Genomic DNA, 117,584 nt, shown 5'->3' on the forward strand with positions numbered 1-117,584 from the left:
GACATTCTAATTGGAGTTAGCTAGCCCGAGCAACACTTCACTAGCTACCATAACCACATATCAGTTGGCCCACATTTGCCTCAAATGAATTGCAGTTATTGGCATTCGTTAACATACAAACTTTAACAACAAATCTAATCACAGAATATAAAGTTAGACTGTATTAGATTTAGCTTGGTGTACGTAATAAACTGGCAGCTGGAACTACAGCCCAACTTTGTCTAGACTGATGAAACATTTAGGTGTGCATAAAGATCTTGTTGAGTGCAACCTCAAGAGAACATTACAGTGTGCTTATTGGAACAGCATCACTTAAATATTTGGATGACATTTAATTTTACATTATCTTAAGATAAGCACATTTTTGAAGGACATTAAAATTACCAGGGCTCATTAATACTTTCCTTTTTTCCTTTTTTGCATCCAAATGCTGCACAGACAACCACATACTTTTTTTTTTTATAACATGAACATTATATTTATTGGTTTTTGGCATCAAAAGAACACTCCCGTACCCCACCCAACCCACAACATTGAACATTCAGGAAATAGATAGATAAATAAATAAATAAAATAATATTAATAAATGAGGTACAGTATTTTTTATAGGTGCTGTCATTTAATTGTTCAATTACACTCATTAATTTCAGGCTAATCACTTTCCAGGAACTGCATAAAAGTGGTGTTTTCTGCCATCTTTCTCTCCCTGTAGAATGGTGGAATGAGTTTCTATGAAGACTGACCATTCAAGGAAAAACTTATCTACCCTCTCCCTGGATATATTATAGAATAAAATGCTTCACTGAATGCAGTTGTTTGCCTTGTTTATTTTTCACTATTGACCAAACCTCTTTCTCGGGTAAAATTGAGCAGCTGCTTGCACTCATTGATATCCACTTGTTGTGCATGCTAATGTAAATTTCTTAACATGAGATAACATTAGGATTTGAGTAATTATGACCATAAAAGCAGGGGAAAAAATATGAATGCATACATACTGGAAATTTACATGTTATGAGAGCAATCCCCCTTTCCTCCAAAAGTGAACACAGAAAAACTGAGTAATGCAGTCTCTCCATCACTCATCACAAAAAAAATGCTACTGTAAATGTAGTCAATGTAGTAATCAAAACACATTATGTTAGAACTTACATAAAATTGCTGCAAAACACATTCAAACAGGTTGACAGCACAGATTTGTTTGGAACCATTGAGAGCTACATGAATCACGTGAGCGCGTGGAGGCGAGATCAAAGCGTGTCGCAACTGTTCTCTTTTAACGGTGCTGAATCGTACATGCTGCGGAGCGTGCTACTTCGGCTGTGCGTCTTGCGTCATCAACCCAGAACTAAAGTTCAATTTTGTGAACCGGCTCGACCTGTTACGCCCTGAGAATCGGCTCAGAAGAATGATTCGGTCAAGAATCAGACATCACTAATGAGCAGCAGTTTCGAAAAGATGCAGCTACAGGAATGTGCCTGTACCACAGGAAACTCCAAATATAAATGACCAACAAAAACAAACAAACAAAAACAATATTATGTTTTGGTTTCAAACATTCTAAAAACAACATAGCCTGTTGTTTATCAGTCTGTCATCCACAACAGGCTATGCAGAACTGTCACCAAATTATCAAGATGTCCCTACATAGGACAATTAGCATGTTTAAACGGTTTTTTTTAGCAAAAAGTACAGTTTTCTTGGCTGGATCTAGTTACAGGTCATTTTATTTCGACAGACTAGGTTATTGAGTGAATTGAGGCACTTGTACCTACAATAACTATGCTAGTTACAAACTGTTTATACTAATATGGAGGTTTTTTAAGAACAATACATCATTAGGCTTAAAGAGGCTTTGCCTCATGGGATGTAAAAAGGGATATGCATAATTGATATATATTAGTTTCCCAGTGGTACCAATAATTATACATCATCATCCTGGCTCACAGAATGTGAGTTTCTTCATTTTCTTCATTCAAATTCTCCACACATTTTATTGTATTGCTGATGTCACAGTAATTAAGATGATCATTACCCACTTATTGCATACATGTTGATTTTACCTTGTAAACATGTAGTCTAGGACTAGATTTGACCTTCAATTAATTTAATTTAATGTAAATAATCTACTTATGACTTTATGCATTGTAGTGACGGTCATTTGTGAACTCTGTACATGATCACTGTAAATGAACCGGAATCTTGTCCAGATTTGATTTAAAACAAGCACAATGCAAAGTATGTCTTGATAAATAAGGACAAAGAATTGAATTGAACAATTTAGAGGACAGCCAAGACAAAGTTCAACAACCTCGGCTGTGAGACGGCGTTTACTAAGATCAGGCATGTTATTTTAATTCCTCAGATCAAATTTTTAAAAAAAATAAAAATAAATAAATAAATAAAAATAAAATTGTCAACACTTCCTTCTTTACTAGAGACACTCACTCACACACACACAGGGCACTTATGAGTCACAGACCAGCAGAAAGTCACTGAAATTGTGAGTAGCTAAGCAAGTTTGTGTTTCCATCATCACAACCAGCCAGTGGAACATAGAGTCGTGCTCACTATTTAATTGTGTTCATTAACATGGTGCTATATACAGCATGTTGCCAAAGGTTTGTGGACAGCTGTCTGTCACACTCATATGTTGTTCTTCCCCAAATTGTTGCCACAAAGTTGGGAGCACACAATTGTATAGAATGCCTTTGTATGCTGTAGTATTACAATTTCTCTTCACTGGAACTAAGAGGCCAAAATTTGTTCCAGCATGAAAATCACCATGTGCACAAAGCGAGCTCCATGAAGACATGGTTTGACTCTGCCTGCACAGAGCCCTGACCTCATCCACCGTGAAAAACCTTTGGAATGACCTGGAACACTGACTGAACCTCAGGCCTCCTCACCCAACAGCAGTGCCTGACATGCTCTTCTTATTGAATAAGCAGCACAGTGACAATCCAAAATCTAGTGGAAAGCCTTCCCGGTTATTAGAACAGCAAAGACGGGACTACATCTGGAATAGGATGTTCAAAATGCACTTAAGGTCAAGTGAACACAAACCATTGGCCATATAATGTGTGTGCACTACATGTATGTATGTATACATGTATGTATGTATGGTCATGTGAAAAAAAATAAGTACACCCATGGTAATCGTTGGCTTTTTTGATATACAGTGGGGGAAATAAGTAGAGATGCACCGAAATGAAAATTCTTGGCTGAAGCCGAATATAATGAAAAACTTGGCCGAAAGCCGAAGGCCGAAACCGAACACGTTTTTTTCGCGTTTTTTCCATTTATTTTGCCATTTTTTCACCATTGCATAAATTAAATAGTCAAAATGTGCTTTTTACTATTTTGTCTTGCTTTTCAAAGAAAAAAATCAATTACAAAAAGTACAATTTCAAAATATTTATTTAACACTGAACATTTTTTATCCCAGCAGGCATACGCTACCAACAAGGCACAATATAACTTTAAATAAATAAATTAGTAAAATAAAAATTATTTTGATGTGGTCATCTTTGAGCCCACCTTGAATGTCCGATGTTAGGCCTATAACTGACTGCTGAAAGAATGTAACACTCTGTAGCCTACAACAAAACGTGCATCGACAATAGTGCAGAAAATGGTTCTATACGGCTGATTATACTGGGGATATATACCGCTCGCGTCCCTGTACACCTCGCGGAGTATTATAGTAGATATAGTGTAGTTAGATACGTTGTTAATGTTATGTTCTTTGATAGATTTAGTTAGTTTAAACTATAGGTTAGTTCATTTAGTCCCCGCTGGTTTTTCTGCTCCCAGTCCATAGTACTAGTTCATGTTTCTTGTTTTGTGTTTTGACCCTGTTTTCTGTGACCGCGACTCTGATTCCCTTTGCCTGTCTTGACTAAGTTTTTTGTATTACGATTTGGATTTGTCTGCCTGCCCTTAAATAAATAAGTATTGAACACATCAACATTTTTCTCAGTAAATATATTTCCAATTATGTTATTCACATAAAATTTTCACCAGACTTTGGTATTAATTCCAGAAATCCACACGTATAAAGAAATCCAAACATTAAAGTCCATAAATGAAGTTCTGTGTAATAAAGTGGAATGACACAGGAAAAAAGTATTGAACACGCTAACTGAAATTTATTTAATACTTAGTGGAGAAGCCTTTGTTTGTAATTACGGCTTCAAGATGCTTCCTGTGTGAAGAAATTAATCGGCTGTGGTATTCAGGTGTGATTTTGGCCCATTCTTCTAAACATATTGTCTTTAAATCTTGTTCAATTGGATTCAAGTCAGGTGATTGACTCGGCCATTCTAACACCTTGATTTTTTTTTCTCTGAAACCAACTGAGAGTTTCCTTTGCTTTATGCTTTAGATCATCAATGAAAAACAGCTCCACACCATGATGCTTCCACCTCCAAACTTCACTGTTGGTATAGTGTTTTTAGGGTGATGTGCAGTGCCATTTCTTCTCCAAACATGGTGTGTAGTTTGACAGCCAAAAAGTTCAATTTTGCTCTCGTCTGACCAGACTACACTCTCCCAGTATTTCAGAGGCTTGTCCAAATGAGTTGTAGCAAACTTTAAACGAGCTTCGACATGCCTTTTCTTTAGTAATGGGGTCTTGCGGGGTGAGCATGAGCAGTGGAGTGCATTGCCTATTGTTTTCTCTGTGGCGATGGCACCTGCTTCCTCCAAGTGTTTCTGGAACTCTTTCCGAGTGGCCCTTGGCTCTTGGGCTACTCTGACTATTCTTCTGACTCCCTGGTAAAAAATCCTGTGAGGAGCTCCTATGCATGGCCAGTTGATGACGGAGTGATGTTGATTCCACTTGCAGATAATGGACCTAAGGGTGCTTACTGGAAGAGTCAGAAGTTTTGAAATACGTCTGTATCCGATTCCATCAATATGTTTTGCAACAATACGATTGTGAAGGTTTTGGGAGAGCTCTTTGCTTTTACCCATCATGAGATGTTTCTTGTGTGACACCTTGGTAAAGAGAAGCCTTTTTATAGACCATCAATTTACTAACCCAGCTGATATTAATTTGCACATATAATATTACACATAACTTTATTTATGGACTTTAATGTTGTGAATTCTTTATATTTCCAGATTTCTTGAGTTAATACTGATGTCTGGTGAAAATTTCATGTGAATAGCCTCATTGGAAATATATTTACTGAAAAAAAATGTTGATGCGTTCAATACTTATTTCCTTATACTTATATACTTTTTTTGAAACAGTGCCTATTAATAAAGGTGATATATTCTGTCAAATGACAATTTTATGGTGACATTTTGTAGTAATTTTTGCAATTTAAATTAACAGATCAGTCACATGGAAGAAGTTTATTTATCAACCTTCAAATCCATAAAATTAGAATTCAGGATTATGTGCCAGTGATTAGAACCTACTTAGGGAGTGCAGGTGGAACCAGTCTTATTTATACCTCTCTCATATCTAGTGTCTGGTGTTCCCTTTGTTATTGAAGTGTGTGGTGTCGTCATGCCAAGATCTAAAGAGTTCTGTAAGGCCTTCAGAAAAAAAGGTTGTGGATGCCTATCTGGCAAGGGATTTAAAAACCAACCATTTCCACTGGGGGTACTTATTTTTTCACATGACTGTGTGATAGATAGATAAACGGGATGTAAAGGAATATAAATATATTATTCGGTTGAACAAACAATGTGCTCTAAAAGGGTACAAATAGGCTACAAGACAAGAAACATGATTCATTTTGTTAGAAAGCTCACCAAAAAGGTTCACAGGGCATGCAGTTCAGTCACACATGCAGGAGGTTTTTGTTTTCATGCGGGCACGAGGAATATCTCAGAAGAGATGAAGTTTGCAGGACAAACAAGGACCACATTGCCTGGTACACAGTGTTTAGTCAGGACATGCTGACATTGCTGGCATTTCTACCATTGGGGTCCCCCCCAAGTATTTTCCAGTGTTTCTGGGGGCACATTGGTAATATTCATATTTAATAAAATAAACAAATAAAAGTTTGGGCCACGACCACTCTGGGTATAAATCCCCATACGGATATAGATGTGAATATCTAGAGCACTGAACAGACCCAGGTACTGTGCTACACCCTTAACATACACCACTTTATTAGGAACACCTGTACAGCATAAAATCATGTAGATACACCTTAAGAGCTGCAGTTAACGTTCACATCAAATATCAGAAAGGTGACCACTTTGACCATGGCATGCTTGTGCCAGATGGGCTGGTTTGAGTATTTCAAAAACTGCTAATCTCTTGGGATTGCCATGCACAACCGACTCTAGAGTTTTACACAGAATGGGGTGAAAAACAAAAACAACAACATGAGGTAAACGGAAGTTCTGCGGGGAAAAGTGGCAGGAGAATGTATATTATGATGTGCAGCACAGCTGTGGGTAGGCTTGAACTCCGGCAGACTTTATATACACACACACACACACACACACACACACACACACACACACACACACACACACACACACACACACCTGGAAGAACCGAGGCGAAGCTTGTCGCTGCACATCGCGCGCGCTGCTACAGGACGTGGAATGCAGAGCGCGAGCACCGGACATGCGCAGACAAACAGAATGAGCGCCTCGCGCAGCCTCAGGGCGAGTTTCAGCCACTCCCATGAAGGGTGATAAAGAGAGTTACAGGTAACTAACTTCCCTGCATTTATAGCCTATATAAACAACGAATAATAACAACAACAACAACAACAACAACAATAATAATAAGCATAAGTATTATACACTTCCCAAAAGTTGGTGTGTAATACATATATATATAAATATATATTATATATTATTATAATATAATATATATATAAAACCAACCAACAGACAAAACAAAACAAAAAAAAACAGAATAAGAGTTTACACGACTCGACCAGTCACGTTAAAATACCGAAACCAAAGCCCGGTTTTATCATTGTTTCAAAACCAGTATTTAGTCTCCATGAGCGAGAAAGTTCAGTAAAACCGTCAGACAAACAGCACGTTTTCCACAGACACACATTCACACTGAACTGCAAACAAACAATCAAAAACTCGGTATGACTGTACTAACCAGTACGCGAACACAAACCGTAAGCGCCTCGGTTAACTGTACACACTGTATACACTGTACAGAGTGGTTTGGGACGTGGCCACTCTGTAACCGTCAAATCCACCGCTTTCAGGCTTTCACTGCTGAATATCCGTCCACACACACATTTATTTCCACTTACACGCTACCAACACGGTAAACTGTGCGATACACTTGTGTGAAAGTGTGTGTTGAGGTGTGTTTGTGCAGAAGCTGAGACTCCGCTGTGAGTGTAGGGATAAGAATAACATAAGCAATAATACAACTCAGCTTTAGCTGCTTTACCTCATTATTCAGTTGCTCCGCGCTGCTCCGAGTCCCAAACCGAGAAAAGTCAACAAAACAGTGTCGATAATAAGGAGAACTTCCTCATCTATCCTGCCTCCGAAGGGTTGAACGGGTTCCTCGTCTCGAAGCACACACTCAGTTTCCTGGTTTGGGAGAAAAAGGGGCTGGAAGAGTGGAGCCTGTCAACTCCAATCAGGATTTGCCACTCACCCCCTTATCTCTCCCTCTATCTCTCCCTCTTTCGGCGCCCTAAATAGTACTGTACACAACTGAAGGGCATAAATGTTCCTCAGACTCCCCTCTACACCTCCATTCCCCTCCTGTAGCAGTCTCTCTCCAGTCGCTGACCTCTGAATCTCCAAATCTCCACAAACTCGCTCTGTCATTAACGGTTAAAGCTAGTCAGAGCTACAGTAAGCCATTATTCCCGCCCTGTCCCGTCTCCCTCCTCCCTCCTCCGTCTCGCCCTGAGGAAAAACGCCCCGCCTTCCCAGACACACGCCCCGCCCCCACAGACACCCACCCCGCCCATCTCCACATAATACTATTGTATTCTTTTTTGCACCATATGTTTTATTACTTGAGAAACAACATTTTGATCAATGTATACAAGCAATACAGAGGAATAACAATAAAACCCACTTGACACTTGACTTGAAATACAGTTATCGATCACAGTTAACTGATCAGCACCTGTCCACTGTGCTGCGAATTTCAACATCAAAAATGACACCAGACTTTACTGCTCTTGCAAAAAGAGGTGACCAGCATTATTGTTTACAATAACGTTAAAAAAAAAAAAGTCTAGTGAATGAATGGTGCAGGCATGTGTGACTCCCCTTTGTTTAATTACATCTTTAACACTTCAGTGTTCATCTTTTATAAAGTCTAACTCCATGTATATAATTAAATGTGTTCATGTTGTTATTCTGATTTATAAATCTTGCGATATTCTTATTTCTGCTATTTTGTTATTTATAATATTGTTGCTGTTATTATTACAGTTATAATACTTCTGTAATTATTCAGAACCACCACTGTCTTACAATCGTTAAAAATCCAACATACTTACCTTTTAAAAAAAAATAAAAAATAAAAAATCCCTTTATATTCAGACAATGGTCAGCTGTCAGTTGTCATATTAAGCCTTACACTACCCTACAGTCCCAAATTTATAAATCAGAAAAATCTAATGGCACCTGGATTACTTTACTGTAATCAGTGTGGCCCTTGGTCTAAGAAGTTTGCCCACCTCTGCTGTTGACCTTCACATTTCATAAACTGTTGTAATAAACAAAATAAATGTTTTATTTGCTTGGTTTTAGTTTCAGGTTCAATGTGTGTTTTAGGCCAGCAGATGAAGCAATAACCCCATATATGAAGCTTTTTAGCACAGAAGTTTTCAGGTCGCTGCTAGAAAGGAGGATTTGGGAGTTAGACTGATAAGAATCATGAAAAATGACTGTTTCCATTTCATATGCAAAGCTTGCAGGAAATCAGGATTAATTACCCTAACAGCTGCTCTGAAACTAACATACAAAATGGTAAGTTAAGTAATGCTAAGGGTTTGTATTGCTATGTTCATTGATTTTCCATTTCTGAAATAGAAAAACGAAGAACAAATATTTAAAAAAGATGATGAATTGTTTAAAGCTAATAGCACTGTTTCACTATTCTCAATCATTTTTATAACATGATTAAAAATCTAGCTGTAAGGAATAAGTCCTTGCATTGAAGGTGACTGGTGACACTTGCCACTAAACTCAACTCAGTACTAATCAACACACAATAAACCCAACTCAACCCCACTCAACACACCACTAAACCCAACTCAGCCCGACTCACCACACCACTAAAACCAACCCAGTACCACTCAACGCACCACTAAACCCAACTCAGCCCCACTCAACATGCACCTAAATGCAACTCAGTACTGCTCAACACACCACTAAACCCAACTCAGCACCACTCAAACCGCCACTAAAACCAACTCGGCGCCAATTAACATGCCACTGAACTCAGCTCAGTGCCACTCGACAAGCCACCAAACCTAACAGAGTGCTGTTCGACTGACTACTAAATCCTAACTCGGTGCCACTTGACACACCACTAGAGCACTACCCAGTTTAATTTCTCCCAACGTTCAAGCTGTGTTTTGGCAGCTGGTAGCTTGTCAGGCCAAGCAAGATTTTTCAGTAGGGAAGGGAGAGAAAAGATTTAGAGATAAGATCAGAGATTGTGCTTGGCTCATTAAGAGAAAAGGCTGTTAAGAGTTTATATGGGGTTAAGAACAACATCACTGTATTTGTGTGAAGGGGAGATTGTATGCAGATACGGGTGACACAGCTGTATGTTTCAATTAAAGCAGATGATAGATACCAGCTTTAATAAAGTTGAGGAACATGTAAAGAATGCTGAGTAACTTCCCCCCTACTTAATTCTGACAAGTAAAAGTACCTCTGCTAGGGCCACAGGCAGCTAGAAGAAAGCTTTCTGTTTATTTATCTGATTCTAATTTTTCAGTTCAGTTATGTGTAGCAGTGAAAGACTTGTGTTTACTGACTACAATTTGTCATTTGATGCTCATGTACATAATATTGTGACGTTACATGATACAGAAAAATGAGTTCACACTTTTATTACCACTAGGTTGTACTATTGTAGTGCTTTGCTGTCTGGATGTTCCAGCAACTGAATAAATAAGCTTATTCCAAGACACAGCTACCAGAGTCCTTACTAGAATCAGAAACCTTTAAATCTAGGTTAAAAAGATTTGTTTAGTCAGGCATTTTTAAATAATCCTACTCATAGGAAAATTTGCTGATCTGGTGGGTTCATGGACATAGAGATTTATAAACTGGGATCACTGGGATCACATTTTCCCCATTCTCATGTTTGATGTGAATATCAGCTGTAGCTCTAGGTCCCCACCTGCATGATTTTGTGTGTTGTGCTACTGCCACAATTACACTGACTTCTGACATTAAGTCAGCATTTAATCCATAAAAAGCAATCCCCTGCTTATTGTTTTTTTTTTTTTACTGGAGAGTTCAAGTGATCTAATGCAGTAATGTTTAGTTTAAATGAGGGTTTTGCTTGCTTCCATTTTTTATTGTATTTGTGCGCCATTTATATATGTATATTATATTTATAGTTACATTTACGGTATTTGGCAGACACCTTTATCTAGCGCGACTTACAGAAGTCTCGATCAATAAATGCATCCTGATACTGGTTCACTAGATCACAGACTAAGAATACCGTCAGTCTTAAAACTCTGTTGTGAGGTAATATAGTAAGAAAAACACACAGACAACACAATTTTTTTTAATGAAGTGCCAATATAAGTACTACACTTGTGCCCGAAAGTCTGCATACCCATTGCAGAATCTGCTAGCAGAAGTTTATTAAGTCGCTAAGAAAACCCGTTTGGAAATCTGACTTGCGGTTTGGAAAGGCATGTTTGTGTTTGGGTGCACCTGTGTTAGGAAATTTACAGACTTTATACCAGCCGCCAAAGATCCTGGGGAGGAGGAGCTTCCTGAACATGGTTGAACATGGGAATCATTCAAATGTCGAACCCACCTAACCATTAAAGGCCTAATCCTGAAGGAAGAAAAAAAAAGTTTAATCTTACCTAATGCACCCAAATGTTGCTAACTCAGAGAAAGTAATCAAAGTCTGTCAATTTTTACTTTTTGGAGCTTTTAGAAATTCTTTTTGGTTATACAGTTGTGCCCAAAAGTTTGCATACCCCTTGCAGAATCTGCTAAATCTTAATACTGTTACATACAGACTTCATATAAATCCATAATTAACTGTTTCACACTAACTGTTGTTACCCAGATGAGGATGGGTTCCCTTCTGAGTCGGGTTCCTCTCAAGGCTTCTTCCTCTTAAAACATCTTAGGGAGTTTTTCCTTGCCACCGTCGCCACTCAGTGGCTTGCTCAGTTGGGATAAATTCGCACCTTTAATATCTGTATACCGTGTTGATATTTCTGTAAAGCTGCTTTGAGACAATGTCTATTGTAAAAAGCGCTATACAAATAAAATTGAATTGAATTACAAAATAAGAGGGATCATAATTTTTTATTTAGTACTGTCCTGAATAAGCTAGTTCACATAACAGATGTTTACATATAGTCCAAAAGACAAGATAATAGCTGAATTTATAAAAATGACCCCATTCAAAAATGTACATACCCTTAATTCATAATACTGTGAGTCGTTACCTGGATGATCAACGACTGTTTTTATGTTTTGTGATGGTTGTTCATGAATCCCTTGTTTGCCCTGAGCAGTTAAACTGCCCACTGCTCTTCAGAAAAATCCTCCAGATCCTGCACATTCTTTGTTTGTCCTTTATGTGTGTAACCACAGATTCAGTCAAAAGGAAATTATAATAATAATAATTATTAGAAGTAGTAGTTCCATTCCAATAAATGTGTTACTTTTGGGGGGAGGGGTTAGATAAAATGCTATTATTCAAGTTCAAATTACTTGTTAATTGTATTAATACAAATTAATTGTATGATTCTAACATACAATGCCCACAGAAGTTGTTGGAGATGGAGGTGGTTATTAAAACATTGGAAAAGATTTGAACCATCTTAAGAACACTGTGAAATCCATTATAACAAAGTGTAAAAATTAAAAAAAAATAAAAAATAATAATAGCACAACTTGGATACTACCAAGATAAGGCCAAACTGAGTGCTCAAGCAAGAAGGGCAATTACCAGATAAGTGTCCAAGAGTCCAGCTACAACACTGTAGGGGCTACAGAATTCACTGACTGAAATAGGAGAACCTGTGCAGACTTCAACAATATCATCAGCACTTCACAGATCTGGCCTCTATGGCAGAGTGGCCAGAAGAAAGTCTTTCTGAGAAAGGCCATGTTAGAATTTCTGAGAGCTTGTGAAAAAAAGATTTTATGGTCTGATGAGAAGTTGAGCCATTTGGTGTAAAGCCAAAGCATTATGTTTATTGCAAACCAAATACAGCCCAATACCCAGGTAACACCATTCCTGTGATCAAGCATGGTGGTGGTAGCATTGGACTGGAAAGCTTGTTGCCATCAGAGGCAACATGGATAGACCAAAAACCTGTATAAGCAAATTATTAAGGAGAAGCTGTAGATATGTCCCAACAGAACAATGAGCCAAAGCACAGAGCAAAAACTACAAAGGAATGGCTTGAAAAAAAGGTTTGTAAATTGGAATGGCAGAGTCAAAGCCCATTTTTTTCCAATTGAAAATCTGTGGCATGACCTGAAAATTGCTGTCCACCAACATTCTCCATTTAATTTTGGCAGAGTTGGAGATCATTTGCATTGAGTATTGGGAGGAAATGCCAAAATCAAAATGTGCAAAGTTCATAGACACACACCTGACACAACTCAATTCTGTAACTGCTGCATAAGGACAATGCACCAAGTATTTTTAAATAATTCTGAGAACATCTAAATTCCTTATTTACTTTTATTTCTGTAGAGACTTCTGGTATGCTTAATTATGTTGCAATACAGCAGAAAGAGAAATAGGTGGTTGGGATTGAGTACTTTCTGGTGGTACTGTATTACTCAACATATTACTGAGAGTTCACACGAGACAAGGTGAATATTTCACATTGTATTTCTTATTCAGCTCACACACTTTCGAATTTATATATGTAGTGGCACGGTCATCTAAGGTGTCTCGTTACAGATCACATGATCAGTCATGATCTAAATCACACTTCATCTCTAATCAACTCTCACTCTCTCAAACACAGACACAAATACAGTTTTATGGAGGTCATTCCTAACTCTGCACTCGGACAGGGGGACAAAAATCATACACGATTTAAATTTTCCACTTTTTTTTCTAACAAAACTAAATAAAAGCAATCCACAGATGAATTGTCTTAGATTATGGTCATTCAAAAGGTTCACCACTGCTTTAGAGTTATATCATAAAACTATTTTAGTTCTCTAATGAATTGTGGACTGAACCGTACAAAATTTCACTGCAAAACTTCTGCCACATGCGTTGGTGCTCTGTGGCACCAACATAAATGGTTAAATCGTTCAGCAGAAAATATCACTTCACATCAGATTCTCACCTGTTTATAATGAGATCTCATTTACAGCTTCATCTTGGTACCATAAATCAGAGAGACCAATACACTGACAGGCAAGTCGAGACACCTACTTGTTCCGATTGATCGATGTTCCACTTTTTTTAATTCCTAGGCCGTACAGGATTTCACAGCGGGTTTTTTTGTGCTTGTTGCGGCCAAAAATGCTTAATTTCACTGCAGCTTTTTTCAAAATTAGTGGTTTTTTGGGCAGAAAACTACTTGAATTGGTGAAATTGCTATTGCAGGAAATCGTTTTGCACGGTCTTTCACAGTGGTGTTTGTTGGCAAAGGAGACCTTTTAGCTTTACTCATGATATATGCACATGAATCAAAGAGGGCTTTGGCTTAATGCACGTTGTGATGATGCGTTTTCCAAAAGGAAAAGGACAAGCAAATAGTGGTACGGACAGAGGAAAGTAACCGAGAGGTGGTGACTTACATGTGGTAAGAACAGACTTTGAAAAGAGAAACAAAAGAAACAGGAAGTGACTGTAAATACAAAACATTTATTCAGAATACAAACCAGTCAAAATGACACAATCGGTATTACTGTTCCACACCAAGTCTCTCACTGAGAGCAAGCCACCAGAGTGTGTGTGTGTGTGTGTATACGTGTGTGTGTACGTGTGTGTGTACGTGTATGATTTATTTGCCGGCGATCAGAGGATTCCTCAGCACCACGATGACCGAGTCTCCTCTCAGAAACATCTTGGAGATGTAACGGTCTTTATTCACTGGTTTGGACTTCTTCTTTCCTTTCCCGCTCTTGGGTACCTCAGTCCACATTTCCTTTACGTTCTCCAGGACCATGTTACAGTGTCTACATGCACACAAACACACAGAGTGAGACTGGACAAGAAATACAACATCCTCTTCCATCACCACACAGACTGGCTCAGACACAGTTCAATACAAAAAAAACAACAAAAAAAACCCCACAGAAGCAAATGATCAATATGGGAAGAACAACTGCACTGCACATAGGCCCAAAAATGTCGACAGACAAATTTATAGAAAGATTGACGTACACTCAGATAGAAAATACGGACAGAGTGTTGGATGGATAGATTGCATAATGAATAAACAGACAGGGACAGTAAATCTGTTCTTTATGCAAGCTGTAGGATAGAGATGTGCATCAAGCCCAGGAACCTAGGTAACTCAGAACTCATGGGCACACATTTTTATTTTTACTCGTTACAAATAAACATGGGAGTGTACTATTTATAGTATCAGATTTACAGACAGATCACCTTGCTAGTCTATTTACACAACAATTTTTTTTTAACAGACCAGTCAGTCCTTTTCAATAATTGGCAATTATAATTGATAAAGTATTTATCCATTCATTTCAATCTTTACCCTTTTAAAGCTATATAATCAATCCCAATGTGTTGCACGATATATCTACAGATAGGAAAGTATAGAAAATTCTCTCAACCATTCTGTGGTAGGAGCCAAAATTGACAGATACACCCGTTACAATGCATGGTCTACAGGTGAACGGCTCCCCCAAACAAAAACAGGCCACACAATTCATTGGTGTGTAGGTAGATTCGGGTCACCCAAACACGTGGCAAATGCTGCACCCAAAAAATTTAATTCTGGCAAGTTGCTATGCGTAGAACATATCCTGTTGAAGATGCTAGGATGACTGCCTGTAGCTATACAGTAACTCCTTTGGGTCTACTGGAAGCAAGAGGAATCGGAAGTGGGTTGTTAGTCTGTGCATAGCCCCCAAATACCTCAGCATTACCCGAGTCTTAGTGAGAGAGGCACCGGCTTCAGCTCAGTGCAGATATAAAGCTCTTCTCACAAAAGGGTCCTCTTGGTGCACAACTGGAGAGAGATGATCACCACAGATGCCAGTGTGGCATAGAAGGCATGTGGCTCAACCAGCTGGAACTGAAGATGATCCATCTAGCACTCAAATACCTCTGATCTGTTCTGATGCACTGGCCTATTTGGACAACTCTATGACAGTCAGATACATCAACCACCTGGGTGGCATAAAGCGGAGACGGTTTATCACAAATACGTCTCAAACTTGTTCATCACCCAGAATCTTGAGTTTCGGTTGGAACACTCAAGTAGGCTTTTCTTTAAAGTGGTTGCCCATGAATTTCTCTGAGTTACAAGTAAAAGGACACAGATCAAATGCCCCTAGTCATTCATCAACATGGGGAAGATTAGAGTGTACACAAATAGAGTGTTGTCCTTCATAAATCATGCTACACCTATGAAAAATAGCTACATGCCCAAGAATGTCCATATCCACTGTTAAGGCAATAATTAGGTTTAAAGCAACCTGAGCTGTTATGAACATGCCTCATTTTTAATAGTCAGCTGCAGGAGTCCAACTAGCAGGTGGGTTAGAAAGAGCTGAGAGGTCTGGGGTAAAAGAGCAGAGGAGAGAGTGAGGACCCTTCACACTAGCATGTGATAAGCCCCTCATGCCACTTGAAGTTTGTCTCTTGTGGAAAACTATGTATTAAATTAAACTAATCTTCATGATACCTGGTTGTTTGATTTGTTGGGTGCTAGGCCTTGTACTAGATTCATCTGCAATTTGGCAAGGCAAACTATCTATAGACAAACTCACCAGAGGCATCAACCATCTCTGCTACTTCCTTACAAGCTTTATTTTTCTTCATAATGCCTCTTTACACACCTACTGAGAGGTACATGGCAGGATAAGTTGAAACCACTTAAGTTTTTCTTGGTTTTTGATCATTAAACAGTAAATGGGAACTAACTGCGGGTGAGAACTCGCATAACTTTAAAAACATCAGACCACACGCGCCATCGGATTGGTCCGAGGAATCATTCAAGCCAGGCGTTTGGTTTTGTTGTTTTACCGCGTCATACCTAATTGAGGAAAGCTCAACTATTAAGTCGCTTGTCACGCAATCGCTTTGTCGCTTGCTGTAGCTGCTGAAATCACGACTCTTGTGTCGCACACGTACATAGAAAATTAGTGGTCACCCATCATATGCTAATGAGATCGTAAGGTAGGTAGAAGGTTATTTCCATCATATATGTTGGTCGTGTAAATCACACCTAAAATATTTGTAATAAATAAATAAACAAACAAACAAACAAACAAACATGATAACACCCACCCTACAGGAACACACTCTCCACACTGGCAGTGGAGTCAGTGTGAAATCAGGGTGTTGTATTCAGTAGTGTAAGATTACGAATGCCCTCATTACCTGTCAAAGGCTTTGACTCGCCCCAGCAGCTTCTTGTTGTTGCGGCAGTTGATAAGCACCTGCGTGTTGTTCTTGACGGACTGCGTGAGGACGGACAGCGGCCCGGTGTTAAACTCCTCCTCCTCACGCTTCTGCAGCTCCTCAGGGGTCATCTCTGACTTCGGCTTGTTCAATAGACTCCTACACCATCCCCACAACATGAATTAAAACACAAGCTCAGCAAGGATCAATAGCAGCTTGTGGTTCATGGGAATAAAGATGAATAGTTACTGTGCTCAAATAAGAAATCTCAACTCTGCAGAGGTATTTGAATTAAAAACTACTGAAAGAGAGAGGCAGGAATCAAACAGGTGAAAACTGGTAAAACACTTCTTTTTGCCTAATATCATGTACCTTTATTTCCAAGTTCAAATACTGACAGAGGGTAAACGATATGTTTTGCCTTTTCAAAATGGTATTACAGGAAAAGTCCAGCGAAGATACCCATGAGACTGAATACTTGTTTAGTGATCAGCTATCTATCTATCTATCTATCTATCTATCTCTAATCTATCTCTATCTCTCTCTCTCTCTCTCTCTCTCTCTCTCCCTCCCTCCCTCCCTCCATCCATCATGAGAGAAAGAGGCTACTTATTGATAATTGAGATGTTGTTTCAGCTTGCAGGAGGGAATTAATTATTACCCAACAAATAATTAGCGATTCAACAGTAAACTATAAAGACTACGCATCAACCAATTAGTAACTAAAATGACCTAATTAGCATTACTAATAATTTAACAACACATAGCTAGCGGTGTTGCTAAACACAACCTACACAGCTACTGTAGCCTTTATGTGTTAGCCACCGCTTTAATTAAAACTAATTCTCAGAATGATACTTGCTGCACGGACTGTGGGAAAGACACAGATAAACTTACATTTTGTTTTGTCCTCTGTTACAGCACGAACAGATAAAGCAAGTAGCAGATCTACAAACACGCTGACTGAACGTAAGTGATGGCGCCACTTCCGGTTCTAAACCGCCTCAATCAAAACTCTTTCCGGGTGAATCTCCTCCTCTGCTTTTTTGTGTGGATGCTTAAAGGTGCAATATATATTTTATTATTCTTTAGTTGTATAAATAATCTGGAAGATATGTAGATCATATATGTACAACATGAAGATACGTAGAACATTATGAAAACAATGGATTAAGCCACGGCCTTAGCAAAACTAAGAAAATGACTTCCGGTCTGGGAGGGCGGTAATCAGGGGTTGGATTCACAAAACATTCTTAAGAATAAAATTCTTCTTAACTGCCATTTCTTCTTATATTCTAACTTAAGAAAAAAAGTTAAGAATATTTTATATTCCCCAAAAATGAAAGTTCTTTTTTTTTCTTAAAATTGTTCCTAAGACAAAACTTAAGAAAAAATAATAAATTTGGAAGCATGTTATTGAAAATATTCTTAAGGCCAGGAAAACTGCCAATTTGTTGTAAATCCCCAAAGTGTACGAAATTTGATGAATTTCTTACGGTGTTTCAAATATTAAACATGACAAAATGATAAAACTTGCAACATTAATAAATTTTGTACAACTATTGCAATATTTGACTTACATAAACTAGCATACTTGGCAATATAGACTTCCCACAAACTCAATAACGTATCTGACACATATTCTGAGAGATAATTTGCAGCGGAAAACAAAAAGGTCCTCTTCCCTTCCCGTGATACTGCAAATAATGGTTTCTCTATGTTTCTTAGCTCCTGGATAATTTTTTTAATTGTTGCGGCCAAAAATGCTTGATTTTGCTGTGGATTTGTTCAAAATCTTTTTTTTTTTTTTTTGGAACAAAGAGTTTTTTGTGCTATTTTTCAAAAACTACTTTAATTGGTGAAATTGCAATTGCACAAAATTGTTTTGCACAGTCTTTCGTGATTTTTTTTGGTAAATGAGACCTTTTAGATGTACTCATCTTTGACGCACGTGTATCGAAGGGGGCTTTTGCTGAATGTGAGTTGTGGTGAGGTCACATGACACATCTTGGCCCAAATTTGTGGAAAATCTGTGGCAATTTTTAAACATTGCAAGCTCCTGCAAATATTGTGCAGTTTCCTTGATTTTCCATTCATTTCTGCAATCGCGAATTACCAAAATCCTGGAGGGACTGCTTGAAATAACAATACTTAGGCTTAGGGGTACCCATGGTTCTTTTATACTCACTAGCTCCGCACTGCATCAACAATTCAGTGAAGGCCAAATCCCTAATGGGTGGCTATTATTTAAATAAAATTTTTGGGATATCAACCTCAAATTTGAATCAGAAATTTATTACACTTGTGCCTTTTGAATTTCCAGCATTTTTCACTTTTTTAATGCTTTCATATGGGGAAAAAAAACTTAAAATTGGTTCTTTGAAAAGAGAACACAATAAATAATATTTTTTTAAAAAGCTTCATAAATTTCAACCGTTTTCGCAATCATTCAGAGTGACACTAGTCAAAATTGTGGCAACTGTTAGCTCAGGTGTCTTTGGAAGAGTGCAGATAGCACTTTTATCACACTCTGAGTGTGTTATTCTACCTTGTGATGCAGCATGAGAAGCAGTTTAAAAAGATGTGACTGGCTGGCCTCTGTAGGGCTTTAATATAAAGGATTTATTACTTAGCCCACTGCCCTCCTATAACCAAAGACATAAATAGGTACAGCCGAAGATTAAATGCCTGTTTTAGTTTATGATTTAAATATCTGACTCCGTTTAATTAATTATCTGACTCCAATTAATAACAACTGTTAGCTAGAATAACAAATTAATTTATTACACAAAATCATGAATGAACGATATACATAAAATAGAAACAAAATAACGAGTTATGGTCAGGGTCATGGGCATAGGATGCGTGATGGTAAAAAGCATGGTATCTGATGGTAAAGCCTTGATGGCAAAAAGCCCTTCTGATGTTACAAGCCATCCTGTATTCTATCAAGCATACCCTCTTATTGGGGCAGTGGTAGCTCAATGGATAAAGCTCTGGGTTATTGATTAGAAGTTTGGGGATTCAAGCCCCAGCACTGCCAAGCTGCCACTGTTGGGCAAGGCCTTAACCCTCTCTGCTCCTGGGGTGCCATATCATGGCTGACAATACGCTCTGACCACAACCTCTTAAGCTGGGATATGCGAAGAAAAGTATTTCACTGTGCTGTAATGTATATGTGACAAATAAAGGCTTCTTCTTCTATACCTCTGAGCCTTTTTGAAGTGTATAGTGACCAGGATGCCAAATGGAAAAGACACAATGTGTTTTATGGCAGGGTGGAGCCCCAGCCAGCTGGTTCATCCTAAGAAACTGTGTGTTAATTAAGTTCCTGAGAGTGAGTCAATGGGAACAAAAGGCAAATGTCTCCCATGTAAAACAGGGGGTGCCAGTATGTATATGTGTGGGTGTAGATGTGTGTGTGTGTGGGAAGAAAGAGCACACATTGCAAGATATACTGTAAATGTTGTTTCCTAAACCTATATGATATTTATGATGTCACCGCATTGTTCACCATGAAATATGGATTAAATTAATACCAAACATGCCCTGAATAATATTGCAATTAAACACAGTTTAGATGACCAGTTTTAGTTTACCTGGTATCTCTGAAACACATTCCTGATCATTTTAACCTTAATCAAATTAGTGCCATAATTTATAAATCTACTACACCTCACATATCATACTCTTACCCTGCCTGGGTTGATAGCTGTGGTATTATAGAGAAGCACTGACTAGTGGGAATTGACAGATGACCAAATTGAAGAGACAGTGGGGGGAAATCACATTTCATTTTAGAGAATTATGTGGGACATTTCAGTTAAATACTGGAATAGCGAATGCTTTAAAACTACAAGTTGTTAGCCACAAATGAATTAGATGCATTCAACATAGACATTCAACTGAAATGTCCTAAAAATTCACTAAAATGAAACGTAATTGTATCCACTAGCAAGAATACAATCCAAAACTTATGGCAAAATCAATTGAAAAAGTAGTTGTAAAAGAATTTTACAAAATGTTTGCAAAGGTCCTCTCTGTTCTCAGACCTGGGGCCTGTACCATGAAGGCAGTTGAACAAACCCAAGGTTACGGGATTAGTTTCAAATTTCAAACAAAACCAAACCAATCAAATCAGGCTTTATTGGTACCAATTCAGTTCAATTCAATTTTATTTGTATAGCGCTTTTTACAATAGACATTGTCTCAAAGCAGCTTTACAGAAATATCAACATGGTATACAGATATTAAAGGTGTGAATTTATCCCAACTGAGCAAGCCACTGAGTGGCGACGGTGGCAAGGAAAAACTCCCTAAGATGTTTTAAGAGGAAGAAACCTTGAGAGGAACCCGACTCAGAAGGGAACCCATCCTCATCTGGGTAACAACAGTTAGTGTGAAAAAGTTCATTATGGATTTATCTGAAGTCTGTATGGCCTTAGGAGCAGCCGTAGTCCCAGCAGTCTGGAATTAGAGAAGATTTGAGCTCCATCGAGAGGCAGAAAGGATCTGGATCTCGAGTATCTCCATAAATTCGTGTGGGGCTCAGCGAAAGGAGAGAGGGAGAAAAAAGATTATTATGACTGCGAAGTAGTAGAACAGAATCTAGTCAGGGTAGACTTGAGTAAACAAATACGTTTTAAGCCTAGACTTAAACACTGAGACTGTGTCTGAGTCCCGAACACTAATAGGAAGACTGTTCCATAACTGTGGGGCTCTATAAGAGAAAGCTCTTCCCCCTGCTGTAGCCTTCACTATTCGAGGTACCGTCAAATAGCCTGCATCTTTTGATCTAAGTAGGCGTGGTGGATCATATAAAACCAAAAGATCGCTTAGATATTGTGGCGCGAGACCATTTAGTGCTTTATAGGTTAATAAAAGTATTTTATAGTTAATGCGAGATTTTACTGGGAGCCAATGCAGTATTGATAATATCGGTGTGATGTTGTCGTTTCTTCTGATTCTAGTTAGGACTCTAGCAGCTGCATTCTGGACTAACTGGAGCTTATTTATATTCCTACTGGAACATCCAGACAGTAAGGCATTACAGTAATCTAATCTAGAGGTGACGAATGCATGAACTAGTATTTCCGCATCATGTAGTGACAATATGTTTCTTATTTTAGAAATATTTCTGAGATGAAAGAAAGCTATCCTAGTAATATTATCTACATGAGCATCAAATGATAGGCTGGAGTCAATAATCACTCCAAGGTCTTTAACTGCTGTACATGATGAAACAGAAAGACCATCCAGAGTAACCATGTGATCAGAAAGATTTCTTCTAGCTACACGTGGGCCTAATAAAAGTATTTCTGTTTTATCAGAATTAAGTAGAAGGAAGTTAGTTAACATCCAATGTCTAATGTCCTTTACACAATCCTCAACTTTACTAAGCTTCTGTCTGTCCTCTGGCTTCGCTGAAACATACAACTGTGTATCATCAGCATAACAGTGGAAGCTAATTCCATGTTTACGAATAATTTGACCTAGGGGTAGCATATATAAAGTAAAGAGCAGTGGGCCTAAAACAGAACCCTGTGGAACTCCAAAAGTAACCTCAGTACGCATGGAGAAATCACCATTTACATCTACGAACTGATAACGATCGGTCAGATAAGACCTGAGCCAGGAGAGGACTGTTCCCTTAATACCAACAACATTTTCTAATCTATCAAGTAGAATAGTGTGATCTATAGTATCAAAAGCTGCACTAAGGTCGAATAACACAAGCAGCAAGACACAACCCTGATCGTAGGTCAGTAGAAGGTCATTTACTACTTTAACTAACGCTGTCTCTGTGCTATGATGAGGTCTAAATCCTGACTGATACATTTCATGAATGTTATTCCTATCTAAGTACGAGCATAACTGCTTTGCTACAACCTTTTCTAAAATCTAAGAGATGAAGGGGAGATTTGATATTGGTCTATAGCTGGACAATTGAGACGGGTTAAGATCAGGTTTTTTAATCAAGGGTTTAATAACTGCTAATTTAAGTGATTTAGGTACATAACCAGTGCTTAGGGAAGAATTGATTATATTTAAAAGTGGTTCAATTACTCCTGGACAAATCTGTTTAAACAAACATGTAGGTACGGGATCTAGTATGCAAGTTGATGAATTGGCTGAAGAGATTAATGTAGCTAGTTCAGTCTCTCTAAGCGGAGCAAAACACTCTAAACATTGATCTGATATTGCTACACTGTCATGTAATGGGTTTGTTACAGTACTGTCCGGTTTTAATTTAATGGCCTGTATTTCACGTCTAATATTTTCAACCTTATCAATGAAAAATTTCATGAAATCTTCACTGCTATGTAATGATTGAGTGTTTCTCTCTGTAGTGGTTTTATTCCTAGTTAATTTTGCTACTGTGTTGAAAAGGAATCTAGAATTGTTTTTGTTGTCTCCTATTAAGGTGGAGAAATAGATTTTTCTAGCATCGCCAAGAGATTTCCTATATTTCAGTAGGCTCTCCTTCCATGCTGTTTGAAATATCACCAGTTTGGTTTGACGCCATTTACGTTCTAATTGTCGAGTTGTCTGTTTTAAGGTTCGCGTTTGATCATTATACCAGGGTGCTAATTTTTTTTCTCTAATTATTTTCCTTTTGAGTGGAGCCACTCTATCTAGCGTGTAGCGGAGTGTTGACTCCAAGCTTTCAGTCGCCTGATCGAGTTCTATGGGATCAGACGGTGATCCAAATCTAATTGATGTTTCTGCGAGGTTATTTATGAAGCTCGGTGCAGTAGCTGATGTGTAGGTACGTTTTACGCGGTAGCGAGGCGAGGTGGAAATATTATGATCAATACGTATTATGAACGAGATAAGATAATGGTCTGAGACAACTTCAGACTGCGGAAAAATGATAATATTTTCTATACTTAGTCCGTATGTTAGTATGAGGTCAAGAGCGTGACCACCATTATGAGTAGGCCCGATTACATTCTGATTAATCCCTACTGCATCTAAGATGGACACAACCGCTAATCTTAGAGGGTCTTCCAGGTTATCAAAATGAATATTAAAGTCTCCGACGATTAATGCTTTATCTACAGACACAACCAAGTTTGAGACAAAGTCTGCAAATTCACTAAGAAATTCAGTATATGGCCCTGGGGGTCTGTAAATAATAATTAGAGGAATTGACTTATTTTTTTGTGGCTACATAACTTATACTGGTATAAAGAATTTCAAAAGAATTAAATTTATGCTTAGGTTTTTGAGTGACGACTAGATTTTTACTATGGATGAGACCAACACCTCCTCCTCTACCAGTTGAACGAGGCTGATGTACATAACTGTATCCAGGAGGACTGGCTTCATTTAATGCTATAATGCTACCATAACACTGGTTATCAACTCTCTCTGACAACTCAGGCTTTGATTTTTAAGCTATGGTTAGTCCACGAGCGCGTGCACTTAAAAGCGTAACGTCGGCACGGAACACTGAATGCACCACAATAGCGTTGGAAAAAAGCAGCATACTTCCGGATGAAAAGCAAGAAGTTGTTATGAGGAAATATGTTCTGCAAATATGTTCTGGCATAAGTTAAACCTACACTAACCGCAAAAAGCAACACCGTTACGACTGCCAAAGCTCGGGAACATTGCTGGTGGAACTTTCTTGATTGTGGAAATGCGCAAGTTTTCTTTTATAGTCTCACAATGAGATTAAACAGATTGAAAACTTATAACCCCAACATATTAATGTAATTTCATTTAATATTAATGTCAATTGTTTTCATTAAATATTTCAAACATAAATATCAATTTGTGAAAATATATTCGTACAGGACTAATGCCACCGCATGCAAATATGTATCGCGCTCAAAGAACCGCAAAGCAATACATAGAGTTTGCGGTACAGTAAGAGCGCGGCTTCGGCATGTCAGATTTTTAATGCGCGGTTCAAGAAGTGGACAAAGATACGAGATTCTATCCGTGAAAACTCGACATCTTTCATGCAAGTAAGTATCAGAGAAAGCCAGGGGATTTTGTCTATCACTAAAACCTCTTTCTCTACGAAGTGCTCTTCTTATAATTGGCGCCGAGAAGTTGAATTATTTTCGTCACTTATATCACTTTGCTCACAGCTGATTGGTCCAAGTTGGGTTTGAGTTCTCTTACCCAGAACATAACCTGCCTCAGAGCAGTTGAGTCATGTAGCGCATGTTGAACACCCGTAAATGCCGAGCCATGTTCAGGATACCTAAAACCCAGGGTTGGCACAAACTAAACCATAACTTACTTGCCTAGCCACCTAAATCGCCTTCATGGTACAGTCCATTGGTTTCAAGAACACAACAGATTTGCTGAGAACCGTGGGTGTATTCGGGGCCATACGCACATATATGTCGTATGCTTACTTTTACCCAGGGCTGTTTGCGTATAATGACTTCTGAGGATCAATATTAGTGTATACCTTCAGTACAGGTGCATCTCAAAAAATTAGAATACCATGTAAAAGTAAAATTTTTACCGTAATTTAATTCAAAAAGTGGAACTTTCATATATTCTAGATTCATTACACATAAAGTGAAATATTTCAAGCCTTTTTTTGTTTTAATCTTGATGATTACGGCTTACAGCTCATAGAAATCAAAAATCCATTATCTCAAAAATTAGAATAAAGAATTTATAATACAGAAATGTTGACCTGAGAAGAGCGCTAATCAGCGAATTAACTCAAAACACCTGCAGAGGTTTCCTAAGCCTTTAATCTCACAGTCTTGTTCAGTACACACAACCACAATCACTGGAAAGATGAAAGTTAATTTTGCATTTCATTTGGAAATCAAGGAGCGCGTGGTGGCTTAGTGGTTAGCACGTTCGCCTCACACCTCCAGGGTCAGGTTCGATTCCCACCGTGGCTCTGTGTGTGCGGAGTTTGCATGTTCTCCCCGTGCTGTGACGGTTTCCTCCGGGTACTCTGGTTTCCTCCCCAAGTCCAAAGACATGCATGGTAGGCTGATTGGCATGTAGTATATGAATGGGTGTGTGAATGTGTATGTGAGTGTGTCCTGTGATGGATTGGCACCCTGTCCAGGGTGTACCCCGCCTTGTGCCCGATGCTCCCTGGGATAGACTCCAGGTTTCTCCGTGACCCTGAAGGAAGGATGAGCGTATAGAAGATGGATGGATTTGGAAATCAAGGTCCCAGAGACTGGAAAAAATTACCAGGGATGCATGAAATTACCTAGATGTGTTCTTGATATCAAGGATGCAGACCTGGGTGCACCTAATCCGGTTGAAGTCCCAGAAGTCATTGCAGCAAAACAATAACAGATGACCCATACCTGTAGTTTTAACATCTTTTTATGCATCTAATAAGAATGATTTTGATATATGATTTAGATTGAGATATGTATGAGGTTGCTGAAAAGTATTTTAACTAAACTACGCTAGCTTCCATCCTGAGGTAATGGTAAACTCATCAGCTTACTCCATTAAAACATGCTTAATTAACTTTTGGTGAACAGTAACTCTATTAACCAGCTGAAACATATTACTTAAGGATCACTGAAGAGATGAGGACCCTGTCCCACTACTAGAAATGTGCTGGCACATCTGAATTCTCGCCAAGATGCGTCCTATGTCCTCCTGGACTTCCGAGTTTGTTCTTCAAAGGTAGCCTGGCATGACCAGCCTTCACGAGAACGCAAGTACGTACATTTTGTGTTCTTAGAATTGAGAAACAGCATGTTTGTTGGTGATATCACAAACACACTGTAGAGAGTGAGAGAGAGAGAGAGAGAGCAGGATGAAGATGCCACCAATGCAAAAAGAGGGAAAGAACAAAAATGCTGACATTCTAGATGAAGCTTTTAGATAGACAAGTACAGCCAGCTTTCTTTCTTTCACTACATATGGAGAATCAGTTTTATTTGTCAAGTTGAGCTAAATTACCACTGTGATATCTTTGCATTGCGGAACAAGATTTTGATTAATTGTTTAATAACCATACCTAACATTACACATATAGAGGTGATATCCTATACAAGCACACAAACAACCAAACAAACAAACAAACGTGACCAATGCTCAATGCAGTCAACAGTAGATTTATTTCTATCTTGCACATGATACATTCTTATTGGAGTTCCCTTAAGGGTTAAACTGTAGAACAGGAAGAGTCCAGAATAATGAAGAAATGTATCACTATTTAACTTAGTATTATGTCTGTTATACAAAATATATATCCAAAAATATATGTTCACCTGACCATATGTGCTAGTTGAACATCCCATTCCAGATGTAATCCTCCTTTTACTCTTATAATAACCGCCACTCTTCTGGGAAAGCTTTCCAATAGATTTTGGAATGTGGCTATGGGGATTTGTGCTCATTCAGCTACAAGAGCATTAGTGATGTCAGGCATAAAGCATAAGGACAGAAACAAGCAATCTACATGTCTGCACCCTCAAACCTCTTTATTATAGGTATATAATGTGTGTGAGGTCTAAGCCACAGGGCATCTTCAGAAAGGAACATGCCACTCAAGTTCAAAAGAGCAAACTAATTTACAGCAGTGCAGAGATCAGATTGACAAGTATGAGTTAGGAACTGCACTGGCACCCTTTGCCAAATTATTTATTACACACAGTGACACCTAAAGTATGAAATTGCTATTCCTTCAGGACACACTCTTCACCCATCAGTATCTGGGGTTTGAACTCTTAACCTTTCTATCATTAATGACCTTAACCACTGAGCTAGTCCTGACTTAACTATGCATTTCAGATGAGTGATGTATATCTATAGTGTGAGGGAAAGTTTACACTGATCCATGACTTAACTCTTTTTATTTGCATCATTTATCAGACACCACACGTTCCTCATACACATATCACACATTTGCCTCCTGCAGCTTGTTCAGATTTGCAAATCCTTCCATACTAATTTAAAACGTGTAATGTGATTAGTGAATTTCATCTCAGCTTTATTAAAAGAGCGATGTGTGTAAATTCTGATCTAATATCCTGATGCACCTCAGTGGAGTTTATGAAATAGAGATAATGCTGTGAGGCAAATATTCTCACACATTCGCAACAAAATAAATCTCCTGAAGTTCTGCGTTCGAGCCAATTATAAACTGGAAACACCCAAATAAAATTAAGAATTTACACAATAACATGACAAATCTGTTCCCAGTCCTAGGCTAACTCTCTGCCTTAGTGATTGGTGTAAGTTCAGCATGTGAAGGAATAAGTGTAATGTTTAATGTTTTTAAAACTAATATTTGTGGGATAGCTAAATATTGTAATAAAAAGTCAGAACTATGGACACAATGTCAGTATTTAACATAATACTGTACTTTTTTTTAATTCTCCAAATACATCCTTACAGATCTTTAGAACTGAAGCTTGCAATGTACACTTAAGATATATAGTGGGAGAAATAAGTATTGAATAATGAGGGTATTCACGTGAAATTTTCACCAGACATCAGTATTAACTCAAGAAATCCTGAAATATAAAGAATTCACAACATTAAAGTCCATAAATAAAGTTATGTGTAATAAAGTGGAATGGCACAGGAAATAAGTATTGAAAACACTAAGAAAAAGCAGTTCTCCAAGTGTCATGTATCAAGGAGGGAACTCTGGACTTCATTTCCCAGCAGCCACTGCACCATACTCATCAATGTCACTTGACCACCTGCACCTGATTTACATTTCGGTTAATGAGCACTCTTGTATATATGCCACTGTTTGCACTGCTTTCCTTGTGTCAAGGTATCATCTTTCCATGCTTTTGTCTATGCGACTGTGTTTAGTTTTTGCCACAGTGTTTTGCATGTTTGTTGTAGAGTCCTTTGTATTTTGTTTACTTATTATTAAATGTTTGAAAATCTGTGCTTGCATCCATAATCAACTTTGTAAAGTGACAGAACGTGAGACCTACAATGGATGCAGCGGAATTTTTCAGGGTCCAAGAGTCCCGGTACGGGTGGGAGCCTTTTAACTGGGCTAGTACCATCTCCCACCCTCCCTCCCCTATTATGGGTTTAGTCCAGCAAACAGAGTCAGTGGAGAATGTAAGTCAGCCTCCCTGCTCGTCTGAGGAGGCCACTCAGCCTTTCGGTTCAGCTGAGGATGTCGCTCGTTGCCCTGGTTTGTTGAAGACGTTGCTCCGTGTCCCGACATGCCCAAGTACTCCCCTCTGTTCGCCAACCCCACGCATAATGCAGCTGTGCTTGCCTGCTCCGCTGAGGACCTCGCCCTGCTTATCTGCACCACTGAGGGCATCGCTCGGCTTTACCGCTCCGCTGAAGAGGGCAGTCCACTTTTCTGCCTGGCTGAGGACGACGCTCTGCCTTTCTGCTTGGCTGAGGATGCCACTCAGCCTTTCTGCTCAGCTGAGGACGCCGCTCAGGTGCCCTGCTTTGCTGAAGACGTTGCTCCATGTCCCAACATGCCCAAGTGCTCTCCTCTGTTTGCCAACCCCGTGCATAATGCTGCTGTGCTTGCCTGCTCCGCTGAGGACCTCGCCCTGTTTTCCTGCACTACTGAGGGCATCGCTCAGCTTTACCGCTCCGCTGAGGAGGGCAGTCCACTTTTCTGCCCGGCTGAGGGCGTCGCTCTGCCTTCCTGCTCGGCTGAGGGCGTCGCTCTGCCTTCCTGCTCGGCTGAGGGCGTCGCTCTGCCTTCCTGCTCGGCTGAGGGCGTCGCTCTGCCTTCCTGCTCGGCTGAGGGCGTCGCTCTGCCTTCCTGCTCGGCTGAGGGCGTCGCTCTGCCTTCCTGCTCGGCTGAGGGCGTCGCTCTGCCTTCCTGCTCGGCTGAGGGCGTCGCTCTGCCTTCCTGCTCGGCTGAGGGCGTCGCTCTGCCTTCCTGCTCGGCTGAGGGCGTCGCTCTGCCTTCCTGCTCGGCTGAGGGCGTCGCTCTGCCTTCCTGCTCGGCTGAGGGCGTCGCTCTGCCTTCCTGCTCGGCTGAGGGCGTCGCTCTGCCTTCCTGCTCGGCTGAGGGCGTCGCTCTGCCTTCCTGCTCGGCTGAGGGCGTCGCTCTGCCTTCCTGCTCGGCTGAGGGCGTCGCTCTGCCTTCCTGCTCGGCTGAGGGCGTCGCTCTGCCTTCCTGCTCGGCTGAGGGCGTCGCTCTGCCTTCCTGCTCGGCTGAGGGCGTCGCTCTGCCTTCCTGCTCGGCTGAGGGCGTCGCTCTGCCTTCCTGCTCGGCTGAGGGCGTCGCTCTGCCTTCCTGCTCGGCTGAGGGCGTCGCTCCTCTTGTTTGCTGCGTGCATATATTTTATATTCAGTACAACAGCATGATTGCGAGTGTGATATTGCTTTTATACAGTAATTTTTTAAACAAGAAATTAATGTTGAGTAACTGAGACACAATATGGCCAAACATTTTGTTTATTTTTGCTGTTAACAAAAATAGTTGCCAAAGAGAAAACAGCTAGATATATAGCATTGCATGTTGCCATGCCAACACACAGACTGACTGACAGCCCTTAGTAAGCTTAATAATGGTTCAATGTACAATGTATGTTACTCTTGCTAGACATGGAATTTTATGTAGTGAACACAGAGAAGTGGAGTGATACAAACAGTGAAATCAGTGCTGTTATACTATTAGCACTCTCGGAATAGCACGTGTCCGATCAAAATTGCATGAATGTACCAAAGTATGTGCAATGTGTTCAAAAGAATGAGAAATTGGTTTTATGATGTGCACGAGTGACTAGATGATGTGGAGTATGAACAAGAAGTTTGGAAAATTTCATTTGTGATCTGAGAAATGCACCAAAGCGATTGAGGAAAAACTGTAACAATATGGCTTCCATCCTCATTATTAGCAAACAAAATAGCACTTGATCGAGCACTTCCTATTGTTTTTCAGAATGAATTTCAGTATTAACCCTTCACTGTTATTAGACTCTGAATGTGGTCCTTTATAATTTATGACCATTAAAACAAACTGATTGAAATAAGCTGATATTCAACAACAAAATAATTTTAATTGAGGGCATACTAAGAAAACCTTGTAAAATGACAATAAAAACAACAACAAATAAACCATAACAATAACAGTCTGCCTATCACTCTGTATCGGATAATATTAATATTAATAATAACGATGATAATAATAATAATAATATCTGATTAACTGTTTAAACAGTATGTCTTTCAAATGTGTATAAATTAGATTAGTCTGGCATGCAGGTGCAGTTTTTCACACAGGTTACAGAAGCCTTGTAGAATAGATGGATGGATGGACTGATGGATGATTGTATGGACAGGTGATGGATAGGCAGCTGGATAGATAGACAGACAGACAGACAGAGATAGATAGAGATATAGATAGACAGACAGACAGCTAGAGATAGATAGAGATATAGATAGACAGACAGACAGATAGATATAGATAGACAGACAGATATAGATAGATAGATAGATAGATAGATAGATGGAAATAAAATCTTAATGCGTTTAATGTTTTATAATGTATTTAAGCTATAACATGTTCAATCTTTCAGCTGGATTATTTTATATCACTTGTACTTAAATAATAATAATGATAATAGAAGGAGAAGAAGAAGAAATAATGTGTTTTTCCCTACAAAGCGCATGCAGTGCTGTGGTTAAAGGGGCAGTAAGTGAAACTCGGCGCGCTGTGGAGGAGGGGGAAAGTGTGTGTGTGTGTGTGTGTGTGTGTGTGTGTGTGTGTGTGTGTGTGTGTGTATGTGAGAGAGAGAGAGAGAGAGACAGAGAGACAGAGAGAGAAAAGATTAGTTTAGATGCGTTCGGTAAAGTAAGATGATGTTGCTTAGCTGTGAGTTGAGGCTGAAACAGGAAGGTTGACCGAGCCACGAGTATGGAGCCAGGAGTATGAACCCAGCAGCACGAGCCCCGGGGTGTCGCTCTGTCTCAGCACCAGGTTGGAGCGCGCGCAAAGCCACCGCATGTTGCGCGTGCCTGTACCACTGATGAAGTGGTCGTGGTCGCGGTCGCGGTCGCCGGACGGATCGAGTGTCCAGTAGCTGCCTTTTCCCGGGTCGTCGTAGCGGCGCGGCACTTTGATGAAGCTCCGGTTTAGGCTCAGGTGGTGGCGGATTGAGTTCTGCCAGCCGCGCCGGTTCCGGTGACGGTTGTACGGGAAGTTTTCTGTGATAAAGTCATAAATGCCGCTGAGCGTGAGGCGGCGCTGAGGACTCTGCTGGATCGCCATCATGATGAACGCATTGAAGCTGAACGGACAGTTCTCCTCCTTCACTGCTCCTTCACTCCCTCCGACCGCTGATGCAGAAGGAGGAGGAGGACATGTGGAAAACTTCATCTCCTCCATACATTTATATTAACGAAATGTGAAATCAGAGCTCTGCGTCTCTCCGGATGATGGACACACTCCGAAGCTGGACTTAACACTTCTGAACCAATAAAACCTCATCAACCCCGACACAATCATTCTGACCCGGCCCGCTTCATGCCCCTCCCCATGTGCCCCAAGACACAGGACATTTTAATATATATTTAACCCCGGATTCATCACCCTCAGTCCATTCACACCGGGTTTCACTATAAACCTTCTGTGCCTTCAAGTCCTCCTAGAAGTTCGTATTTACGAGTTGGGAAGTAATGATTATGACGTCAGGTGCATTCAAGTCACTTGGTGGCAGTGTACTTTATCTTAATTTAGGGGAGAGCGGGGTACAACCTAACCCTTTTTTTTCTTTCTCAAATTTGTGCAAAAGTACTTAGGGTTCAAGACGTTGTGTAACATGTGCGGTACACTGTAACATGACCATATGACAGCTTAAAATCCCCCTCTAACAATTTAATCTGATTTAATTAAATCCACACAGTGCCCTCCACTAATATTGGCACCTTTGGTAAATATGAGCAAAGAAAGCTGTGAAAAATAGTTTTTATTGATTAACGTTTTGATCTTTTGTTAAAACAATTCACAAAAATACTCTACTCTTGTGGATATCAAACAATTGCAAACAAAACACAGGTTTATCAAAAAAAAAAAAAAAAAACAACTTTGTTAAATATAGGTGTGCAACAATTATTGTCACCCTTTTAGTCAATACTTTGTGCTACCTCCTTTTGCCAAGATAACAGCTCTGAGTCTTCTCTTATAATGCCTGATGAGGTTGGAGAATACATGGCAAGGGATCTGAGGCCATTTCTCTATACAGAACCTATCCAGATCCTTCAAATTTCGAGGTCCACGCTGGTGGTCTCTCCTCTTCAGTTCACCTCACAGGTTTTCTATCAGTACGTTTACATGGACAACAATAATCCGATATTAACCCGATTAAGACGATACTCTGATTAAGAAACTACCATGTAAACAGTGATTATTGATTACGTTAATCCGACTAAAGTCATACTCGAAGTAAACACAAATCGAATTAAGACGTGGAGTATTCCTGTTTAAATCGCACACCTTAAACACACTATTAACGTCATGTGGGAGTTTTTGCCACATTTTGCGACAGGACACGCACACACGGCAGTGCTCAACCTTTTGACGGCAAACAAGAGATCACGGTTGCGTCCGAAACTGTACTTACATACTATATAGTAGGACAAATACATGTACATCAGCTACTATATAGTAGGTAAGTACACGGTTTGGGATGCAGCCCATGACTTCAAGCAGTCATCTATTAGCACGCGCAGCATGACAAATAATTAACTGCACTTGAAGCTTGAAATGAAAAATGAAACACCCAAAACTGTATACGGTACCATAACGAAGACCAACTGTATGCTGATACGTGAAATTCTGGAGGGACGTCGGACGGCGTGGCGTGAGGATGTGATGACGTGTGCTGTTAATCGATCTATGTTCTATAACATGTAAAACGGGAAAATGAAAGGAATATCCTAAAAGCGACTCTTATAAACACCTTAATCATATTATTATCTTATTTAGAATAAGCTCAATAATTAGATTACTGCTGTCCATGTAAACGTAGTCAGTGGGTTTCAAGTCAGGGGACTGGGATGGCCATGACAGGACCTTGATTTTGTGGTCAGTAAACCATTTTTGTGTTGATTTTGATGTATGTTTTGGATCAATATCTGTTGATATTTGATAGAGTCCATGATGCCATGTATCCTAACAAATTGTCCAGGTCCTCTGGCAGAAAAACATCCCCAAAACATTAGAGAGCCACCGTCATATTTAACCGTGGGCATGAGGTACTTTTCCATATGACTACCTCTCTGTGTGCGCAAAAAATAAACACCTCTGGTGTTTATTACCAAAAAGCTGTATTTTGGTTTCATCACCATAGAACCCAATCCCATTTGAAGTTCCAGTAGTGTCAGGAAAACTGAAGATGCTTGAGTTTGTTTTTGGATGAGAGTAGAGGCTTTTTTCATGAAACCCTTCCAAACAACTTGTGGTGATGTAGGTGACTTCAGATTGTAGTTTTGGAGACTTTCTGACCCCAAGATGCAACTACTAATAAAATGTAAAATATCATTTTAATTGTTGCACACCTATATTTAACAATTATATATATATATTTTGATAAACCTCTGTTCTGCAGACAGAAACACCTTGCTGAGGAAGGCTAGATGAGACACTCCAAACTGGGAAGTATACAGTAACTCAAATAACCACTCAACAGCCACAGCGAGCAGAAAAGCATCTCAGAACCAACAACATGCCGAACTTTGAGGGACATGGACTATGACAGCAGAGGACCACATCGCGTTTCACGCCTGTCAGACAAGAACAGAAATCTGAGGCTACTGTCGCTCTACAACAGAGAGCTAAATTTAACCTACAAAGCTGTTAAATGTTTAAGAAATGCTAACATTCAATAAATGAATCTTGACTTTATATTTGACTTTTGTTCCAAGATGGACTTCATAGAATATATTGATAAACTGTAATCAATATGTGTAACTAACATTTAGATTTTATCCATTTGGATATGTTAATAAAGTACAATCAATATGTATAACCAACATTTACAATTATTACTTGGAAGCATAATCTAATAATCATGTATAATCAAGCATAATCTATATGTATAAACAATATTTGTTAACAAGCATAATCTATATGTATAATCAATATTAGAGGCATAATCTAAAACCATAGAACACTTTTTTATCAAGTTATATCCTAAGTGTGTTCTGAGCTAGAAGACTTCTATGTTTACTGTTTTTCTGTATCTCTGTACTTCCTGTCTAAAGCAGCTCTATGGCAATAAATTAGCAATTAGACATTCACCAGAACATTGTTTCCAATCAAAGCCCTTTAAGCTTGCAAACCAGTGTCAAAATAACAGATAAGACTTCCAGGATGAAGTGTACCAGGCTGGGACTAGAGCCAGAAAATAATTAAGGTATAAGGGTGAATTTTGGGGCAGAGTAAAAACCCTGTCCTGATAAAACATTTCAGAAAATTCAACGCAAGGCGCATGCACTGCAGAAAATGAACGTCTCAATAAAACCTTTAAGAAAATCCAACTGACAGCGCATGCATCACAAACATAAGATATCATATAGACATGAATAATTAATTAAGGTGATGGAGATTTGTTTGTTTTTAGAAAGAAGAGATGAATACCCTGCCTAGGGATAAATTTACTGCTTCAGAAAAGTATAAAAAGACATGTTTGTGTATGTATAATTCAGACTTTCTGCAGACTGTCTCACTTTATTGTTTCAATAAAGTTTGATTACTTTTTGACATCTACTAACCCTCTGTCTCTGAAGTTTTTTGTTAGGCTGGAAAGATTGTTTTCCACAACACCTCATAAGAGATGATCAACTGATGATAAATTGAAATGACAGACATGCTCATTTGTTGAGTTTACCCTTTGGAGTTAGCTCGTCACTGTGCCCACAGGACAAAACAAACATATCTGTCACACCTTATAACACATTGGCTATTTGTGTTGAAAATCTGACCGCACACCATGTATATGTGATATGATAACACCCTCTGTTGTGTTTGATGTGTATTTTTAGCATGTAGCTGCAGCCTTGCAGATCATCTCAGCTTGGGTGCATGTTTGAGGGAGTATACTGTAAGATAGTTGAAATTTGAACACAAAAATCGCACAAAAAGATATGCAATGTTTCTATTGAAAGGTTTGTTGAGCAGATTGTAATTCCATATCATTTTACATTTAGTTATACTCCTTCATACCAGGGTTTTGGTTGTTGTTGGTTAGTTAGCCAGCTGACAGAACATTAGGTGAAGTACCATATGCTTTTTTTAAAGTCATTTAGTCATTGAGCTGTTTAGTCAGTGTATTTACCTGTGTCTGGTTCTCCCCTATATGTTTTTTATTTACAATGCTGTCCAGAATTATGATCACTCTTCCAATAAAAGAACAAAAATCACTGCATAAAAAGAACATGCATTAATATGCATTATTTTCACTGTTATGAAAACATTATCTTCGAGTATCTAATGATGGGTCATTAAATTTAGAATCTGAAATAACTTTAGTGTGTTTTAATTGGATTTGTCAATGTCAATATCAGTTTATTTATAGAGTGCAATTAAAAAACAACAGTTGACGAATGTGCTGTACAATGATTACAAAAGAAAAACAAATAATAAACCATAGACAAAATAACAAACTACAAGGAATAACACTTTAAACTCAATTCTATAATGAACTGGCAACCAGTGCAGAGAAACTAAAACAGGAGTGATATGTTGACATTTCCGAACACCAGTCAAGACGCCTGCAAGCAGCATTCTGAACCGGGCAAGAGATGACTGGCTAATACCCATATAAAGACCCATTTAAAGAGTTTTTAAAAGAAAGAAATGATTTCACTTTGGCCAAAAAAAAAAGATTGGGACAAACTATACAATTTGAGTAGAAACCAACAAATAAAACACACACAAGGATTTCATGAAATATAAACAAAATACAGTGCAGTGTGCAAGAGGCATTAAAACATCCGTTTTAGACAATAAAAGCATCACGATGTGTGGTTTATTAGTGTCTTGAGTGTGTGTAGTGAGGAATACAGCTTCTCTCCTGGACACTGTGTGTCTGCAACGTCTCTGTGTCCCAAAATCACGAAGTTGGGCTGTAAATATCCCTTGGCCAGTCCATGCTGGATCAAAGCACACAGGGATGACAGAGCCTGCAAGCTCGGCGACTCATCTGACAGGAGGAAAATCACACCAATACATCAACTGAATGCTAAAACAAGATTTAACATGAGAGAGGAATGTGTCATTGTGCCAGGTTTGTGCGCTCACCATTAAAGTTGCCCATAAAAGCAACACCAACAGAGGTATGGTTATGTGTTTTTGCATGTGCTCCTACGATGCCCCAGCCACGGCCTTCATACACCACACCAGCCTGGTCCACCAAAAAGCTAAACATGCAAAATGAACAGTTTTCTTCGAATCCCAGCATTCAGTTGTAATGATCGCAGCATTTTAGAACAACCGAGACACACACTGTGCTCCACAGATTATTTACAGACAAGAGAAACAAGAACAAATAAAATTACACATTGCAGGAAGGTTAACCATAGCAATATTCACTAACTTGTAGCCGATGTCTGTGAAGCTGCGCTCGTGGATGTGTGCTTGCTGAATGTGTATTAGCTGAGCGACGCTCTGCGTAGGACTCCAGCAACTCCACAGTGCCGTGTGATGGATAATAAGCTTATCAGCAGGTTCGTGTAATCTTTCTCTCGTCTGAACATCCACTGCCTTCCACGCACTGCGGGGGATCACCGTCAGTTGTTGACCTGGAGGTTAATTGGCAACAGGTCAGTAACATGATTGTGTATAAAAAAAGAGTATCCTAGAGAGACAGTCTTTCAGAAGTAAAGATGGGCAGAGGTTCACTAATCTGCAAAAAACTGAGTCTACAATTTGTGGAACAATTTCAGAATAATGTTCCTCAACTTAAAATTGTGAAGACTATGAATATCTCATCATCTACAGTACATAATATCATCAAAAGATTCCGAGAATCTGTAGAAATCTCTGTGGGCAAGGGACAAGGGTGAAAATTAATATTGCATGCCCGTGATTTTCGGGCCCTCAGGCGGCGCTGCATTAAAAACAGGCATGATTCTGTAATGGAAATCACTGCATGGGCTCAGAAACACCTCCAGAACTCACTGTCTGTGAACACAGTTCGCCATACCATCCACAAATGCTGGTTAAAGCTCTATCATGCAAAGAAGAAGCCATATGTGAACATGATCCAGAAACACCACCGTCTTCTCTGGGCCAAAGCTCATTTAAAATGGACTGAGGCAAAGTGGAAAATCCAAATTTGAGATTCGTTTTGGAAATCATGGACTCCACGTCCTCTAAACTAAAGAGGACTAAAGAGGAGAGGGACCATCCGGTTTTTATCAGCGCTCAGTTCAAAAACCTGCATCTCTGATGGTATGGGGGTGCATTAGTGCCTATGGAATAGCAGCTTGCACATCTGGAATGGCACTATCAATGCTGAAAGGTATATACAGGTTTTAGAGCTTCATCCAGATTTCATCCCATCTTTACCTCTATAAGATACTCTTTTTATACCCAATCATATTACTGACCTGTTACCAATTAACCTACTTAGTTGCAAAATGTTCCTCTAGCTGTTTCTTTTTAGTAACACTTAATTTTCTAGCTTCTTGTTTCCCCGTCCCAACTTTTTTGAGACATGTTGCGGACATCAAATTCAAAATTACCTTATTTTTTCCTTAAAATGGTACAGTTCCTCAGTTTAAACATTTGATGTTTTCTATGTTCTATGAATAACATGGGTTTATGAGATTTGCAAATCATTGCATTCTGTTTTTAACTACATTTTACACAGTGTCCCAATCTTTTTGGAACTGGGGTTGTACCAGGACGTATGTACTGCAGAGATGTAGCTTGGTGGGAACCCGGGCAGTGGGAACTAAAGGCGGAGGATACCGATATTTGACTGTGCATTGATTAAGTCAAGTCAAGTTAATTCAAGTGGGTTGTCAAGCGACGTTGACAAGACACGATTCCAGCGGTGTGTTGTGTGTCTACCAGCACCACAAAGCGATATGGCTCTGATCCTTCATTGCATCACAGGCATACAAAATAATAATAATAATAATAATAATAATAATAATGATAATAATAATAATAATAATTTTAAAAAGTCAGGAACATGATTTCGACAACTGGAAACCGTGTTTTTGTCCACGAAAAGCTCGCTGTTTTCCGTTCGTCAGCACACATATCACTTTAACTTTCATCCGCACAAACTCGTTATGTACTGAAGACGCTGGTAAACAGTGTTATTACCTATGTTTGATGCTGTTGCAGTGTTGTTTAGTTGCTGTTACAGACAGTTGCAGCAGCTCCACTAAGATTACCGTGGGCTAAATTTCAAACAACACCCTGCTGTCTATATAAGTGCACTATATAGGGTGCGAAATAATGGCTTCCACGACTACCTAGGATGTACGTCTAATGTGTAGTGTTTTTGAGACGAGGCCGATCACTACCGGATCAGCCGCGCACGATGTAAACGACGCATGCGCGCAATTTTCACGCAAGCGCAGTAAGAGAGACAGTGACGTCACTTGAACAGTGGCGCGACCTGTGTTCTGTTTCAAAACAGTCCTGTGTGACAGTGAATTTAAAACAAAACAGATTTTACGTGCACAAAAATGTTAAAGCGGTTTTGTATTATAAGTGTATAATAAAATATCACTTTGTTGTCAGTATAAGTGTAATATACCCCTTGACTACGTATATATATATATATATATATATATATATATATATATATATATATATATATATATATATATATATATATATAATGTGTTCTTTGTAACGTGATTAATAACTAATTATTTACTAGTAACGTTCAGAATGACCCAGCACACACCCTATGAACGATAAATAAAGAACTTTCGATAGCAAGCAGCTAAACCGGTGGCTCTTGTTGTCATGGTAACCATTGGCAATAGCAACAAACATGGCGTCCCTGCTGCCCGAGTTACTGTTTGAGACCAGTGGTCAGGCCCCTGCTCCTTCTAAAGATTTCTTTCAGCTCGATGTAACAAAAACACAGGTATGATCATTTACATGAGTAGCAATTTTATAATCTGTTTATAACAAGTTGTGTACAGAAATAGGTAAAGGAAGAGGTGGTAAAAGTCCAGTATAGCATAAAAGTTTCCACTGAAACGCAACATACTTCATAAGTGTTCGTCTTTCTCGTGTGTGTGTGTGTGTGTGTGTGTGTGTGTGTGTGTGTGTGTGTGTGTGTGTGTGTGTGTGTGTGTGAAGGTAATATGGAGGTGGTGGAAGATTTCTCTGCATGTTAAGTTGCAAAGCACGTTGCCCGGAGAAATGAAACAGAGTCATAAGGAGTTTCTAAATGATGAGAGGCTACAGAGTAAGATTCTGAAAAACAGACAGACATCCATTTTCTATACGATTTATCCTGCTGGGTCACGGAAAACCAGAAGCATCAGGCACAAGGAGGGATACACCCTGGAGGGGGTGCCAATCCATCACAGGACACACTCACATACATATTCACACACACACACACACACTTTCACACTTTGGACATGTCAATCAGCCTATCGTGCATGTCTTTGGACTGGGGGAGGAAACCGGAGTACCCGGAGCACGGAGAACACGGAAACGCCACACACACAGGACCGCGGCGGGAATCGAACCCCTAACGTGCTAACCACTAAGCCAGACAGACATATAAATAGATAAATAGATAGACAGATGGATAGATCTATCAGATACTTTATTGATGCTTTAAGGGAACTTACAGATATCTAGCATTATTATATACCAGAACAGTTGATATATCATAAAAATACATTTAAAATAGGCTAATTAATCAAGTATTATGAGTTATAAAAAAAACCCAGCAATAACAATGTATACATGCCCACTGTACAAATAATTAACTGTATATAAAACGGCAGATAATAATGTAGGCCTAATACCTCAAATATTAATTTCTTTAATCCTGTAATTTTGTTCCATTATACTATATTATATTTTTATATTTTGTTCTATTATATTTTATCTTGTACTACTACTAATAGTACTACTACTACTACTAATAATAATAATAATTATTATTCTTATTATAAATGTTTCAGGAAGTTTGATTATACATTGTCAGTAAAATGGTATTCACATATAATTTACAGGGTTCAAATCTTTGTTACTGGGATGGGACCCTCAAGGGTACGTCTTTTGTACCTTTGGTTTACCTGGTGCATGTAGAGCAGGAGTGTCCAATCTTATCCACAAAGGGCCGGTGTGGGTGCAGGTTTTCATTCCAATCAAGCAGGAGCCACTCCTAATTCCACCTGTCTAATCAGTTGAGCTTGGTTTTCAATAGACTCAGATGTGGCTTCTGCTTGGTTGGAATGAAAACCCGCACCCACACCGGCCCTATCCGGATAAGATTAGATTATACACCCCTGATGTAGATGAAACATCTTTATCAACCATTGTAAAACCTTTAGAAATCATGATATCTCTTTGATGTCACGTTTACATTTTGAGGAGCAAAAATGTACCTTTATGGTATACAGTGTGCATGTGTGTGTGTGTGCGCACATTTAGAACAAGTTGGTATGGTGCTTGGGTCACAGCTCCTGGAGTACACACTTGGCCTCTGTGAAGGGAGGTTTGATTATCTGGAGCGTTTGCCTGATAAGCTGCTGCTGCGTTTTCTTTCCTATATGAGCTACCAGGATATCTACCACCTCAGACAGACCTCACGCCGTTTCAGGAAGGTCAGAGCACCCAAACAATAGGGTTCTACTTAGTGTTCCTGGGGAAACGTTGGCTATTGTTTCATGCAAAATATTAGGGTTCATCTTAGTGATCTTAATAGAACATTAAGGGCCTGTACCAAACATTATAATTTATGTCTAGAAAGTGTTAGATTTCAAGGCTTCATCCCAAACTCAAAAATTCATGTTTATTTTTCCCCAACAGGCATGCCAGCTAAATTTATGTCTTCTTAGTGGTTTACTGGAACATTAACTATTTTAAGGTTACATCCCAAATGTTAGAACCAAAAGTTTTAAATCTTTATCCCAAACTGCAGAATTCATGTCTAGCTTATATCCATCCTAAATGCCCCTACACATCCAAAGTTGCCTTATTATTAGCTTAAGACAAGGACATGAGTGGCAGTAAATTTTGTCTGTGTGTGTCCAGCTGTGTGACTCTAATGAATTCTGGGAGCAGGAAGTGCGGCGTTGCGGTGATGATATCACACCCGAAATAGAGATGCTGGCCAAGAAGTTTGGCTGGAGGAGGATCTACATCACTTTCTATCATAGTAAAGCCCAACTTGGGAGCGAGAAAGACATACCCATGGGCATGGGTGAAGATGAGGGCAAAGATGAACCACATGAATCCCTTTAAACATGGCTCCTAGAAGCATTATGTAAATCTCTGTGATAATTGCTTGTATTTTCTCATTTGTAAGTCGCTTTGGATAAAAGCGTCTGCTAAATGAATAAATGTAAATGTAAATTTATTGTTCTTATGTTTGCAGTGTTATCATTAATAAACTTTCCTGACACGCTTGTTCCCCAACTGTGTGTTTGTCAGATGTGGAACATGTATAATGTAATTAGAGATGATTGATTGTAATGCTCTAATAGTTTTTCTAAGTTGCTTCCATACATTTCAGAAAACAGTGTCTCAGCTCCCAAGCATTCTAGCATATTTCTCAAAACTAGGGATGTCACAAGAACCGATACTTTCTTAAAACGTGATGGTACTTGTAATTCTGGAGTAACGTTGGAACCGGTCGTAATTAAGGTACCGTAGTTGCAATTCTTACGGACCTGATGTAGGCAGCAAATACACACAAGTGTTTTAGTGGGTCCACAAGTGGTGAAGAAGAAGAACAACAACTACAAACACACGGGAAAAACTACAGAAGTTTAGCTCCACCGCGACTCGCTGAGAGGAAAAGTGGTATGGACTATGGAAATACTTCGCATTCGTGGTAGATGATAACAAACATATAATTGATGCTCTGAAGCCGGTGTGCAACTGTTGCTATCGTTCATTTCAAACAAAGCGAGGAAACACCTGGAATTTGGCGAAGCACCTGAAAGACGGTCCCAATATTATGTTTGTTTGAGGCAGCTGCCATTGTGGCCGTGAAACCAGCTAACGTTATGATCCATGTAATGTTAGTGATAGCCTGTTATGTGTTAACGACGCTAATGCATTGCAATGTTATAAACTAGCTCCTAATGGGCCACCATCCATCGCCATTCAGCCTGTGTCCTGTCAGCAAAATGTAGACTAATGTCACTAATAATTATTGAAATGTTCAAGCTTTTAATAAATCTTTTTGGCCTGCCATCGTCTCAGTGAATTTAAACTAATGCTTGCATTCAGAGCATTTGGGGTGGGTGTGTGTGTGCACGCACGTGTGTTTAGGAGTGCTGCACCTCCACTGTAGCCTCCACTCATTGTCAGAGTGTTTGATAACTAAAATCTCTCTCTCTTTGCCAGTATCAGCCAGAGGAGGATGTCCTCCAGGAGAGTTTTTAATCATTTTTTTTAAATGTTATTTTTTATACCATTTTTAGATTATTTTTATCTACTTTGGTATCGAGTTTTGTGTACTTTTGGTGGTATCGGTACTGACTACTAGATTTTTGCTATCGTGACATATATATATGCACACATTATACAATATTATACATAAAACACTAAAGTCTAATAAAAGTTATTCATGTAGTTTGGGCACCAGGATTATCAATCCAATAGTTTATGAACCTAGAGTTTAATGCCATTTAACTACAGAGCCTTGTAATTGTATAATCTGTTATGGCCCCTTGTGTTTACTTTTCCCATCAGAGAACTGACTATACTGTTTTATGCAAGATATCAATTTACAAAACGATGACAAGTTATACTAATAATAATGACATACATTTGGGTTTTTATTGTTATTTACCAACTTAAAAGCGCTCATTAGTGAGGCAAACTCTATTAAAAACAGATTAATGTGGGTGCGACTTCACTTCCTGCTAGCTAGCTGAAAAACTGCTGACGTAACTGCTGCAGTGCTATCAATTCTGTGTCGTTGATTGCCTAGCAACTGATTTTATATTTTCTAATTTAATTACGATTCTGTTTCACATAGAAAATGCTGTTAACTAACACATACACTGTTAAACTCCACAGACAGAGAGAGAGAGAGAGAGAGAGAGAGAGAGAGAGAGAGAGAGACGTTCACACACTCAATATATGCACTACCTGTGGAGAAATTGAAATAAAATCCGGTGTTCAGCCTGTCTTACCTGTAATATATCCAGCTGCTCCTGTCATGTCTCGCCCTGTGTGTGTATGTGTGTGTGTGCAAACATGAAAAAGGAGAACATTTAGAAATGTCAACACAGCGCAGGTGTTAAGGGCGGACACGTTTCAGCATTTCCTCGTGGAATTTCCGAGTGGGAGAGGCAGCAACATTTTACGCAAATAGAGAGAGAGAGAAAGAGAGAGAGAGCGAGAGAGAGAGAGAGAGATAGATTACAACAGTTTTGCACACAGACTGGAACTTCAGACTTTGGCGCAGGAAGGAACTGCCACTCTGAGGACATGTAGTGTGTTGAACAGAGGTGTAATTTACACTGGGGATACAGGAAGCATGTCCCCCATCGCTTTATATCATGTATAACAGTTGACGCTCCATATAAGTGAATTTAAAAAAATAGGTTCAGGCAAACTCTTCTGTAAACTATTAAAGCTAGTGTCGTATAGCTACAAGGACTGCAGCCATCTTTATCTGTAACTGCAGCTCTGCACTGCTAACATATTATTATTATTATTATTATTATTATTATTATTATTATTATTATTATCAGTATCCATCCATTTCCTGTACCACTTATCCGACACAGTGGACTTGGGGCACAGAGTGGGGGACACGTTAGGTGGGGTGCCAATCCCATCACAGGGCAAAATCACACACTAAGGACAATTTGCAAACACCAATCACCCAGCAACGCATGTTTTAGGACTAAGGGCGGAAACCAGAGTACCTGGAGGAAACCCCCAAAGCATGGTGAGAACATGCAAGCTCCACGCACACAGGGCAGAGGCAGGAATCGAACCCCCAACCCCGGAGGTGTGAGGCAAACGTGCTAACCAATAAGCCTCCGTGCCCCCTTCCCATAATAATAATAATAATAATAATAATAATAATAATAATATGATGATGATGATGAACATAAATACGCTAAACAAACGTTTTTGAGTTTGTATGCACTCGAGTCTTCAGGACAGAGTTTACAGTAACATGACAAGCTGTGGTTTTTGTCTCATTAACATAGAGGAAAAAACAGCAGGCTGTTGAGGGAATGGTTGTATTTAGCTCCAGCAGCGTAACTGAAAACAGGAACCGAGTCCTGTGCTGGGAAACTTGCTGATTTTACAAAGCGCCGACACATCTCCCATAAATGTTAAACAAACAGCAACCCCTAACAGTAAACTTCACCATATTAACTATTACTTCTTCACTTTTGTTCTATAAAAACACATAGAAACACAAGTCCCTGTGCATGAGTTGCTATAAGAATGATAAGTCAGTCAACACATTCTGATATGAGAATTTAACTGCACTGTGGTATAATTGTTGTACTCAACACATTCTTTGTTAAAAGAAAATATCATTTGACGATCATTTGGATATCCTGCTTAAAACTCCAGTGCTACCATTGTAAAACACCTTCCTGTGTCCCTGCTCATATAAATTTGTGTCAATGTTTAGCCTTAGAGCTCAAGTTTAACTACCACACTTTACAGCTAAATGTGTGTACACCTGATCACACCCATATGTGGTTCTCCCCAAAATAATAATAATAATAATAATAATAATAATAATAATAATGATGATGATCAGCCTCCCTTGCCATGTATTCTCCAACCTCATCAGGCATTATAGAAGACAGAGCTGTTATCTTGGAAAAGGGAGGTAGCACAAAGTATTGACTAAGAGGGTGCCAATAATTGTTGCATATAGTTAAACATTTTTTTGATAAACCGGTTTTGTTTGCAATTGTTTGAAATCCACAAGAGTAGAGTATTTTTGTGAATTTTTTTAACAAAAGATCAAAAGGTTCAACAATAAAGACAATTTTTCACAGCCTTCTTTGCTCATATTTACCAAGGGTGCCAATATTAGTGGAGGGCACTGTAGATGCACATTACATATATTCCAGCCAATTTTCTGCTCATGCGTGGTGTGAGGGATCAACATTACCCTAACAATAATGAGGGTGTCTCCGGGGTATTTCTTGTTGAAAAAACACCAGCAGGTGTTGTTTCCATAATGAAAGAAGGAAATTATGCTGCTACTTCTAAATAAATAAATAAATAAACTAAACAAAAAAACAGCCCGACACTGACAATATCTAACCTTAACATAAACAGATTAAATATAAACACAGTCCTCTCCGAAAGTAACAGCAAGACCAGTAATTTTGTTTTTGCTATACACCGGACAATTTGGGTTTGAGATCAAAAGAAGAATGAGAAGATAAACCAGAATTTCAGCTTTCATTTCTGATATTTACAACTAGATCTATTAAAAATTAAAACACCTTAGAACATGACACCTTTTGTTTGAAGCCACCCATTTTTCTAGTGATTAAAAACAAAACAAAACAAAACAAAACTTTGGAACATGTGACTGACGGGTGTTTCTTGTTTCCTGTTATATTGAGTGTTTAAACAATAAACAGCTCTGAACATCTACATCTGGTTTTAATCTTCAGGTTCACCTGTGAAAATTTGTGCATTTGTTGTTCAAAAGGATAAAACAACATGATCAGAAAGTTGTCACTGAGAGAAAAACCAAGACATTTTTAAGCTGAGGCGAGGGAAAACCACTAGCTCTGGGCATAGCAAATACAAGAAGTTGGAATTTGGAATGAAAGAAACCACTGGTGTACTAACAACCAGACATGAACAGGTTGACCAAGGAAACAATAGCAGCTGATGACAATCACTGAGAGAGCTGTGAAGAAAAACCTCCAAAACGACAGTTAGTGACATCACCAACACAATCCACCAATCAAAGAAGAGTTTGATTGGAATTCCCAAAGAAATACAGAGATGAGCCACAAAAGTGTGGAGAAAGAAAGAATCTGCTCATGATCCAAAACATACAAGCTCATCAGTCAAGCATGGTGGAGGTAGTATAATGGCTTGGGCTTGGATGACAGCTTCTGGAAAAGGCTTACTAATCTTTATTGATGATGTAACTCATGATGGTGGCAGCAGAATGAATTTCCGATTGACAAAGAAATACATCCAATCTAAATGGAATGAACTACATCATTCAGCGAGTCAACGACCCAAAACACACTGCCAAGACAACAAAGGACTTCATCGGGGTAAATTTGGATCTCCTCCTGAAGAGGAGAATGAAGGAAGAAGCGCCACAAAACAAACAACTGAAAGAGGCTGCAGAAAAAGCCTGGAAAAAAACATAAAAGAAGAATGCAACAGTTTGATGACGCCAGTCGGTCAACGGCTTGATGCAGTTATTGCAAACAAAATATTAAGTGTTATTTACTTTAAGACTATCTATTCCAATACTTTTACTCTCCTAAAAATTGGGTGGTCTTCCACCAGCAGTGCCATGTTCTAGGTTGTTTAACACATCTAGATGTAAATATCAGGAAATTAAAGCTGAAATTCTGGTTTACCGTCTCATATTCATCTTTTGATCTTGAACATAAATGCCTTCAATGTGTAGTGAAAACAGTTTTTTCCCCCCAGTGAGGACTGTACATAAACTAAATGTTCTTAAAATCCAAACTTATTTTATTGTATCTCTTTGGGACATGCTTATTTCACATAAAACTCAAAAATCATAAAATCTTTAAAAAATATTTAATAAGAAAACTAAGAATCCATTATTACACACACACACACACACAAATCAGACCTCTGAACACATCTGAGCTCATTAGCCTTAGAGACGAATTAAGCGAGTGAGTCGCTCCACCTCTCCTTCACTCTGTCCACCTGTGTCCACAGTGTGGAGCCGTACACACGTAGTACAGCCTCATTGCATCCTACAACACACAAAACACATAATAGCTCAAATTAAACGCTAGGCATTTTGGAACGTATGAGTACAAGTGCAGTATGACACTGAGCTGTTCGACCAATATGTCACTCTACACATCCCATCTGCGTTGTGTAATGGCTGTATGACTGTACACACGGTGTTGTTATTCCTTATGTAATTGCGTATTTTGTCATTTTGTACCTCAGCCTTCATGCTGTGTGACTGGAAGAACACCGCCTCCTTGTGGCCACATCTGGAAACGAGAAAACACTTACAATACAAGGCTTAGTAGTGCGAGTGTTCACACACTCCACATCGGCACTGATGAGCAGCGCTCCGGGTGTATACAGTGGGGGAAATAACCATTGAACACAACAACATATTTTTCAGTAAATATATTTCCAATGAGGCCATTCACATGAAATTTTCACCAGACATCAGTATTAACTCAAGAAATCCGCAAATAAAGAATTCACAACATTAAAGTCCATAAATGAAGTTATGTGTAATAAAGTGGAATGACACAGGAAAAAGTATTGAACACGCTAAGAAAAAAGCAGCTCTCCAAGGCATGGTAAGGCAAGGGACCAGCTGAAGTCTACAAGTAATTAAACCTATCTGTGCAGATTAATATCAGCTGGGTTAGTAAACTGATGGTCTAGAAAAAGGCTTTTCGTTACCAAGGTGTCACACAAGAAACATCTCATGATGGGTAAAAGCAAAAAGCTCTCCCAAGACCTTTTGACGTGTTCAGTACTTATTTCCCCGACTGTATATGTATAATTTGCAATGAATGCTATATGTGTACTAATTGTTGTTTTTTTTGTGTGCGCAGCATTCACTTAGGGCATGGATGATCTTCGGTACGAGGCAGCGTTGGGTCTTGAGACACATCAGCAATTATCTGTGTGAGCTCGCTGTAGAAACACAATCAACATGCAGTCAACCTGCACTCCACACCAAGTCACAATAACGAGTTAATTTCTGATATATACAGTTGTGCCCAAAAGTTTGCATACCCCTTGCAGAATCTGCTAAATCTTAATACTGTTAACAAAATAACAGCGATCATAAAAATCCCATGCTGTTGTTTATTTAGTTCTGTCCTGAATAAGCTATTTCACATAACAGATGTTTATATATAGTCCACAAGACAAGATAATAGATGAATTTATAAAAATCACCCTCTTCAAAAGTTTACACACCCTTAGTTCTTAATACTGTGTGCCGTTACCTGGATGATCCACGACTGTTTTTATGTTTTGTGAGAGTTGTTCATGAGTCCCTTGTTTGTCCTGAGCAGTTAAACTGCCCACTGTTCTTCAGAAAAATCCTCCAGGTCCTGCACATTCTTTTATTTTCCAGCATCTTCTGCATATTTGACCATTTTCCAACAGCGGCTATATGAGTTGAGATCCATCTTTCCACACAATTGAGGGACTCGTACACAACTATTACATAAGGTGCAAACATTCACCGATGCTCAAGAAGGCAACACAATACATTAAGAGCCAGGGGGATGTAAACTTTTGAACAGTATGATCGGTGTAAATTGTTAGTATTTTGTTTAAAAATCTTTTTTTCCTCCATTTAGTACTGCTCTTCAGACGCTAAATAAGAGACATGTAACCATCTTATTTAGCATCTGAAGGACAATACTAAATAAACAACAACATGGGATTTTTATGATCGCTCTTATTTTGTTAACAGTATTAAGATTTAGCAGATTCTGCAAGGGGTATGCAAACTTTTGGGCACAACTGTAAATATTGTTATATGATTTCTATTATGCATAAAGTATAGTATATTGATACTAGATATTTTTCTGTAGCAGTAAACTCACATCTGTAAATGTATTCTTTAATCTAAAAAAAATAAAGAATAAAAATTCTGTCTGCCTTTTTTTCTGTGTGTAATCAGAATGATGGGATTGCCTTATCCAATCGCATGCTCCCTAAAATCCAGCCAGCATAGGTGACTGTGATGAGGTTGTGTCTGTACTCACTCAACTTCGTGTGTGATTTTGTTCACGTAGATGCAGCTGTTATCGGCTTCCTGCTGATAATCACAGTTCCTACACTGCGCGCACACACACACACACAATTAGATCTGGAGACGAGTGATTAGTAATCTAGACAGACAGGGTTGTGTTGTGGAGACTCACAGCATAGAGGAGGATGCGGTTCTCTTTGTCCTCTTTTGGATACAGCATGTTGTTACTGTAAACAAACACATACACGACAGTCACGTTTATAGCTGCAACAACTAAGCGACAAAACCGATCAAAATAATTGGCAACAAATTTCATTATTGATTAAGTGTTATGAAGCACGCTGCGGTGCACTATGTCTTTTCATTTAGACCATAAACACACTTTTGTTGAGAACTGGAATAGCATGTTACCGCACAGAGCGTATGGGAACAGTTTACATTACACTACGCTGCTGGCCTCGTGACAACTTGTGTTTTCATGCCAGTAATATTTCGATATGTAAACATTTGTTTGCAGAAACGCGATGTAACTGCTTGCACCTCGGGGTGTTGAGCTGTCCTAGCTTATTCAGATTTCTAGCTACGTCACACATTTATGGACATACCCATCTATCTGTACTGCTCTATCAGAAAACATTACCTTGTGGTACATGGTATGCTTCACATGGCAGCTCGATGGGTTGAAAATGACTGAACATGATATCAAATGAATGCTTAGTCTGAGAGAGAAAATGTTTTCTCACGTCGAACCACATGCACTATGCAGTGTTGGGCCGCGAGCAGTGAAGCTATTTGAATCTGAATTAGCTTGTAAACCATACGCTTTAATATTCTAAGCACACACAATACACTTTTGAAAAATATATCGTGTGTAATCAAGCCTCCATCCTGCTTTCGGTTCATACTGAAGGTGATTCGCCAATTTCGGGCTGTGAGTGCTCAGAAAGCAGTGCTGAGAGTGGATCAATTCCACACCAGACAGGAATCACATCATATGGTTGAAGCAAACCCCAGAGTATCAACGACATGAAGACCATGCACTGGTTCTCTGGACTGCATTTGTATTTACGCTTCACGGCCAGTGTGTTCTCAGGGCAGGCTACAGATCCAGCACCACAATGACCGGGATAAAGTACTTACCGAATCTACATTATCCGGCCAAACATCTGTGGACGCCTGACCATCACACCCATATGTGCTTCTTAAACATCTCATTCAATACGTTATAATGGGCTCCATTCTTCTGGGAAAGCTTTCCAGTAGATTTTGGAGTGTGGCTGTGGGGATTTGTGCTCATTCAGCCACAAGAGCATTAGTGAGGTCAGGCACTGATGTTGAGTGAGGATGCAATTCCTGTTCATCTTAAAGGTGTTCAGTGGGGTTGAGGTCAGGGCTCTGTGCAGGACACTTGAGTGAGTTCTACCACTCCAACTTTGGCAAACCATGTCTGCATGGAGCTCGTTTGTGTACATGGACACTGTCATACTGGAATATGTTTGGGCCTCTTAGTTCCAGTGAAGGGAAACAAATTTTAAAGCATACTGTGGAGGAGAGGAGGCAGGTTGAACCAGCAGGTAACACGTAATGATTCTCACCTGCATGTAATTAGCGACAGTTGATTTGTTTGTATCTCATTGCGCATAGAAGCCAGACAGAGAGAGAGAGAACACCAACCAGCAAAGATCCACGTATGTGTGTATGAAAAAAAGCAAAAGTAAAAGAATAAAGCGTCTATTGTGTTGTTCCAAGCCTGTCTCCAGCTTCCTCGTTCCCTACCTGAACCTGGGAACTGATACACATAAAAACAAACACCTTCTTTGCAACTTCATGGCAAAAATATATGGAAGGAAGAACAATATATGTATAAATATATACAATATATTTCACCCAACCATTGGTTGGGTGAAATGCTGGATATCACTCCCATCCATCCATTTTCTGTAGTGCTTATCCTACACAGGGTCACAGGGAACCTGGAGCCTATCCCAGGGGATTCTGGGCACCCCTGGACGGGGTGCACAACCATTCACACACTATGGACAATCAGGACTAGGGGAGGAAACCGGAGTACCCGGAAGAAACCTCCTAAACACGTGTAGAACATGCAAACACAGGGCAGAGGCGGGACTCGAACCCAACCCTGCAAGTGTGTCACCTGTAATTACCCTCATGTCATCTGTATATACACAATACATCACTGGGGGTGGGTTTGTGTATCAGTCGTTCTGGAGCTTATACTGGTTTGTAATATATTATGTTTGAGTTTATTGTTACAGTTCGGTGTGTGAGATTATCTCTCGGTTATTACTGTGACTGATCACCAAGCCTTCAACAGCATCTCTCTCAGCTCAAGTCAGGATAACGCGCGATTACAGACACGCAGTCGGTTATGATCATAAATTAACTCACCATTCCTGACAAAACCGGATCCCGACGAACCCGGGCTCACACGCGCCGCCTTCCAAATCCATATACACCTAACTACAACCGGACAATATCGCGGATAAAAGAATCAACACCGCTGCAGCAGTACGAGGGGAACAGCCACGATAACATTGTGCATGGGCGCGATTTGATTTTTAGTTGTTGTTGTTACGATAGCGTGACACCGTGCGGTGGGAGGACAGAACTGCGCCTGAAATACAACTGAAGCAAGACACTGCGAGTCGGAGTAATGGGAGTGTCGAAAGCTAAAGGGGCGTGTGTGTCGAAAGACTATTTCAATTGACCGAGAATGCAGGGATGACGTTTTTTCTAGGCCAACCCGGAAGTTAGCGTTGCCCTGGCTCCCGCGACAAAAAAAGTTGTTTTCCCCCCTCCACTGGCTTTTGGATTATTGCAGAAAATAAACTCTGTCACCAACAAAAGTTTATGCTTCTAACGCGTTTTGTTCTTCAAGTTAATCTCCATAAATGAGCACAACATTTATGAATTTCGAAGCTAACGTTAGGCTATAAACGAACTACACCACGGTCGCATGATTTCAACGTCACCACCGCTAAGATTCCGATATCATAGCACTACAATTAGAAAATGCTATGAATTGATAAATCTACAAGTTGGAAAGTTTGAGTTGGAACAGTTTGCCAAAGAACGAGTATAAACACAACGAGACTGTAGTAGATGAGATTTCCTGTTCGGCGTGATGACGTTTAATGTCCCCGACAACCTCTGTAGTCCCATTTAGCCACTTGTTAGCAACCGTCTTTTTAAAGACATGTAAAACTTTTAACAGTCACAAGTGGGGTTTTACTGGTGTATTTTATCTCGTAGAATACAACATGAAAATACCTTGAACTTGTAATCACCACAGACCTTATTTCAGGCTTTTAACCAAAATCCCATTCAAAAATATTCCTATCTGGACTTCTTCCTTTATCTCTCGTTATTCTATCACGGATAATCATAGAGCTGTTTGGATCCATCCATCCATCTTCTATACCACTTATCCTACAGGGTTGCAGGGAACCTGGAGCTTATCCCAGGGAGCAACAAGACAGGGTGCCAATCCATCGCAGGGCACACTCACATACACATTCACACACTACAGACACTTTGGACATGCCAGTCAGCCTTTCACACATGTCTTTGGACTGGGGGAGGAAACCAGAGTACCCGGAGGAAACCACCACAGCACAGGGAGAATCGAACCCCCAACCCTGGCAGTATAAGGCAAACGTGCTAACCACTAAGCCTCCATGCACCCACTGTTTGGATCTCTTTCCTCTTTTCTTCTAAACACACACACACAATGTTCTTGTCCATGTTTGGGTGAACTACATCTTCACTGTGTTCCCATGTTCAACATTCTTCAGAGTCTCCATGTTCTTTGTATTTTTTGTTGTTGTCTTTCTCTCTATTCTTTATTCGCAAACAGACTTTATTTAGTTAATTGATTATATTCAGTTAAGAGACATAGGCTACAGTTAATAGTATTTAGCTAGCTAATAAAATTCGAGTTTCATTGTATAACAGACGTCATCCAGCTAACACAACTATCAGACTTCTTAAAGCTTAGATAAACGTTGTCCGGCTTGTAAGCATTGCCTACCTGATAATTTTATTTTGCTAGCAAAATATAGCCATCAAATAATCATTATTTTGCTTACAAATAATATGAGGGCGCACGGTGGTTTAGTGGTTAGCACGTTCGCGTCACACCTCCGGGGTTGGGGGTTCGATTCCCACCCTGTGTGGGCGGAGTTTGCATGTTGTCTCCGTGCTGCAGGGGTTTCCTCTGGGTACTCCAGTTTCCTCCCCCAATCCAAAGACATGCATGGAAGCTGATTGGCATGTTCAAAGTGTCTGGAGTGTGGGGTTGGCACCCTGTCCAGGGTGTACCCTGCCTTGTGCCTGATGCACCCTGGGATAGGCTCCAGGTTTCCCTGTGACCCTGAAGGTTAAGTGGTATAGAAGATGGATGGACAAATAATATGACCTGAAGATGGAAGGAACCAGACCACTTCATAGAGAAACACTGATCATAGTGAGTGTGCAAGGTCACAGAAAATGGAGCTTTATATTTAAATTTTACTGTCACATATGATAGCACTTAGTCTGAAACAGTTAAGGATGAGTAAATGTGGATGACTAATTTCAGCGTTGGTCTAGCTTTTTAAGAACAGCTGCCTAGCAAACACATGGTCCTGACCTAAAGAATGGTTCACTTTAGCCTGTGAATTGTGAAATAAAATGCCAAAGACTGACTCGATTTCATGAGCATTATTTAAACGTGTAGGCTATAATATTTTGGCTATGTAGTAGCGCCATAGAGCTTTCTATTCCTGTTCTGTACCTATTTTCTTCACACTGACTGAAGTAATTTTTATTAGAGTGTTTATTAAATTCAGTTTGATAAAACAATTTGTTTTTGAGGTATTGAAGTTTGAATTAAATCCAGGTGTCCATTCAAAACAGGCTAATAAATATAAGATCTCAATAACTTAAATAACAAATTTCATAATGGTTGGTAGTGATTTACACCACACTAACTAAATAATGATAATAATGATAATAATGATAATAATGATAATAATAATAATAATAATAATAATACTCATGTACCCCTGGGTATGCTTCATGTACCCCTGAGAGACAGCTTTGAGACTCTCCAACAACATTTTATAGCAGTTTTTTTTTTTTTTTTACCTGTATGTAAGTCGGGATTGTGAACCTTTGAATTATGATGTACATATAAAGGAGAAATATTAATAAATTTAATCAGTTACACACAGCACACTAAGACACACCAAACAGAGCAATCCGTTGATACACTAGTGTACAGTACTGTTAGCCACATGCTGATAAATACCTAAGACTATTTAAAATGGATATGTTTTTAGATAGAGGACGCAGTCTCTTTGCTGAGAAAGTTAACACAGAAGAGCCTAGTGTGGAAAAAAAACGAAATTGCAAAAATGTGACAACTCTAATGGGCCACAAAGGGGGGAGCCTCACGCTGAAAAACCACTGGTGTAGCCTATATGCATCTACTATGCTCATAACATGAAAGGAATTTGTAATCTTGGTAAAGAAGGAAGAAATGCAACAAAACATCCAGCTCCATTTACAACCCGTTTCCTTTTGCAACCAGCTTGATGTAGCCCATTAATGAGTCTGCATGTTCGTAACAGAGATGTTTCATATTCTAGTATCAGACTGGTTTGAGTCTGTAAAAATATGCACATCGGCAAAAGTCTATTGCAAATTATTTTCCGAAGAGAAAAAGGTACCGAATGCCTGACTGACACACCCATATGTGGTTCTTCCCCAAACTGTTGACACAAAGTTGGAAGCACATAATTGTACAGGATGTCTTTGTCATTACAGTTTCCCTTCACTGGAACTAAAAGGCCCAAACATGTTCCTGCATGACAATGCCCTTGTGCACAAAGCGAGGGCCGTGAAGATATGGTTTGCCAAAGGTGGAGTGACTTGCACATAGCCCTGACGTCAACGCCAATGAACACTGCACCCTAGGCCTCCTCACCCAACATCAGTAATCGATTTCTCCAATGCTCTTTTAGCTGAATAGGCAGAAATCCCCACAGCCATTTTCCAAAATCTAATGGAAAGCCTTCCTAGAAGAGCGGAGACTGTTTTAACAGCTCAGTATTAATGGCCATGGTTTTGGAATGGGATGTTCAATACACAGGTGTCCACATACTTTCTGCCATATAGTGTGGTATCTCAGTCAACCCAACTGCTGGTGTTTTTGGAGGTGGGAAGAAACTGGGTAACCCAGAGGAAACCCACACAGACACATGGAGAACATGCACAGAAACACTACACGGAAACTAACCTGAGCTCAAGAGCAAACCTGGGATCCTGCGGTGCATTTGTCTGTTCTTTCAATTGATCAAATGATCCCAAATGATCACCCAGTATGCAATTACACTACTCTGGTTTGAACAAGCACCAAAAAAATACAGTCATTCATCTTCACTGACTGGTTTATCCTGGTCAGGGTTGCAAGGGATCAGGATCTTATCACAGGAAGACAGAGCATGGGAGGTGGCACCAGTCCATCACAGGGCTGGACCCCAACCCCCCCCCCCCCCCCCCCCCCCCCCCCCCACACACACACACACATCTAGGGCAATGTATCATAGCCAGTAACAGCGTTTTTTTAATAACATAGAAGCCGTCGGAAAACCACATGGAAATGAGGAGAACATGCAAAACTCCATAAAGGCAGTAAGCTGAAACTGAACCACATTGTGACTTTAAACAAATGGTTATGCAATTGCTTCCCAATAATGTTACAGAAAAAAAATTAATAAAAGAAAAACAACCCGAACTTGAGCACATAATAGATCCTTCATTTATTCAGAGGAATGTCAGATAAGCTTAAATGAGCAGAGGTATGTTTGTGGGGGGAGGGGGGGGGTGTATTAGGACAGCAGTGAAATAATAAATCTGATCAGGAGAAAACAATATCGAACCAGATGCAGGAGGCGGGGCTTAGAGACGTGGCACAGAAAGACATGTCTAACGTGCCTGTCCATATCGTACCTACTGTAACAAATTTTACCTGATCAGTTTAATCAGTGTACCAACAGATCCCATCAGATCTCCGTTTATCCAAATGCAATTTATAACAAATAGTACAAAAAAACAAAAACAAAAAACACTTACAGGTCACACAAGGTCGAGTTATCCATGTGGTAAAAATAACAGGAAAATAAAAAGAATAGATTACTACAGATAAGACCTTTGTCTTTGAGTCAATGTGCACTGAGAAGTTTAAAAAAAAGGAAATGCCTGATTGGATACACATGCTAATCATGGAATGTATTAACTCCATCACTCTATCTGTCACCTATCGATCTTTTTCAGAATCCTTCCATCTGGACACCATTCCACGTTTCCTTCACACCTGTCTATTTCACTATTCTTCCGTCTGAGAAAATGACTTGTGCAAAATCACAGAGCAGGTCTGATTATGCGTGTTCATCACAAATTAAAAAAAAATAAAATAAAAAAAATAAAAAAATCATGTTTTTTTTTGTGTGAGATGAGAAATATAGATTGTTTAAAGGTGAGTATTCCAAAATAATGCCGTTTACATGTCAGCAAACTGAGAAACTGTCTTTGGCGTGAGAAACATATCAATTACAAACTTTACAGAGACAAGCGTTATAATGATGCGATCATTCAACTGATCAATCAAGTAATGATACAGTGTATCAAATATACTCATCTGGATCATTCCAAATGTCTAAAGTGCCATTTCTGTGTGTGTGTGTGTGTGTGTGTGTGTGTGTGTGTGTGTGTGTGTGTGTGTGTTCAAAAAACGAGTGTGTGTGCACATCCACACACTCCATGTACGAATATAAAAGACTAGAATAGAAAAGTTGGGAAAATTCCCTTTGATGCACAACAAAGACATCAGACATCGAAGGGCTATAAAATGCGGAAGGGTTTTAAACGATTGTTTTCAAACTGGAGGTCAAAGTTCGTCTGTTTAGCAGCCATATTCGTATTCTCGTATCACTGGTGGAGTCTCGTCCGTCACAGCGTTGTGATCAAGAGTGCTTATCTCAGTGAAAAAGTCTAACACGTTTGTCAGAGGTGATTTAAGGTCCAGCACGGAGTGCGAGAGTCGCTGATTCTCCCCATTAGTCTTTTTCTTCATTATGAGCCTGCAGCCATCACTCCATTCCAGTCTCAGCAGCTGGCATTGGGCAGTACCACCTGCCGGTGTGGAGGGATGAACCACCCTCGGAGCGTCATGACCTCTTCCCCACGATTGGATTCTCACTAAAAAAAGAAAAACAGAGAGACATGTGAGGAACCCGGATGATTTTATTCCTGTGTGTGTGTGTGTGTGTGTGTGTGTGTGTGTGTGTGTGTGTGTGTGTGTGTGTGTGTGTGTGTGTGTGTGTGTGTGTATGTATGTATGTATGTATGTATGTATGTATGTATGTATGTATGTATATATATATATATATATATATATATATATATATATATATATATATATATATATATATATATATATAGAGAGAGAGAGAGAGAGAGAGAGAGAGAGAGAGAGAGAGAGAGTCCAGCACTGTTATTTCTCACACTACTATTTCCTCATTGCCCTTTTGTGACCAGCTCAGCCAAAAACACTTAATGTAGGATTTTTGCATTTCATAAACTTTTCAGTGTTGCAAATGTTTCAGATTGTGAACATTTATATCACAATTGCAAGTCTTTACTGAACATACAGTTGTGCCCAAAAGTTTGCATACCCCTTGCAGAAGCTGCTAAATCTTAATACTGTTAACAAGATAAGTTGTTAACATAAATATCCCATAAAAGTCCTCCACCTCTACAGCAAAACATTATCTTGGTGTACTGGTTTTTACTACCCTATGTGTGTGTGTTTGTGTATGTACATTGTCCCTGGCTGGTCTGTGAGCTCGGTGGCATTGTGTTTGAGCTGCAGGTCCTTCAGGACTTCTTTGATCTCCTTGATGGTGCGGAATGTCTCCTTCGGGTCCTGAATAATGAAGGCAGAGTACTCCTCCTGCTCCTTCTGCTGGCCCAGGTACACCGACATACTGGCACAGGCATCTACACACACACACACACAAACACAAACACACACACATAGTCAGCTTCACTGTGGACTGTCCCCCTTCATTAATCTATACAGTTATCTTTGTCGTTTCACTAATGTAGTACTACATTCAAATACACTCCTCTGCATTTATGACAGTTTCAGGTTAATAGTCCACTCCTGTATCAGGTGCCATTCTGAGTTACGGTGATGGTAATGGTGCTTCAATCAGCAGTTGACACTTTGTGTAATTACGGTGTCATTTTATTCATACAATCTCTTCTTAATAATTCACCAACACATCTGAGAAAATAGTTAGATTTCACGTATATATTTCACACTGACCCTCCATTTTCTGCAGACGGGATGAACTGGCACTGAACAGAGAGAAAATTCTCTCGGTCTCTCTGTCGCAGTCAATCTCCAGCTGGATATTCGCCAGTGTGCTGCTACACACACACACACACACACAAAAAAAAAAACAGTCTTAAGACATTGTAAGTAGTATTTGCTGTGTGTTTGGTGTGCACTGTAGTCTCTTTACAGACCATGTCTCAAACTGCCATATCACTGTACTAAATAATGCGTCAATGTTAGGGCTGTCAGAACTCATATGTAACACATTACGTGTTACAAATCATGACACATCATTATTTTATAATCACATTAATGCATAGCCATTGCTAAGCCATAGGCTACTACGGTACACACAGACAGTAGAACAACGTGCTTTTAAATTCATACACAGATCGTCCTGTTTTTTTTAAATTTATTTTTATGGTTAATGTTATGGTGGAAATTAAAATCGAGAAAATCTATAAAGAAGAATGGGGAGAGTTTACACAGTTCTTTTCATTTTACGGCACTCCCGCACTCACTGGACGAGAATGTTGTAGTTAGCAATCTGTTTCTCTCCAAATTTAAGTATCACAGATGTAGTTGTCTTTAACCTACCATTTAAAAACAAAACACACTGGTGTGAAAGCTGCCGTGGTGTAGATAGATGACTTCTGGACGTCGATCACAACCACAACTACCTCGGTACGACCGCGTATTACTGTACATTGACGGTTAACAGATAACTGTTATGTTGCTGCACTGTGTGAACTTTATTAAACAGTTTCATTCAAGCCAAATACAAGAAGCACAAGTTGTTGTTTGTATTATAAAGTTAGTAATATAAGGAAGGACTGAATGGCAGATAGCAGCTTGTAATACTAAGGTCACGATGTGTCGACCTGTATAGTTGTAGACGAGTATTGCACTAATGAGCATTATCCGCATATTATTTCAGAACAAAGCTGTAGAATAATGGTCTACTTGTGTTCTATCGTCTACCACTGGAAATGCACTACCTGTGTGAATAACTGTAATGGTTTTCCGCTGAAAATGTACAGCATTTTTATGTTGAGATCTGTTACCAGGAATAAATAAAACTCACTGTTACATTTTATGTTGTTTGTGTGTGAGTAAATATATGTGATTATTTGATTATTTGTGTGACTAATCACAAAAAGTGTGCGTTGAGTGACAGCACTAATCAACTATATTTATATTTATATTTATATATATATATATATATATATATATATATATATATATATATATATATATATATATATATATATATATATATATATATATATATATACACACACACACACACACACACACACGCACACACACACACACACACACGAGATGCTGATAGTTTAAAAACATCTGATGATCCGGGCCGATTATATCCTGTCAATCAAAAGAGGGTGGGAAAACACATCGATTCTGTGCTGTGTGTAAAGAAGAGGTCTCTTGTGTGGAATGATGACAAAAGTGCAGTTTGTAAACCCTGTAATCTCTGCACTGCTAAAATTTTACACCGGAAGTGAGCCGCAGTGAAGTGTCAAGTTTAATTTTAAATTTTTTGCCAAGCTGCTCGCGCTGAATTAAAGCGCCAGTACACCGTGGAAAGATTTAAATGAAGATGAGTTGACAAATTATATATTGCACAATATATTTGTAGAAAACATATTTGTAGAGTACTGAATTTCATATCAAGTTAATGTTAATATATAAAAAAAGTGATATTATATATTACCAGTTTGATGTCAGTGATGAAGTAGAAATGCTTGTGTTTGTGGTGAGTGAATGTGAGATTAACAGGAGGTTTTTTAGAATATAGTCGATGTGAATATGAATCAATAACATTCAATAAGTTAAGAAATCTTACTTTAATCTTCAGAATTTAGTTCGTGTTAATGTTATTTTGAGCAATGTGTTTTCTGTTTATGAGACCAGTTACTGTGAAACAACTTGTTGAAATGGAGAGAATAACGTTTTTATTCGCATTTCTTTCAGAATTGTGGAATTAATTATTATTCATTTAAAAGAAGGCATAAAAGGCAGAACTATTGGTATTGGCCGATATCACTCTGAATAATCAGTTATTGGTTGAGAAATTTAGTATTGGTGCATCTCTAATATGCATGTATGTATGTATTTTCTTCTTTATAAAAATTCATAACACTACTTGTTACATTACCCTCCCATTAAATTACAAAAAAAACTTGTAAACACTGCTACACTGCTGCGAGGGGGTTTCTAATACAGCTGCTGAGGGAGAGATGGTAAATTTTACATCTTTTTCTCTTCTGACTGCCATAATTCATCTCTATATTTTTTTCCTCTCTTGGAAAGTCATGGAAAGGAAAGACTATTTTTTTTTCCACTTTCACTGTTGGAGCAAATGGTAATGAATGGTTTGCTCTGGTCTCCCATATACCTCTATAGAAGTTTACCCTGCTACAGTTCACTTAAACCCAGAAATGGATGTATATGCACGAACACAATCCATTATAGCTGATGTATCATGTAGCATGATTGAAGTAATGAGCAGGTCTTAATTTTTGGAAATGTCTTGAATATGGTAATAAAAAGTATTAAATTTGATCTGCAGATATCCTGGCAGCATTCTGCCATCCCACTAGGATGAAGTATCAGAATGCCTTTCCTACACACACACACACACACACACACACACACATACATACATACATATATACATATATACATATATACATATATATATATATTTATATATATACATATACATACATATACACACATATATATACATATACACACACACACACACACACACACATATATATATATATATATATATATATATATATATATATATATATATATATATATATATATATATATATATATATATATATATATATATATATATATATATATATATATATATATATATATAAAATCATCTACCTCCTCTGTCTCTGGATAGCAAATGGCAAATTATCATGACTAACTTAGCAAAAGATAATGGCTTACCTAAAAGTAGTTAGCTGATATACTGATCTTGTGATGTATTTAAATAACACTATTTGCTTAGTAAAATCACCTATTGCTCGTACAGGACTAGTATTATATCAGCTATCATTTTCACATGTTAACTAATTTAGGTAGCTAGACAGGCTAGTTTCAGCTGAAATGCACTAATGGTAGCTGCATTTATGTGCTAAGTAGAGTACGGTGACGGCCAAATATTCCACGGCAATAATAATGTAGTGGGTGTAAGTGCCATTATATGTGTCTGTGTGAATGACTTGTTGCTTAGTAGAAATACTTGTTTTCTGCTTCGCTGTGATACTGTTAGGTGTTGTTAAGCAGGTGTAGACAGCATTACTGGCCATAAGAGGGCTACCAGGTTACTGAGTTTTCACTAAATATTAAGTCAGAATATGCACATAAAAACAATTTATTTATAAAGGTAACATAGAGGGCTCAACTACTATAAAAATACCTTTATCAAGTAACAATGTGCATGTGTGTGTGTGTGTGTACATACTCTCTGCTGCTGACAGCCGCGTGGAACACACCGAGTCGATCAGTGTTGCAGCGGATGAGCTGAGTCAACACATCGATCCACTCACTCGTCTCGACACAGTTCCCTGCCTGAACGTAGAGGGGTTTGTCACTGAAGATCACCTGGAACATCTGAGAATGAGATGAGACAGAGGAACAAACAGTGAGAGAGGCAGACAGACGGATAATCAATATAGTTCGAACAGTCAAACTGAACTGAACAGGTAGGCAGGTCGCCGCTCACGTTTTTGCGGTTGAAGGTGCTCTCATCCAGTTTCTCTACTCCTGTGATGCTCTTTACAGGAATCACACACAGTGGAACTTTCCCTGCGCACACACACACACACACACAGAAAGATAAGAAAAATTTTAATACTTATATGCAACACTATCAGTCTATCTAAACAGACAGACAGATAGCTAGACAAACACAGACAATTGATCCAGACAGACAGATAGATAAGAATAAAAACTGTACATAGGTTTTTATACAATACAATGGCTTATGATTGTATTGGTGAGCGGAGTGCCCAATGTGAAGCCTTATAGACTACAATAACAGGGATATATATATATATATATATATATATATATATATATATATATATATATATATATATATATATATATATATATATATATATATATATATATAGTAGTCTATAAGGCTTCACATTGGGCACTCCGCTCACCAATAGATTATATATATATATATATATATATATATATATATATATATATATATATATATATATATATATATATATATATATTTTTTTTTTAGAAAGTGTCCAGACAGTAAGAGAGGCAATACTTCACTCAGTTTACATTCTATCCTGAAACTGACACAAAAGTATTTATCAGGCTTTAACAGTTGGAGCTGGAGCAATTGAAATAAAGAGTAACACATCATCAGCTTAAACAGAGGCCATGTTGTGAGTGTTGTGATGAGATACAGGGTGTGTATCTGGACTAGATCTAATATGGCAGGTTCCGGTGTTAACCTGTTAGCTTTCATAAAAGTGAACGGGCTGGGATATGTAGCCGTTTGTTCCAACTGTTACAGTGGGTTCTGTGATATTTACAAACATGTACTGTACATTCTTCAATAATTCTTTGCATGCTATAATACTGTTACAGCCAGAAGACACACTCTCATAGAGAAACCATACACGGACATTTAGTTAAGGATAGAGTAGAGTGATATTGCGCCAAAAAAAAAAAATACGAATAGGCTAATTAGTGTTAAATGGCCTAGCACTCTACACTCAATTAAAGCCTGACGGAGGACGCAGGGGTGCTAAAACATTTAACTACTAGCTCTATGTTATAGATATAGTGAATCAGACCTGCGTGTAATGTACAGTGTGTAACGGATAATATACTGGTATAATATAAAAGTCTGTGAACATCTAACCTCCCACTCCAGATTTAAGCGCCCTTTTACTGTTATAATAACCTCCACTCTTCTGGGAAGGCTTTCCACTAGATTTTGGAGCATGGCTGTGGGGATTTGTGTTCATTCAGCTACAAGAGAGGTCAGAGGTCTTAGCGAGGTCAGGCATTGATGTTGGGTGGGGAGGCCTGGGGTGCAGTCAGTATTCCAGTTCATCCCAAAGGTTTCAGGACTCTAGTTCTTCCACTCCAGGTTTGGCAAACCATATTTTGTGCACATGGGCACGGTCAAGTCAAGACATCCAATACAACTGTGTGCTTCCAACTTTGTGGCAACAGTTTGGGGAAGACCCACATATGGCTGTGAAGTCAGGTGTCCACAAAACTCTGGACATATAGTCTTATGCAGTTGACTGTCGAATTGTCATCATCTAGTCTGAAATAATATCAGGCTAACAGAGGACATTGAGCTGCTTTCTCCACCATCGGTTTTTCCACCACCCTGACTAGCCAACATTCCCACAGTGGAGATTAGTGAATGTATTAGCTGACTAGTCTATGTAACCCCTAGCACTATGAAGTGTGGTGTATATTGTGTGTGTGTGTGTGTGTGTGTGTGTGTGTGTGATCACCTTTTTGTTTATGGTATGACAGCTCTCGACTGGTAACTCTCAACCAGCGCTTCTTAAAGTTCTTCCCTAGAGGCTTTTTACCCTGGGCTCGCTTGTGGACCTCTCTAAACACACACACACACACACACACACACACACAAAGTTTGTACACTGTAATCACACCTATAAGCCAGCTTGCTAAGTCTGAGAGTCTATAATGGTTTTTCACCCCTCTTTCAGCACAACCGAATCTTCCGCTCCGCTGGTGCCTTTACACACGTTGGACGAGATGTCATCTAAAAACTGGAGCGTGAGTGAGAGGACAGATGAGACACACACACATACAAATACTCACAGGAGGGTAAAAGGGGGATTATTCTTACCTTCTTTACTTTCTCTATACATTGATCTTCCTGGAATAATTTGAAGAAATCACACATGTAGGTCTCTTTGAAGCTCGACTGCAGACACAGACACAGACACAGACACACACACACACACACATCAGTGAGCATGAGGGACATGAAGATCAGAATGTTACACAAACTGTTCGCTGATACATAGGCTATACAGTCATGGGAAAAAGAAAGCACACCCTCCCTGTGTTTTTAGCTATTAGGGCCTAAATAACAATTGTGTGGTCCTCACCAGCTTCTATAAAGAAACAAATACCCTCAGGTATTTTTCAACATATTTCGATTTTTCCGCAAAAAGCAAACCAAGATTAACAATAACCTGAAGTAAACTTTTTATGTAAGAGAACACATTGTTCTGGATAAATTTTGTCCCACTCTTCTGTACAATATTCATTCAGTTCATTGATGTTTGAGGGAATTTGCTTATGCACAACTCTCTTAAGATCTTGCCACAGCATCTCAATGGGGTTGAGGTCTGGACTTTGACTTGGCCATTCTAACACCTTCCTTCACCATCCAATGTCTTCTTTAACCATTCATATGTCAATTTGCTGGTGTGCTTGGGATCATTGTCCTGTTGCATGACTCAAATTCAGCCCAGTTTAAGCTACTGTACAGATGGCCTCACATTTGTCTCAAGAATATTCTGGTATAAAGTGGAGGTCATCGTTGTCTCAATGACTGCAAGTTTCCTAAGACCTGTGGCTGCAAAACAAGTCCAAATCATTACCCCTCCACCACCATGTCTGACACTTGGTATGAGGTGTTTTTGGCGATACGCTGTGTTTGGTCATCATGCACAGCACCATGTTTGGCGAAAAACAAACATCTCCTCCACCTTGGTCTCATCAGTCCAAAGGATATTGTTCCAGAACTTTTGTGGTTTGTTTGGATGCAATTTTGCAAACCTAATTCGTGCTCCATATTGTTTTTGGAGAGAAGGGACTTTTTCCTAGCCACCCTTCCACGAAAGCTATACTTTCTGATTGTGCTGTTATGAACATAAACATTTAATGTGCTTACAGAGGCCTGTTGGTCACATGATGTAGATCTTGGGTTTTTCTTTATATATCTTAGCATTAAATGGTCTGACCTTGAAGTAAATTTGTTGGGACGCCCACTCCTGGGATGATCGGCAACTGTCTTAAAGGCTGTCGATTTATAATAAACAATCCTTCTCAGTGTAGAATGGTGAATTTCAAATTGTTTGGAGATGGCCTTATAACCCTTCCCAGATTGATGAGCAGCAACAATTGCTTCTCTGAGGTCATGGCTGATGTCCTTTCTTCTTGGCATGATGCAGACACACAAGTGCGTGGTCCAGAACACCAAACTGACAAATGTTCTGCTTTTACTGAGGTAATCACACTTCTTGATGAATTAATCTTGTGCATTTCATTAGTAACACATGACTGCTAATTTCTCTCTTAATGATTGTCAAAGTGTACTTATTTTGCCCACCTGGTTTCTGAATGTTGGTTTACTTATTGGGAAAAAATGACTGCATATTGAAATCTGTTGTGTTTTTGTTGTCACCTGAGGTTATTTATTTGTTTATAGAAGTTAGTGAGGACCAGCCAAGTATTATTTAGGTGCTGATAAATAAAAAAATAGAATTGAGCGAGGGTGTACTTTCTTTTTCCCATGACTGTCTATTTCATTTCCCATGTCCTACTTCTAACACAGTATTTCAGGAGACCCTTACTGGAGACCCTTACTGGAGACCCTTACCATGGGCAGGGGCACATCAGTTTCTTCCAATTTGGTCATTGCCAATTGTCACCCATAACTAATTCTCCATTATCGCATGACAGCTATCGACCAGGGAGAAGGAGGTCTAACAAATGCTGCCACTGCTTCTTTTTAACTTGCTGATTATGCAATATGAAAGGGCATCTGAACATGCTCAGAGTTGATGCTAACTGGCCATTTCTATATCCATGAGCTCACAGACACCCATGATTGTACACACAGCCATGGAGGGCTATAGCATCAAGGGGATTTCAAATTCCTGACAACAGCGTGAACACTTTCCTGTTGCGCTACTCTTATTAAAGCCCCACAACTATGAGGAAATGCATCATGGACAGAGTGCACCAGGAATTTCCTGACCAAAATCAAAAGCACCGGCACTGTCAATCAACTATTTTTGTCTCTTTCTGTGGTCCTCAGAAATCTCCACTATTCGTGCCATGATACACTTCCACAAACATGTGTTGTGAAGCTTGGACTCTGATAGAGGTTAAAGAGGTTCACATACTTTTGCCACTCATAGATATGTAATATTGGATCACTTTCCTCAATAAATAAATGACCAAGTATAATATTTATGCTTCATTTGTTTCATTTGATTCACTTTGTCTAACTTTTTGGACTTGTGTGAGAATCTGACTATATTTTAAGTCATATTTATGCAGAAATCTAGAAAATTCAAAACTTTCAAGCACCACTCTACATCGGTCCGTCTCTAAGGTGCAAACAGACCGATGTGGATGCAGTGGACTGAAGCATGATTGTGTGCGTGTTTACCAGTTTGTTTTTAGACAGGCTGCTCCAGCTGCCCAAAGTCTGGATGGTTTTAGAGATGAGTGTGAGAGTTCGGGAAACTTCTGGATCCTTAAAGAGAGAGAGCAGCAAAACGTTAAGCCATGGGGAGTTCATGAGGAGAGAAACCAGACTGGGAAATCGAGACAGACATGCAGCAGAAGAAATTTGTCAGAATAAGTGTGGGGACGAATGTTGTGTCTCTGGTTATTCTCAAGTACTAACCAACTGAAGTGCAAGAGGTGTAAATTGGCAGAAAAAGCTCAGAAAAGGAATATATACATGTTTTTATACTTGTGTAACAATGGCTTGTTCAAACATCTGACAATAGATGTTGCTAAGGGATACAGACACTGCTAGTGTTTACAAGACCATTATTAGTGTAAATGATTTTGCGAGACACCTCAATGTTTAAGAGATGTGATGCAATGTTCACATTTTTCAATATTGAGAAATCCATATAAGCATACTTTGTGGTCGCGCCTAAGTTTACTAACTCTGAAAATGACCCACATTCATACAGAGGGTAACGTACAGGTTGAGTACTTTAAGTGAACCATGAAATTTTATTGCATCTAACTTACACATAGTGGCAATCCATCTGCAACATTTACAGACCTTAATGTAGGTCAAAGAAGAGAATCTACAGAGTGTGCTTAACATGACTGTGAGTCTAATATAGCAAGTCAGAGAGAAGCAGTCACTGCCATTCTTTTCATTCAGTTGCTGCTAATGGGCTCACAAACCACAACATTACAACATGGAAGCCAAAAAAATGTTTACATACACATAGGCTAAAGATATTCACAACTCCACACTTTTCATTTTACCATACATTCCTCTAGGCAAGTCAATTAGAGCATCTACTCTGTTCACATTAGAGGTAATAATAATAAAAAAAATCAATTAGAGATAGATTTATGTCAGATTTAATTCACTATATCAGAATTCCAGTGGATCAAATGTTTACATACACCAAGCTAACTGTCTGTTTTAACAGTCTGGAAGATTTCACAAATTGATGTAATGACATTTCTAAGCTTCTGATTGGCCAGTGCCATAATTAGGAGTTACCCGAGTGGTTTAATTTAAGGGCCTGTGACTTTTTGCCCTTGACTCCACTGGGAAAATATAAGTAACTCAGTTTGTGCACCTCACCAAATCTAGTTCCATATTGGGGGCAATTTCCAAATAACTGAGAGTACCACAAACATCTGTACAAACAACTGAATGAACAAACTTTGGTCTGAAAGGTTCAACTGAACCCCAAAACAATAACAAAGTAACTGGTGAAGGAGTTGGAGGCAACAGGCACCAAAGTATGTACATCCACCATTAAGAGCATCCTCTATAACCATGGCATGAAAGGCTGTCCCGAAGGAAGAATCCACTACTTCAAAACTGGCATAAAAAAGCCAGACTGAAGTTTGCAGGTGATCACCAGGATGATGTCCTAGCCTTTTATTCTCAGTTCAGTTTAAACAAAAAATTATCAGTGTGGACATAATGATCCATGCTATGTATGGAGGAAAATGTGTGAGGCTTTTATTCCAAAGAGCACCGTCCCAAATAAGAAGCGCGGTTGTGGCAGCATCATGTTGTAGGGTGTTTGGCTGGAAAATGTATTAGTGCACTTCAGAAAATAAAAGGCATCATGAGAAAGGAAGATTGTCTAGAAATACTGATGCAACACCTTAAGACATCAACCAGAAAGTTAAAACATGGTTCACAACTGGGTCTTCCAGCAGGAAAATGATCCTAAGCATTCCTCCAAAATTGTAACAAAATAGTTTAAAGGCAACAAAGTGAATGTATTGGAGTGGCCCTCACAAAGCCCTGGAATGAATCCCATAGTACGTTTGTGGACTGAACCGAAAGATTGTGTCTGAGCAAGGAGACTCACAAACATGACTGAGTTACACCAGTTCTGTCAGGAGAACAGATTCAAGAATTTGATTCATTTGATTTGATTCAAGAATTCAATTCAAGTTAAGCAATTAAAAAATAATGGCACCAAATACTAACAATGTATACGGAAACTTTTGACCTGAAGCCATGCCACACTACTCAGACTTAAAAATTCAATGTCTAGTGTATGTTTATGTGCATGTGCATGTGTGCAAACTCACTGGATGGTGTGGCCGGAGCTGGAAGGTATGTGGAGAGAGCACAGCTACAGCAAAAAACCTCAGGAACACAAAACTGCTCACAGCAGAATACTGAACATGAGGATCACCTACATAGAAAGGGAGACAGTGAAATTAAGTGTGTGTATGTGGTTGGGGGCGTTGGGGCAATGAAAAAAAGAGAGAGAGAGACATTATACATTATAAAGGCTGTCTATTATACGTGTGTTATTATTATTATTAATAAGGGTGTTATTACACAATGCAGTTACACCCTTAATAATAACACGTGTATAATATATAAACCTTACAATGATTTTGGCAATACTGCATGCAAAAAGGTGATTAGTGCCCCCAAATGGTTCCTAGGAAACACTGCAGATGCACTTTTTGGGGCTTATTGGCTATATTTAATATTAGGAGTGGGCAATATGACCTACATATATTACAATACCTGAAGACATTCATATGTTACACAAAGCTGTTAAAACATTTGTCTACTAATGTTTGTGTGTGTGTGTGTGAGTGTGTGTGACTCACTGGGAAAGCGGCGAGAGGCGAGCTGACGTAGGGATCGGAACACGTCACACATCAGAGGTGGACAACTCGCACTTGACTCCGTAATGGACGAGAACACCTTCTGAACATAGATCTGCAGGTTCTCCTACACACACACACACAGGGTTTAATGAGACCACAAATCGCAGGCTAAATTAATAAAGTGTTTATGTGAGAGTGTGAGGGTGTGCAAGTGCTGACCTTATTGACCTCAACGTTATCTCCCTCCTTCAGTTTGATTGGATCAATTTCACATGTTTTACTAGACTCACAAATCTGGAAACAAAAGGAAAAAAAAGAAGAATATATAATAAGGGAGAGTGTATTCGAGTAAGACTGATGCAAAGGCAGCACCCCCCAGTGGCTATTACCTCATCCAGCACAGGCTTCAGCGTGATGTTCAGATAATTTCGTCCCACCATCTTCATCATATCATCGATACAGCGTGTGGCCAGAGAATTCCCACGAAAGATGGTGTTCGCCTCTCTGCACAGGGAAAGTGACAGGGAGAGACTGTGAGTATCACATGCACTTCCCTAAATTATTAATCAACCAATTTATACACTATACACATCATAGAATAGCAGTGTACCAGGGTTTGATGCATAGATCACATGCAGTGTAAGCTATAGACTTAGGAGGCAGTAACCACAGCTTTAAGTCGTACTGTTGCATGTATTTCATTTTCATCTCTAGCACATGCTGCACATCACTCAGTGTGATGAGAATGGAGCTCTTGATCTGGCTACAACCACGATTTGATTTCACTTCATTTGTGATGGGCAAATTACAGTACAGACATGAACACGACCAAATTACCAAAATAGAAAAGAAAAAGTAGTTTGCCTAGCATCTTTAGTTTAGTTTTAATTTATTGACACAATAACGTCAATGACTTGTTTCCATTATGGTCATTCTAAAACTAGACATCCTCTAAACACATAATATAAAAGAATTAGTTCATCATATGGTCACATGATCATTTCTCACTAAAACTAATAAAACTGCTTGTATACTTGGTTCCATTCACATACTCCTGAATATCCTAACTAGGGTTATCAATATTTGTACTAAATCTATCCAAATTAAGATCAGCTACACTCTGTCTTGTATTGTACTTGTGCCTCTCACTATTCATTGGAAAAAAAATCATTTGGCAGATAATTTGGAGCCTTATCTTATACACTGTAAATTAGGGCAATTAACAATTAATTGAATATTTATCTCTATTACGATTTTGACTGCCCACGATTATATGAACATGAGCGACTGCGATACTGACGTTTAAAGTTCATCCTCCGCTCAGAGAAAACTCCTCTGCATATCAAATCAAGCGCTTCCTAAACTTACAGCCACTGACCATAGAGCGGCGCAGGGATGATGTCATTTTGTATACCAAAACCGGGAAATGAGTTAGATTTTAGCGCTTCTGGTTCCATCATCCCGAAGTCAATGGGTTTTTGAATGGGGTTTTGGTTAAAAGCCTGAAATAAGGTCTGTGGTGAACACAAGCTCAAAATATTTTAACGTTTTATTCTACGAGATAAAATACATCAGTAATATCCCACTCGTGAGTTTTTAAAAGCTTTTATGTGTATTGAAAAAGGCGGTTGTTAACAAGTTGCTAAATGAGACTACAGACGTTGCCGTGGACATTAAACGTCATCATGCAAACAGGAAAGTCTTTACAGATAAACTGGTGCACGTGTGCTGTACAGAATTCCAAAAAAAATGTGGCTGAAGATTCCTCCACAGAGTAAATCCATATTATGGAAAATGTTTTAAATCAAGTTTGTAAAAGTTGTCGGAAGCTTGGTGATGGTGACGTTGAAGTCGAGTGAACGTGGTGTAGTTTGTTTGTAGCACACGGTTAGCTTTTTATTTCTGGCGATTGTATTTAGGGTTCAAACTTCATAAAAGTTGTGTTAATCTGTGGAAATTATCTTGATGGACAAAACGTGTTAGTATTGTAACCTTTTGTTGATCACAGAGCTTATTTTTTGCAATAATCCAAAAGTCTATGGGAAAATCCTATTGGGTTTTTGTCGAGGGAACCAGTGTGGTGATAACTTCCAGGTTCCGGTACAAAATGACGTCGTCCCTGCACCACTCTATTGGGTGATTTGTCTGCGTCTCTCCTCCTGTAAACACTGTTATTGCCTTTTCTGCATACGCCTGAATTGTTTTCATTTGGTTGATGGTATTTTTATTTTTACTTATCCTATATTTTAGGTACAATTTTATTGATATTTTGCTTCTACAAGATGATCCACTTTAAGGATCAGTCTAATTTGATGCAAAGATTTGTACATTTGCAGGAATGTAGCACAACATGGAGGTGAAAGCAGTGGTCTGTTTATTTAAATGTGAAAGTGCAATAAAAATATGTTGTCCCTAAAAATCAATGAATAATCGTGATCTCAATATTGATCAAAATAATAGTGATTATCATTTTGGCCATAATCATGCAGCTCTACTGTAAATGCAACTGTAAAAGATATTTAAAGTAAAGTACTTAAATATCTTACATATAAAATAATGCATAATCTGATGCTTAAAAAACCTCCACCTTACAATAGATGCAGGATACAACTGAGATGAAATTAGGTTAAGCTCAAGCAACCATAGCAGTTTGGTGGTGCTAGGATTTGAACACACAACCCTGTAATCTGTAATCCAACACCTTACCCACTGAAGTGGTTCAATCAATGCAAGCTAGTTGTGGTGGCTCAGTGGTTAAAATGTTGGGTTTCAGAGGAGAGGGATGGCTTCAAATCCCAGCACTGCCGAACTGCTATAGGTGGGTCATTGAGCAAGACCCTTAACTTTAAGTTAAGTTGTATCCTGCATCAATTTTAAGGTGCCATTTTTCTTTTGAAAGCACCAGCCACAAGAGCAACTGTACTGGATTATGTGTTATTTTATACTATGCAAGATTATAGCACTTTACTGTAAATATGCTTTTACAGATGGACATTGCTGGTAACCCTGTTTCCAGTAAATTACTGTAAAATTTACATTAAATGTTTTACAGTGTAACTGTAATTGCAGTTGCTTGAAAGTTTGTGAACCCTTTAGAATTTTCTATATTTTTGCACAAATATGACCTAAAACTTCACAGAGAATCCAATTAAACAAATGAGACAAAAAATATTATACTTGGTCATTTACTTATTGAGGAAAATGATCCAATATTCCCATTTAATATCTGTGAGTGACAAAAGTATGTAAACCTTTGCTTTCAATATTTGGTGTGACCCCCTTGTGCAGCAATAACTGCAACTAAACGTTTCTGGAAACTGTTGATCGGTCCTGCACGTCGGCTTGGAGGAATTTCAGCCCATTCCTCAGTACAGAACAGCTTCAACTCTGGGATGTTGCTGGGTTTCCTCACATGAACTGCTTGCTTCAGGTCCTTCTACAACATTTCTATTGGATTAAGATCAGGACTTTGACTTGGCCATTCCAAAACATAAACTTTATTCTTCTTTAAACGTTCTTTGGTGGAACGACTTGTGTTCTTAGGGTCGTTGTCTTGCTGCATGACCCACTTTCTCTTCAGATTTGGATCAAAGATTCAGATTTATAATTCAGTGGTATAATTCAAAATTCATTGCTCCATCAATGATGGCAAGTCGTCCTGGCCCAAATCATAATACTACCACCACCATGTTTCACAGATGGGATAAGGTTCTTATGCTGGAATGCAGTATTTTCCTTTCTCCAAACATAACACATAATTTCGGTCTCCTCCGTCCACAAAACATTTTTCCAACAGCCTTCTGGCTTCTCCATGTGATCTTTAGCAAAGTGTAGATGGGCAACAATGTGTTTTTTTTTTTGGAGAGCAGTGGTTTTCTCCTTGCAACCCTGCCATGCACACCATTGTTGTTCAGTGTTTTCCTGATGGTGGACTCATGAACATTAACATTAACCAATGTGAGAGAGGGCTTTAGGGCTTTAGCGCTTTAGCTTAAAGTTACCCTGGATTCCTTTGTGACCTCATGGACTATTACATGTCTTGCTCTTGGGGTAATCTTTGTTGGTCTCCACTCCTGGGGATGGTAACAATGGTCTTAAATTTCCTGTACACAATCTGTCTGACTGTGGATTGGTGGTGTCCAAACTCTTTAGGGATGGTTTTGTAACGTTTTCCAGCATGATGGGCATCAACAACTCTTTTTCTGAGGTCCCCAGAAATCTTCTTTGTTCGTGCCATGATACACTTCCACAAACATGTGTTGTGGAGATCAGACTCTGATAGATCCCTGTTCTTTAAATAAAACAGGGTGCTCACTCACACCTGATTGTCATCCCATTGACACATCTGACTCTAATTTCACCTTCAAATTAACTGCTAATCCTAGAGGTTCACATACGTTTGCCAATATTGGATAATTTTCCTCAATTAATAAATGCCCAAGTATAATATTTTTGTCGCATCTGTTTAATTGGGTTCTCTTTGTCTACTTTTCTGATGATGTTTTAAGTCATATTTACGCAGAAATATAGAAAATTCTAACTGAAAAACTTTCAAGCACCACTGAATATACTACCTAAATAAGAATAGGCAGTCTGTGTGTGTGTGTGTGTATGTGTATGTGTATGAGAGAAAGAGAGACTCACTGTGTGTTCTCCAGCTCTAAGGCAGCAATAGCCGTGAGAAAAGGCAGCAGTCTGTTGTGATACAGTAAAAGTCGCACTAAAGGCAGTGAGGCTTCGGATCGATCTCTACACACGTCACCCAGAATATGAGCAGCAGATGCTGAGATTGGCTACAGACAGCGAGTGAGAGAGAGTGAGACAGAGAGAGAGAGAGAGAGAGACAGAGAGATTATCTTAGTGCTAGCTTTTGAAAAGACATGGAGCAAGATATTTTTTTAAAGAAGACCAGATCCTTCAAATACAGAGTAGATGACTCCTTCTGTTGTCAAGTAAATAAAGAACAGGCCTTAAAGACAGACTTGATCTAATCTATTCTATCCGTCAGTCTCTCTACTTTATATAGCAGGTGTGCTGTGTGCTGTGTGTGTGTTACCTGTACATCGGGTGATTTGAGTAGTAGGTTTCTCAGGTTGATGTAGTTGTTTGGCGGCAGCACGTTGTCCTCAGTGTAACAAACATTCAAACGCAAAGAGCCGAGATCGTCAGGCTTACACTTCACACCATTACCTCTTGGCAGGAGGAGATACCTGCATGCATGCACAGAAACACACACACACACACACACTTCATTTAAAGACTTCATTATTATTTTCATCAATCCATTTATTAAACAAGTAAAGCATTCAGCTGCTCTTATCCTTCCAGCCAATCAGAGATCAGCTACTCTTATCCTTCCAGCCAATCAGAGATCAGCTACTCTTATCCTCCCAGCCAATCAGAGATCAGCTACTCTTATCCTCCTACCACAACACATGCATAAATTAGAGCTTCTTTCATGTAAATTAGATGTATGTGGGGATACTGCTGAAAATGGTTCATCTTCATTTGAGCTCGAATCAACTGGTTTTGACGCTGTAGCACAGTTACACGAATCAGATGCAGATTAGTTTGCATAGTTTCTGTGCACTCAAATTCTGTTCTCAATTTCTACACAACTTAAATGAATACAGGCCAATAAGAGTACAGCTGCTTTTATTTGAGAGCTAATTAGCTTTCAGCACACACAAACACACATAGAGACAGAAGGCGCAACTTTTATATTCTGAATCAGCAGCAGAAACGAGACAGTTTGCTTTGGAAAGTGTGTGTGTGTGTGTGTGTGTGTGTGTGTGTGTGTGTGTGTGTGTGTGTGTGTGTGTGTGCCCCTTACAGAAGCTTAACCATGCACTAGACTCAATGGCCTCATTCAAAACATGTAGATCAGTATCAACAAGTTCCCTTATCTCTGTCTTGCTCTCTCAAACACACACACACACACACACACAATATATTTACAAAACACTACCAGCAGGACTCTATGTTTAAAGTGGCTTGAGGACACAGAGGACATAAGCCGGAAGAGTTGGATCCAACACGCACGCACGCGCACACACGTACACACAAACAAACACACACACACACACACACACACACACACACACACACACAAATATTCTGCCCATTCAAAGAGTGTAGTGCTGAATCCGGATGATTGGACAGATAAGCTGAGAGCTGACTGGCTGGGCAGATAAGAGCAGCTGTGTGCTGATTGGCTTTTATCGTGCAACTCCATCTGGTCATGAGCACTGCTCACTCATTACCACTCTGTATTGCCAGCCCATATTCCACAGTGTGACTGTGTGTGTGTGTGCGCGTATGTGTGTGACTGTGTGTGTACGTACCAAGCTTTGTGTACGTGGTCATTTCTCAGGATTTTTACTGACACTCTTGTTTCACCCAGAAACACATCCTGAGCCAGATTCCCATTATTCCATAACTCCACCCTGCGAGACAAACAGAGAGAAAGAGAGAGAGTGAGAGAAAGAAACACAGAACATGAGTTCTCTCTGCAACACATACACATGCTTTTCTTACTATTCTTGTGAGTACCTTCCACTGATATGTTATGCCTACACCAGGGGTGTTAGCTGAACTGTTTATATACTGTTGATTATCCGGGCCTGAGCCCAGATTCTTCTCCATCAAAAAAAAAAAAAAAAAAAAAAGAAAAATTTAAACGTACTTCTAAACAGACTGTTTGCATGCATTTTTTTTTGCATGTGAGGACTACTTGCTTAAAAAAAATTGAAAATTGGACAAAAAGTTGGATAAATCCTAAAACTTGCAGGACTACCGACTGATAAAATGTTAAACTTTTTGGCTATCTAACACGAGACTAGGCTAGTTTGGTGTCACTAGCCAAGGGGAAGCACAACTAAGCTATAACTGTATGAGTTTAGCTGCTACAGAGCCATGCAAATACATTATCTTTCCTTATGCTCTTCTCATATCATTTTCACATAAACTGGAACTCAAACATTTACACACTTTGTTTTCCTGCTCAGCATCAGAGAATGTTACTGTTTCAGTTTCAACCTCTTTACTCGTTAAAAAAATAAAATCAATAAAAAATAAAAAATCGGTGTATATCCATTTCCCCTCACACTGACTGTGAGCTAGCATTTGGCAGAATAGAGACACTGTCAGCCAATAAGACAAGAGTATTTCTATTTATTTTCCTGGTCTCTCCTCCGTTCACTGAAGACATAAAATTACAACACCGCCGTCTTCTTTTACTTCAGTTACATAGTGAGGAACCGCTCCAAGTGGAGAATTATTCTGGGTTGAAAAAATCTTCAGGGCTACAGCCTGTATGGCCCAGGCCAGGTTATGTCTCTGGCCTACACCTATATCTAACTGTAATTTTAAGCTCAGTAAGGAAAACGTTTCCCCCACCCAAATCCCCCCTCACCCCCATCTCACTCAAAGAGTGCTTTGGGACGAGTAAGGACACACACTTGTTAGAGAGAGAGAGAGAGGGAGAAATCTGTTCTCTACCCTCATAGTTTAACACTAACTGGTTAAACTGGATTTCGATGCAGATTTTGCTTTAGCTACTACACAGACACAAAGGTAACATGGGTCACTGTTACTGCCCTCTAGTGGACAGCTGTCTCACTCTGACCAAGCAGAGGTGGGGAAATGTGATTAGCTGGAAGTGTGATCGCCTCTTTTCCAAACAAAACAGGTGCATGTCCATGCGTTTTCTATGCGACTGCAAGCAACAATTTACTGCACGTGTCTGTCTTACCCAGAGAGCGCCACTTTCACTCATTCTCACTTGTGATTTAAATGAAATGATTTTAGTTGGCTTGTTAGTATCTCGACATGTCCGACTAATTTGCGTTAAACATGATGTGCAAAAACGTCTAAACTAGCAGAACTCCAGGTAGTCGGGGTCATCATTCAAGTTCATCAACTGTTACTATTACAGTCATAATTCCATCTAAAGCCGACAAACATTTAATCGCTCCTTCTTGAGATATCGACCTAGTGGAGGAGACGTCATAAATAATCAACAAAGCTATTCTGATTTCTCTCTCTCTGTTGTGTTCTCCTCTTCATTAAGGCACTGTTCGAATATTAGCGTCATCAATTTTAATCTTATCACCATTTCTGATGGAAACAAAATTACTACATTTATTTGTGTAACATGTTACGTTAGCTATTTACAAACTGGTCATGGTACTAAGTATTAGTCTTATAAGTACACTAGGTGATGAGGTGTTCATTAAGTGTTTCCATATAGCTAGTTACCTCAGGAACCTTATCACCTCATAAAGATTTTATGAGTTGGTCAAAATGATTGCCGTTTATTGTAATATTGTTATTGGGAGCAGTGGTGGCTTGGCAGTTAAGGCTCTGGGTTACTGATCGGAAGGTCGGGGGTTCGAGCCCCAGCACTGCAAAGCTTCCACTGTTGGGCCCTTGAGCAAGGCCCTTAATCGTCTCTGCTCCAGGGGTGCTGTATCATGGCTGACCCTGCGCTCTGACCCCAGCTTCCTGACATGCTGGGGTATGTAACAAAAAGAATTTCACTGTGCTGTAATGTATACGTGATTAATAAAGACTCATTATAAATATGGATAATCATTACTGGCGCTAAAATGTTGTTTATCTGACTGAGTGATGAATAAGAGATCGTTAAGTTTACTCACTAAATAAAAAGCTAACTAACTGGTCAACAACGATACTGTCATTCTTTGAGGAGAAATTTTTTCACGTCACGGCTTTATGAAAAGTTGCTACAGTCACTTGTAGGCATTGCTGTCAACTGTTTAATTACATAGAGAGAAAAGAGATGAAAAGAGAAGCTCACTTGATCTCCAGTTTCTCAATGTCCTCATCCTCTAAATGGAAGTTCTTCCTGTTGTAGTTGCTTGGCCTGGAAACCTGCGTGCGCACACAAACACAGCTTCGTGCGTTGGTCACCGGTGTAATTATAATGAGTGTGCGTTTAGCAAAGCTGCTGATTTGCAAGCCGCCGTGTCTCCCATCACGACGACGTCAATGCAGCTGGCTGCTGGAAGTCACTCTTACCGACATTCAGAGTGCGTCAATGGGAACGTTTCACAGTCTACACGGAAACCTTTTCAACTGTGTAACATTTCATTTAAACAAATCGAACAAATTCTCTGCTCTGGGTTGGACTCACAGAAACCAGGGGAAGAGGAAAAAGAAGTATAAAAGTGGATGCAGGGGCTGGGGGAAAATACTCTATTAAAGTGCACATATTATGGTTTTTCAAATATAACCTTTCATGTAGTGCGTTATAGAGCTGTTTGTGAATGCGAAAAGTGGACAAAGTTTAAAAATTCAAACGTGCACGACAAACGGAGTTATTGACTCCCAAAAGAAGGAACCGATTCTGAATAGCTGAAACGAATCGTTAGTAATTCCAGACTTCACTTCCTGTACTAACCTACATAAGTTTGTAATAAAAAGCCCCGCCTCTGGTCTTCATTGGCTGCTCGCTGACAGCGGTAGACCAATCACAACAGACTGGGACATCAGACCAATCAGAGCAGAGTATGCTCTCTGAAAGAAGGAGTTTAGAGTGAATCCTTTAGAACGGATCGGTTAACGAGTCGTTTGTGACACTGGGGGAAAAGGTGATGCTGCAATTTAAATTATGAGCATGTTAAAAAAAAAGCGCTATATAAGTGCAGACCACATTAAAGTGTTTTTCGACCTTGGATACATGTAAATCTATTGTAGGAGACCTTTAAAACAAAATTAGGCATGTTTCAAAACCATAATAGGCACGCTTTAAGACACATCGATTATTTTACTTCATGGCAACACTATGTCTGTTTACCTCAAAGTAAATTGTCTCATCAAAGTGAGGGTCGCTGGTTTTCTTCTTCACCTTTGTCTTCCTCTGATCTGCCCTGCGTACACAATAACAGAGAGAGAGAGAGAGAGAGAGAGGGAGGGAGGGAGGGAGGTGAATTGAGACTGTAATGTAGGCCATGTCATGTATCGAGGCTGTATTTACCACACGTCTGTTACAGCTTTCCGCAAGCTTTAGATAAAAACTTCCTGTACAGTTTCCATAAACACACACACACACACACACACACACACACACACACATACCAGAGTAACTGGCATTAACTGTGTGTGTGTGTGTGTTATGGAAAGTCTCATCTCCATCTGTATCGAGTGTAAACAGGGCAGCAAGAGGGAGACATCATCGGTCACCTTCTGCTCGGGTGTGTGTCTGCTCGGGTGTAGTGATATGACTAATTCCTGATACAAAAGGTGTAGTGACATTTAATACAGTAGTATGCAGTTTGAGACACAGCCTTTGTATTCATGACTCGTGATTGCTCACTATTATAAATGCGTTATGAAAATAAAAAAACTGCCATATACAATCCTAGTACCTTGTGCTAACAATACCAAACAATGACCTGAGGCTTTGTACTGATGTATATGAGTTATCCACTTTTAATTTTACTTGATCTCAGCATGGCATTTGACACAGAGGATCTCAAGATACTTATCCATCATCTTGAAATTTGGGTAGGTCGATCAGAGACAGTTTTAGAAGGGAGTAAGTCGTATTTGGTGGCTGGAGAGTCTCTTGATTATTCGGAAAATTATTCAGGAAAAACGTTTTGCTAAGATCCACACGGTTCTATTCACTGGAATCTCATGTGGAATTCACACACATGATTAACAACTAGACAAAAATGGATTTCCAACAATGATAAGTTAGCAGCATAATGTGTATTTATTGCATTTATTACAGTGCAAGATAGTGAGAAGGGGGTTGAGAGAGATATAGAGGGAGAGAGAGAATATGACACAAAGTACAACATGCTGACCAACATAATTCCTTCGTTTAAAGTAAATAACGGGAAAATGTTAAGTAATCGTTCCAATTCATGGAAATGAAAATACTGGGAGCAAGCTCAGATATTCTTCAATATGCTGCAGAATGTTGTTTTATGCATCTTATGGATGAAACCCAAGATAGAAGTGGAAAAATCAATATAGTTTGGGAAAAATGTTTCCAAATTATTCAAATGATTCCTCATGCTCCCTGAACCACTCTTTCACAAGTGAAGCCCAATGAATATTGGTGTTGTCATACTGAAATATGCCTGTGCCGTCAGGGAAGAAAAAAAATCCATTGATGGCATAACCTGGACATTCAGCACATTCAGGTACTCCGCTGACTTCATTTTATTGATGCATAATGTTGCTGGGCCCAGACCTGACCAACTAAAGCAACCCCAGACCATAACACTTCCTCTAGAAGCTTGTACAGTAGGCACAATGAATGATGGACGCATCGGTTCATGCGCTTCCCTTCTTACCCTGATGCACCCATTGCTTTACAATAGGGTAAATCTGGACGCATCAGACCACATGGCTTTTTTCTATTCTATTCCACAGTCTGATCATGATCATTCAAGATTTTGAACATTAATTTTTCAGACCACATTCCTTCCTCAAAGTTGTCAGTTCACCACTCTCCTTCCATGATTTAATAATGCATTTGACAGTTCTTAACCCAATTTCAGCAATCTCCTTAGTTGTTTTCTTTGCTTGATGCGGGCCAACAATTTGCCCCTTCTGAAACACAGTAACACGGGATCTGCCTTCCGACATGCTTGTTTAAGAAATGAGAAGCTACACACTGCATCACTTAGGGTGAAAAGAATTGTTGCCTGCTGAAACATATTCATCAGTGCAATAATGATCCAATCATAGGCGTTCATGTATTTGTTTATTTATATCCAAACAGTGACCTTTTTTTTTTGGCCACGCAATGTATATGCCTTCACTATGTATGTCACTATTACACCATGCAGGCATGTCACATTAATTTCTGAGGATTTTGAGGATTCTGAGGAAGTGATGTGCCAAATTACTATAGTAAACGCTCGATGGTCACCTTGCGTACACATCGTTAACAGCAAGTGTAAATCAGCCTTAAGCCCACACCCAAAGCTACTGTACAATGGAGTTGTTCAGTCCAGACCTCAACCTGACCGAAAATCTGTGGCAAGACATGAAATGTGCGGTTTACTAATGGAATCCATACAGTCAGACAGAGCTTGAGGAGTTTTGCCAAGAAGAATGAGTAAAAATATTAGGATCCTCATGTGCAATGCTGATCGAGACATATCCCAGAAAATATTACTGTCTGTAATTACAGCCAGTGGTCGTTCTACCAATTACTGACCCGGAGCGAATACCAATACTCTGCTGTTTATGATTAATGTATTTTGCACCTTCAAATGTTACACATGTTGTATAAGCTATGTGGGAAAAATGTCAATTAGGTTGATTCAAGAGGTAAACTTTTTAAAAAAATGTCCTAGAATGGTGCATGAATACATATGCAATATTTATAAATATTCCTTTAAAGTAAAAAAAAAAAAAAAAAAAGAAAAAAAAAGAAAAGAAAAAAAAAAGTATTTTACTGTATTTTCCCATATATAAAGGTACTGTGCAAAAGTTTTAGGCACATGCAAAGCAATGCTGTAGAGCAAAGATGCCTTCAGTATAGTGAAATTACATGTTTCTACATTTAAAAAAATACTATTAAGAGCAGTCGGCAGTAGTAAATGAAACAAAGGCAATATTTGATGTGACAAAAAAAATAAATAAATAATAGTCTCTGGTAGAATTAGTGCAGTTTTATAATGATATGAGCTGTAAGTTTTATTGAGCATCTTGTAGAACCAGTCACGGTTCTTCTGGAGACTTTGACTGTACTTGCTTCTTGCAGCAAAACCCAGCAGCCTTCATTGTGTTTTTTGTCTGAAAAGTGTCTGTAATATGCTGCTTTCTTTACTAAAATACAAACATTGTTCTGTAACATTTAATTTTGTGCTGGAAAACTAATGTTTGGGAATCAAAAATATTTTTTGTACTGACTCGATAATGTAGAAGTCATAAAATAAAAAATCTATAACAAAGTTTGTACTAAAACATTTGCACAGTACTCTGTGTGTGTGGATAAATTACCTTGCAGGGCCGATGAGCGTTACAGAAGCGTAAGAGTCGCAGGCCTGCCCACTGATTAACGGTAAACCCTGGCACTCGATTATCCTACACACACACACACACACACACACACACACACACACACACACACACAGACACACAGACACAGAGTAAGTGTTATTACACAATCGTTATCTAAGCCTGGTAATCTGCACCATTTTATAATCTGTGATAAAGAGGTGTGAATAATGTATGACATCACTTCCTGTAAGCTATATGTGTGTTTTAATGTTTGAATAAAGGAAAGAGAAATAGACAGACAGACAAAGGGAGACATAAAGAAACAGACAGAGAAAGACAGAGAGAGATATTGAGAGTGAAAGATAAAAGACAGTTTGTTTGTGTGTGTGTGTGTGTGTGTGTGTGTGTGGGTTACAGTGAAGCTAAAACAGAAGCACAATTGCAGCAGGAGGAGAGCAAGTCAGACTTCCTGTTTTGGTGGCATCACTTCCTCTTTCATTACGCGATCTCTCTCACACACACATGCTGACTCACCTGACCTGCAGGCGCGAAGAGGGAGGCCCGTTATCTGTGATCACTTCATTAAGCTTCATCTCTAGATGAACCTTCCCCTTGAAAATGAAAACACACACACACACACACGTTTAATTAAATCTTTGTGAGGTATTTCCATAGTACTGTAGTTGAATAATGATGTGTGTAGTGTTAATGTTACTCCTGAACCTCAGTAAAGGAAATCTTTTGGCTCTTTTACACTATATTTGCACTGCTTGTGTGTGTTAGTTGCTCTGTTAGATGACACATATGCAGTGTTAAACCTATCGTATATAAACTACGTAACATTACCAGCATGCCATGTGTCTATAATGTGTGTGAAAGCTCATTCTAACAAGGCAGAAAAACAAGGCTACATAGACAAAATTCATTTTACAACTCTAAAATAAACATGTGCCAGGAATTATATACAGTCAGGTCCATAAGTATTTGGTGAGTGACACAATTTTTCAAGATGTGACTGAAGTGTAGACCATCAGCTTAATTCAAGGGGTTGAACAAAAATGTTGCATTAACCTTTTAGAGTTAATTTCCCTCCATTTTCGCAGGCTCAAACGTAATTGGACAATTGACTGATAAGAAGTTTCATGGCCAGGCGTGGCCCGTTTCTTCATTACTTCATGACAGATTACACTAGTGTGTTTTCGTATACTAGTGTGTTTGCGTTTTCGTAAAACGCATAACTTTTGCTACGCCTGTCATCTACACTACTCTGGCATTTTTGACCCTCGAAAACTGAGACTTTTGGAAACACCCAAGACCCCGTTTTAGTTTGAAAACTCCGGGCTCGCGTTTTAGTGTAAACAGACCAAAACAAAGACTTTTGAAAATGAAGGCGTGGCTTCGCCCACATTTGCCCCCCTATTGGGTCTTCTGGATCATTGCGTATCCTTCCCTGATTCGTCAAGCCCCTATCATATGACCATTACGCTACCTTGATCGTGTACACAACAACACGGAGACTGAACCGCAAGCTTTGCTGGCTTTGTTGTCATTCTTAGCAGCCACTGTGCAGTTAAATTCTGTATCTTATAATTCTGCAGCTGCCTACATGTGCAAGAGGCCAGCAATATTTAGAGCAATCGGAAACAAGTCTCATTTCGAGTGACCTAAACCCTACATAGTCTGTTGTGCCTGCCGGTGACTAGCAACCAACTTTCTGTTTACACGTGTGTGCGCATGTCCAGTGTGCATGAATGGTCATGTGACATGTGTTTTCGGTTTGTAGTGTGGACGGAGATCATTTCTGAAACACAGCAGGAACGCCAGTGTGTACGAGGATCAAGTTTTAAAACGAAAACGCACTAGTGTAAACAGGGAGATACAAGGTCTGGAGTTGATTCAAAGCATTGAATTTGCATTTGGTAGGTGTTCATGGGAACTCTCAATATGGCATCCAAGGAGGTATCAGTGCAAGTGAAGGAGGTTGTCATTAGGCTGAAAAACCAAAACAGACCTATCAGAGAGACAGTAGAAACTTTAGGAGTGGCCAAATCAACAATTTGGTACATTCATAAAAAGACGTGAGAAAAGAAGTGAGCTCAGCAACACCAACAGGCCTGGAAGGCCACAGAAAACAACTAAAGTGGATGATCGCAGAATTCTTTCCTTGTTGATGAAAAAAACCTTCACAACACCTAGCCAAGTCAAGAACACTCCGGAGACGGTAGGTGTATCATTGTCAAAGTCTACAATCAAGAGACCATCTCAAAAAATGCCTGACCAGTTCTGATTCAAGATTAACTTGCAGCAGAATGATGGGAAGAGAAGAGTATGGAGAAGGAAAGGAAGGGCTCATGTTCCAAAGCATACCACATCATCTGTCAAACATATGGAGGTAGTGTTATGGCATGGGCATGTATGGTTACCAATGGAACTGGGTCACTGGTGTTCACTGATGATGTGACTGCTCATAGAATGAGCAGATGAATTCTGATAGGTCAGCACTTCACAGTACAGATGGATAACGACCCAAAACATACTGCAAAAGCAACCCAAGGGCTTCTTAAGGCAAAGAAACTAAAGGCATAAAGACACACAAACAAGCAGGAAGTGAAGTCAGCTGCAGTAAAGGCCTGGCAAAGCATCTCAAGGGAGGAAACTCAGCATTCGTTGATGTCCATGGCTTCAAGATTTCAGGTAGTCATTGACCGCAAATGATTTGCATCCAAGTATTAAAAATAATCCTAATAGTTATGATTATGCTTGTTTGTCCAATTTCTTTTGAGCCTGTGAAAATGGAGGGACTCTGTATGGCTGTAATTCCTAAATGGTTAAAGTAATATTTTGCTGAATTAAAGCTGAAAGTCTACACTTCAATCATATCCTTGATTGCTTAATTTCAGATCCATTGTGGTGGTGTATAGAGGCGCCATGTACAAAATTGTGTCACTCGCCAGATACTTATGGACTTGCCTGTATGTCATGTTGATTGTCCTGTATAATTCACTGTGTGTACATGAGCACACATGTGCACGCACATGCATGTCCTTGCATGCACGCTCTTTATGAGTTTTTCTGTCCTCGTTGCTGCTGAAGGGTGAAACGTGTGTACTAAACAGAGAATAGACTTTACACACACAAAAAAAATGGAGCAGAACACCACTCTCCCGGCTCAACACACACATGCATCCGATTGGTTCACAGAGTGATGATGAACAGTCTGATGGTCTAAAACCTAAAATGAGTACCAATGACTAACCACACACAAGTAAATGAGACCATATGTGTGTGTATTCACTTTAGGCAGACAGTTTCATTTCAGTCTGTCTAATCTATGTTTTATTTATAGTTTGATTTCTGATTTTACTTTGTCTTGTCAAGCTGCTTATTCTACTGTTTCTTATTACACTATGTATCTTTTTTTTTAATTATTGTTCCTGGGTACTAAGTGTTGTTTCCTAATTACTTATACAGCAAAAGTTTAAATATAGCTATTATTCCCTACTTTGCTTTTGTGACCAGGACATTGTGTATTGTCCTCCACGTTCTCCTTGAATTGATCAAGATCAGCATCAAGGATATGGACTTTGAGAGACATCCTGCAGTCCATTATTGCTGTAGTTCTTTACCAGAATCTTAACGAGTTCCACATAGTTTCCAGCTTTGTGATTGCCCAGGAAGCCCCGAACCACTGTGGCAAAACTGTTCCAAGTTACTTTCTCCTTCTTAGTGAGCTTCTTGGGGAATTCTTGCACTCCGGAATGTTCTTTATCTCTGGTCCAACGACGACACCAGCTGTAATGCTGCTTCAGACAGCGTAGGAAAAAAGTCTTAAAGGTATTTGAAGCCTGCTGAGTCCTTATCCGGAGCTGTGACAAATTGTTTCGTAAGGCCCAATTTGATGTGCAGCCACCATTTTGAAGTCTCTGATGACCTCCCAGCCGTACTCATCATAGATCAAGGCATCCAGCAATGTCTTGACGCTGTTGTGATCCTCTTTGAGGTACTCCGAGTGAGCCAGGGGTTTCAAACTACCAATGTCCTGGTTACAAAAGCACAGTTTGAGGGTAATAATATCTATTTTCTATACTATTGAGGCATGAGCAATTAAAAAATAACACCTAGAAATTGCTTAATATACAGTATCCATTCATTTTATGCTTAATTTCAGATTCAAGTGTGAAAACCTTGCTTCAGATCATGCTCAATGGGACTATGCACTCATTAGAATCCTAAAAAGCTTTTCACACAGCATGTGATAATCAGCATGCGTCCCCCAAACTGTTTCATTTTGGTTTGATCAGACCAGAGAAATTATTTCTATGTCTGTGCTGAGTCTCCAATCCATCTTTTGGTAAACTCACATGGATTTTTTTCATTACTATTCCATAGAGCCCAGCTTTGTGAAGTATCTGGGCTAATGGAGTATCTAGGTAGTCCTGTGAATAGCTTGTCCCACCTGAGCTATGGATCTCTCCAGCACCTTCAGAGGTATCCTTGGCCTCTTGGTTGCTTCTCTGACTAATGCTCTACTTACCCGGTCACTGACCATATTAAATAATTTCTAATTTTCCATAACTTTGTTCCGGACTTGTTTTGAGTCTTCATGATGATGTTTGTTTAGCAGGGTTGGGGGGGTTACTTTAAAAATGTATTCCGTTACAGTTACAAATCGATTCTTAAAAATGTCATCAGTAACGTAATCCCAGTATCACAATATGAGCAATGTAATCTGATTACTTTCGGATTACCTCAAGGCCACATATGTAAATAAAGTCAAGAGAAAAGCAATATCATCTCAAATACTTAAATTTAAAGCTTCTTTTAGAGCTTAAAACATGTTCAATGTTTGGATTTGTTTTAATAAATAAAATAAATAAATAAAAGATCACTGTCCCTGATGCGAGTAACATTACATCACAAAAACTTGGGTGACTATATTCTGGTTTTCCAAAAAGAGGACACTTTTTAAAATTTCATTTCAATTTACATTAAATAAATGACCTTATATGGCCATGGGCATTGTTTCGACTCAGGACAGCTGTCATTTGTTGCTATTGTTGAGCAACCGTCTGACGCCGTACACGACAGAGCTTCACCTTCGAGCATTCGCTGAGATTAGGCGAATGGTTGAGAGACAGGAATTTGGCCAATAGTTGCTGCAAGTCTTTTATAATCAACCAATTGGTGTGCGAGAAGGCGGGAATTACTGAGAGGGGTTAAAGTAATGCAAACATGCACACACATTGCAGTATTAAACCATAAACACATCATAATGAAATTAAAGCCGAATCCCAGACATTTTCTCAAATGTAGACGCGTTTTTAAGGTCTGAAAAAGAGGACCTCTCCGGGGAAAAGAGGATGTAAGGTCACCATAACAAAAGCATTTCAGAGAACTATTTGTGTTCATTTCTACCAAATTAACTTTGCACAAAATTTATTTGCGCATGCACCAGGAAGTTGAGAGAGAGAACCAGGGCTATAATCAAGCAGCTGTCTATACTGTGTTATGTCAAAAGAATCATTTCTTTGGTTTTAAATGAAAGAAAAAAAAAAATCTTGATAGTACTCGCATTTTTTTTTTTTTTAACAAAATGTACATGTAATCTGATTATGCAGTTACATGTACTCCATTACTCCCCAAACCTGTTGTTTAGCTATGGCTAATAGCAGGAAAACTTCATTCAACTAATTATGTGACTTCAGCTGACTGCACCAGAACTAATTTAGCGGTTTCACACAAATGAGGGTGAATACTTATGCAATCACCACTTTAACTATTTTTTTCTTCCTTCATCGATAATTATACAAACTATATTGTTTCTCCGATCGGCTTCATGCTCCCTGCAGCCCCTTGTAGGATAAGCGGTACAGAAAAATGGATGGATGGTTATCATTTCCTACCACTTCAATATGATATGACAATATGGCTATTTTGTGTAGTGTCACGACATTTTCTCCCATTAAGTCCATTTAAGTATTCACCACTTAGTGTGGTGAATACTTATGCAATGCACTGTATCCATTAAATAAATCTACAAATAAAAAATTTACATTTAACATATGAATAAACATAAACATTTATATATTTATTGCAAGGATGTATTCATGCGCATATATTTTCATTTAGCTCTCTCCGCCCTCCATGCTAAACACAGAAAACTGAATGTAGAGCAAAACAGCAAAACCCATTTTACAGCTCTGATCAAAGAGGGATAAACGTCAAACGAGTTCATTATACATGGAGAACAGTGCATCCCTCATACAACATCAACACATACACGACTTTAGATTATAGTCCCGCATGCCTTTCTTAAACAAATTACAATCCTATACCTAATCTTAAATTCATATTGTAATATTTATTTGAGATATTGCTGTATAAGTACAAATAATCACTGAAATTACAGAGAATGACACACACTGGACTATGCTCACTACATCCAGGTGCCATCTGAGGCCAGATTCAAAAAACTGTCTGCCAAAGTTTCTTTTTGTCTTTTCAAATGAGTTGGAGGCAGTTTTATTGTACATTTATTATACATATATGTTTTTATGTTTCAGACTTCAAGTGTTTACTGTTATCTGTTCACCAAAATTGATCTTGAGTGTTCTTTTCTTTCCCATTATTGCTCCCTACGTATGATATAACGTAATGGCCACAAAGAGACAGATCAACGGAAAATGTGCTGCCTTACCTGCACCTCTGAGTTGGGATCCACGGGCTGCAATGGGAACCAGTGCTCCTTCCCACTGTAATTACTCAACTCCTCCTTCCTGAGGGCCACCTTCCCTACACACACACACATTCATTTATTGAGGATGTTATATATATATATACACAGTATCTCACAAAAGTGAGTACACCCCTCACATTTTTGTAAATATTTGATTATATCTTTTCATGTGACAACACTGAAGAAATGACACTTTGCTACAATGTAAAGTAGTGACTGTACAGCTTGTGTAACAGTGTAAATTTGCTGTCCCCTCAAAATAACTCAACACACAGCCATTAATGTCTAAACCGCTGCCTAACCCTAACTCACTTTTGTGAGATACTGTGTGTGTGTGTGTGTGTGTATATATATATAGAAATATAAATATTATATATATATATATATATATATATATATATATATATATATATATATATATATATATATATATATATATATATATATATAAGTGCCTTGATTCATTGATTGTTTCACACATTTCAAATTCTTGCAGCATCTGCTGATCATTTTCTCACAAAAAAAACAAACAAACAAAAAAAAAATGGACCCCTGCCCTACCATTTTGTTTTCTTCACAAGTAGCCAGTAGCTCTTCCTAATTCTGAATCACTCCAAACGTTCAGACATTTCTAACGCCCTTTGTTGACTTTTCATGTTGTTACTAATGTTTTCTGTAAGCTCTCCTAGGAATTGTACACAGTGTCATACAATATGCTGCTACAATCTTCCATCGATTTCAACTCGTCAATTCCCTCGTAAATGTGTTTGTGAGGGGGAGAAAAAAATAAGACGTTTATATAGGTCTAGAATATCAAACCAGTTTGTAATGTATACGCTAACTGATATGGAATACCCCTCTGAAATTCACACTTGCATTACTATTTATGTGTTGCTGTGTGTATGTGTATGATGTATACACTAACCGATGGTCAGATCCCTCTGAAACACAGACTTGGCGTAAACGTAGAAGGACAGACACTGGAACGGCCGAGGGATCTCAAAGTAGAAATCTTCCCCATAAAACGGGCTGAAACACACGTATAGCACATGAGGAAATGCATTGCAGCACAGAGCTTCTGCACACTAATGCCACACTTCATCACTCATGCCAGAAAGGCAACAATATTTGGGCAGCAATGGTATGTATAGGCTTGGGTCGTCGCCTTTTTTGGAGAAGGTAATCCCAGAAATCAGGTCAAACCAATGTACTACATGCAGTAATATGCACAAAAAAAAATGGCTTATACACTGTATATAGTATCCTAAGTATTCAGACACTCTTTTTCTTGTTATTGAATGTACTTCCAGTGTATACATCCACTTTAGATTTACACACATAATGTCTTTTGAAAAAAATGTGTATTTATTACCATAAACAAAGACATGTTTATAAAATGAATTTGATTGGGGGGAATTGCAATTGTAATTGTAGCTTTGAGGTGTCTACAGTCTGAAATAATTCTCTTTTTTGAAGCATTGTGGATCAGTTGTAGCCCATTTCTCCGTAAACTTTCAATGTGATTCATTGAAGTCAGGAAATTGACTAGACCATGGAGGGCCTTCTTGAATTATTTTGGCTGTATGTCTGAGGCCTTGTCTCTTTGAAATATCCATCTTCTCCCCAGATTCATTGCCTTAGCTGATGAGAATAAATTCTCCTCTGATATGTTGTGGTACATTGCTCCATTCATGTTTCCTCTCACCTCCATACTTAACTGTGGGTATGGTGTTCTTGGGATCATACACACAACGAAATTAATTCCAAAGTGTTCCATTTTTGTTTCATCTAGACTAGAGTGTATTTGTTTATCATGATTTGTCTAAATGCTTTTTTTTCTCCACGCATCTCTGTGCTTCTTTTTATTGTGGCAGAGCAGTTTTTGGGTAAGGTGTAGGTACAAGGAGATGACTGTGGTGCAGTTCGTTGCTCATTGTTCTATGTGTAACTGCTGTTCTGGCTGCGATTAAGTCGTCCTGCAACTCTTTTCAAGTCACTGCTGGCTTTTCTCTTACGTTCCTTATCATTAAATCTGCCTTGCGCACCTGTCCAGGGATGATTAGTTGTGGTTCCATGAACTTTCCACCTGCATATTATTGAATCAACTGTACTGACAGGGATGTTTAAAGTCTTTACTATGTACCATTTTTTAAGGCTTACAAAGTATGTATTCATATAACTACAAAGTCAAAAGTCATTATGTGTGTAAATTTGAAGTAGATATATGCACTGGAAGCATATTACATAAAGAGAAATTGAATAGTGTCAGAATGCTTACTTCATCTCATTTATAATAATATAGCCAATAATATAAAAATAGAAAGAATAAAAACCCATTTGAGGATTCAGCTTCCCACTTCCTACAGTGGGGGGAAATAAGTATTGGACGAATCAACATTTTTTTCTGTAAATATATTTCCAATGAGTCTATACACATGAAAATTTCACCAGACATCAGTATTAACTCAAGAAATACGGAAATATAAAGAATTAATGACATTACAGTCCATAAATAAAGTTATGTGTAATAAAGTGGAATGTGAATTCTTTATATTTCTTGATTTCTTGAGTGAATACCAAAGTCTGGTGAAAATTTCATGTCAATAGCCTCATTGGAAATATATTTACTGAAAAAAATGTTGATGCGCCCAATCCAATACTTATTTCCCCCCACCGTATATAAAAGTACAAAATCATTCATTCATTCATTTATTCATCTTCAGCAATGGCATTTCCCTGGTCAGGGTAGGGGTGGAGCCTATCCTGGGAACACTGTGCATGAGATGGGAATACATCCTGTATAGGTCACCAGTCCATTATAGGGCATCATGCAAATACACATTCACACCTAGGGGAAATGTAGCAGAGCCAGGCATGTTTTTGGGAGGCACATGCACAGTCGGATAAATTATGAATAAAGCGCGCATGTTGAGGGTGATTTACAAAGTATAATCGCACAAAGTACTTCACTTACAAAGCAGGGGGAGGAAACGGTATGTAAATCAGGTTTTTTCCACATGCTGTTTGTCTTGATAGCCGTGGTGAGAACAGATCCCTAAGAGATTTCCAAAAGAGTAAAACTGAAACGAAATCTTGCCACACATGCATAACTGCACATGGACTACAATACTGATTAAAGACAAGGCAGCGGAAGTTCTGTTCATAAGGTATTGTATGTGTGAATAAAAACTTGACAGGTTGAATCCTGCTGCTACCGAAGGTGTGAACGGATGATAAACATGTAATATGACTCGAAGTTTGCCATGGTTATGCTGTCATGATTTTAGCAAATTTCCTGATCATTTCAACATAATGAGGCATAACCTTGATAAAACCTGTCATTAAAAATGAGTCTTGCGATTGGCAGTGAACTTTAAAAAACATAATAATAACACCTGCTTTTTGGTTATTTTGGTTATATTAAATTGCAATCACAGGCAATCACCTCTCCAGAATGACTTTCCGGCTTATTAAATCACACTGAGGATGCGAAATCAATTAGTTTGCATAAAAACTGTTAGGTAGAAATGCGTCAATTTGCATATTCATGAATGAAACCCAACATCACATGCTATTTTGTTTTACAGACACAATCCTTCACAGCCCCTGCTAGTAAATCAGCTTGCATATTTTTCGGGGGGTGTTTTTATACACACAAAGCTTTACTCAATCAGGACCTCTATGTTTCATAGAGAAGCACTGAGGATTCAGCTCCTCACTACCTATAAAAGTACTTAAGTACATTATGTGCATTTTTGTGTCCAACAGAGTCCCATTTGGTATTTAGCATTCTATCTACTGTACGATAATATCTTCTACACTGTCTGTAATGCGATAGATAGGCTTGTGCGATATTGGTTTTTCCCTGATCGTGATTTTCCACTTGTTAAATATTGTGATAAACTATTTAATCGTCCACAACAGGGAAGACGGGGAAATAAGCATTTACACCATTTCACGTTTAAGGAGAGTAGGGCAGATGTAATAATATTATCAGCTATGCAGTCGGGAACTGTTACCTTGACAGAAAGCGAGCGAGCCTGTGCGAGCATGTCGGTGCGAATCTGGAGGACATGAGATTGGGGAAAGGGGACGCAGCTTCCAGGAACTGTCTGTTAATATCAGAGAGCTCATAACACCTGAGCAAATTATTCCAGATTAACATGTCGGCTGGTTCAGGTCCCGTTTAATTGGGGAGAAAAAGACTCTTATTCCAAGTGCATAATGGTTGGAAGGTCTAGTATTATAATATAAGCAGCAATAAACATCACTGGATATCATGGCAGTGTAATATCGTGTAGGGACAATAATATCATTATATATCGCACAAGCCTAGCGCTAGTTGTACAGTAAGAAGACTTTTAGGACTTAGCACTATACTTGCTATATAATGTACACAGAATATATAGTTCACACTCTGTCCAATAAGAAACCACCTGTTATGAAGCACTGCAGTCTCTATATAGCGTAAGTATATTAGATCAACACCATTCCAGCATTGTTCCCCTATATATATTTATATATGGATATACACTCACGTATGCATGCATGCATGCATGCATGCATGCATATATATATATATATATATATATATATATATATATATATATATATATATATATATATATATATATACATATATATATATATATATATATATATACATATATATATATATATATACATATATATACATACATATATATATATATATATATATATATATATATATATATATATATATATATATATATATATATATATATATATATATATATATATACACACACACACACACATATACACACACACACACATCACATATACAGTCATTTGAAAAAATGTGTACATCCCAAGCAAATGTTTGATCCTCTTTGAAACAGTGCCTATTAGTAAAGTTGATACACTATCAAATGACACATAAATTGAAATTTTGTAGTAATTTTCACAATTTAAATGAACAAAAAACAGATCAGTCACATGGAAAAAGTAAGTACACCACTACATTTACCACACCTTCAAATCCATAAAATTAGACTCAGGTGTTGAAGATTGGGTGCCAGTGATTAGAACCTACTTAGGGAGTGCAGGTGGAACCTGTCTTATTTATACCCCTCTCATATCTAGTGTCTGGTGTTCCCTTTGTTATTGAGGTGTGTGGTGTTATCAAGCCAACATCTGAAGTAAGGCCTTCAGAAAAAAAATATTTTGGATGCCTATGAGCCTGGCAAAGGATTTAAAAAGATCTCCAAATTATTTGAAATACATCATTTCACTGTAAGGAAAATCATCTACATTGCCATCCAAGCAAATTCAGCCCAAGAGCAGACCGTGTGGTGCATAAAGAAGTCTCCAAGAACCCCAAAATTTAAACAAATTATCGGATAGTAAGATTGTAGAAATGCTTCTACAATCAGAAAGAGATTGCACAAATTTGACCTGCATGGGAGGTGTGCCAGGAAAAAGCCTTTGCTAAGACTGCAGTTTGCAAATGAGTATATAGGCAAAGACCAGACCTTTTGGAATAATGTGCTCTGGACAGATGAATCAAAGATAGAGTTGTTTGGCCACAGTAACAACAGACATGTTTGGTGCAGACCAAAGACATCTTTTTAGGAGGAGCACCTCATACCAACTGTGAAACACAGTGGTAGAAATGTTATGGTTTGGGGTTGCTTTGCTGCCTCAGGGACTGGACAGCTTGCATTCATTGATTCAACTATGAATTCTGCATCATATCAAAGAGTGCTTGAAGATAATGTGAGGCCATCTCTCTGAAAGTTGAAGTTGAACCAAAAGTCGACCTTTCAACAGGATAATGATCCTAAGCACACTAGCAAATCCACTGAGCAATGGCTCAAAAAGAAGAAAGGGGGGTTCTGGACTGGCCTAGTCAAAGCTCTGATTTGAATCCCATTGAAATGTGGTAGGGGGATTTGAAACGGACAATACATGCAAGAAAACAGTCAAACATTTTGCAACTGATAGAATATTGCATGGAGGAGTGGTCAAAAATTCCAGCAAGCAGATGTTAGAGACTGGTGGACAATTATGCAAAACACCTACAAGAAGTTATTTCTGCTAAAGGGGGCAATACTAGCTTCTGAGGCCAAGGGTGTACTTACTTTTTCCACAGAAGAATATCACACCTATTGATATTTCACCTATTTTTAATTGTGGTTTGGTTCAAGTATATCAGCTTCATTAATTAAACAGCTTCAGGCACTGTTTCAACAAGGATCAAATGTTTGCTTATCCAAATATGTAAAAAAAAATCCAACAGTTTCCATATATATATATATATATATATATATATATATATATATATATATATATATATATATATATATATATATAAAACTATAATAAACAACAACGACAATAATAATAATAATAATAATAATAATGCTACAGATTTAGGAGAGTAGGGAGAATGACCGTGTGCGCATGGAGTCAGTGCGGTCAGCACATACTGCAGACGAGAACGAACATCCGCCCACACACACATGCAACACATTACACACTCACAGCCCACGCAGTCCAGCACGCATGCGTGCACTTGTGAAAACACACACAGACACACACACACACACACACACACACACACACACACATCACAGGTGGAAAAAGGTTCAAACTGTGCAGCAAACATGGAAAGCAAGTCACAAAACAGAAGGGGACAGAGAGAGAAAAAAGAGAGAAAGAAAGAGTCAGAATGATTTTGAAAGACTGACAAAAAAAATACACAGAGAGAAAGAAACAGAGATAGAGAGAGAAATAGACTAATGCAGAGTGACTGTCAGCTTCGTCAATACAATCCATTATATATATCATGCCAATAAAGCACTCTGAATCGAACTGAACTGAGAGCGAGATAAAGCAAGATTCAAAAATGGATAGACAGAGAGAAAGAGAGAGAGAGAGAGAGAGAGAGAGAGAGAGAGAGAGAGAGAGAGAGAGAGAGAGAGAGAGAGAGAGCGAGCGAGAGGAACGCGTGGGTGGAAACACTTCCTGAGTCACAATCCTCTGAGCACGGAGAACAACACACTGTTGTGAAACACTGATAGAATGACAGAGAGAGTGAGAAAGGCACAGAGAGAGAGACGGTAAAAGACGGAGAGAAATAGAGAGAGATGCAGGAGTTGCCTTAAAAAACCAGATAACTCCAGTACACAGTAAACTGGAATTCATTCATACACTTACTCTGTGAGTGTGTGTGTGTGTGTGTGTGTGTGTGTGTGTGTGTGTACTCTCAGTGTACACAATACACTACTTAGCATATAAAATACTGGCTTTAGTGATTCAGCTTCCTACTTCTATAGAAGCACTGCATATGGTATGAGATACATGGTGCATTGAAGATGGAACCTCTTCCTGAGCGTGTCTCACCTCAGACTCCTGTCACACACTTTTGTGCGGAACACTTCCTCCTGGTCCAGACTGATGGTGCAAAATGTACCAATGTCGCGGAGACGATTCGATCCAGAACCGACACCTAGGTTACGGCCTTCACCTGAAAGAAAAAAACCCAAAACAGACACACACACATGCACAATTTGAGCAAATAACAGTGTAAGTAATTTCATATCATTAATGGTAAACTTCTTTTTTTTTTTTTTTTACAAAACGTATACATTTTCAATTAAATATTACAAAGCACAAGAGGCCATGTGTGTGCAATTTAACAAGTTTCACCAAGCTCCTTGTTTACCAACATCATGTAGACAAGGCCTAAGTTAAGCCACACATGCGAGTAAGTAATGAAGTTCAACCAGTTGTGTGTAGCCTCCATGTCACTGTTCATTTAAAAACAGACCACAATTAACTATATATGGCACGTAGGACATAACTCTTTAAAGAGTTCCTAAACAAAAGAACTTGGACATTGTCTTAGCGCCACTTGGACAGACATAAACAAAATAACTATTTTTTTTCCTGAAGCAGAGATTTTGATCTGATTAGCAGTTTGGGGAGGTACTTTTGCGACTTTATGTGATTTGCCGAGTAATAATTGAACAAATTTACCTACATGGTACGTTCATTAAAAAAAAAAAAGAAACCCTTCGGAGTTCTCAAAGCGAATTCGTTTTCTGATGGCATTTTTAACTGCTACCCTGCTCTGCACATCACTTCCTTTGAGCGCCTAGCACGCCTCGATTAGACCCACCATCCCACAAGGTACGAGGAAGACAAACATCAAGATGCTTCTCTGTCCTGGTGTCCAGGTGGTGGAACGAACCTACCTCTACCTACCTCTTCACCAAGCATGTAATTCAATTATTTAAAAAATAATAATAAATCCCTTGATGTGCATGTTTTCTTTTCATGTCGTACTTCCTGAACAGGGTTTTAGCTTGACGTTATTCTCGGGCCCTTTCCTAGTAAACTAACATGAGGATGTTTGTTTTATAGAGAGTACAAAGCTTTTCTGTAAGTTGCTTGGGATCAGCGTGTCTGCTAAACGCAGTAAGTGTAAATATAACAGCAAGAAGAATGCCTCTGGTGGATTGGATGGGAATTAGATCATTTGGTCCATGAGAAACTGTGGCATTCAGGACCGTGAGCACAATCTCACTCTATGATGGTGGATTTATAAGCGAATGCATTTATCCACTTGAGTGCTTTGTGTACACATGGTCAAAGGTGTCCATAAATATACACGGTGTACGTACGTCCGTAGTTTGAGTTGAAAAGAACGTACACACAACTTACACACATATCTGAGCTTATGCACCATAGATAGACCTGGATAGGCCTGGGTACACCGTGTGACTGAATTTCAATACACAAGTGTGTATATAGTGTACATACACCCCTGAGTGTATATAGTGAACAGGAAGTTGAAGCTGATTTTTTTTACATTTCTCTGGTAGTGAAATTGCTTCCTCATGATTTTCTTTGTTTCAGAATGTTTCGCAATGGAGAAAATGATAATGATGCAACAGTTTATCCTGATCATGGCTATGGTGGAAGCGGAGTTGATCCCGGAGCACTGTGCACGATCCTGGGATATATATCCAAACCTAATCCTAACCCTAAACTCAATAACCAAAAGGAAATCGCTTGGCTATTTTCATTGGTATTATAAGAATTGCAGGTTTTGTCACATAAAAGCAGGTGTCCAAACTGTCAGATATTCTTATTCTGTGTTTATATGTGTATGTGTCTGTGTGTGCATAGATGTGTGTATTAAAGTGCATCGTGTGTAAGATGTGGTTAAAGGCGAGAAGTATTCGCTTCCTCCCAGAATGCACTGCGGCTTCCAGCAAAACACTGATTCAGAAAAAACATGCGTGCACACACACACATACACACACACACACACACACACACACACCTCAAATAACAAATGTCAGACATCCTCATTATTCATTACACATATACAAACCAATAATTATTACACACACTTTAGTGGAGAGTGTTGGTTGAAGGTAAGGCTGTGATATTTAGAAAATTAAAAGAAAATCCAAATCCAATGCCAACCAGCTGATTTGATATCACTTTTGCTACAATAACAGCTCCTTCACCGTGAGTAGTGCACTGCATCTCCTGGTCTAAGAGCTCACTCCTATACAAGTCTCCACACATGCACACACAGAGAAATATAATGTCTAATTTCTAACTTGGACACTAAGGATGATAATTGTTCAAAATGTAGTAAATTGAGTAGAAATGTCTTCAAGAATCAGTATAACATTATGAATATCATATATTGTGAATATAGTACCTTCTCCTCTGAAAGTATCAGAACAGCAAGGCCAATTCTATTGTTTTCGCTATACATTCAAGACATTTGGGTTTGAGATCAAAAGATGAATATGAGATGATAGATCAGAATTTCAGCGGTCATTTCCTCATATTTACATATAGATGTGTTAAACAACGTAGAACACGACACCATTTGTTTGAACCCACCTATTTGACAAGTGATCAAAAGTATTGGAACATATGACAGATAGGTGTTTCTTGCTGCCCAGCTGGGCCCTGTTAAATTGATTGTTTAAAGAATGAATAGCTCTAAATGTCTACTCTTGGTCTGAGTCCTAGTTTTCACCTTTGAAGACTACATTTGTTGTTAAAAAGGATAGTCCAACATGATGACCAGAGAGCTGTCTATGGGAGAAAAGCAAGCCATTTTGAAGCTGAGAAAAGAGGGAAAATCTATCAGAGCCACAGCACAAACATTATGCATAGCCAATACAACAAAATTGGGATGTTCTGAAAAAAAAATTAACCACTGGTGTACCAACAACCAGACATCAAACAAGACAGCCAAGGAAAACAACAGTGGAAAATATATATTATATATGTGTGTAAACATAACAGCAAGAAGAATGCCATTAGCGGCTTGGAGGGGAATTAGATCATTTGGTCCAAGAGAAACTGTCGCATTCAGGACCGTGAGCACAATCTCAATCAATGATGGTGGATTTATAAGCAAACACATTTTTCCACTTGAGTGCTTTGTGTACACATGGTCAAAGCTGTGCATAAATATACACGGCGTATGTACTCTAGAAATCTGAGCAAATGTTTGTTTTAATAAATTCCATATTCTGAGTTGAAAAGAATATACACAAATTAAACACATATCTGTGCTTACGCACCATAGATAGACCTGGATAGACCTGGGTACACTGTGTGACTGAATCTCAATACACAGGTACTGAGTGTATATAGTGAACAGGAAGTTGAAGCTGATTTTTTTACATTTCTCTGGTAGTGAAATTGCTTCCTCATGATTTTCTTTGTTTCAGAATGTTTCGCAATGGAGAAAATGATATAATGATGCAACAGTTTATCCTGATCATGGCCGTGGTGGAAGCGGAGTTGATCCCGGAGCACTGGGCACGATCCTGGGATATATATCCAAACCTAATCTTAACCCTAAATTCAATAGATCAAGGAAAACAACAGCAGTTGATGAAAGAAACATCGTGAGAGGTGTGAAGAAAACCCCAAAACCAACAGTCAGTGACATCACCAACAACCTTCACAGGGCAGGGGTGAAGGTATCACAATCCACCATTCGAAAAAGACTTCAAGTACAGAAATATAGAGGCCATATCTCTAGATGCAAACCATTTATCAGCAATAAGAAGCCAGATTGGAATTCACAAAGAAAAATACAGAGATGACAACTCTAACAAAGTGATGGAAAGGCCAAAGTGTGGAGAAAGAAAGTATCTGCTCATGATCCAAAACATACAAGCTCATCAGTCAAGCATGGTGGAAGTAGTGTAAAGGCTTGGGATTTACACTGGCAGCTTCTGGAAAAGGCTCACTAATCTTTATTGATGGTGTAACACATGATGGTGGCAGCAGAATGAATTCAGAAGTCTACAGAACAATCTCTCTCCCAATTTACAGGGAAATGCATCCAATTGGGAGGAACTTCATTGTGCAGCAAGACAATGACCCAGAACACACTGCCAACAGAACGAAGGACTTCATCAGGGGTAAATTTGGAAGGTTTTAGACTGGTCGTGTTAATCACCAAACCTTAACCCAGTTGGGCAGCAGTTCACCTCCTGAAGAGGAGACTGAAGGAAGAAGCGCCACAAAACAAACAACAATTGAAAGAAGCTGCAGTACTCGCCTGGAAAAGAACATAAAAAAACAACTACTCGACCTGTAATTTGAAAGAAAAAAAAAGTCAACTAATTAAAGCAAAAGGCTATTTCAGAACATCCTCATTTTCAGGCTGTTTATTTGTGCAGTAAAGAGCACCTCAAACTGCAGTTCAGTTATGAGCAACACATAGGTTTCAAATTACATTTCCTGCTTTGTCGAATTTTTGAGACTATAAAAGTAAATAAGTTCGTGCGATACCTGTGCAAAATAACAACTCTAAGGATGCACCAGATCTGAAAATGTGCTTGTGAAGATGAACTGGTCCTAGTTAAATGATGATGAAATCCTGAAGCTTCTAAATGGATGGAGGCTGCAATGTCTACAGCAGCAACTTGGAGGGTTTTATAGTGTCTGAAAACGCAGCTGAATCGGCCTCTTTGAGCCGGTATGTCCCACTGATCAGACTCTAAACCAGCTGAGTGGGATCTTGTGTAGTTCTCACAGTCACCTCGCCATGTACAGTCATATCAAAGGGCTAATGTGCCACTAAAGCAAAAAGGAAATACTTTGCTGTTTTTTCCCCACCACCTGACTAGTTGGAATTCCCACACAGTGACTAGTGAAATATTCTGCATCTAATTGACTAGTTGACTAGTCTATACACCCCCTAACACACACACACACACACACACACACACACACACACACACACACACATCAGTACTGATACTAGAGTTTCATAATTTCAGTTCATGCCTCTGTCTATGCAAGTGCAGTTCTCTATTCCAGGTAATTCTAGAAGAGAAACCAATCTAAGCTAACACACACACACACACACACACACACACACACACACACACACACATTCCTCAGTACATAACTTTCTGACACTGTTGATTGTGTGATGTCATATACACGCACAGAGGAAGCTTAATCTCACAGAAGTAAAGCTTTAGGGAGTGTGTGACAGCAACCAATGACCTGCAGTTAACTCTCTATCTCTTACTCTTTTTCACACATACACACGCACACACACACAGGTGCGATCTGGAGGGAAACGAACATGGGCCACTGTATGCATAGCAACGGAAGTGTAGCAAACCAAGAGGGCAAAGCCTGAACAAACAAGTTCTCACACACACACACACACCCCTACTACAGCCACATTAGAGCAGAGAGTGCTCATTCAGATTTACAGGGTTCTAGAATGTAGACTTCAGAACGTAGAACTCTAGTGATCTATTGAAATAGTTGGAACATTCTGGAACAGCTGATAATCACAATGTGTTAGGTAGATAGATTCGCTGGGATTTAAAAAAATGCCCCTAGATATGATTTTGTGTGTGTGTGTGTGTGTGTGTGTGTGTGTGTGTGTGTCTCACCATCATTGTGTAAAGCATGACTGAGTGCTTGGGTGAGCCTATGTTCCTAATGATCACAGATCACCACTGTTCCCATGACCAATCACTGACCATCAGGTTCCATATGACCATTCACTGATCACCATTCTTCCCAAAGACCATTCACTGATCACCACTGTTTCCAATAACTAATCACTGATTATCACGGTTCCCAATGACCATTCAACTAATCACCATTCTTCCCCATGGCCAATCACTGATCACCATTCTTCCCCATGACCAATCACTGATCACCACTCTTAACCATGACCAATCACTGATCACCACTCTTACCCATGACCAATCATTGATCACCACTCTTACCCATGACCATTCACTAATCACCATTCTTCCCTATGGCCAATCACTGATCACCATTCTTCCCAACAACCAATCAAAATTTTCTCTTCTCAGTGATTCTCAATACAAATTATAGTACTTATCCAGTATAGTATAGACCTGTAAGTAGTTAGTTTGTGTTGCTATGACCAGAGCATGATTGCATTCTCAAATCTGATTGGTCAGATGGTGTGGGTGAATTTTGTGTAACAGCATGGCTTGGACAGCAGTTTGGCTGTAACAAACAATAGGTTTACAGTAATGCACTTACCTAATATATAATTGTATCTACAATAACAGCTTGTTCACAGGGACTTAATAATATAGACTAATAACAAACTAAACAGATTTTTTATTTTTTTTTTAAAGTAGTGTTTAACAAAGAATAAAAAGAGATAATGGTGAAGGAATGACTTGGTTATGGTTTATAGTTATTATAAAATAAGTGATAACAAGAACCAACTTGTCTCGCAAATGTTCCACAGCATTAAATCTACAGTGCATCTGGAAAGTATTCACAGCGCTTCACTTTTTCCCCATTTTGTTATGTTACAGCCTTATTCCAAAATGGATTAAATTCATTATTTTCCTCAAAATTCTACAAACAATACCCCATAATGACAACATGAAAGAAGTTGGTTTGAAATCTTTGCAAATTTATTAAAAATAAAATACAAAAAAAGCACATGAACACAAGTATTCACAGCTCAATACTTTGTTGAAGCACCTTTGGCACCAATTACAGCCTCAAGTCTTTTTGAGTATGATGCTACAAGCTTGGCACACCTATTTTTGGGCAGTTTCTCCCATTCTTCTTTGCAGGACCTCTCAAGCTCCATCAGGTTGGATGAGGAGCGTCGTTGCACAGCCATTTTCAGATCTCTCCAGAGATGTTCAATCGGGTTCAGGTCTGGGCTCTGGCTGGGCCACTCAAGGACATTCACAGGGTTGTCCTGTAGCTACTCCTTTGTTATCTTGGCTGTGTGCTTAGGGTCATTGTCCTGTTGGAAGATGAACCTTCACCCCAGTCTGAGGTCCAGAGCGCTCTGGAGCAGGTTTTCATCAAGGATGTCTCTGTACATTGCTGCATTCATCTTTTCCTCGATCCTGACTAGTCTCCCAGTTCCTGCCGCTGAAAAACAACCCCACAGCATGACGCTGCCACCATCATGCTTCACTGTAGGGATGGTATTGGCCAGGTGATGAGTGGTGCCTGGTTTCCTCCAGACATGACGCTTGCCATTCAGGACAAAGAGTTCAATCTTTGTTCAATCTTTGGTCTGAGAGTCTTTCAGGTGCCTTTTGGCAAACTCCAGGTGGGCTGTCATGTGCCTTTTACTGAGGAGTGGCTTCCATCTGGTCCCTCTACCATACAGGCCTGACTGATGGAGTTCTGCAGAGATGGTTGTTCTTCTGGAGCGCTGTCAGAGTGACCATCGGGTTTTTGGTCACCTCCCTGACTAAGGCCCTTCTCCCCTGATCGCTCAGTTTGGCCGTGCGTCCAGCTCTAGGAAGAGTCCTGGTGGTTCCAAACTTCTTCCATTTACGGATGATGGAGGCCACTGTGGTCATTGGGACCGTCAATGCTGCAGAAATGTTTCTGTACCCTTCCCCAGATCTGTGCCTCAATACAATCCTGTCTCGGAGGTCTACAGACAATTCCTTGGACTTCGTGGCTTGGTTTGTGCTCCGACATGCATTGTTAACTGTGGGACCTTATATAGACAGGTGTGTGCCTTTCCAAATCATGTCCAATCAACTGAATTTACCACAGGTGGACTCCAATTTAGTTGTAGAAACATCTCAAGGACGATCAGTGGAAACAGGATTCACCTGAGCTCAATTTTGAGTGTCATGGCAAAGGCTGTGAATACTTATGTACATGTGCTTTTTTTGGGTTTTTTTTATTTTTAATAAATTTGCAAAGATTTCAAACAAACTTCTTTCACGTTGTCTTTATGGGGTATTGTTTGTAGAATTTTGAGGAAAATAATGAATTTAATCCATTTTGGAATAAGGCTGTAACATAACAAAATGTGGGAAAAGTGAAGCGCTGTGAATACTTTCCGGATGCACTGTAACTATAAACTGTTCAAAAAGTGCAATGTGCTGTATCACACCACACTGGCCTGGCTGTTGTCATTCCTTCCTTATTTTTTGATCTGATAAAACTCTACTCTATTCTATTCTACTCTGATCCTCTTCCATATTTTTTTGATATGCAAACGATCATGATGATTTAATGAATATGTAGGACATCATCTGGTGACTTCTAGTGACTTTTTGAGCAGGCACAACTGGTTGGGAACATGAACTTGTGTAATGGACGAAGCACAAGCTAGCATTCACACTCCCCGGTTGGTTGTTGTCATGTGATGGGGTGAGTTAGCTAGCGGGTATGAATTGGCAAATGACAAGACTGAGGAGAAAAATGGGGTAAAAACAAAACAATTCACCACAGGATGTCGCTTTTCCCGAGTGGTGCAACAGAAAAGCATTTACTCTATCCTTGAGAGCTCGCAAATTCAAATCCCAGTGATGTCACAGCCATCCATGCATGGGAGTCTAGAGAACAAAATTGTCAGCGCTCTCTGGGTGGGAGGCGTGACATACATCAAAGTCACACTAGCCAATCCTGTGAGCTCATGCATGTGGAAGAAGGCAGAATGTGCTTTCCTCGGAGTGCCCCATGACACTGTATGAACAGCAGTATGAAAAGATGTGACAGTTGGTTTCACATGTCTTGAAGGTAGCACATGTTAGCCCTTGCCATCCCTGACAGGTTGTTACATGATAGGGGAGAGCTGACAAGCCAGCTAGCACTAGCACTCCAAATCCAGTGACGTTAATTTTGTTAAACAAGCAATGCTCATTTAACTACTTCAGCAAATTTCATGTTTCCACCAACACAAGCCTAATGTTGCCTATCGCACAGGTTAAACATATAATGCTGAAGTAGCTAATCACACGCTGCTAATTCACACCACGCTAACAGTGCTAACTTGGCTAAACCGGTAATCACATTTCTATTAGAAATGACGTTCAGATTATTTAGAACTAAGAGGAACAAGCTTAGCATACAAGTGGAAGAAAGAAAAAAAAAAAAACTAAACAAATGCCTCAGGGTGTGGAAACCGAAGCACAAATTTGATGTTAGACGTATCTCAATCCCCTATGTGGTTTAGAATTTCATCAGAATAGTTTACTGAGATGAGGAGAAGATAGACCGGGGATTTTGCTGTAAAATCTAAAGAAACAGCCGGCAGCAACTAAAGAGCATGACGCTTTGTAGCAACCAACAGCACGAGAATGCGCCACAGGTAATACACTACCTGAAAAGGTAAGCAGTGTTCATTTGTACCTTCAGGAAACGGTGCGGTCAAAACACACACATTGCTCTCAGTCCCAATAGGGACTTTAAGCATCGATGGCTGAAGGCACAGCTGTAGCAGCCGGAAATAAATCTGCATGAATGACTCTTACATGCACTGCGATTATTTCTCGCATCAAAGCGCAACACGTCATATTCAGGAGTTTCCTCTTAGGTAAACACGACTTTTGAATATTTTTAATATGTCAGCAGTAACGGTATATGACTGAGCGGTCATATCTCCTTTTAAATGTGTGTAACACACACACACACACACATATATTTTATATATATATATATATATATATATATATATATATATATATATATATATATATATGCATATATATATATATATGCATATATATATATATATATGCATATATATATATATATATGCATAGCATTTGAACAACAGCATCACACTCTGTTAGTATACAGTACTTCTATACATTGGCATAAAAGCAAAAAAGTTTTCTTTAGACATAACCTTTTAATCAGTTTTAATTGATACGTTTTAATTGATTCACCCATAATATAGTCTTTCTGTCGCTTATGTTTTTAAGGGATCACCAAAACATCCACCATCTTTAAGCCAAATTCATACTAGAATACTTGTAGCTATGCCAAATGGATTCCCATTTACTGTATAGAATAGCACTGGTGCTGTAATACCAGCACAATCCAATAAAAAAAAAATAATAATAATTAAAAAAAAAAATTATATATATATTTTTTATGAACGGGCGTACAGTGGCTTAGTGGTTAGCACGTTCGCCTCACCCCTCGAGGGTCTGGGGTTCGATTCCCGCCGGGGCCGTGTGTGTGGAGTTTGCATGTTCTCCCCGTGCTGCGGGGGTTTCCTCCGGGTACTCCGGTTTCCTCCCCCAGTCCAAAGACATGCATGGTAGGCTGATTGGCGTGTATGAATGGGTGTGTGAGTGTGTATGTGAGTGTGCCCTGCGATGGATTGGCTCCCTGTCCAGGGTGTACCCCGCCTTGTGCCCAATGCTCCCTGGGATAGGCTCCAGGTCTCCCCGTGACCCTGAAGAAGGAGTAAGCGGTAGAAGATGGATGGATATTTTATAAACACTATTTGAGATGAAGCTGCAACAAAACAAAAAAAATGTCTGTTGAAATGAACTTTGCTTTGGTTTGTTTCATTTATATTTAATTATTAAATAGATACATAAATGACAGGCAACTATTCCGTGCCCTTGTAGAACATCAGGCAAAATGATTCATCCGTCCCTTGGAATCACAGAAATGAACACAGAATTAAGCAAAACGCCGCATTACTCGTCGGAGCTTCGAAATTACCACAGATTTGGGCCGAGACGCGTCATGTGACGTCATCACAGCGCGCGTTTAGCCAAAACTCTCTTCGATTCATATGCGTCGAATATGAGTACAGCTAAAAGGTCTCGTTTACCAACAAAAGTCACTGTGGAAGACGGTTTTTGTGCGATTTTGCCAATTCGAGTAGTTTTCCGCAAAACAAAGCACACAGAATCCACAAAATGACTTATGGTCATCAATAATCGCTATTTACATGGTAGTTTCTTAATCAGAGTATTGTCTTAATCAGGTTAATATCAGATTATTGTTACCCATGTAAACGTACCGATTCACAAAAATAAAAAAGTGAAATCCTGTACAGACTGGTTTACTGTCTATACCCAAGCTTCAATTAGGGATGTGCACTGCCATTCAAATTCCCAGGTTAACAGTTTGATGCGCTAGTATTTGAATTCATTAGTTAGACAGACAGATTTTGCCCTATCTCCACATAAAGACAGTTAGGAAAAATGAACAAGAATCGTATCTGGCAGTATTATGATGCCAGCCATTGGTGTACAATTTGAAGGTGTGGGAAAAGTCTTGAGTGCGAGTGGTCAGATACGAAGCTCTTGGGTTACAAAAGCACAACTAATACATTTCCAACGACACGCCTTCAAAACTTACAGCAAATTTAAAACAACAACAGACACCAGTTGATTTGCAGAATAAGCACATTTTACACCAGAAGTGAAGCTGCATGCGGCACATCTCAACCACCCCACCACACTTTATATACCGGGTGCTGCTCCCGCAGGAAGCACTGAAATGATGCTTAGTAAATATAACCAATTCATAAAAATGCCAACACCACTGTAATCACATAAAACTCTTTAATCCAATTACATCTTCACAATTCCAATTACATTTAACTTCAATCGCCTGAGCTGCTACAGCAGGGTACATGCTGAAATATTGAGCTGATATCCATTCAAGCTTTTTGCTGTGGGTTTAATATTTCTGCATTTCTGTTCATCATTTCTTGATATTACATCTGGCAAACACAAACATTCACATCTCCGTGACAGACAGGAAGCAGGCTTAATTGCGTGTGAAAACGATACTTGATTACACCACAGTAAAAACTCCTTTCTCCTCAGAACAGTTAACTCTTGTTCAGTAACTCTTTCAGACATGTGAATATTAAAAAATTAAGCAGCAGGCACATCCCTAGCTTTATCAGACTTAAGTAGAACCTGGGATATTAAACATGTGGAGGGGGGGGGGGGGGGGGGGGGGGGTTGTCCTTCAAAAACGGAAACATTACGAAACCTGTAAAAATATACAAGTGTAAATTCAAACTTCAAAAAATTAATTAATTTCGATGAGATATATTATCAGACAAGCTTTGGGTTCATTTGCAGCTTTGGGAGTGCTACTGAAAAAAAAAAGGAAGTGAGGCAGTATCTCAGCAACAGCTTTGACATACTGCCATCAAATGTAGTGTATCTCCCTGGGAACAAGCACTCATAGTCCCAATGGTTTCTGGTCTTCCTCTGTCGCTAAGGGGTGAGGCCTGAAAGTGCTTGGCCCCCTTAATTGCTGCTTACAGCTATTATTATTATTATTATTATTATTATTATTATTATATATTATCCACTTAGGATTAACTCCCCTTCCTCACTAAGAGTTGCTCTGACAAATTTACTAACATAGTTTTAAGAGTAAGTCTCAGATGCTTTATGCTCTTTAATGAGCTAGCACTGTCTCTGACTATGTTTACTATGTTTGGACAGCAATAATCTAATTATTGACCTTATTCTGAATAAAACAATATTGTAATTAAGGTGTTTATATGAGTTGCTTTGAATGCACGTGGATAATGCGGCTAAAACAGGAATACTCCATGTGTCTTAATTCAATTTGTGTTTACTTCGAGTATGACTTTAGTCAGATTAAGATAATCAATAATCGCTGTTTACGTGGTAGTTTCTTAATTAGAGTATTGTCTTAATCGGGTTAATATCAGATTATTGTTGTCCATGTAAATGTACTGTGTGAGTCCCAAATTTTCAACTAATTGACGCATCACCATAATGTGAGACACAGACAGACACAAAGAGAGACAGAGGGCTACAAGTTAATGGTGTTAACACAGAATATTCTCCTACGCATAATGAAACTGTAAAGGTGATTTTGTGAATGAACACGAGCCATTCACCACTCTCATTCAGTTCAATACTGAATCAACCTTTCACACGGTCATACACTCAGCACACAGCGATGAACACACTCTCACTCTCTCTCACTCTCACTCTCTCTCTCACACACACACACACACGCACTTCAACAGTGGTGCTGGTAACACAAACACTTCCATTATACACTTCCATTAAACACTGCCATTGTAAATCCACTGTGGATGTGTCCCAAATGACACACTCCATTCACTGAAGGCCATAAAAACACACAACAGGAAATGGAAATGGAAACAAGCATTTTCCTTTTATATTGTGACATATTTCTAAATTAAAACTCAGTGTTTCAGTGTTTTCTTGCAATTATCGCCGGAACTGATATATAACATAATATTTGTTGGAAATAATACCCCCCCCCTCCCCCCCTTACACACACACACACACACACACACACATGCACAATGGTGAAAACGTGGGAGACTTTCAGAAACAGGTAGTAATAATTTATTTTTAGTATAAAAAAATATATAAAAAACCCAAAACAAAACAAAACAAGAACGATTTTGTCTTTTAAGTGATTGACAGACGGATATACCTTGCACAGCACAGGAAAGAGACTGTAGGAAAAATATCAACACTGATTTAACCATAATGTAAACGTACTAACAAAAAAATATAACGGTTAATCAGAGCAGTAACGAAAATGTTCACTACGAGGCAGACGATTAACTCGGAAGGGGCAAAGATTGAGGCTTAACACATGAATCAGTAACACTGTAATGAGCAATAAACTCTCTGAACAACCAACACACTCTGACACAGACACGCTGGCAGTCTAAAACACACTCAACACTCACTTTGTACGCTAACTGCACACGTGGTAGTGCATCGACCCAACACATTATAGCGTATCCAGCTTCATCACCACCTCCACCAACCAACCAACCAACTATAATACACCAATACACTGTGATATCACCAGTGGCATAGAAATGTTTCTGATTGTAAAACAGATGGAAAGTGCAGGCATGGAATTGCTGTTGTGGGGTTACACGATTACAAACACAGAATTGTTTCTCAAAACAAAAAAACAAACAAACATTTACATTTTATGGCATTTGGCAGACCCCCTTATCCAGAGCGACTTACATTTATCTCATTTATACAACGGAGCAGTTGAGGGTTAAGTGCTGGGATTTGAACTCATGACCTTCCGATAAGTAGTGGTGTTTAAATAAACAAACAACCACACAAACAAACAAACAAAAAACATAGCCTAAAATATAAACTTTTTTTTTTTCTTCCAGAATGAGTAGATGTTTTTGATCCTCTTTGATACCAATAGTGATACCAAAATGAGTATTCTACTTAGTATCGATCAGGGGCATCATGGAACGTTTTCTTTAGTGCGGTTTATGCTGGGTGTTTAAACTGTATCTTTAAGGATGACCAACCTGAGCTTGACTTGCAAGCAAAGCTCAGATGCTGACAAGCGAGTCAAAAGGAAAGGAAAGGAAGTGCCAATGTCTCAGTGCTCACAGAATTAGCGCTCTAACAAGCAAACATTTCTCTGTGTTTGCGAACACCTTGGCGTGTTCACACACAATGCTTTCTTGCGCACGTTTTTAGTGCCTATGCTCACTGCTCTTCATGCCTTCTCAAGCTCTCTATTAGAGATACTGTTCAAACATCATACTGTAAGACGTTCCATCAGGTTACTTGTATAGTCCTGTTTGCGGTCTGCTTTGATTTGTTTCGCTATCATTAATTGTGATACGTCCAGATCGCTGTTATTTCATGTCATCTGTTCATTAGTACAATAATGTACGCTATGCTTACTTTGTGTGGTATGAGGGCTTTTTTTTTTTTTTTTTACGAGTAAACAAGCATGATGTTCGGACCGTTACCCAAGATCACTACCTGTCCTGATGCAGCCCTAATTAAAACCTATGATTTGTGCTCATGATCTGATGCGACGTGATCCCTGGTCCAAGTGATGACTCCTACTGCCATGTATTTCATGAACAGAACTATGAGACACACATGCTTCGAAACAATGGCCCGTAGACCATTATACAGCCTCGTGAACATGATGAACACGACAAACGTGCTCTGACATATATAAGTGGCCACTATGAAAAACATTAAAAGATATTTTATACTACCACATGCCTGGTAGGCCTGTCACATTAACTACTTTTGTTGCACGATATATTGTCCCAGAAATAATCACAATAAATTAAATGATTGTCATTTTATGCCAGTGATATTATGATAATATATTATGATAATAGTTTGAGATCTTTTAACTCTTATGAATATTCAGACACTGGAACTGGAACGTTCAAAAAATAGTTTTTAATCTTCTGAAGAAAAATGGCATAGAATATTCATCAGCGGCATATTAGTTGACAAGAAAATGCAAAAATTCAACCAAATATTCGCACATTTTATATATTAACAAATAGATGTGAAACCGCCCTTGTTGGGAAAACCAGACCTCTTGAAATACATTACAAAAACATTATAATGAGTACACTATTATAATACAATATTGTGCATTCTTTACACTTTAGTTATTCATTGTCCGTGTTTTGTCCGTGCGCTGTTAGGGAAAGAGCGTATTAACGACATGACCAGTGCTTGCTACACATCTTAAATTTGCGTTCGAATGTGTGTTTTATCTTAAATTCGAGGAACATGTGAAGCTCGAATCTTCATTTGACGGCCCTAGAGCAGACAAAAGGGCAGAGGCAGTGTGAATGTTTAAAATGTCGGTGATGTTCGTTCATGTAAACAAACACGCATGTAAACACAAAGGGCGATATCGAGGTCAGCAAAAATGATCCGGATCAAGGCCATATTTCGTACGATAAGTCCATGACGTAATTATCGTGACAGGTCTAATGCCTGGTTGTGTGTTGTATGTGAATACACTGATAATCATCTGCAAACTCAATAACTGCAAGTGTTTGCAGGATTTGCCCTCATCCAGTTGGAGCAACTTGGGAAAATGTTTTTAATGCAAACATAAACACATTCAAGAGAAGACGTATGAAAGTCCATTTTGTCCAATGATGAGGAGCTCGTCTAACACCAGTGAGCTAAGTGTAGACGTGTTAAAAAAAAAAAAAAAAAAAAAAAAAAGGGAAATCCAATACTGAAATAAAACGCATGCGATATTAAATAGATATAATGAAAATATTTTGTCAAAATTCATTGGCTTACTGATCACCGGCCTAAAGGTTTCACTATGGTAGGATAAATATGGATAACCCACCCAGCAAGTGAACGCCAACACAACACGTTCCGTGTCCAAAATCACAGAATGACACTTGCAGATAACCTAAAATGATTTTGTAATGTTCGTTTGCCTTGTAATTCATGGAGAAATTTATATTTATATAAATTATACCAAAGCATTCAATATGGAGCCCTCTTAATGAGTGAATGCTACATCATCATCATCGTCGTCGTCATCATAATTAGACATTCAACATTCAACACATACAATATTGTTATCATGTGAAAATACAGGCATTGGGCAGTGGGCTGTGTAATTAGGCAGCATTTTTGGCCACTATTTGTGCTCTGGGGATGAAGTCTGTCCCATTCGAAAGCAAGGCAGCATAAGGAGAGCTGTCTTCTGTCCTGATCTTGGACAGATTTGAAGACAGATTGCTACGGAGAAAGCAATTCCATAAATCTGTTCACCAAACCATGAAAGTTTTTTTAAAAATTGCCATACTGAACAATACTTTTTTGGGGTGTTTTTTTTCAGTATAGTATTTTTCTTTAATTATGTTTGAAGATATTGTTAAAAAAAAAAGATGATGAAGAAGAAGAAAAAAAGAGAGAGATAAGGTGAAGCAAATCACTGTGATATGATAACTGCATATCAAAGAGGGTAAATAACCTTTCACAGACTTTTGCCTACATTTTCAGGAACGCTCGTAAAAAAAAAAAAAAATAATAACCTTTGCATATTCGCATGAATAAATATATGCCATGTTAAAGAGCCTCATAGTAAGGGTGTGTTTACACGACATGTTTACACGACATGTTTACACGATTAAAGCAAAAAAACAAAAAAAAGTTTGGTTTAAGCCTTACCTGATTAATACTGGACATACAACCACCAACCACCTCTACTTACGTTTGGGCTATTTCTAATGGCTCCCTGTTGCTGCTTCTACAGTGATAAGACTCATTTACTGTCTCGTATTTTATACAGCTTCTGCGACGGTGTGAGGCGAGCTTCAGTCTTCGAAAGGTGCCAAAATGCTTAATAACTACAATCACGGCGTTCTGCTTTCCTCAACCAGACATAATCGACTGAGAACAAACTGGTGACTTTAACTAAACTTGTATTGGCTGCCTTAAATCACAAGCCCCTCATTCATATGTTTTTAACTCTATCTATCTATCTATCTATCTATTGCTCTATCTATCTATCATCTTATTGTGTTAATATAAAACGCTGGCAATTAATGTGACCGAGCAACCTTCTTCTACTGTACAATGTAAAGAAAAGCCTGTTTTCTATGATTATGTGTTTTCCCTTGTGATAACTAATCATGTTATGGATATTGAGCAGAATAAAGCCTCCCGGTATTGTTTGTCCCTAATTGTCTTCTTCTTCAATAATGTCTGATAGCCCCATTATTAATTCTGGACAATCATCTATAGAGAGAATTTAAAACTCGTGTAGTGTTGATATTTCTGAGCTGGTGGAGAATTTAAACATGTACTGGAGCAAGAGAAACATATGCCATGTAGTGAGTTACACACCGTGCTGTGTCATCAGATTCACATGAAATAATCTTCTTTCTGTATTTATTATTAGTGCTGAAAGGCAGTGCGACTTCCTGTGAGCAGAATTTCGCAAGTTTTTGCTGAATTTCTCTTCTCTGTGCGTTTCTCATTCCGGGTACAGGGTGATTCACTGCCACTGTTCACGTACAGCACACATCATCTAGCTCTACAGCTCGGCACCAAAGAGCTCCGATGGTGCTTAAAGAGTTTTAAAAAGGGGAAGTGGAGTCGTTTTAACTTTTAGCCGTGTGTTAAAAGGTTTCAGTCTTTCACTAAAGCGGCTGCTGAACTCCTCCTGATGCTGGCGCAGCCCGACTTTCACACTTTCCCCATCCGGATCAGGTTGATATTATGTTGATATTTACACACATCAGACCCTAGCTCATTCTAACCCCCACGGTATGTTTGTGTGTTTTTGCTCCTACCGCGCCCCTCTTCGTGTCGATCACACACTTTTGTGTGCGTGTGTGTGTGTGTTTCACCCTCTACCAAAACAAATATTTAACAAAGTAGTGAAGGTGAAGGATTTCACACTTACAGATTTTCCCTCGTAGACTTTGTAGAATCCGGATTTTCGTGTCGTCTTCTTCCGCCATGGTCAAAGCTTTGTATGTGTGTGTGTGTGTGTGTGTGTGCGTGCGCGCGCGCGTGTGTGTATGTGTGTGTGTGTGTGTATGTACAGTAGCTACATTCACTGAGTACTGCGCGCAACTCTCGGGAGCGCCTGCTGTCACTACCCGATTCGCGGTGCGCATGCGCGACATTTTCCACGCATGCGTATAAAACGGCGCGGTTTTGCGACGTTACCCGGATCACACTGCGCATGCGTGAAATAATAAACACACTCTGGACGAAGATAAAGGTTGCTGCTGTTCTGCAAGTGCGAGTTATAGTCATTTCTGTTTGTGGGTTCTTTTTTTGAAATAATAATAATAATAATAAAAAAGCATGGAATTATACCTTTTGGTCGTTTGAAATAAATTCACACGAATTTACTCTTTAAAAGATCTAATTTCTTCATTTACATCACGCTGTGTTTATATGGTCGATAAGTACAGCTAACCGGCTAAGCGACTGTCCCCCTGCTGGTAAACCGGCCACTTCCGGTAATGTTACATGCGGGTAAGTGAAAGTAAACAATTAGGCTTATTACTTATTTTTGATGTAAAATATATCAGTTTATAAAGCCCGAGGATTAAGTGACGATACACATCACCCTACGTAAAAAAAAAACAAACAAAAAACTGGAAAGAGGTCATGCTATCGGTTTGTCCGCTTACTAAGTTACAAATCTGCTTAAGATATTGTTTATTTTATTTAAGGCAAGACACTACGGGGCATAAGGGTAATGAAAAAAACAAAACAAAACCACTATAGCTATTATAAACAATCAAAAGAACCCAATAGCTATTATAAACAACAAAAATACCAACAAAAATAACCCAATAGCTGTTATAAACAACAACAAAAATAATGCCAGGAAGGATTTCATGTTATTGGTTTGTCAGCTTCCTAATTTGCAAAACTGCTTAAGATATTGTTTATTTTATTTAAGGCAAGACACTACGTGTCATAAGGGTAATGGAAAAACCCCCAAATCAAAACCCCTGTAGCTATTATAAACAACAAACTTTGCCAGATGATTACTGGTGTTCTTTGAATCGGAACTTTGGAACTAATTTCAGAAATGTATATTTAATTACAAATGTGCCTAATTAATAAAACCAATAAGCCAAGCGAGCACAGCTGATCGTGCTTTCTGGGTTTGAGGGATGGCATGCTCTCTATCTCCTGTCAATCGCAACTACACCAGCCAGTTATTGGCGGCTGTGAGCTCATGTATGAGGAGGAGGGTTGATAGAGCGGTGTTACGCTGCCCCGTGATGCAGCATGAGCAGTAGTTTGAAATGACTTCATGGCTGGCCTCATGTGTCTCATCTTAGTTTTCACCCTCACCACTTTGGCAGCTGTCACATGATAGGAGAGAGTTAGTTAGTGGGTGGGTGAAAACGACGTGGTTTAACGTGTTGATGTGGGGTTTGTAAGGCTTATGAGGAAAACTGACATGTATATCATGATGACACAGTGTGAAGTGTAGAGGTCGAACAATCGTGGATTATGTCAAGCACTGCTGAACTTTATTACAAAAATAAACAGTACTGACTGTACCATGAAAATGTACTGTACTTTTTTTTTAGTGACATTAATATATAAATTTTACCTATGAATAAAGTAAATAAGTAAATAAAAGACATACAGCCAAACTGAACCGAATAGTAACACTCGGCTGTGGCTCAGGTAGTAGAGTGGGTTGTCCACTAATCATTGGTGGTTCGATTCCTTGAGCAAGACACTTAACCCCAAGTTGCTCCAGAGGGCAAGCTAGCTCTGCTATCATTAGAGTGTGTGTGTGTGTGTGTGTGTGTGTGTGTGTGTGAATGAGAACAAGTGTAAAGCGCTAAGGTTAAAAAAGTGTTATATAAGTGCAGACCATTTACCATTCCAAATA

General features: G+C 39.0%; 6 protein-coding genes across 12 annotated transcripts in view; 1 reads left to right on the forward strand and 5 right to left on the reverse strand.

The window, feature by feature from the left end:
- Positions 1 to 7,837, reverse strand: part of vaspb (vasodilator stimulated phosphoprotein b) — a 44,815-nt gene extending 36,978 nt beyond the window's left edge. For 2 of the 3 annotated variants that reach the window (XM_017465777.3, XM_017465778.3), the window contains exon 1: positions 7,400 to 7,837. In XM_017465777.3, the coding sequence (XP_017321266.1) occupies positions 7,400 to 7,404 (5 nt within the window). In that variant the 5' untranslated portion in view covers positions 7,405 to 7,837. The remainder of the gene's footprint in view (positions 1 to 7,399) is intronic. The other variant, XM_017465776.3, reaches the window with a different exon arrangement.
- Positions 7,838 to 14,012: 6,175 nt separating this feature from the next.
- On the reverse strand, positions 14,013 to 17,743 carry snrpd2 (small nuclear ribonucleoprotein D2 polypeptide). 2 transcript variants are annotated; one of them, NM_001200728.1, is given in 3 exon segments: positions 14,013 to 14,346; positions 16,742 to 16,921; positions 17,660 to 17,743. In NM_001200728.1, coding segments are annotated over 3 exon segments (357 nt in total). In that variant the 5' UTR covers positions 17,662 to 17,743; the 3' UTR covers positions 14,013 to 14,171.
- An 18,445-nt stretch (positions 17,744 to 36,188) lies between these two features.
- pglyrp5 (peptidoglycan recognition protein 5) lies at positions 36,189 to 44,243 on the reverse strand. The gene is made up of 4 exons (XM_017466181.3): positions 44,033 to 44,243; positions 37,264 to 37,468; positions 36,969 to 37,087; positions 36,189 to 36,870 (listed from the first exon to the last, which is right to left on the reverse strand). Exons 1-4 carry the CDS (start codon positions 44,058 to 44,060, stop codon positions 36,683 to 36,685), a joined length of 540 nt encoding a protein of 179 aa, XP_017321670.1. The 5' UTR covers positions 44,061 to 44,243; the 3' UTR covers positions 36,189 to 36,682.
- LOC108264555 (F-box only protein 36) lies at positions 39,649 to 42,243 on the forward strand. Its single transcript, XM_047153169.2, has 4 exons — positions 39,649 to 39,783; positions 40,002 to 40,110; positions 41,316 to 41,488; positions 41,919 to 42,243. The coding sequence occupies exons 1-4, from the start codon at positions 39,688 to 39,690 to the stop codon at positions 42,126 to 42,128; spliced, it is 588 nt and encodes a 195-aa protein (XP_047009125.2). The 5' UTR covers positions 39,649 to 39,687; the 3' UTR covers positions 42,129 to 42,243.
- Positions 44,244 to 47,611: 3,368 nt separating the features above from the next.
- polr2i (RNA polymerase II subunit I) lies at positions 47,612 to 52,407 on the reverse strand. 2 transcript variants are annotated; one of them, NM_001200689.1, is given in 6 exon segments: positions 47,619 to 47,815; positions 48,013 to 48,064; positions 48,654 to 48,728; positions 49,817 to 49,890; positions 49,976 to 50,030; positions 52,213 to 52,358. In NM_001200689.1, coding segments are annotated over 6 exon segments (381 nt in total). In that variant the 5' UTR covers positions 52,275 to 52,358; the 3' UTR covers positions 47,619 to 47,752.
- Positions 52,408 to 56,603: 4,196 nt separating this feature from the next.
- On the reverse strand, positions 56,604 to 115,808 carry rasa2 (RAS p21 protein activator 2). Of its 3 annotated transcripts, none has more exons than XM_053678063.1 (25): positions 115,614 to 115,808; positions 97,491 to 97,614; positions 93,076 to 93,156; positions 91,027 to 91,130; positions 90,063 to 90,157; positions 83,900 to 83,976; positions 83,366 to 83,449; positions 80,196 to 80,268; positions 79,197 to 79,270; positions 76,720 to 76,821; positions 75,432 to 75,585; positions 75,020 to 75,168; positions 70,765 to 70,879; positions 70,595 to 70,669; positions 70,376 to 70,499; positions 69,839 to 69,945; positions 67,695 to 67,781; positions 65,133 to 65,210; positions 64,979 to 65,052; positions 64,771 to 64,874; positions 62,988 to 63,070; positions 62,727 to 62,875; positions 59,198 to 59,298; positions 58,689 to 58,866; positions 56,604 to 58,065 (listed from the first exon to the last, which is right to left on the reverse strand). In XM_053678063.1, exons 1-25 carry the CDS (start codon positions 115,669 to 115,671, stop codon positions 58,035 to 58,037), a joined length of 2,481 nt encoding a protein of 826 aa, XP_053534038.1. In that variant the 5' UTR covers positions 115,672 to 115,808; the 3' UTR covers positions 56,604 to 58,034. The 3 variants fall into 3 exon arrangements, with proteins under 3 accessions (XP_053534038.1, XP_053534037.1, XP_053534039.1); XM_053678062.1 differs by having other exon boundaries at positions 59,198 to 59,301; positions 115,614 to 115,806; XM_053678064.1 differs by lacking the exon at positions 93,076 to 93,156 and having other exon boundaries at positions 59,198 to 59,301; positions 115,614 to 115,805.
- Between the last annotated feature and the right edge of the window lie 1,776 nt (positions 115,809 to 117,584).

The sequence above is a fragment of the Ictalurus punctatus genome, chromosome 4 (assembly GCF_001660625.3).
Source record: "Ictalurus punctatus breed USDA103 chromosome 4, Coco_2.0, whole genome shotgun sequence".
NCBI classification, from domain to species: Eukaryota; Metazoa; Chordata; class Actinopteri; order Siluriformes; family Ictaluridae; genus Ictalurus; species Ictalurus punctatus.

Excerpts from the sequence above, each read along its gene's own strand:
- snrpd2 (XM_053677750.1), bottom strand. The coding sequence starts at position 16,893 with ATGACCCCTGAGGAGCTGCAGAAGCGTGAGGAGGAGGAGTTTAACACC. Across the intron at positions 14,347-16,741 it reads CGAGTCAAAGCCTTTGACAG|ACACTGTAACATGGTCCTGG; the intron begins GTAATGAGGGCA and ends GTGTGCATGTAG.
- pglyrp5 (XM_017466181.3), bottom strand. The coding sequence starts at position 44,060 with ATGACAGGAGCAGCTGGATATATTACAG. Across the intron at positions 37,469-44,032 it reads AGCAGCTGGATATATTACAG|GTCAACAACTGACGGTGATC; the intron begins GTAAGACAGGCT and ends ATTAACCTCCAG. Across the intron at positions 37,088-37,263 it reads TTCACAGACATCGGCTACAA|CTTTTTGGTGGACCAGGCTG; the intron begins GTTAGTGAATAT and ends TTGCATGTTTAG.
- polr2i (XM_047154472.2), bottom strand. The coding sequence starts at position 52,274 with ATGGATTTGGAAGGCGGCGCGTGTGAGCCCGGGTTCGTCGGGATCCGG. Across the intron at positions 50,031-52,212 it reads ATCCGGTTTTGTCAGGAATG|TAACAACATGCTGTATCCAA; the intron begins GTGAGTTAATTT and ends GTTTGTTTACAG. Across the intron at positions 49,891-49,975 it reads ACCGCATCCTCCTCTATGCT|TGTAGGAACTGTGATTATCA; the intron begins GTGAGTCTCCAC and ends GTGTGCGCGCAG.
- rasa2 (XM_053678062.1), bottom strand. The coding sequence starts at position 115,671 with ATGGCGGAAGAAGACGACACGAAAATCCGGATTCTACAAAGTCTACGA. Across the intron at positions 91,131-93,075 it reads CCGTTTCCTCCCCCTGCTTT|CCCGTTTTATGGGGAAGATT; the intron begins GTAAGTGAAGTA and ends CGTGTGTTTCAG. Across the intron at positions 69,946-70,375 it reads CGCCTCTCGCCGCTTTCCCA|GTGATCCTCATGTTCAGTAT; the intron begins GTGAGTCACACA and ends CTTTCTATGTAG.
- LOC108264555 (XM_047153169.2), top strand. The coding sequence starts at position 39,688 with ATGGCGTCCCTGCTGCCCGAGTTACTGTTTGAGACCAGTGGTCAGGCC. Across the intron at positions 39,784-40,001 it reads TCGATGTAACAAAAACACAG|GTAATATGGAGGTGGTGGAA; the intron begins GTATGATCATTT and ends GTGTGTGTGAAG. Across the intron at positions 40,111-41,315 it reads AAATGATGAGAGGCTACAGA|AACAAGTTGGTATGGTGCTT; the intron begins GTAAGATTCTGA and ends GCGCACATTTAG.